The 127,928-nt window shown below is 40.8% G+C and overlaps 1 protein-coding gene across 2 annotated transcripts; it reads left to right on the forward strand.

Moving 5' to 3' along the window:
- Window positions 1-6,356: 6,356 nt before the first annotated feature.
- khdrbs3 (KH domain containing, RNA binding, signal transduction associated 3) lies at window positions 6,357-118,033 on the forward strand. 2 transcript variants are annotated; one of them, XR_011603240.1, is made up of 11 exons: window positions 6,357-6,817; window positions 51,423-51,541; window positions 59,545-59,661; window positions 77,061-77,207; window positions 78,082-78,221; window positions 85,128-85,308; window positions 97,982-98,064; window positions 108,790-108,842; window positions 111,697-111,836; window positions 113,957-114,011; window positions 114,929-118,033. XR_011603240.1 is itself a non-coding variant. In XM_070985296.1 (9 exons), the coding sequence occupies exons 1-9, from the start codon at window positions 6,727-6,729 to the stop codon at window positions 111,786-111,788; spliced, it is 1,023 nt and encodes a 340-aa protein (XP_070841397.1). In that variant the 5' UTR covers window positions 6,357-6,726; the 3' UTR covers window positions 111,789-112,373. The 2 variants fall into 2 exon arrangements, 1 of the variants encoding a protein (XP_070841397.1); XM_070985296.1 differs by lacking the exons at window positions 113,957-114,011; window positions 114,929-118,033 and having other exon boundaries at window positions 111,697-112,373.
- The last annotated feature ends 9,895 nt before the right edge of the window (window positions 118,034-127,928 follow it).

Genomic DNA, 127,928 nt, shown 5'->3' on the forward strand with positions numbered 1-127,928 from the left:
AGGCTACCTGAACACAACAGGAGGGTTAACCCATGCAAAGCGACATTTAGAGAATATCGGAGAATACTGAGAAGAGCCTGGAGCTGTGTGGCGGATGATGGTGCTGTCATAGTATCATTGTTCTTGTGCTTAATCGCTGTGGCTAATGACAGGAAATGAAATCACCCACAGAAGACCAACACGCTTCCCACAGAATAATTACTGCCGTTGACCTTGTGCCTCTCTCTGGTATGTAAGTGCACTATGATAACTCTCAGCACACACTTAGTCACCACGTGTCACGGCCTACTTCAGGCTGCTCTATTAAACTCTTACTCATTACACACCAACAAATATATGCAAACTGAGTCACAGACTTCGTGGTGCATTTGCAGCCACATTGAGACCTGAAAAGATCTGTCTGATAAAATCCTGGTGACATTAAGCACTGCTACCTGCTCTGCCATGTTCACATTGTGTCAAAGAGTAAAAACACATTTGTGAGGGCAGGCTGACAGACTGTCACAGCGCAAAGCCTAATGGAACATGTCAATGTATTAATATTTCTGAATTCCCCTGCATTTACTCAGTTATCAATCACGCTTGTCATCATTTTCACTGTTCCGGGTACTCGTGTAGACTTTTTAACTGCAATTTCTCTTCACTCTCAGGTTTTGTTTTGTTTTCGGTGTAATTGCTCCTTTTCAAACACTATTTCACTGATGTGCACAGCATCTGGACACATGTTCCCAACCAGGTACTCTCATATAGTACATACACACACACACACACACACACACACACACACACACACACACACACACACACACACACACACACACACACACACACACACACACTTCATATTGTTTGGACTTGCATGTAAAAATAGTTTTAAAAAAATCCCCTACAGACAGTTGGTCTTGCATGAATGCTGTATACAGAATAGTTTTTTTTCTTTTGAAGATTTACATGTAAAATGTGGTGATAGCACTGAACAATCAACCTCTAATACAGCATACAGATATGGTATTGTGGCATTTAAAGGAAAGGTTTAACATTTTGGGAAAAATGCACACTAACTTTCTTCTTAAACGAGAAGATCAACACCACGCTCATGACTATGTGCTGGTATCAAACCAGGAGCCAGCCTGGCTCTGTCTAAAGTCAAAATTCGCCCACCAGTTCATCTAACGCTGAAAAATGAAGACCATATATATATCTTTTTAATTAATTTTTAAATTGTAAAGTGCAAAAATAATCCCTCATACAGCCGTGTTCATCAGTGAGCTGGTAGGTGGATTTTGTGTAGAGCCAGGCTGGATGTTTTTGTGGCTATAGCTTCAGGTGCAACACAGAGTGGTATCGATCTTCTCATCTAACTCTAACACAAGAAAGTGAATAAGCATATTTCCCAAAATGTGAGGCTGTGCCTTCAGATGTAAACTAATCCCAAATTAGCCCCATTTTTTCTGCTTAAAGACAAATCTTGACAGTGCCCTTTCCACCACAGAAGCTTTGGCTGCAGCTCCAGCCCTGTGTGTGTGTGTGTGTGTGTGTGTGCGTGCGCGCGTGCGTGTGTGTTTGTGCGCATGCATGCGTGTGGCCATGTGTGTGTGGCTCGACCTTGGGAGCACTGCTGGGTGCCATTGATTTGTTTACCTGTGCACTGCTGACAGTTTCTCATTAGGTTTCTTTTGCACAACACTTCCAGGAGAGGAGACCAGAGTCTGCGCTTCACAGCCGACGATGCGTGATCAATGTACCTGATAGATTGGTGCTGGCAATATAATTCTGTTGAATGGCTGTGTAATGGATGTGAGCGCTCCATTTAGTAGCCACAATAAGGTGCCTTTTGTCACTGAAGCAGCATTGTGGGTCTGTATGAGGAGGAAAACAATATCTTGAGGGAAGGGCTTTGTTAAGATTACTGTGGAAGACAAGAGAGAGTGGAATTGTGTTTTATCCCACTGTTATAGGAGTAATTAAAGTATTTGCAAAGTGTAGAGAAAATACAATGTAGCATATCATTAAGGCCTGTCAGCATTATTTTTTCAGATAGCTGTGTGTGCATGTACTTTGTAGAACTTTGTACACATGAGTAAACAGGATAAATAAAGAGAAAAGCACAACACAACAACATTAAAACAATTTCCTCTGTATTTGTGCACCTCTTATAATTTTGTTCTCATTTTGTTGTAGCCCATTAAAATTATTTTCTTCCAATGCCTCTAATTTTAGATTCAAACACAGGACCTTGGGATCTCTGTAATGATGCTTTTACCAGCAGAGCTGCACAGTATACATTGGGGCTGCTGATGAATTAAACAAACTGCACCATTTACTGCAAAGCTTTATGACAATTAGCTAGTGTCTACATTTCTAGCTCCAACAGTGTTTTATTTCCAACACCCCTCTTTTCCAATAGGATTCCACATATGGAAAAGCTCTTAAGAAAAGCTTTATTTTCTCATCCACACGTCTCATGTCCTCTTAGATAATTTGACATGGTCACAAGGAGGCAGTGTTGCCACTCTCCTCGCAATCCTACTGCCGCCATCAAAATGTGGTGATGGAAGGAATCCACTTATTTAAGGTGTTAAAAGTGCTCCTGATTTGCCACTGTAATCCCGTCCATTTCACGGGGCCAAAACAAAGCGGAGGCAAGGTGAAGCCACTGGAAGCCCAGTTCCCGTTCTCTCTGTGACACTGACTGACACAGCGATCAGCTTGAGGACACATCAAGGCCTAATTACTCCTCAGGTGACGAGACCCCAATGACATCCTCTCACCGAAATGGGATTTTATGAGGACTGAAAGCTGACAAGACAAGTGTTTCCATTTAAATCAGTTAGGATTTACATCAAGTCAGCAGGAAGAAGACCACGGCGCTGATTAGATCCCTGCCTCTTGTTAGAGGTGGAAGACACACTGACTCTGAATGCAGACGTGTGCAGACATAATGGTATGGGTGTATATACTATATATGACACCCAGGGTGCTGCACAGCCTGTCTAGTTTTAGGTGTAGTCAACATCATATTTAGTGGGCTGGGACAGACTGAGGGCCGAGAAAGGGGGCAGCCATTCTCTAATGATCAAAGTAACACTTTGTCAATGTAATAGCTCACTGTTCTTCATTCCTTACACCCACCTGACAGAACATTTCTCATAGCGTTTTTCTTTTCTTTTACACCAGTTCTGCTGCCCTTGTGGTCTGCTGTGACATATATAACAATGTTGCCCCATAAACCATGATTACTTTCATTGCGATTGATGTATTGCGATCACTTAGCAAATTCCTTTTGAACACAGGCGTCTTGAAGAAGACGTATAGGCCTGCAATTTTGATTCGAACATCAATGACAGTGTGGGGCTTTGTTTATGAAGACGAGGAGCAACAGATGGCAAGCATATCTATAAATAAGTCGCTTCTCTGAATAGGAGATTAGTGCATTTGAGCCGGTTTTTAATGGTCTCTGGGAGAGATTAAAAAGTAAGCTGATTCATAATGCGTTTGTCTTTGCGGTGAATCACTCATAAACAAGAGTCTGGAAAGAATCTACGGAAAAGACAACATGCTTAGGACGGGGAGGTATGAATAAGCAGAAGTCTAACATGACACACGTCTCCTCTGCGTGGCTGCAGTTTCTTGACTCTTACGCTGTTACCAGGTGCATCACTCAAAGCATTTTGTAGCTTCACAAACAACACTCTGACTCCGCGCTCCCCTTGCGTCTCGATCACTGCAGACCTTTCAACCCCGCAGACCTCACTGAGCAATATGTGCATATTTTCACCCATTTATTTTTCCAAGCACACTATTTATACGTCTAAAAATAAATAAATAAATAAATAAAAATCACCATTTATGCCGGCAGCGATTATTCCAGAGCACAAATCAAGCCACAAAAGCAAAATAACCAATAGCAGCTTCCAAAGTTCATGGAGGATATAACGTTGATAAATATACATAAACCCATCTTGGTTTTAGCCTCTGGGTCACATTTTCTCCAAGTTATTGAAATAGAATGGAGAGAAAAAAAATCTCAATTATATAACCAGCGCTGATCAGCCTACAGATAGCCGCCCACCTGAGGCTACCTCAGCATCCTCCACAAATATTGACAGAATTCTTATCTTTTTTCCACATTTTCTAACAAATGTGAGGCTTGTATACAAATCCTGTTTTTTTTTTTTTTCCCAGCCGTTAACATCCTGGATTCTTCACTTTTGCATTCATTGTATGTTTCCAGGAACTGTAAGGCTCAGGATGTCTGATAAAGTGGATTTGTGACTGTATCTTTTGGTATCTTCTGTCTGGATAAACTCTGCATCTGTCTTTTAATGACACTGGTGTCACTGCCTGTTCTCTGTTAGAAAACTGGAGACTCTCCATGTTCGGCTTGAAGAATGACCAAGCCTTTATCTGGCTGTGTTTTCTGAACAACAGGGTTTTCTTATTTAATGAATTCATAAACACGCCCGGGAGAAAAGCATGCTTGACCTATGAGAAGGCGATTGGATTTCCTGAGAACTATTGACAGCTTGTCCTAACAAGTAAAAGCAACCTGAGTCATGCAGCCCTAATCAATTGCTTAAATGAGTAAGGAGGACAATTATGTCCCCTCCTGAGACGTTTCTGTAGTTGTACTGATTGATAGTAGAAATAATAAGATGGTATTTCAACTGCACATATTAACATCTGAACATATAATACATACACTGCTATCATTTGCATTTTGAAGTGCAGTCGACACTAATCCAAAAACACACTGCATGCTTCAGTGTTGTGCATCAAGACCTCTCTGTCTAGTGACTCATGATGTGTCTGTCTTACTCATCGAGTTTATAGATATCAAAGTTGATGGTATTTTTCATCTCCCATGGTAGTACACATATAGTATTCCCAGAGCTTTCCTACCCTAGTGCTGTCTGCATTATGCTTTTTAAAGATAAATAAAGGCACATGGACATATTTAAAGGCTTATTTCACCTAGAAACACGTACAAAAACATGCACGCTCGTGAAATATTTGCATGTGTTCAGACACCTTCTTTTTTCCTTTATCTCGTGTTGTTGTGCTCTATCTCACTGTGTTCTTAGATTCTTATATTTTATATTTTACACTTTTTTTATGTGGCTGCTTACAAGTTACTTGACTTGGCTTGAAGCACATGCATCTGCACTGACATTTGGGGATCATCTGTGGTCAGTTGAGTGTCTGTAGGAGCAGTGATGTATCATTTACTTTATCTTGGTTTTAGATTTTTTTTATCTGTTTTTTTGCATAGCTGCCAAACAACAAACAACTTTATTTACAAAATATGGAAACTATCATGTCCCATCAGTGGAGGTTCAAAATGAATGGCCTTTAAATCTGAAGAATAAAAACCTGTTAACTAAGAAAGCAGGATTACAGGCCTGGCAGAATGGCCAGTGTGCTGTGTCCCCAGGTATCCAGGAGCCTCAAAAGCCCCAAGTTCACGATGTCAGATGCTTTTTGGTAACTTGATTCTCAGATTTGTTTGGCACTTGCACCACAAAGTACAAAACCAAACGGACTGTGCAGTGTTACCTAATCTTGCCGTTATGTGTTTTAGAAGAGCTCCGTGTTGAGATAAGATAACACTTTATTAATCCCCTGTAGGGGGAATTAGGGTGTTACAGGCAGCATTATATATATTCTATACAAAAAAAATGTGTGCGTGTGTCTGTGTGGGGGGATCATATTGAAAAATATGAAAAATGATATTGCTAATGGGAAGAAATGAACAATTGCATATGGCTTAACTACGGTGTTTTTCACTATTGCACATTAGATAAAAAAGATATGTAACGCAGTGTATAAAAGGAAAATATGCATATGCATAAACTGCAGTAGCGTTATTATTGTTATTATAGACAGGCTTACTGTATGTGTTATTAGTTTAGTTTTTATTGTATTCCAGTGTGGGAGTGCTGCTTTGAGCAAAATATAAAGGGTCTTCGACACTGTCCAACCTTTTTTTTTGTTTCCTGGCTCTCACATCTGTGCTGGTAATCGGTGATTGAATCAGTTTGTCCTCAGGTCTTCTGAAGAATGATGTGACTGATGAAATCAACAGCTCACAATATGATGAAGTCTTACTGTCGCGTGCGCGTTCATACAGATGTGCAGCTGTGGAGACGGGCTTCCTGTGTGGAGGCTATAGCGTTACATTCAGATGCTGCTACCAGATACAGGCACTTTGCCTAGGCTCGCTGTTTGTGTGACGGTAACTTTATGATAATGATCCGGTAATGGCGGGACTCAGCACCGCGGACAGCTCCGGCGCGTGGCCCCGCCCCTTCCACCGGCTGCGTGTGGCGCGCGCGGCCAATAGCTGCCGCTGCCTCAGTTTAGCACTGGATACAACATAGTGAGCCGCAAAGAGCCTGTCCGCCCAGAGAGCACAGGGAACCTCACTCCGGCTGTGATGCGTAGCGGGGCTCTGCTGGCTGAAGCACACTTCGATGGGATAAACCCTCCCGGTCACATTTAACCGCTTGCCGTGTGCGTATGTGTGTGTGCCGCGAGGACTTAGACATGCTCCTGTAGCGCGAGCGCGACTGTCACTATCACCCGCGTTTTTGCTTCACAGAAAATATCTGGAGCTAACTTGGAGCCGTTTGGACGTTAAGCAAGTTTTGTTGTTGTTGTTTTTTTTTCTATCTTAACTTGAATTACATTCGAGTCGCTCACTCGGAGCCCAAAGCGCAGGACGAGATGGAGAGCGAAAAGTACTTGCCGGAGCTTATGGCAGAGAAGGACACGCTGGATCCGTCTTTTCAGCACTCCCTGAGGCTACTGGATCAAGGTAATGTCCGTGCTTAAATCCTGAAGTAAACACTTTAGCTGTGTGAAAACAGTTGGAGTCGAAGCCACTGTGTTCAGGTTTAACGCTCGCTGCTGGGCTGCAGGCTACATGACTCCACCAGCCCGCCTACTTCAAGTTATAAATAAAAGGTTTGTGGGTCTACTTACAATTTCCTGTTTGGTCACACTAAAATAGCGAGGTCCTTTTAGCTTGGCTGTTTCGCCAAGTTTTCGTGCAGCAGAGGAGCCATTGCCAACCTTCTGTGGGAGATAGCAGTGAGCAGGGCAGGTTTGACTGTAGCCAGAGGTTAACAAAGTTTCCTCTGGAAGTGGACAAACATTTAGCACGAGAGCATACATGATGACACTCTTACTGCTGGCAATTCGAAATGAGGGATTTATTGCTGGTTTTGATCTGGCACAAAGCTGCAAAAATGCTAATGAAGGCAACTGATGTCAAAGTGAATATTTGTACAGAAAATGCATCATTTTTTTTTTTTTTGTTGGCGTGAGATTAAATTACAGCCAACAGTTTGTGGATGGAAGCAGCCGTGAAACACTAAAATCACTTGACATCCCACTTTGCAGGCTGCAGTCATCTCAATCCCATGCAGACATGTGTAAGCTGTGGTGCAAGTCGTGGAATAATCACGCTCTTATTCAAATGTACATGTGTTTCCTCCTTTGAAGAAGTGGACGTGACTGAAATGGAATTTTGAGCGGATGGAGCAGCAGCAGCAGCAGCAGCAGCAGCAGCAGCAGCAGCAGCAGCGCTCGCAGACGCTTTAATTAATCCGTTGCACAGCCCTCTGCTTTGAAGCTGGTGGAATTTTGCAAACACTTCTTCAGACGTTGCCCCGTGGAGCTCCTCGTATGGGAAGTGCCCTGTAATAGCATCCAAGTGCATCCTTCAAGTGCCACTCGTGGGCTTTGTCGTGAGTCTGGCAGACTGCTGTTGGCTTGAAAGGTGACAGAGAAGGAGCACAAATCTGTAAATAGTCCTGCTGCGCTGTAACTAATTCTACTGAACCCCCAGATGCAGCTCCTGCACCGAGCTGTTTTTGTTCAGGCAGCCACGTCTGTCTAGTTCCTGCTTCCCAAACTTGGGACCTCAAGGGGCTCTTAAAAGGATTCCAAAGGGGCCCGAGCAAAGTGAGGCATGATTTAATTTTAATGTTGTTTACTTGCTGGAGTTTACCAAAGAGAGAGACAGAAGGACTTTTCTGGATGTGCTGTCACCTGCTAAACCTGCGGCATGAATATACATTTAAGGCTGCAACTGCTGTTTGTTTCAATTATTGATTCATCTGCTATTTATTTTCTCAATTAATTGATTAACTGTGAACTTTAGTCAAAAAATAGTTTTCCTAAAGCCCAGTTGTTTTATCTGGCAGTCCAAAGATATCCCAATAATGTAAGAAAGAGCAAAGCAGCAAATCCTCACAGTTGTTAAGCTTTGCTGGGAAATGTTTGGCATTTTTTTCCTTGAAAAATAACTTAAAGATGTATCAATTATGAAAATAGCTGCTGATTAATTTCCTGTCGATCAACCCATCGATCAGTTGGCGGTTGGCTGGATCAAATTAATTGAATCGTTTCATCTCTGAGTTACTTCTCTCAAGTGATCTCGAATGCAGAAAGCGTCCTCTCTGATAAAATCACATTTGTTCATATTAAGATGGGTTTTGTAGTGAAAGTAATTGCCTTTTGGAATTGTTGGGAGTTTCAGACATAAAAGAGTTTGGCGCTCCTACGTCCTCAGACAACCTGTTAGGAAATTAATCGTAATGTGCTGGTGTCAGAAAATGTGCCACATACTTCACTGGAGTGTAGAGACTGGAATATGTGACCCAGTGGTTCCAGTTTGAACCTTCACACGGTGTGTTATCGTCTTTTAATATGGCGACGTGTAAAATGAATCAGCGCTTGCAGAATTGCTGCCTTCCTTTCATTCACTGTATGATGGAGTAATGGACGTAATGGCTTGAAATATTGATGCAGATTTGAGTGTAGCATGAAAGGACAGACTTCTGTTAATGCATCTTTCAGTAAGCTGATTCATGTACAGTAAGGTAAATTCATTCCGGGCCGTGAGGAAGATAAGGCTGTGTTTTACTCAGCACTTTTTGTTATCAGCTGCTTTCATTACTCAGATCTGGGTGAGTCTTTTTTTTTTTTTTCTAAGAACACATATCCTCCCTACCAAGACCGGAGCACTGAATACTTAATGTTTGCTGAAAGACACTTACCAACCACTTCCTTGACAGAGTCTCTCTTTAAGTCCTATGTCCACACTTCAGGTTGTCCATAGAATCATAGCAAATATTGGCCATTTCCCAAAATCGAATAAAAATGATGGAACACTCGTAACATGAGGCGGAATTATTAAAAGAATTATGGACTAAATGTTCCCCCTGTTTTTCTCAAACATCCAAACAGCTTTACCTAACACAAGTTCTTGATATAACCGTTCCAGTAAAGTTAGTTTGTGATATTTCTGGTGGGGGCAAAGATTGCAGTTGGACACCATCGCAAGTGGCAGAATTAATCCGTGACATTTTATGAAGTAAGCAGAACTCTGCGGTGCACAAAATTTGGCCGAAACAGTCTGCCACAACTCCAAAACTGTAAATACTGTTATCTCTCTCTTACACAACAGATGGAACACGATGCAGCTTAATAGAGCACTTCTTCTGCCATCTTGCTGATGAGTTCTGGACTTGATTATGCAATTGGCAGGGGAAGCAGGAACAGAGCTGGAGTAACTAGAGTTACTGCGTGCAAGCGGCGAATATGAGATTACTCCAGGTCTGGAGAGACTTCCATTCAGGAGAAATTAGGGGAGCATTGTGTTGGAAGCTTGGGGACAGGGCGGGCTGCTTTGATAAGTTTAGGCCATTCGCACAGCTCTTCTCCCAAAAGGACCATAACTCTGCCCCTGTGACAAGCCTCATACAGTCAGCAGCAGACACTTGGAGCTGGAGAAATATCTTAAGCCAAAATAAGAGACAAGCAGGACCAGCAGCCTACGTGGAATGAAAAATCCTCAGCAGCATGCTCATGACAGGATTCTAGGTATGCAGACACCTCGGGTGGCAGGAAGTGCATCTGTTCTTTACATTAAATCAGTGCCGCCTTGCAGTACATGGAGGCGCAAAGGCTGCAAGCGACACTTACTTCAAATATTTGTTTCATCAGTTTTTTTTTTTGGAATGTGAAAGTGCATTGTTGACCTTGGAAACAGTAGTTTGACAGAAAAACAAATCCTAACTTTCGGGCTGCCACTTTATTCTTTATTATTTGAAATTCTAATTACTGTTTTAACATGGGAAAAAATGAAATACTAAATTTGACCCATTGCCTGCCCTGCTGCCCTCAGTAAACTAGGCTATTGTTGTCTTTGTGAATGCAAAATGGAGAAAATGATCAAGCCGTGTTAGCACGTCATGGCACCAAAGCATCTGAGAGGTAATGTGTGGAAATATTGGAGATAAAGGTTAAGCTGTTTGCTGACTTTGTGAATGCAGCTGCCTTACAGGGATGTTGGCTTGTCACTGAAGTCAGGCAGCAGATAAACCGAATAACAGTAATTCTACAATGCCTTTCGGCATTAGGCTATGTGAGGTGGGTTTGAATTAATTTCAACTAATTTTCTGCTCCTTAAAAAAAAATCTAGTACTGTTTGTACCAAGTTTCGATTAGTATTATTATTATTTTTTGGTCTAGCCGTTTTAATACATTTATTTTTTAACAAAAAATGCCTTGTCCCAGTTTCCTTATTTTATCTGACAGAAAACCCAAAATGCAGAGAAAATACTCCACATGAAATAATATAAAACAGAGGAAAGAATGTTTTAATAAATGACAGGCGTGATAAACATCTCAAAATAACACTTTTAGCAATGAAAACTATCAAACATACATCAGTCACAAAGACTATAATACATCAAATATATCCAGAACAAATTCAAGTTCCATAAAAGGAAACATGCAAATAAATTATTATCATTCTGATTAATGTGATCATCACAGCCGTTCAGGCTTTGGTCATCAACTCAATTTCACATAGCTTAACAGCATATGAATATTGTCTTTGTGTGAATCTCACAGAAAGCTTGTGCAAACAATAACATGTTTAAAATGTAAAGTCACCCCCTGCACCAGATATATTCTGTTTGTTCGCTCTGTGGATGCGGAGCAGCGGGCAGCCCACTCCTGAAACATTCAGGACCTCTGGCCCAGTTTGGACGTCCTTACCTCAGCGCTGCACATAAGCTCCATATCTAGTGCTTTTTAATTGGATATTCCACAGCAGGAGTCGGCACAATGTTTGCATTACATTAACAGCCTCAGCGAGCTAACCCACAAAGAAAAACAATAACAACAAAAACCCAAAACATATATTATCTGCACAGGGTGAGCAGGTGTGGGAAAGAATCCTCATCCTATGATGCCCCGCCGTTAATTCATCTCATCAACAGAACAGAGGGGTATTTTTAGCTGTGCTTGAGTTTTGCCCCCAGTGAGAGCAGTTCCTGGGTTAGAATGCCCAGAAGTGAGCAAAAATAAGCTCTGGCATAGGATCAAAGGCAGAGATATCGTTTTGTTGGGAAACAGTGTTTGATAGCGATAATGATCTGTGGATCTGCGGCTGGCCGACACGCTGAGCCACACAGTGAGGTGGAGGCGCAGCCGCAGCCCTGAACCTGTCTGAAGCCGAGAGCCGACTGGTGATTTGACCCGTGGATGTAGTGAACTTGCAAGTGAACTGTAAGAGAGCAGACAGGGGAGCTCCAGCAACCCGCTTTGCATTCAGACAAGCCGTGGAAGGCTGCTGAGCGGCGCTGTGGCCAAGAGGTGTTTGCAGAGCTCTGTCTCTGCTTTGCTCCAGCTCCCAGTGGAATCAATGTAGGCCAGGACTAACACACGCAGACCCCAGCTCTAAAACCTGACAGCACCAAGTTTACAGTGACACGAGTCACATGTTTGCGTTGATGTCACTGCTGATGTAGGATGCGTGTTCCCACTCGTTCTGGCAGCTAAAATGAGCCGACGATGCTGTGATTTAGCTTTCTCCCCTCTCAGATGCAGCACTTGATAGGTTTTATGCAGTTGAAATGTCAAACGTGGAATATTGATATGAGTCATCCGTGTTCCTCTGCATGTAAACAAACAGACTCAGTAGTTCTCAATGAGAAGTAATCAGATATAATAGTGCTGGAATAAGGCCATCTGCAGGCTTTTCTAGCACATATTGAAACGGTCTGACAACAGGAAAGTAAGCAGATGGAAAAAAATGGCTGAAACTTCATCAACTTATGACAGATGTGTGTAATTTTTAGCTTGTTGTCGAGTTCTGCCCTCAAGTGCCTAAAAATGTTAATATAATACGCATTCTGAGTCTATGCTTAACTTGGCAAAACCTCAATAATTTCTGAGGATCGTCAAATGTGTTGGTTTTGAAAGCCTGGTCAGATTCTCCCTCAGCGCTGACCTTTGATCACATATTTCCTGACCTAATCAGAAATGTAAGTCAGAAAATAAGGAAGGAAGAAAGAAAACAAGGCAATATTAAAGACAGATTTACTGAAAAGTTTAGTATTAAAAAAAAGGAATCATGGTGATATTTTTTATATACTGGTACCTGAAAAAAGTGTTCTTTTAGAATTACCACCAGAATTCAGATATTATATTTTCATATGTTTACCATGAATCCTCAGCACTTTGAGTATGTGTTGAACAGTAGCATTAGCATTCAGCAGCATGTCACTGCCCCGTTATGACTTTCTCTGAATCTGTTTTCTGCTTAAACCTCTGTTAAAAAGCCACAAAACAGAACTTACTGATCACAGTACTCCTCTCTGGCTGTTGGTTCATTGGTCTTCGCTGGCATCTCCACAGCAACTCCATCATTGTCCGTATAATCCCATCAACATATTGCGCTGGATACAGTCGCCACCTGGCGCAAAGCTTGCCTTGGGCTCAGTTTGTTGAGTTGATGTCGAGACTGTCGAAATTCCATGTTGAACATGCTGTTCTGGTGTAAATGAAGCATTCATATTTCAAATACCACACAGATGTGCATTTTCCTCTTCCACCTGCATGCATACATTGCTCAGGACCTGCCTTGAGCAGAGCCTCTCAATTAAAGTGGCCAGCCAAAGAAGCTTAAATAATGCACACTGCACTTGTTTAGGCCAGAGTATGCTGAAAGCTGATATTCCACACCTCGTTCAGTGGTGTGTGTTGCTTGGTGTGGCTATGTAAAATTTTCTATTGTTTGATACTGGAGCCAATGCACTGCTTGTTTTTGATAGCTTACTCTTGAGTAATATTTTTAATAAGGAGAGTTCTCATATATAACATGCAGCCATTGACGAACATTGAAATCAGAATTTGTATAAACAAGACTCCAAAACTTTTGATGCATTTAATTCAGTACAAAGACCAGAGTGTAAATCTTTACATGCAGGCTGGATATTGAGAGGAGCCCTTGTCTCCTTCTCTGCATCACTCATAGATCCATTAATAATCATTTTATAGGAAGATAATGCGCACCGCAGTGCAGGCCAAGACAGGATGCAGACAGGCCAGGATTACACTGGATTATTTGGAAAACCAGAAGAAACCCCCAGACTGTATCAATCTGTTTACTGTGCCTGAGGCTGAGAGACAAAGGGAGAAAGTAAGAGTCTCTTTCCCCAGGGAAAGGTTATTTGTAAGGGGATTGTACCAAAGTCAGTTACAAAAGGCAAAATGCAATCTGAGGGAGGGGGGACAAAAAATGGAGGAGTGAGATGGAATGGGAGTTGAAATTGAAGGGGGAAAAAAAAGGTGGTTATGGGAGTGCTGTCGTAGATGTGTTAGTGATAAATAAAAAAATTCAGTCTTAAAAGAAAATATAGAAAAATCCCAGGCTGCTGTTTCAGACCGTATACCTCCATCTCCTCCTCTATAAGTAAAACGCATTTTTTGGTGAGCCTATACTGTACTTACAGGTGAAAAACTAGAGGGAGTATTATATCTCATCCATGACTAAATCACTGGCATTGCTGCGGGGAAGAAAGACAAGTGTGATTTCCCACTTCCTCAAAGGATGGCAGTGGTGTAAATTCATTGCTTATTCATTTTTGACACTATGGAAGCTTTCCAAACACACTGCCTGCTCCGCACATGTACAGGAACACCCTTTTATGATGAAAGGGTCTTATTTTTCTTTCAGATTCAATAGAATGAGCAGCCCAGCGTCTTCTTTTCCACACTAAACTGCACTATTAGAGTTCATATTTGACTTTGGAGCTTGTTTTTTACTTGAAGAGGTCCTTTCTGTGCCCCTGCCTTGATCTCCCCATGACAGCCACCGCTTCCCTTTCCCTCCTCTTTATTTATGTTGTTTTGTGTGGTTGGCACCTCAATAGAGTGGATTGCACTGGATTAGCTTCTCCGCCTTCCCAACTGATCCGATCCATTTTGTGTAATCCAACTCAATTTAATTATGTTTATCGTTCCACCTCGCTGGTGCAGAGGAGCAGCAGCACACCTCTACCAAGATAAGCCCGGGGACCTTGTGCCTTTTTGCTGGCAGAGTGTCTGCCTGAGTCTGTTGCTTTATAAACAGATGGTGTAAGTCACCTACTCTCTGAGTAAATACTATGTTAGGCACAATATTATGATTCAGAGCTCCCTCAAACATCACTGTGACATGGGAAAAATAGCCAAGGTTGAAGATCGTAACCTCTTTTTTTTTTTGTTGTTATGGGAATTTGTACAGTTTAGCAGGCTCCATCTCTCACCCCCACTAATGTTGGAGGAATGAATATGCCCAATACATTTACAGTCTTCTTTATTACTTCTCTGAGTCTGATCCATGGCATTAGCTATCAAAAGCTCACAATAAAAGCCCAATATTTTTTCAAACACTCTTTAGTCGGTGGACACGGTTCAAGGGCTCACAGAGAAGCCGACCACGTTGAAAATCTGACTTTTTCTTCCTTGTGAATGTAGCTATTGTGCAGCAAACAGCGTTAGATTTTGTTGCAGGTTAAATGTATTCATTGCCTTCAGGTACTCATCTCAGAGTGTCCATATGGGCGAGGAATGCCTCGGATCCAGGCAGACACTTGCAGATTTGGTGTAGTTGACTGCACTGAGCAGCAGACGTTACAGCCCAAGAAGAAGCAAGGATGAAAGGAAACAATAGAGCCTGCTCTGTGCTGTGTCCTGAATGCGCTTCCATCATCTGCACTGTCTCTGTAAACCTCTGGTTTATAACCCAAGGACTAATCCTTTATTTTAGTCCTGTTCTATTGTCAAGAAAAGTCAGTTTTGTATTATTTTTATTTCCACTCAGTATTTTAATTGGGAAGCTGTGCTGAGATATACAACACTCTTCCAAAGGAGACCTGTTTTAGCACAGCATACAAAGAAACTGAGAGAGCAGAACATCCACATGCTGCATGTCATGTACAAAATGCGCATTGCAAATCCCATTAGAAAACACTGGGAATAAACCAGAACCAGATTTCAATGTTTTGTCACCATACAATAAGCAAATGATAAATGACATTTTGATGCAATGGAGAGAAACATTTCCCAGCCTCATCATTCCTTCAGTAACCATTAACAGCACTAATCTATTTTGATGCATTAAAGTCCAACTGAAATTCATCCCTTATGTGCTCAACAATAGTGTCTACATTTTTTTAATGTATTATTAATAGTCTTTAAATGGAAAAAGATCTTTAGGGATATTTCATAAATGCTGCTTTTCGTCTCAGCTGGCTGGAGGGGCGTGTTCCTATCTGTGTTTGATTGACAGCAGCGGGCAGGCTGCCAGAGCGCCGGCGTTACATCGTAGAGAAAAAGTAGCCGACATGTAAGTTAGATAAGAAGGGGCTTTAGCAGGAGAGCTAAAGTGTGCTGTTGTTCAAAGTGACTCTTGTGCTGTGTAGCAGGCTGCTGTCTGGCAGTAAGTCAGTGTAACGTCTGCTCTGCCTGTGATTTATGCAGGGTTTGATTGGCTGTATCATCTACGTAGACTGATAACGTCAGTGAAATGCAAAACTAGAGGGAGCCATCATGAAACCAGGAAATGTAAAATCGAAATTTCTCCTGCTTGTTTTCAGATTTCAACGGCGCACACGGGACTTGATTTACAGTACAGAGCACAGATGAATGCTGGAGCAAACAATAACGATGCAGTTTACTTCCAGTTAGACTTTCAGTTTTAAACGTCCTGCTCACCTTTTGAGAACAGAAAATGAAGCACAGGCTTCGATGGCAGTGGGCATGAATCTTTAAAGAGCGAGGGCGGTGGAATATCAGTAAATGAAAGTAAAGTGCGCTTTCTGGGTTTTTGGAGCAGGGAAAGTTATCTTGTAATGTACTGAGAGAGGAGGAGAGATGGATGCTCATTTACCACCAGTGCCAAGAGACCTTTCCTTGTGTCCTGCTGGGCTGCTTGCTTCGCTGTGTCCCCCGTCTCTATTTTAAGAGCCTGATATTAAAGCCTAATTGTGTTCAGAGTTTTTCGGGACATCTCCCTCTGTTTCTTCTGCCCTTTTTTTTATCATATAGGATGCCAACAAAGTCCTTAGAAATGTCATTTGTTTGTGCTTAAAGTGTCGGTTACTGAATGATCTCATTGCATCATATCATCATGAATACAGCACAGCCAACAGATGCAGCATGTATATTGTTTTTTGTCAGCCTGTTAACATGTCACTGCTTTTGCAATTGGCTGTAAAACATTCATTAACTCTTATGGGCAACCCATAAACAAGGGGTCAAGCCAGGATATACGACCCCCATAACAAGCAGTTATCCACTCTCTCCTCTGTAATAAAATCATACTGTTGCTGCTCTCTGTTTGACACTCCAGCTGATGGCACATATGTGCTCCTTTGCTGTGCCATTTGGCAGCGCTTCTTGTTAAAATTTGACCTAGGATTTGCCCAATAAGAGGCTTGTTAAAGTTTGACGTGGAAGTGGAGCTCTGTCTGTCTGCTTGTTAAATCTCTGTCTCTCCGAGGCCATCATTAGTCCACAGAAAATGTTTGGAGTGTCTTTGGAGTCTATTTTTTTGTACATTCTTCACAAAACAAAGGCCTTGCAGCACACTGTAAGGTGTAAAAAGACAATAAGAATTAACAATGCCAGATTTTTCCAAAATGATTCTGCATGTTCCCAGTTTTCCTTTTCCCAGGTCTTATCTGGGGGGAAGTGAATCACCTATTTTTTGGACAATTACAAGCCATGGAGCCATTAAACAGATGCAGCAGAAGGCCTGAATGATAGGCTGACATTATTCTGCACTTTCCTTACTGTCACTAAATCCTATTCAAAGACAAAAAGCCCACAAGATGTGAATCTGTCTCTCAATAATTTTTGACTTTGACCTGTTTTCCCATCACCAAAACAGGATTGGTGATGGGAGGGGCATTATTTGGGAAGTATATTCAGCTGGGAACTAATGCACTATGTGTAAAAGCTTGTGAGTTTTTACAGCAGCAGTGTGTGTGTTCATGGTCATGAAAGAGCATTGTGGCGTGCTCCTGTGTCTGTAATCGGTTTCAGAGAACAGTGGAATTCTATGGCACCGAGGAGTGTATAGAATATAAGGAGCGGTCTTATATTACTTCCATATTATAGATGGATTTCAACTAAAATTCCAAATACTGCAGCTGCAGTTTTTTCATTAGGAAGGAATCACAAGTATCATTGCTCAGCTGTTTTCTGTCATGTGCAATGTATCTCTGGCAGAGATGATTGTAATTACAGTGAGCATGCAGTCCACACAGTCAACGCCTCCTGAGCTGGTGTGTCGATGAGAGGCTGCAAGAGGTGAATGGATAAAATCAAGTTTATAGATCTGTGGTTCGCACGCGCCCACCCCTTCACCGGGGGGCCGGGGTTTTAATTGCTGTCTGACCAGAGCTGGTTCTGTGTGAAGATGTGCCGCGTTGATACGAGAAGTAGGGGGAAGGAATGGTTTTCTTTCTCTGTGGTTGTTGTATTGACAGCTTCTCATCCTGGAGGAGCTGATAAGAACACAGGATCTGGGCAGACACCCAGAGGAGTGGATTGCATTTCAGAACCGGGAGTGAGAGCGGTTTTTCGGGGGCCTAGCAAGGCTTTGAGGTCCTGCGTCAAATCCGTCAGACGGCACAGAAGCAGGTTGAAGTCTAACAGTGTTACTTAAGGAAAGGAGCTGATGGAGAAAATGCCAGAGCAGGTGGCATGCTTGAGCAAGGAGCCTGTAACCTTGTAACATAAATGAAACAGCTGCCTGCACGAGGAGCATCGTATTCAAAATCAATGAGGGAAAGTGCATTGATCTACAAAACAAAACACAAACACAGGGGACCTTGCTGCACGCTTTATGTTAGGTCACTGTTTCAGCGCTGCTTTATTCACTGGAGCATCTGCTCAGACACATTCAGACAGAAACAAAGGAGTATTAATGTTGGCTCTCAACTTTTTCTATTTATTTGTATACTGTTCTCGCTTTTCAAAGCGAGAACAGTATATTATTCAGTATACAATTATTCAATTATTCAATACAATTATTCAATGTTAATTTAACAGTAGAATGATGTAAGCGCCGCAATAGATTATAGAATCATTTGTCATCATACAGACTATAGTCATTATAGTAATTATGAAACAGCGTAAGTCGTAATGATTCATAAACTATAACCCTTCAACCGAAGGTGTTGAAGGCTGATCTCAACAGTTTTACACTGATGCTGCTGACAGCTGAGATGTTTTACCACTGTTATATCTTTTTCTGTAATTTCTCATCTGTAAATTTGAATTTTATGCCAAAAAAATGTCACATATTCCGCTGTCAGTTGTACTCGACTTTGACTTCAGGACATCGTAAGACACAAAATGCTAAGATACATTCAGTTGCTAACAGAATAATTAATTCACTGAACAATTTGAATTAAAAGTGTATAATGTGAAGAAAAACGAAATTCTGCAGACTTTTCGGACCGGTTCAGCAGCGCTCTGGTCAGGGAGGAGCCTCCATGTATCACATCACCGATCAATATGTGACGTGTAACAAAAGCCAAATATCAGAGCACACGTATCTAGCCCCTGTGTAAACTGACATCACTGCACACACTTGACTTATTGCTCCCTTTACTCCTTTACACAATGCCTTTGAGGCTGGAGAATCTACAGCGCTGTAGGACAAATTGCACTATATGTGTCATAGATCTCACTGTCAGAAGTACATTACCCCCACTGAGCTCCTCAGGTTGCCCAGTGAGAGATAATTGTGACCCCTGCTGAGAGGGACGAGCCCAACGTACAGGAGCCACCTTCTGTTCATCACACAGCACTCATTTAAAGCCTCTTGCCTCAGAGTTAAAGTGGTAATCCGGGGCTCACTATGATGTTTTTCTTATATCCTCTCCATTTTGAGAGGCAGTTACAGCCAGCAGCAAGAGCCCTCTGGATATTTCCCAAACAGTTTTCCCACAGGTTTTTCAGTTCACAGTGGACAGAAATTAAGGTCTTCTTCTGTGACAAATGTTACAGCCGATTATATCTCAACTCTATTAGCTTTTTATTTACAGTATATTTAAGTGTTGCCCATCTCTGCACAGGGAAGTAAGCATATTCTCCTTTTTGAAGCCCAACTATGTAACTTTTGAAGCATCTAACACATAAAAAGTAGAATTCATAAGCAATAAAATGCAGCCTTGCACAGTTCAATACACACACGTTCTTTGCTGATATAACCTTCTTGTTCTGGTATGACCAGAAGTTTATAGTGGCCATGTCTGCAAACAAAAACAGACATTATGGAGTCAATGTTGCTGACTTTATGACTCATGCTATTTAAGCCTTTAACACTATTCTCATCATATACTTGCGGCCACTTGGGTAGAAATTACACGCAGATGTAAAGGACACCAGAAGCTGATATGTCACCATTTTTTCAGCTCTAAATTATGACTGCTGTCATATCAGTCAAAGAGAATTGCTAACCAGACAAAAAGTTCACATTTTACTGAAAAACACCAGGGCATTTCTGATGATATTAACATTTTCTGAATTCACACAGCTCACATCATGCCAACAAAGCACTTGCATGCTAACAAGAGGAGAGCTTATTCACACGTACACAGACTACAGCACAGCACATCCCAACTCTATTCCCATGTGCTGCTGTAGACCACTTTCCACTTTTGCTGCCTCTCCACTGGAGCAGTATTATTCAGTTCCAGTCTACCTACTGTTCTCTCCACATAACACAAATAACCCCCCTGGCAATCGGTGGTGTCTGCCTCATTATCATATTTATTTAAAGTATCGTATGACCCATTTCATTCCAACATGGGTTCCTCTCGTCATGATTGAGTAGTTCCATATTTAAGGGTAGTCTCCAGAGATGCTGCTGTGCATAATGGGAACATTACTATTAAGCATAGTCACAGGCCTGTCCTTGTCATTAAATGAAAAGAGAAACACTTATTCTGTTCCTAACTAAGCATTGTTTTAGGTTACAATGACATTATTTCAGATACATTCAGAACTTGCAAGGCTGTAAAAAGGAACCCTCGATCTTCCCACGCAGGGAATTTTGGAAATCTAACTCAAGCGATCAATGATCTGTCATGTAAGCAATACCAGATGAAATACTGAACATGTTTGCCCGGTGGCTTGTGATACAGAATATAGAGTCATGTTGGTGAAAGGAAAGGGCTGCGGTGCCGCCCTTTGTAACGTGACCACTCTAATGGACCACATCTGATGAATGGTCATGATTGCACCAATGATACAAGGAGAAATCTGTCCGATTGTCGGGTATACACATCAGTGCAAGCTTTAATGGTCGAATCTGTCACTAAATGTCTCAAGCTCGTTCACAATGGCCACTGTCCTGTGGCTGGTAATGGAAGATTAATAGCATGCTACCGGTCCATCTCTGATCGGAGTTATCGAATGGTTTTCCCTTGGATACGTTTCTCAGGACTTGGGCATGTCTGGGCTGTATTGATCCGCTGCTTTCAAATTTATGGTTATGTTTCTTCAATTTGCACAAAGGCAAAAACATTGTTGTTGCTGCCAGCATCAGTCATTTACTTCCTGCAGATGTCACTATGGCAGTAGGTCTCAGATTGACTGTCCCCTCGGTCCCAGAGGGTCGAATTTTATGCTCTTGTGATAACGTGAATGTTATCGCTGTGACTCTAGCCATCTAATTGACCATGACCTTCTCAATGCTTTGCCTTTAGGAAGGTTTCCGGTTGCTCTCTGGTGCTTTAATTACTGCACATGTTGATATGATATGGTTGTCTGCATGGTGGAAACAGATCACTGGTTTGTTGCAACTGATTTCCAGCAAATAATGTCCAGACTGCCGTGCTCTACTTTAGTTGGGGTGATGACTTTCTCATAGATGTGTGTTTCACAATTTTGGATACCAAAGCCATTTGAAGAAAACTAGTCAAACCCACTCGGCCCTACAGCCCCAAACTTTAGCCCCAAATTGATTTAACCTCACTTCTGACTTGAGCTTCAGATTTAGCTCTCTCCCAACCTGGCAACCCCTGCACCGTCCTCCATCCCCACGCTGTCTCGTTTAGCTTCAATGCACGGGGTTTCATTACCTCTGCCTTAGTCAAATGGCTGGGAGCGCTGGACTGATATTTCAACTGAGACATAATTAATGAGATGTGCATGTCTGGCTCTCTCTCTGAGCAAAGCACTGTAAGATGTCTGCTGGGACTAAGTACTGGAGTTAAGAGCAGCAGGATGAGGAGCGGAGTGGAGACTTACTGCAGCTACAGAGGTGCGGTAACGGTAGAACCATGACAACATGCAACTTAATGATCTAAAAACACATCATGCTGACTGCACTGACTTAGAATTGGCTGCACTCTGACTCTTTCTTGACTTAACATAGCACATGTAGGTCTGCTTGTTTAGATCAGGGCTTCTTTGGTTCTATATGATCTTGAATCAGAGGTCACACTGTGCTTTATAGAAGTCTGCCTTATGCACACAGAAGCATAATCTAATTTATATGTGGTGTTGACCTCTTCATGAATGCAGAATTCACAACAAATAAGAAAGGCACTCTGAAGCAGAGCCAGAAGAAAGTGTGTATCAAAAGCCTTTATTTAGTCGGGTGTTAATAGTTCAAAGCACCAGCATGTGTCGACCTCACAGGGTCTTCATTAGGGTGGAAATAATATCGACACCTCGTACTTTATATAGACAAGACACGAGGAAGTAAATAGGACTCCATCACAACATGAAATGACAAATAAATGCAATGACAAAACAATTATGACAATGCTTTGAAGATATTAGACTCATGAAAATGAAAATAAAATGCTAAAAATCATCAAGTTTGATGCGCTCCCATCAATACATGTACAATTAGGAAGTACTGTCTATGAAAAGTGTTAATTAAATTATCAATTAAACTGCAACAATGACATCAAGTCACTGATCCCAGCCTCTAAAATGCCAATAAACTTATCTTCCTTTAAAATGATGATAGACTTTTATACAATTTTCTGACATTTTATGGATCAAAAGATTCATCAGGAAAATAACTGTCAGAATAATCGATAATGAAAATAATCTTTGCTGCGGCCCTAGATTTTTTTCCTCATTCAGACAGCGATATATTAAGACGTTAAATGTGAGAATCCAACGTCTCTGATGGACATTTCAACACATTTATTCCTTCCTCCCTCAGAGGAGTTTCATTGCATGCAAGATGTCGAGCAAAATGTTGTGCCGTAGGATAATCGAGATTTGTGGTTCTCCTGGTGTGTTTACTTAGTTGGCAGATGAAACAATTATGTCTGAATTAATTAAGGCTTTTCATATACCATTTGTCGTTTTTCGACACAAGAGCGCCTGAAGAGCATTTTCTTGTCTGTGACTGCATCTTCAAGTTGCCGGTCTGTGAAACTCATTCAGAACTTGGCCCCTGTATCTTTTTAGTAAAGTGCATAACTCACCACATGTTAAATGTTTTGCAGCCACAGGTTTGAATGTGTGAAAGCTGAATTTTGTCCAAATTGCTCTCAGATATTGCGAGCCAGAAATGGAAGTGGTGGGACTTGGCATAGTATGTTCTGAATTTAAAGGCAGCTGCAGTGCTAAAAGGTGGAGAGGGAGAGCACCAATAGTCAAATACATGGTTTGAAAATGATTTTTTATTCAGTATAGGCTGTTTAATGCTCCAGCATGGTGTCATGGTTGTTTTTCTCATGTAGTTTATTCAGTCAAAGCTCTGGAAAGCAGCGTCGAAAACACAGCAGTCACAACAAAGCTTTTTAGCACGACGAGTAAAGCCCCGTGGCAATGCTAAAATCATCATAAACAGGATATGCTATGTTTTTGCATAACAATGTGTAATGACGGCTTTGGCACTGCATAACAACACAATTGTATTTAGAAACTGTTTTCTGGCTTTTGATCAACACTGTTTTCACTTTCACCACTTGACAAAGCAATCCAGTGCAGACACTCAAAAATAAGTTCCTTGTCGACTCAGAGGTAACCTCAAACTAGCTTTTACACTTCTTTAGCACTGCTGCTGTCGAGGTGAGTTATTGCTCCGGAGATGACTTACAGGATTTAAATGTAAGGTGAGGTAATTCATCTTAATTGTGTGCTTTAAAAGATTTTATTGATGCATTTTATTTTTCACAATTTATGGAAGATATTCTCCACCAGTAGCACAGATAACAGAACATAACACGTGTATGACCTTTAGCTGCTGAGATTCCATCCCATTATCACCTGCCCACAGTTGGCATGTATGTGCTTCAGAGGTGTGTTTTGCACCCAGACTTTCACAGCGAGTTTTCAATGCCAAGTCTCATGTAAACACACATTCTATTATCAGCCATTGTCACAGCACAACAAGAGTCCAGATGTTTTTGCGCAGATTGAAATAACCCGTTAACCCTGTAAAGTTCAGTTTCATTCTGAGCGACTTTAAGCAACCACTCAGACCCTCGCTGGGGGAACTTGACGACAGCAGCGGTCAGCGCCTCCTATATATTCCAACCGCCATGCTAATGATGTGCAGTGGGTGGTGATGGACTGAGGCATTCACATGCCTCTGCCATGGTGCGAGAAAGGATTTCGTCTGTCAGATGACATAAAGACACGTCTTCAGTGTGTTCACAGTGAGCTGTCATCCCAAGGAGTATGCATACCATTCACAGTCCCTTTTCTTTCACATCCTCATTTGCTCATAAGGCTCAGGCCACGGGTCTCACATTGACATCGCCGTCAAAGAATACTGTCAGACAGTGTACCCACAGCCAGAGTGTCGGCCTTAAACAGCATGTCTCACCTTGCGGTTAAGATGCTCAGTAATTGGGAAACATCCCTGTTATTTCAGCTTTTCCTCCCTGAGAATCTTTCCTCCTGTTGTTGTTTTCCCTGCTGTGGTTGCTTGAGTGAAGCGACGTGTCAGTGGGTGACAACATGCAGCAAAATATGGTTAACATGTTTCATGTGACACTTCAATTTCCTCTCTGTCAATCAGTGCAGCTGCTGTATCTTTCTTATTGCTCTGCTAGACTGACAGCTCATGATGGATCTAGTTCTCGGTTAGTGGCAGAGATATGTGATTACACAGACGAGCATGCAAATACATGCATATATGCAAGTGAGACCTACATACACTTGCTCACACTGCCGATGCACACGCTTGCAATGCAAAAGCTCCATCTTTATTACTCATTTTGGTTAAGGTTGAGTCCTAAAATCAGCAGGAAACACCCATCCTTTTTGAGACAAATCCATATCTAAAAAAAGGCTCTTTCTTGGGCTCAACCATTAGAGTGGGTCGTTGACTGACCACAGGGTTGGCTGTTCCCCAACTCCTCTTTTTCATAAGTCAGAGTGTCCTTGGGCAAGACACTGAACCCCAAATTTGAGACCAGCACCTAGCATGGTACCCGATGCCATTGGTGTGGGTTTATGTGAATTGCTGTAGATGTAGAAAAATAGAAAGTGCTGTATAATTGCTGCCATTTACCTTCAACATTCATGCCAAGACTTAAGTCAGAAAAATTCCAGCAGTGAGAGCATTTTAATATTTGACTAAATGCCTTGTTATTTTTTGCAGTGTACAAAAGAGCAGCCCTCATGATTTCTGTCAACACGGCTGGCTCCAAAATAATCTGAATTCCCTGAAAATGGATTTTGTTTACAGTAAATCCTGCACAATCTGGGCACGGAGGTGATAGCTCCTGGGCCCTCCTGTATGCCTGCTGTGGCCTCGGAGAGATTGTCATAAAAATGGTGCATCCTGAAGAGACAGCCAGCGGCGTTGCTGAGTCGACAGCCCCACTGTGTCCTAGAGTAGTCCATTAGCTCTACCTGCCCCTTTACTCCGCAGGATCCCCACAGCACTAAATGAAGCCAGGCATATTTTCATCTTCCTGACAGCCTGGCTGCGGCTGCAACCATGGGAGATGGAGGTCTGTGTCAGCCTGCACATTCTGTCGCATTTCTGTCGGCAGGATTGGCCCAGATGCTGATGATACACAGAACAGTATATCATTCATACAGGACTTACCTTTTTTGTAGCTTTTTAAAACAGCAAATTTCAGGAAGGGGGAGGCTTTGGCCACCACATACAGTACATCACATGGCTGTACTGAGCTGTTCACCTTAGCTAGTTACCCTCCACATTCACAAACACCTACAGTGTGCCCATTGAAGTGCTCTATTGCAGAAGTGCATCGAATGAATTGTATAACTGTTCTGGTCCTAAGAGAAATACTATTTAATAATCTGGGGAAATTAGCTCCCTGGATTAAACCAGGGACAGCTGAGGTGTTAGCCTGGATTCAGATCAAGGCAGAGCCACATATGGAGGCTGTCCTGCAGGGGATCCGTTTAAATATGGTGCAATGTTGTGCTACATCAAATTCACTGATATTCAGCAAATTTTGAATATTTTTCCACGGAGTTGTTGAAATGTGAATCCACCACATGATTAGACATAATTTTTCTGGTGACAAAATGTGTATTTTCATAAAATACAGAAATCAGCCAGATTAAAATGAAAAACAAAGAATTTCATAGCGCCCTATGAAGGACAGGGTAGCAGGTAAACACACGAATGCACGCTGAAAAGGGAGTTCCTGCACCTCATATACTTTCAGCGTTGCATAAATTACAAAAAAGTCGCTGTATTTTTATTTGTATTCTTACCAAAATTCTTTCGCTGCCATCGAAGTGTGCTGCTCACACACCTCCCAAAAAACAATTGTGCTTTTACAGCCCAGGACATTGAGAGCTAACGAAAGTATCTGCCTCCAGAGTAGTTCTACCTCTGAATACTGTTTGTAGAACAAAAACTCCAATCTGCAGAATGACTGCTACCCCATAACACTATGCCTGGAGTATTTCTGTTCATTTTGCTGCAGATGCTAGGAAGGAAGAAAGCTTTCAGAAGTGTGGAGGAGTTGGAGCAGCAGCTCAGTCTTAAATCATGGTGGCCTATACAAAGCTAACCACCCACTCCAGTTACAGATACATTGAAATGTGTCTGTTTGCCAAAATGACTAAGTGAGAGTGTAAAAAGAAAAGAATGTACACAGTTACCAGCCATACATTCACTCTTGTGTGCAGTGTTTACACCAACAGAGGCAGTGCACTCCAGTGCTTTGCTGTTTCTTCTCTTCTTTATCTTTCTCATAATGCATGTTCATCAACCGCTCTTACTTGCTTTGGCTTTGTGCAGTGGTGAACACAAACAGAAAAGCAACTTTGAGAGATATACAGCCTCCATACACTCAAATCCACTGGTTTTCCATGCAGCATTCAAGCTGTCAGTCAGCAGAGTTCAACCGAGCACTGCCTTTATAGCTTTCCCCTCCCGCCACTGCTCCCCTCCCTCGCTCAGGTACAGCTTTAATTTCCTCCATCGTGATATTGTTTGGAGTCATGGCAAAGTTAGTGCGGCTGTGAGGACGCAGGTGCTGAGAGCCAAAGTGTCATCCCCTCTGGTGTGTGGTCGATAATGAGACTGGGAGAGCGGTATGAATAACTCCATGAACTCTTTTTCATTTCCTTAATCTCTGCCCACAGGCCAGTCCAGTAACACTGAGTCATTATTTTCCATCAGTTTGCCTGCTACTTGATCACATATATCGCCTCCTATGGGACAGGAAAAAGAAGGGAAGAAAAATCCACTGCACAAATGAAAAACACTTGGTAATTCAATATCTTTAATAAAGATGGTGAACAAATCTCTTTGTTAAGCTCCTTGTAGGATGATTAATTGCAGCCTTCCTTGCATCTTCAAGCCCACGAGCAACTTGTGACCTGAGGCTACCAGACCATAGAGTTAGAAGTGGGATGGACAAGCGCTCCCTCCGCTTCGGGCTTTGACCAAGCACAATGAGCCATTTTTCATTTTCTTCCCCTTGATCGTGTCGCCAAGCCAGCTCCCAATCTTGGTTCTTTGCAGTATCCTCTTTCATAAAATCTCAGGTTTGATGTGCTTACTGGGGATCTGGTAAGTGCTTGGCAGTGCACGGCGGGTGACTCAGCGAACATGGATTCAGCAGGCCAACACTATCGCTCCCACAGCAAGGGCCTGAAGCGAAGCTAAGCACTCACAATTGATTTAATCACTTAGAATAGGAGCAGAATATAGGGAGGCTCTGTTCATGTCTCCCCCTGCTTTTAAAAGCTTGGCCATGTACAAAAGGTTAATCAGATATGGTGACCCGCTGGAGACTGTGCTATCAAAGTAGCAAGGGTTATTTTCAAAAAGGACTAGAGATTAATCAATCAATAATGCTATCCGCTGGGTCACTACAGTACAGTAACATACCCTTTTTGCTTGGAAATTCATGTCAAATAGGGTCAAAAATATAGAGAAGGTGAGTAATGCAAGTAAAAATGGATGGAGGTGTATAGAGTAATGGGCAAGACATAAGAAGCAGAAGAAATGAATAAAAAAGGAAGTGACCTTCATTATGTTTAATACTGGGGGATTATACAATATTAAAATGACAATTAAAAAACAAAATTACAATAAATATGACAGAAAATAAATCTACAACTTCAATTAACTTGTTATAATTGACATTTGCATAATAGCAATATATCAAATGACAATGTGAAAACACTGTGACAGTATGGAAGAAGCCGCCTGTCGTGATGATTAAGTATGACGACAGACATTAGAAGCGTCATTCAAAAACCTCAATAGCTTTGAATTAACAATGTCAACTGTTAAGTGTTAATTGGTCAACCACCAAGACTATATTTCACCGGTTACACATGTCGGTCTGTAAGTGAATTTGCATACACACACACAGGGTGATGCATGGCAGTCCAAGGCCATCTCTGAGATGGTGTGTTGATATGAAGCCAATCAGTGTGGCAGAAGGCGAGGGATTCATAGAGCGAGTTCAGTACCTCACCCTGAATATGTAATGCCTTCTAGGACTGTAACTAAATGCATTGAAAGCACTTAGAGGAGAAGAAGAATGAGCTAAAAGTCAAGCTAACCAGGGCAGACAAAGTAGGTCTGAGCACCTACTGCTGGACAGCTCTCACAACCGAAAGCTACATCACAACCTTCATCGGTGCTGACTGGGAGCAGGGTTTCCGTTGAAGTCCGATCCATACCAAAGCCTCTCTACTCATAATGTCCGCTGAAACTAATTCCCGAGTTTGATGTGAAAATATTTGCCCCTACACGCCGTTTTGTCCCACTGCTTCTCTGATGTCTGCCCCCTCTCTCTCCCCTCTCCCAATCTGGTGAATTATGGGTTAATTTCAACCAAACTAGGGCTGGTAGTGATTGCTGCATTCCAGAGACTTACTTTTTTTTTTTTGCCCAGAGGGATAACGTCACCGTTCTGTCATTCCCATGAGAGCTCCTTTGTGATTGTATCCCCTTCAGAAGCTTTGTAATTCAGCCTTGAACTGCACTGTCTTTTTGGAGACAGTGTTAAATAAATCCATAATGATATGTTCAACACTGAATGTCTAATGTAATTATCCATTTTTTCATGTTGAAAACATGAAAACAGTTATTGTTGTTAGCATAACATGGTTTTCAGCTGTTCAATGGCAATCCCATTATACCTTGATAAGCATTGATCATCACAAATCTACTGTTTTTCACCACTACATATATCCACTACTCTGTGCAAACATGGTTGAAATATTACATATTTGTTTTTACTGTGCTTGTAAATAATTTTTCCGGTGTTACATATTTTCTACTGTGCAACAGTACAAAACACTGTATTTTACCATCCATATCCCACCAAATGTAAATCAAAAATTTTTGGCTTAGAAACTGAGCCTTCCTTCTAAAGGCAACTTTATTTTCTACACTTTTGGTATATAAAGGAAATATGCAATATATAGTTAATTTTATTTTATATTGCTATTGTCTATTTGTTCTTTTTCTACGTGTGTTTATTTGTTCTTGTTATTATTGCTCTCCGTAATTTCCCCAGCATAGAATCAATAAAGTTTTATTTTGTTAATGTGTCATCCAATCAGAGGCTGCGTTCCTGACTTCTTGACCAATCAGAGGCTGTGTTTCTGACTGGGCGTGTGTGTGGCAACTATAATCTCTAAGGCATTGCACAATAGAATAACATATGTCCTGAGGCCTGATTGTAGGTAACATTTAAAAAGTTTGTAAGTTGCACAAGGTCGGTTGTGTTTTATTTACTGTTTTGATATTAAACTTGAGTTGAATGGTATGAGAAACAAAAATGTGTCACTCAGTTTCTCATTGTGGTGCTGCTACGCTCTCTCAGGTTGTCATAATGTTCCACTCTGGAGCGGCCGAATCCTGTGCGACACCTAGTGATAAAATTAGGTATTACTGGTCGGGTCCCGTATTTGGCTTAATATCAAACTGGCTTGAAAATGCTTCCATTGGCCCAACCCTACAACAGAGAATTAGCTGCTGAATTAGCAGCTCCCCTGGACTTTACTGAGCTTTATAGCGAGTTTTGGCTCGTTGTTCAGCTTGGTTCACTCTTACAGCTCTCATAGCCTTGATTTCAGCTGCAGCAGGCAGGCAGCTGTTTTAAGTGAGTGTACCATTGATTTGAAGAAATGATTTTCACTCTCCAGGAACTTCAGATTTAACTATTTCCCGCTATTTTATGGGAGACAGTTCTCCCTAGAAAAAAGACTCTAGCGGTGAAAGTGAAAGAATGAATTTGTAAAAAATGCCCTGGAATAATCAGTGTGTATGTTTTTCCAAGAAAGACCTTCAGTGTGATTGTGTGTGATTTATAACTTGTCTGTTAGAGGCGAAGGAAGCGTTCTTATAGAGTGTGCATGCGGAGGAGGCTAAGGTGGATGGATGACCGTTGAAACTGTTGTTAATTTCCTGTTTTCTGCCAACAGTCAACGTTCTTTTAACCATGATGACAAAGGATCCCAAACCCTAACCCAGGCATTTTTGAGCCTGAGCCTAACTGAGCTTTAACCATATCATAAGAAGTTGCCAACTTATGTTGGTAGATGTGGTTGGTTTAACTGTCATTTTCATCAACATCAGTATTCTTGTTATGGTCACAGTCTAGCTGGAGAAAGGATTTACAATTAGCAATGATGATTGAACTGTTGACTATAGCTGAGAGGCCCCAGTATAGAGCGTTAATGGACACGTGACAGCCATTAAGAGTATTTTTCCTGAAAATGGTCTTTTACCCAGCTCTTATGCACATAGAATTACAGTTATTTACAGCTGTAATTGTTTCATGTATAATTTTATAGTTTTTTTTGCCTGAGACTGATTTTTGCATTTTTGTTTTTTTCTATATTTGAATATCTCGTTTCACTTCTTTTGTAAACAAATCTTGCTATAATGTAAGTGTTTAACTGTTAAAAGGGTTACAGTTCCTGGGATTGAATTACTGCTGCTGTACTCTACAATCCAGCAGAAGAAAGCATCCAGGCTGTGGGATTTCCTTGCTTCAGAGCTTGATGAAGTAGTTTAGAAAATGTCAAGGGCTTTACTGAGGACTCACTTTGTAGCCGCGAAACATGAGGACAGCCCCTCGACATAGACTCTATGAGAGGAAATGTTAAAGTGCGTGTGTTTAGTGGGGGGGTGGATGTGCAAGAGCAAAGCAGTGCTCTTGCCATTTCTCATTATTTATTTAGTCAGAGTACGCTCTTAAACAGTGTGACCTTTTAGCACAGACCTGACTGAAGCGGCTTGTGTAGCTATCAGCAGGCCCTAAAATGCTTCATTCATACGAGGAGAGGCAATGATGATCCCTGGTGTCACAACCTGTAAAACCACATGCAAAGCCATGCCTGAGGAGTCGCTCCACTCATAGCTGCACTGCAAATGACAGAGATAGGATATATGTATGAAAACAATATGGGCTTCTTTCCCGGCAATTAGTCTTGACTGAATCGATGCGTGGCTGGATTGTCTTGTTTTTCAGCATTGCTCTTGGCTTGCAGATAATATTGGTATTGTTAGACAAGTCATTTCTGTGAAAATGATATCAGATTTGTTTAGAAAAGATCTTTTGCACGGGTCTCTCAAATCCACTGCTTGTGGTAGAAATGTAGCCTCTCAGATTAAGTGGCTCAGCTGCATGTTCAGCTCCATCTTTGGAGACATTTCAATGACGACACAGGCTGAGACATTGTTAAAAGGGGAGGGGTGGTGGTATCCGTTTACCCAGGAGAGAGCCGGTGTAATCCATCAGCCTGGCTGCTGCCCGTTCAGCACAGCCGGCCCCAGCTGCCTACTGCTAACCACCCCTCCACCTCGCACTCTGACTCCCCCCAGTCCCCCCTCGATCAACATCTCTCTTTCTGTCATTCTCTGCCTCTCCAGACTATGGAGACTTTGGAGCAATACTGCGCACTAAAAGCTTCCCTTCCCTTCCCTGGAAGTTATCACACCTGATCATCTTTAGCCAACCCAAACACGAACAAGAGCTAAAACCGCATGTATTTAATGTTGAGTGATGCATCGTATACCACGAACTGAATTTATTCTCACTGAAGATGTAAGTTTTTACAATTGTCTTACAAATATGAAGTTTCATTTTTAGAAATGGCTGATTAAGTTCCCAAATCTGTACTTTTTAGTAAACTTTAAAAACTGTTATGCATCAGCGCACTTGTCGGGGACTATTTTCAGTGGTGGATTAATATGCATTTCACGGCACCAGGACAGTGTGTGGGATTGACTCCAGCCTTAACCTTTACTGAAACAGTTTGACTTTTGACTTGTGTTTGCCGAGAGGTTAGATAAGAAGATCAATACCACTGTCATGTCTGTCTGCTACCGATTTGTTTGTTTATATCCAAAAACTGAAGTGTAAAATCAACAATTTGCAGTTTTATGGGGAGTAAGATTATCAAACTATTTCTTGGACCGGTGCAACAGCTTCCTGGAGTCTTGCCATCACATGCAACCAGTTGTGATTATTATTGAGTCTTATAGTTGCTTGCAGAGGTTTTTTTGTTTTTCCTGGTTGGATAGAGTCAGGCTATCCAGGCTATTTTGACATCCGCTATCGTAGCTACGTAGCTGCACAACAACCAGGCTAACATGCTGTTAAAAATGATAGTGCTTGAGGCATGTCATAATATTGGAAATGAGAATCTGACCCTAGTTCTCTATATTTGCAAGTAAAACAAGCTAAAGTCAAATAAATTCAGCCACTGTACTACAGTAATTAGCATTCTGTAATTCCACTCTGGAATTAATGATTCATGGACAAATGTTTAGCATTGTAATTTGCTACTGCAGATTAAACCCCGAGTTCCCGCACGTTGGATGTAATGTACTTTGGTTTCCTGTCCCGGTGATAGCCTACCACCCCGGCTCCTTCTGCTAGATTTAGCACCTGTGTGCCGTTCTTAATAGCCTTAGTTTCAAAGTGAAAGGTGCACAGAAAAGTAAAAGTGAACAGTGCTTTCAGTGTGCGTGCCCAGAAATAAGAGAGCAGCCTGTATCAATTTCTTGTCCATTCAAGGATATCGCTTACTGTTACTCGATATGCCGTCATGGGACACTGAGTAGGCGCTGAAGTACTTTTCACTGCTGTCCAAACTGTGTCCAAAGCCATGAAGAGTATATAAGTAAAAATAATTCATGGCTTTGTCTTTGAGGTCAAATGTCCCATAGATAAAAGACTTTGTGAGAAAAAATACCCCTTGCAAGTCAAGTTATTATTAAGAAATATGAGGGCCAAGAGTAATGATCACACTGGCTGTATTAATATTTGATCATTGTGAAATCATTTTAATCTCCTTTTCTAATTAAACTTTTGACAGACATGTAATGGAGGTTCGGCAAAAGAAATGTTGAAAATATCACATAACTATTTAATTAGTTCCCCAACTCATTAGGGAATCTTTGCATACACATTGCCTATAAATCTGATATATGACAATGACACGGTGGGTCATTTCGAACAGTAAAAAGAAAAAAACATTCAGTTTTGATGTCCTCTATGTGTCAGACTCAGACAATAATTATGCCAAGTACATATAAATAATTACTTCTATATCAATTTAGAGCAAAAAAAGAAGATGATAGAGAGATACATGTGCAGTAACCATCATGATCTCTTTTTCCTGCGCCTGTGCTCAGAGGCTTGTTGCAGTCTCAGCAGGGACAACTTGTCACAGGGCAACAGGAAAAAGAAATGGAGTGTATTCACCAAACACAAAATAGAGCTGTTGGTTTTCCCTCCCCTGTGGAGTTGAGTTCATGGTCAAAACATTTTCTTTCAGTAAGCATCTATAAACTGTAAGCCTGAGATTTTCCCACTGTGTGTCTCGGAGCTCAGATCACGACATCTTCCACACAGCAGTTCTGACATTTTACATTTCAGGCTGATGCCTTCATCCTGAGTGATTTAACTTTGAATGCAACAGTAGAATAAGCTTCAGTAACCAGATCACAAGCAACCAGAAATAAGGAGCGCAAAGGTTTTGGAACCTTAGTGGCCTTGAAATATTCATGCGACCGTAGAGGGATCATGTAAGTGCAAAGTGGAGGAAGGGAAGTAAATAAAATAAGAGCTAAGAATGGAGAGTAGGGATTTTTCCCCTCATAGGAGGCATATCATCCATGCAGCTGGCTTAAGCAACTCTGTTAAGGCAGTATGGAGTCACTCTTCCTGTTTCAGAGCCTTCTGAGACTCATTAGGACCTCCCTCATAACTGTAAAAGCCGTCATGGTCCGCTCCCTGAGCAGTAAGACTCTGGAATCTTTTTTTGGCATCTGGTTATGCTTCAGAATGCCTGACCCCTGCTTAATGAAGACATTTTCCTTTAGATCTTACGTCTTGTTTTACTTTGCTTACATGTTACTCACTCCCTAGCAGCTATTCTCTGCACTAAAATAGGTCAAAGTCAACACAAGCAGGGCTAAAATAATATTTTGTTTGGAGCAATTATGAATTCTTTACAAGCCATTACATAGCATTATGCTCTTATCTATAATAAGACTCTTGTGCTAATGTTGTAAGGTGTGCTGAGGATGTGAGCAGGCAAATTAAAAATACCAGTGATGGTCATAGCTAGTTTCACTGGGACTGAGTAGCCATTATTTTAAGGATTAGTTTGTCAGCGATTTCTCCGTTGAATAAAGTCATCTGCATTATTAGTGTCATAATGAGCATGTGCTTTCTTTCTAAACGTGCAAAAGTCTACTGTATTATTATAAGAAGCAAAGTTAAGCCGCTTCATGCTCTTTCATGTACCATTTGAAACAGCACATGGTGATGTTCAATTCAAATGTATACATTTCAAAATGCAAACTTTTTCATCCGTAGAAGATTTTTCACTATTTCTTGACTATAATGATACAGGAAGATGTATTGTCTGGCTTGGCTGCTTTCCAGTGTATTTATACTTACAGTGGAAGATTTATGGAGGAAAATGTGATAGCAAAAAAAAAAAAAGAAAAAGAATTTCAAGGAGCTGTTGGATAATTATCTCTCATATAATTCTAATCAGGTTTAATCAGGTAGCTCCAGGGAAGGCGATGTCAGTTGTTCAGTTGGTTGCTTCATCACTTTGGTCTAGACTGAAATATTTAAAAAAGTATTGGATGGATTGCGCTGAAGTTTTGTGCCGACATTTGTGGGCCTCAGAGGATGAAACAGCTTTGGTGATCCCTTGACTTTTCCTCTAGTGCTACCACGAGGTGGACATTTTTTAAGTGAAAGATCTTTACAAAATTGCTAATTGCTGCTGAGTTTTGTACAGATATCCAGAGTAGCCAGAGGATGAATCCTGGTCACTTCTCTGACCCTCTGCTTTTTCTTCTAGTGCCAGCACAGGCCTGGATGTTCACTTTCTTTGCACATTGCACCCACAGAGGTTGAAAGTTTTGTAAGACAGGCCACCAAATTGTAGCATGAGTATAAAATGTTTGTTACCATCTGTTAAAAAGCACCACAAGTGCAGTTCATCACTTGAACCGGTGTGTGACTGGCAAAGATAAGATAAGATAAGACTTTATTGATACCACACAGGGGAAATGAAGTCGTTATAGCCAGCAAGTATCAATACAGTATAAGCAAAAAAAAAAACAAAACAAAAAACAAAAACAAAACAGTGGCACGGAAGGGTCAAGATAACAAGATAAAAAGTACACAGGAGATAAAAAAGATATACAGGACTATAGAATAGAAAATCAACTATGTTTATAAAAATAGTACTGCCCATAAAGATACTATTATCAGTATTCTTATGAGAAAACTTCAATGTCATATGTTGTATTGCAATTGAGAAAAATACTGTTGCATAGAAAGGACATTGAATTTGAAGAGTCTATGTATATGCACAATATGTGCAGTTTAGAAAAATAGTGTTGCCAATATGGATGATAAATAGTGTTATTGCACAGCTGAGAAAAAATATACAACAAAAAAACTGCAGCTTTATGATGTAGAATTGGGAAAGACAGCATCAACACAGTGCTATCATGCAGTTACACAGTCTGACAAAGGACATTAATGTTGCATGCACTGCACCATGTTACGCTTCAAGTGAGCAGTACAAATCTCAGCCTCATACAAATAATATCATTTATGTTAAATTCGAATTGATCATACAATATAAATCCATAATGTGCTTTTGTTCTTATATTAGTGATTTACATAGACAAACATGGAAAGTGGTGTTTTAACTAAAAACTAGTGCTGTCAATCGATTAAAATTAGTGCTGTCAAAAACATTGCGTGGCACGGTGGCGCAGCAGGTAGTGCGCGTGCCTCACAGCAAGAAGGTCGCAGGTTCGATTCCCGGGTCGGGCCTTTCTGTGTGAAGTTTGCATGTTCTTCCCGTGCATGCGTGGGTTCTCTCCGGGTACTCCGGCTTCCTCCCACAGACCAAAAACATGCTCATTAGCTTAATTGGTGACTCTAAATTGCCCCTAGGTGTGAGTGTGAATGGTTGTTTGTGTATGTGCCCTGCGATCGGCTGGCGACCGGTCCAGGGTGTACCCCTCCTCCCGCCCGTTGACAGCCGAGATAGGGTCCGGCCCCCCCGCGACCCCAAAAGGGATAAGCGGCATAGAAGATGGATGGATGGATAAACATGCGGTCATAAGTCATGTATTTTCGCTTGAATTTTAAGGTTTTTTAATCAGAATATGTTCCTGTTACACTGCAGATACCATATATTTTTTGGATATTAACATAAATTTTTTGGATTGTAACCTTAAATGGAAATTGGCAAAATGTGAATATGTGAATATAAAAAGTGTTTGTTGTAATTAGGTCTTTCATTAATTTATTTTTTACTAAATTCTTATTTTTTCCCCAAGCGATATCCTAACAGCCGTTTTCCATGCAGTAAGAATATGCATAGAAACTAATTATATAGGGTGGGTTAATATTAAATATTATACTCTAAATGTATTGCTTTTGTTATCTACATAAGATAAAGTGTTTTGACATGAAAAACTCACAACATATCTGGCATTTGAAACAAATCAAACTCCTTGAAAACTAGTAGTAAATTCAGCAAATTGTGATCATTTTAATTGTGGACCGACCTCCTGTTTTGATAGACTCCCCTGAACCAATATGGTGGCTGTTCCCTAGGAATTGTGGGACTTGGTGTTGGATGTATGAACTGTGTGCAGCTGGCGATTTTTTTTTGAAGTGCTACCAAGCAGCAAACCAATGCACCATTGATTCACACACGCACTAACAATGGCTCTGTCACACACACACACACACACACACACACACACACACACACACACACACACACACACACACACACGCACACACACACACACATTCTAGAGCTTTCTCATCTCTGTTTGAGCCGCCATCTTTGATGCTAATGTTATTTTTAATGCAGTCAAAGAGAGCTTAATAAAACAGCATGTAATACACTTCCCTCCATCCTGATGAGTGGAACAGTATCTTCTGGCACCTCTCTATAAGCACAGCTCTGCCTTACTGAACTTTATCTATCTTATGACTGCCTGCTAACTAACTGCGTGAAATGTCAATCACAATTGCTTATCCACTAGGAAACAAATTCAAACAACTTTCTGAATGAGCCCACCATCAGCTGTTGACACTGTCAATTGAAAAACAAGTGAGCTTGGTATAATGCCAAGCCATGAAGGATGTAGCACATACAGTATGTAAGTAAGAGTAAGCTGAGTAAGCATGACAGTAACACCTCAAAAACAGGAAGTGATGTAGCAATAGTTTATCATTCGCTGAATTGACCTTTTCTTCTGGACTACTGTTTGACTGTAAAATCTAAATTTCCTCTATCTTCTTTTTGTATGTGTGAACCTGTTCTCTGTATACAATATACTCAAATATTGACTAAAATTTCATGGCTGTAATTAGTATAATTAATGCTTAGTTTGCAAGATACCAAATGGTAGTAACGCTGATGTTTGACTTAGCCCTTTGAAATTGAGCTGAAATGTTGCAACTTCTCTTTTTTTAGCAGTGAATAATGCTGTGAGTTCATCTGTTCTCAATCATGTGTGCCTCTTTGAGGAGCTAACGTAGATTGGCTTTTATGCTTTGTAAAGAAAAACAGTGAACGACTTGTAATAGATGGACGGATTCAGGCGTGTACACCTACTGTGTGATCATGTACTCAGCCGCTGTGCCTGTTAATCCCAAATACCAAACTGTTAGATAATCTGTGGTAATAAAACAACAGAGGATGTATTTGTCGAGCTGATCCAGAGTATTTGCCAGCCCCTCGCAGTGGATGCCAACCACTGCCTCTGTGTCTGTGAATGTACCTCCGGTGGAGAACATCAAGTGCCTTATTTCATTTGTAATATTGATCTTTTTCCTTCTTGAATTGTTTGACGCTTGCCACCATGAAGAGACAACAAGCTGCAATCTAATTGATTTGGCTCAGTTAGGAACAGAGGTTGACTGAGCTTGTTGTGATCAGAGGACAAGCGGCGCTGAGAGGCAGCGTATTTGCTTGTTGGACAATGTTGGAAAATAATATGCATGTGATAATATCATAACCGCTTGTGCACCCTTTAATGCTTCCTTAATGCTCACTGACCTCGTGTGGAAATGAATTTCTCTATTTACCAGAATCTGAGAGGCAGTGTGTGTAGATCCAAACCAGTGCTGATTGCTTTTAAGAGGCACTTAACGCGCTTCCAAGCATTTGTGCGCAGTTTTAATTGACACGCGCTGAGTAATTGAAATAAAAAATGAAGGTGGCCTGGTCATTATCAGTTATGATGAGTCAGTGTATTTTGATAATGCAGCCTGAGATGAGTCCCAGATAATGATGTACATTAAGCTGCACAGTTTTCATTTTCATCCTCAAATCCCCCCCTCCTCGGACCCCCACCCTTTCACGGCCTAATGACAGTTTTATGGGAAGCTTCATTAGGCAAAGGGATGTCGAAACCGATAAACATCAGCTTATACTAATTGTGGGATAAAGTGGCCTCGCTGTGGTCTTATCATGTTGAGGTGCAAAACAAAAAAAAGTTGAGGCTTGGGTGTGACCAGATCATTTATTGTTAATTAATACATGATTTATCTTTGCAGCTCCATCCTTTTCTTTTGTCTCTGTTCATTCAGACATACATCCACTGGGTTTCGTGTTTTGTTGCGCACCTTGGTCTGCAGATAACCAAATGAAGAGAAAGCATTATGGGCTTCACTGATAGTGCAGAGTGCTAAGCAAAGATGGTGATTTTTCTAAACTGTAATTTGGGCACAGAAGGGTGAATGGGTGTCTACACATGTTAAACCGATATATTGGGAGCATAGAGGCCTTTTATTAAGTCTCAGATCACAGCCAATCATGTGGCCCACTTCTGGTGTAATTGAGGCTCATCCTTGACCACAGATACTTTTCACTTAATGTTTTACTTTTTGTAACGTTCCTCTTTTGTCTACCCCACAGTTTTCAGGTGCAGTGGTCACCCTGCATTAGGCTGTTAGGGTTAGTTAATTGTTTGCATCGCAAATTATTAATTAAAACGTGTATTCATCTCCCCTTCCTTAGCAAATCTCCCCTACCCCCAACCCCCTCCCCAACATCAGAATATATCTCTAACTTCATATATTTCCTGTTGAAACAAGGCAAGTGCTTTTCCATCCACCTGTTTTTATGCACGTTTTCAGTTTTGGCTGAGGTGGAAAGTTTGGCGTATCAATAACCTTCTGCAGTGGTTTGATGGATCCCCTTCTTTTTTCACTGGTGTAGTGGAATTTAGGCAGAAATTGATATAGTGACCCTTTATTGATGATTCACATCTCCATTGAACATGTCCCAATTAGTGCACGTCAGGAAACCTTGGGGTGGTGTGATGGCAACCTCCGACCACTGTGGGGCGCTGTGTGATTGTGACTTGTGATGTTTAAGTTCCTGGTTGAATAATACTAGGTTGTTAATAAAGTTTAAAAAGGAAAAAAGTCAGAGTGGTGGGTATGAACACAGAGGGTGCTTTTCATTACGTTGAATTGTGCCTCCTCGTCTCCTTCGTCAACCCGGAAGTCGTTTCTTCTCCGCCATGATGAAGGATCTTCCAATTGCTTAAATGCACCTGAAGGAGACGAGGAGAGAGGAGGCTTCTGAAGGAGATCAGAGTGAGGATACACCTCTGTAGCCTACGTGGAAGTCTTTCATTATTTAAGGGGCGTGTCGTATGTGGCACACGTTTGAATCATGGCGGGAGCAGGTCTTCACAAATGTAATCTTGATTCTTGTTTCAACTGTGTCCTTTTAACAATTGTATCTGTCACCAAGAAATTAATGAAAATTCTTGGTATATTACGTTTTTTTAAAGCAAGGCTACAAGACTGTTGGTTTAATCTACCACCATTGCGTCCTCTGTTATGCCTCTAACGGCATATAATTGAAACCTCATCAATAGCAATCAGGAGTAGAACAGTCTGACTGCAGATCTGACCATAATATCATGTTTTACAGCTTTTACAGCTGTGCAAACGTCATCAGTAATTGACGTCGCTTCGGACTGACACTGTGGAGCGAGGATTTTTCATTTCGGAGTTTCGTTTCCTCCGTCCTCACGTCCCTTCCTCGCATCCCTCTTTCATGTCCTTTACCGAATAAAAAGCACCCTCTGGGTGCTTTTCATTCCATAAATTGGTCTCCTCGTCTCCTCCACTCGCTTCCTCTCCTCACGTCTTAGCTCCGCCCAGCGATGACATGAAAGAGCGATGTGAGGAAGAGATGTGAGGACGGAGGAGACGAAATTCTGAAATGAAAAATTCTCGCTCCACAGCGTCAGTCCGCAGTGACGTCAATTACTGATGATGTTTGCACAGCTGTATTAGCTGTCAAAGGGACTGCAGCTGAATGCACATAGAAGCCTTTATTTAAGAGCAATTTCTAAAAGCACACAGTAGTACTTAATTTTGTAATTTGTTTTAAATATGCAAATCATTTAAACTTTCTTTTAAATCATCTAATATATGTATATGAGGATGGGTGTGCGGTAGATTAAACCAACAGCCTTGTAGCCTTGCTTTAATATACCGTAATATACCAAGAATTTTCATGAATTTCTTGGTGACAGATACAATTGGACACAGTTGAAACAAGAATCAAGATCACGGACTACTTATATTTGTGAAGACCTGCTCCTGCCATGATTCAAACGTGTGCCACATACGACACGCCCCTTAAATAATAAAAGACTTCCGCGTAGGCTACACCGGTGTATCCTCACTCTGATCTCCTTCAGAAGCCTCCTCTCTCCTCGCTCCTCGTCTCCTTCAGGTGCATTTAAGCAATTGGAAGATCCTTCATCATGGCGGAGGGGAAATGACTTCCAGGTCGACGAAGGAGAGAGGAGACGAGGAGGCACAATTCAACGTAATGAAAAGCACCCAGACTCGATGTCTCAGCAATGCCACTGTAGCCCAAATCCAAGATGTCTTCCCTTCTGGTGGAAATGTCCACATACTGTAGAAATGGTGGCAGAACATTGTCCTGTCTCCAACTGTTCAAACACCGGAGCCCCAAAATACTCGGCCAACATAGTGCTAGCATTCTCTGCTACCAGCTAGAGAAGCACACAGTCAGCATCTCCAGGACAGGTGTGTATACCTTGCGTTGCATTGTTAGCAATGGTTGACATTTCCATCATGGACTGACCATGCTGGAATGATTAGTTTGTTAAGTTTGCAGATGTTATTTTTTGTTGTACTCATATGTGTCTGTTCAGAACGTGGTGGTTTGTTGTTTTGATGTGGATTTATACTTTTAACTGTTAATGGCTGTTACATTTCTTGACTTCTGCTGTATTTTCCTTTTGTGTTCATGAGATCTCTTTCCCAGTGTTGAATGTCATTTAAAGGGTTAACATTGCTGAGAACTGCTTCCTGTCTCTCAGTCTGCGCTGCTTGCTGCAATACTTAGAATTCATAGCGTCATCAGACTATGGAATTTGGATCAGTGCGTGGATTGGTGATATCAGTGCGATATCTGATGAGTTAATTACGTCAGCACCCATGGTCATGGATGGAAATATGCATTAATTCCCATTTCCTTCAGATTTCCTCCAAATTTGGTTGTTCTTTCTAATTTTGGATGGAAATTGGCTAAAAAAAAGAGTAAGGATGTGCTATATCATATCATTCATGTTATAGTCTGTAAAAGTTTTAATATGATAAAAAATGATTATATCGAGATAATGGCAATATTCCAACTTGTTGACGTAATGACGTCATAGTGTTATGCACAGCAACAACAATCATGGATGAAAGCGAGTCACCTCCAAGCAGGGAGTGAGTTCAGTCGTGTGGGAGTGGTTTGGTTATAAAGATCAGATGTACAACAAACTTATTTCATCACCTCAAGGAAAAGTGCTCGGTTGAGTACGAGGAGTTCCAGAAATCCTGTGAGGTGACAAGTTGTACTCCGCAGTTTGTCATCAAGAATATCATTATCACAGAAATACCCTGAAATATTGTGATTTTATTTTAGGATCATATTACCCATCCCTGGTAAAGAGTCTTTCCACTGTGGAAACCAGTGGGCTGTTCGTGGTTAGAAAGAATTCTGATAACTCAATAAACTGGAAACGAATTTGCCATCAACCTTACTTCACATCCTGCTGTCCTGTCCCCTGTTGTGCTTCATTTCCTCTGACGGACTTGTTGATTTTTGTACAAGCAACACTTCAAAGAAATACAGGATTTGCTTGTAGTTTAAATATATATATATATATATATATTAGGCTCTTTAAAATGCTCATTAAAGGTGTTCTGTGGCGTTTTCTGGTAAAGTTTACATTCAGCGAAGTGCATGTGTGTCCCTGAAGCCATTCCTAAAAATATTGCTCCATATGCTTCTAGTGATTCAAAATCTCCACAGGGAACCTTTAATTTGTGTTTAAATGGAGAGGTCCCTACTATCCACTTGTGGCTGTGTGACAAATTATAGTTTTTAGCCAAAGCAAACACTGCAGACGAGCAGATTGCAGCTAATGTGTTCACTTCATAGGGCAGCAAGAGTTTTCTTGTGTTCACTGTGTCATTTATCTTGAGCTAATACAGACACCAGAGCTAGATTGCTTATCTTTGGTCCATGTGGGATTTTTTCTTTGTAGCTGTAGGTAGAGTTTTTTGTTGATAATTTGCAAACATGAGCTTAATTTGGCCAGTTTCGGTTCACTGCTGCAGTATAACATTTGTGATATGGTGGCCCTGGAAGATATCTGCATATGTGCAGCTATAAAATTAACAAGCACATGGGTTTTTAGTGATTTGATAGAGATGCAAAATTAGTCTGGTTTGGATTAGGAGCAGCTGCTGTATGTTTCCAGTTCCACTCCATCTGTAATTGAATCTAATTAATTATGTGTAGTTTATCTTCCACTACTCTGATGGATCTACAAACCCTCCATAGTAAAACAAGAGTTTGTTTCAGTGGGAGGTTTGGTTCCATCCTGCTGCTTTCAGGAAACTTCAGAGCAGTTTGATGTTTTCTAATGTATTGTGTGAAAACTGAATATTTTATGATGAGAAATATTTTGCATTATGTATGGCAGAATATTATTAACCTATATAGGATGTTTGAGGATCAAACTGGTTCCATATTCAGCATTTTGAGGCTACGTTTTTGAATTTTCTATAAATTTGTTTTGGAACTTAGTGTAGTCAGCAAGTTGTGCAATGTGTTTTATTACAATATTCATAAATATACTTAGCACTTCTGGAGTGGATTGATGTGACGACAAGGTCACAGAGGCAGCTCAATTACAAGCTCAAAGTTGTTTTTTATGATCAGTAGTATTGGTTTTCTCTGGGAAATATGTATTAATGGACATTTTATTGTTTTTACCAGCTCAGCAAAAGCATCCCCATCAACCAAAAAGTCGAGACTTGATTCTAACTTTACTCATTCATTGAGTTTGTGTCCAATATTTGCATTGCACCGCTGACATCATTATCATCTGAGGAGCAGGAGCTGGGTCTTCAGCTGTGTTATAGCTAAAAAGTGAAGCCCCCACAAACACATACACATCCCTTTATGTCTCGTGGATTCTTCTGAACCTCACTGCATCTGTAGGGGAGTCCTGGAGTCTTTAATGTATTGTTGGCCTGCTAATTTCCACTTTATTTTCTTTCTCATTCAGTAATTGCTATTTCAGTTTTATTTTAAACAACATGTGACCTCAAGTAATACCACACACAACACGTACAACTCTGGAAACTTGCACAACACTCACTGTTGATGTTTTATCCTATAAAACCTCCGTCTATTACACTTAACTATTTAACGCAGCTGCTCATGATTTCATGGATGAGGGCAGATTTGTAAAGCAAAATCCTTTGGCATGTTGAGAACACTTTGATAATCTGCTTGCGCACAAGTCTTTAAATGAACAGGTGCCAAAATAAATGCACCCTGCAACTATCCTAATGATAAGCAAACAACACCGGCCTAAAGTAGATGGAATCCTGTCACATGAGGTAGAAGCCTGCAGCAATCCTGGCATCTTTGAGGCAAGTTGAGCCCTCAAAGGCCCTAAAAAACAAACATGTGCACTTTGAACAACCCTGCCACCCGAGGGGTTCTTTAGGGAACTTTAATGTTCTTACAGAACCATTTTAAATTCGTGACTCACCCCGAGGGTGACAAGAGCATTCCTGAAGATCTCATGATTTTTGCAGTGAGAATGTTCTTTTGTATTTATCTAATGCTCCAGCCATTACCACTGAGTTTGGCGGATTAAGATCATGTGAGTTTGACTTCCACAGAGATCCACAGAGTAGAGTCCCTGACTGGCTGGATATATTTATGATGCTTCACAGGCCGGATACTGAAATGAAAGAGGCACCACTCGAGGGGCTCTCTGTCTTAATCCGTGGACATTATCTCTACACTGTAAGCGGGTCTTGGCTCGTTACCTCGCAGTAGAGAGCCAGGCTGGCAGGGTTGCAGGGAGAGAGGCAGAAAGGGAAGGGAAAGGAGGGAGGGCCTTGCCTGGCCGCCGAGAATGTAATCTCCAGATTAGAGGGCGAGACGAATTCCTGCTGCCAGCCTGACCTTGTCAAGGCAATGGAGGAGCCAGAGTGAAATTGAGATTTCAGGACAGGGGCGAATCGAGGCTTTTTTTTTTTTTTTGAGCGTTAGCGTTTCTCTTTCAAGGGTCACAGCCTTGACACCATGATTCACGCTAAATGTGTGTGGTCACACTGGTAGCACACATGAAATGCGTGTGGGGCAAACTGTTTCTGGCACTGACCATACTGCTCGAAAGCCTCGGCAGTCAGTCAGTCTACTGCAGTTTTTATGGGATGAAGCAACAAACATAAAAAATGTCCAGAGCAGCGTAGTTTGTCCTAATTTATTGAGACTGGGAAATGGCAGCGTTTTGGCCTCATGATGTCGAGACAGTCTGGATTTCACTATTTAGATTTAGTGGACGATAACTTGGTTGCCCTATGTTATGACAAAGGATGTGAATGGTACAACAGTGAAGAGATCATCAATTTTTTCTGTATAACCTTTAAAAGAGGAAATAATCTTGGTCTTCCAAATTAAAATTACATTGAAAAGTTTCAAAAATAAACAATAAAGCACTGCTCATTTCAGTATTCTCGGGGGCTTTGCCAGTGGTTGCACCCTGAAGCTGCTTGGTCTGGTGTGACCAGTTGCTTATCTTGGTTAATGTGAAGTTCAAGTGGCTCTTTTCTACTTGTGCTAATGTTACTTTCTGTTTTTGCATTTAAATCACAACAGCTGCTTTTGCCACAGTTCAACAAAACCTCATTTGTCTCGCATGAAATATTAAGGATCAAATAAGCAACAATCAGTGTTGAAAAGCAGACTTGAACGTTGAACTCCATTCACTTTGAGCTGCTGAGCCTTTGAACGTGTACAGTAGGCTACATTTGGTCTTGTTAAAAAGCTCCCATCTTGAATTTTCTTATGTCTCAGTTTGAATATTTCAACTTTCTGAGTGACCTCAGTGTCCTCTGATTGGGTTTATATAAGCATGTTCTGCTATGTAGAAACTGGTAAATGAGAATAATGATGTGACATTCCCGTTTGAGCATTTCATTCATTTGACCTGTAATTGCAAAACAACAAAATAATGAGTCTGTCTGCGGCAGACAGCGGCGTACAGCATCAGTTGCATGAAGGAAGTGGCGGAAAGCTGCCGATAAACTACCATTGTGCTATTTAGACAAGATTTATTTTTATTGCCTCAGACGCTTGCTGGAGCAGAAGAGAAACTCACTGTCTTCCAATTTCCAATTCAATTATTTACGCAAGGAAACACAGCGAGAGCTAAGCTTCTCTATGCAGGTGCATGTTGCCGGGGCTGTGTTGAAATAAAGAGCGGTGCAAACACTAATAACGTTCATAAAGTACAAAATGAAAACAGAAACATTGTGAGTTGTGCTGGTATTTTATGATAAAGGCAACCAGCATTGCATAGACTTAACAAATGTAACTCAACGCATAACAGTTGACTTCAAACACAGTAAAAGATACCATACCATGGTGCTCTTTTGAAATATCAAATATTTATCGCATCATGTAGGACCAAAGGAGTGTCTGTGATTAGCCCATAAAGGTGGCTGTAACTCCTGTCTCTTTTTCTTGCGGCTAAAAGGCTTCTGTGAGAAGCACGCTCTGCCCGGGGGTACCATAGTTAGATGAATACCGCAGTTAGATAAATACCTGTAGGATGAGCCACTGAAATAAAAAAAAATGTGGCATGAAACAGTTTTATGTACAATTAATTCTGGAGCATGAGTCAGTTCCACTAAATTGGACTGAGATATGGGGTTATGCGTATGGCTCCACTCACTCTGTGAAAGAAAACACTGGCCGGGCCCTCGTTCATTTCCATGCTGCCTCAGTCTCACCCACAGCTTTCACTCAAAGCATTAAAAGGTGTCAGAAGATCTATAATTCAAAGTCTGTGTCGAGTTAATTCAAAGTTTGAGCCACAAAGTAGTGTCACGCTGCCCTTGAACATCCAAAGCCACTATGGGGTCTTGGATAATTAGTGTTTGAATCATTGCATACACCAGGGAGAATGTACTTCTCATTATATTTGTTAGCTGTGAACTTTTGCTTCACACACATTGTTTACCAAAGTGGCACCACTAAGGGCACCCACACTGCCTTATTGAAGAACTGCTGACCCAATGCTATTTTTCTCATTTAAATTAAAGCAACTCTGGCTCTTACCACCTTGATATTATTGGTAATCAGTTATGGGAAATGAAAGTAGGATAATTCAAAGTAAACATAGCCTTATATTGCAGTGTAAAGCAGTTATTCCCAGTAGTGTTGTCTGTTAATAGATTGGTGTTCTCTGCCTTCCGCCCAGTGCATTTGGGTTATCCTGCAGCTGAATGAGTGAACATGAGCATCCCAACAAACCAGTACATTACAAAAACAAGAAAGAAACATTTATTCTTTTTGCATCACAGATTGGAAAGAAAAGTGAAACATGGTTCCCTTCATGTAGTTGTGAATCTCCCGTCCGTCTTGTCTGGTAACAAGGGATACACCTGATGTGCAGATACTGTATTTACGAGCATCTCACCCCTCAACATGAAACTGGTAGACTTAATGACCCAATTGCCTCTGTTGTCAACTCCACTCTCCAGCACGCGGCTGAAGTCATGCATAATCCCACAAAATCTACCCATCTTATGAATTTTAAATGGGGAGGCCTAAATCACCGAGCTGCTTTTAAGTGAATCCATTTCTAATAGAAGAGCGGACAGCTGGGGTGTCCTTTTGTCAGGTGCCATCACACAAGCACACATGCTTTCTGCACTGTAAATATATTTTTTATGTGTGCAAAGGTTGTAAAGTTGACACATTTGATGCAGGAGTAACATAAAACAAAACAAAACAAGTAGAGCCCTGGGAGAATAAGTTGGAGAGAGGGCGGCTCTGTTTGTGCTCTCTGCTTAAAGGATCATTTCTTTATGACAGCAGTTAGTTTAGTAGTTGTACTCGCCATGTTCTTGACTCTGATGATCTGACATTCAAAAACACTGTTGGCTTGTGAAGCTAAGCAACAAATGAAAAAGTTTTTAAACTGTCTTAGCTCCTCAGTGATTCAAATAGAATAAATGAATGAAATATTGAAATTTTGAAGACTTTCTTCAGTTACGTTTGACTCTCAGCTCTGTGTGGTCTGGAGGAGCCACTTGCCCCACATGTAGTTGAATATGCATGTACATCCTTTACCCCCTGATGAGGGCTGTTGCTCCTGAAACATGTTTGTTCTGATATCACTGAAGAGCAGCTGAATAATTTTTATTCCTCCAGTTTGATTTGAACCATGCAGCTTAGCGCAGCTGCAAATGCAACACTCACAGTGTAGCCTTCCATCCTTTTTTTCTCAGGCTTCAAAGTGGTGTGACCTAGCAAAGAGTAAAGGATAATTCCAGTGTCTTCCATAGGTCGTTTCTTCATTGTACTGGCCTTTAAGGTTGGCATGTGCTTAAAATAACGTGTTGTCAGCAAAAGTGCCCTCATGAATGGCCACACTTCAAGGCCAGGTGGAAAACTGTTGTTCTCGACAGGGGCGAGAACATCCATCCATCCATCCATCCATCCATTTTCTATGCCGCTTGTCCCTTTCGGGGTCGCGGGGGGGTCGGAGCCTATCTCGGCTGTCAACAGGCGAGAGGCGGGGTACACCCTGGACCGGTCACCAGCCGATCGCAGGGGGGCGAGAACAATTGAGGATAATGGCACACACTCTTCAACTGTCGCACATTGAAGGCAGACATGGTTTTGGCCTCTGTTGTACAAATGAAAAGTAGGAGAGTGAAGAATAAAAATACTTGAGGGAGAAACTCAAACACAACACACTTTTCACCTGGTCAATCATTGCGTAAAGTGTTGTATGTATTTGTAGTGATGTCATCATATTCCCAAATGATGGCCAAATGAGCAATATAATACCCAAGTTGTCTGAAAACTATCCTTTTAATACCAGTTCTATTCAAGTATTTTGCAACTCTGAAACTCCACCAAGACTCGAGTGGAAGTAAAAGAATGAAAAGAATTGAGCTGCTCTCGAGCCACAGGAAATGTCAACATGTTTCAGCAGCAGCAGCAGCCCTCATCAAGGGGGAGTAGATGTACATACCAAACTACATGTACTGAAGGCCGGGGGCTCCTCCACAGCCCATCAAGTCAAACATAAAATACCTTAAGGACAACTTCAGGATTGAATATTGAAGTCATTCATTCCATTTAGGTCTCACTGGCGTTAAAAGCTCCATCAAACCATTACATTTCTTTCATTCCTCACATTGCACAAGTCAACACTGAAGCAAAAAGGCATATTCACATAAAGGAATGGCAACCATAACAATCAAGAACGAGGCTTCCACTGATGTTTTTCAAGTTCCACGATTCTCAGCTGCTGATTTGCTGAAGGTCTGTGTTGTGCCTCTCAAATGGCCAAATTAGAATATCCCGCTATTCACCATCCATTTGCAGCCCGAGGAGAGGAGTCACATAGAACTGGAAGGGAAAAAAGAAAACAACAGGCGCGCTGCGCTTGTGTCAGTGGTGGACGTTTTGAAAGTCTTTCTTTTGAACACTTGGTAATGACTGGGAGGTGGACGCGGGTCTCAGTTCACATGGCTGTATTTCCACCCTAGTAAACTGAACGACAGAATGAAAGAAGCGTGGTTAATTCACACGAGCTGACTCTGTTCAGAGGGTGAGCTCATTGGAAGCTGCAGGGTTGCTGCTTATTACACCTGCTGATTGATCGCTGGGCCCTGTTGGGCTTTATTTGGACTTGGGACGTAAAAGTTTCTTTGTGGACATGTCGGAAAAATTGTGCTGTAAGCTGCTGTAAAGAAAAAGAAATTAAACGATTTGAAATTGAAACACAATCTCAGTCACAATCTCCCTGCACATCAGAGCCTGAATGTTTTGAGGACAACGCCTGGTGGAAGGAGGAAACTCTGTCTTGGCATGTTGCTAGGCGATGCATTAATATTAATGTTGTCTTTTCTCAGAACGTGTGCACTCTCTGCCCCCCCTGGGATAAACTGAAGCTTAAAGATATCTCCATCTCACTGATACTTCTTTTATCCCCGTTAAAACTCATATCAAGGGTTTTAATTACATTCTGCCGATGTAATACTGCAGAGCTTTGTTGAGAAATTACAATTGGTATTTTAGTTTCTGGTTTGCAGTGCTGATATGCTCAGCTAATTTCTGACCTGGCGTAATTGAAAAATGGGGATGTGGTATATCTGCTCGTGCTGTGTTTGAACATGTGAACATGTTTGAGTTTATCATGTCTCCAGATTGAAACAGGGCTTATTTTGCCTGAATCTCTGAGCTAGTCTTCAAAGTCTGTATTAAAATGTAAACTGTAAAGCTAAAACATCATAGCCGCTCCCTTTGAATGTTATTTATTTCCATTGAAAAAATCATTTTGAACTGGAGAAATAAATCTGTGATGGAGTTCGCCCTCTGCCTCACCCTTTCCCCTGCCGGGCTTTTAGCCTCAAGTCTTTGTCATAGCCTCTTCGCTCCTCTCAGCTGCCCTCGCTGCAAAACCATTTTCCTGGCACTGAAACACAGATGTTATCCATCTGATTAAACGTTCAAGGTTACATCTCCAAATACATCAAAGTCTACCTCTCCCATAAGAGGAAGCGTGACAGACAGTATTTTTGGTTGCCTGGAGGTGCAAGCTCCAGTGTCCTTCCCATATTTTTTTTATGTACGAGTAAATTGGTACCTTTGCTCACATTACAAAGTATTATGGTGATCCAGACTCAGCCAGTAGGTGAGATGAATGATGCTGAAGGGATGTAGCATTCTTTTTATATGGAAACAGAATTGATGGGTTTTGTTTTCGAGGCTTAAAAAGCTTGATCATATCTGCAGGAATTTACCATTACTACTAGTAACAATTATGATCATTTGTTAATTATTGAAGTCATTTATCAGCCAAAAAATTAAGCTTCCATCTTCCATCAGATACTATCAAACCTGTGCAAGAACAAACATGTGAAAACTTCAGTTTGTGGAGTTACAACACCTAGATGAGATGAATCTTGGCCATGTTTGGTACCATAGTGCCTGTAAAGAACCCTGTGCCCATCTGGCCAGTAGCCAAAGATACAGCAAGAGAGTGCTGGATGGACAGAAAAGTCAAGGAGTGGTTATGAAATATCACTCTCCATATTTCTGAACCTATGCTGACTGCTTTGAGTCTTTATATTTATTTCCCCGGTGTGGAATCAATAAAATTATGTCTTATCTAATCTTATCTTATCTTATCTTATCTTATCTTATCTTATCTTATCTTATCTTATCTTATCTTATCTTATCTTATCTTATCTTATCTTATATTTATGCTAAGCTAGGATAGCCATGGCCTGACTCCATCTCCGTACATAACACACAGAACCGAGAGTGTTATTGATCTTATCTCTCTTGGAAAGAAAGCAAATAAGCATATTTCCCAAAATGTTAAACTGTTCCTTTAAGTGGTGATGCATCTATTCATTAGTTTCCGTCCCGCCGCAGTCATTTTCCAGCCTTGTGTATTTGCTGCTTGTCAACATCGACTGATTGCTTTTCTTCTCCTGTCTTTTCAGAGATTGAAAAAATTCAGAAAGATGAGGGGAAGGAAGAAGAGAAGTTCATCGATGTCGTCATCAACAAGAACATGAAACTGGGCCAGAAAGTTTTAATACCAGTCAAGCAGTTTCCTAAAGTAAGTGCTATTGTACCACCACCAGAGACTTCTCCAAGAATGTGATGTGCGCAGATAGAGAATTTTAGATTGTGTTATTTATAGATAATGAAGCCAACTACAGTCACTCTGGTTTTGATTTAAATTCCTTACAACAGCCACTTGACACTTTTTGTTGATGCTTTATGTTATTAGATGTAGCATATCTGGAAGGCGGCGTACAGGAAGAGTGTTGGCTGACAGATCTGGGGTAGAACTATATTAGGGATGTTACCTCGTGTCTGAAGAATTGTTTAAGCTTTTGAAATGTTACAATCTAATTCTCACACTCCTCCCTCATACACACACCTCTCTGGTACACTGACCTTGGTCAATGACGCTTTGATGTCTCGGTATATTAATTTGTCAATGAATATTTATGAATATATGATTCAAAGGAATTATCTCATGATGGATTTCATTTTCTTGAGTGTGCAATGGATTTCTTGTGATACTTGGTATATACATGTCCTTCTAGGTCTTTTTCAAGTTCTTTTTTTTTTTTTTTTCAGGAAAAATAATAGCTTGTAGGGTGAGAGTGCGATTGCAAAGCGGCACATAAGTCACATGTATGGAGTCCTAGACAGTCAGCTTCACGATGACCTCCACATGAAGCTGTTTTGAGCGATAACACTGTTGCCACCTCTGACAGCACTTCAGACTCGCCCGCCACGAAGGGGCCTTAACCGGCAACAGCATTTATAGGAGCCACACGCTCGATGCATGACAGGGATTTCCCGCTGGGAGCTCAATGGGGAGGCTGGTGTAAAAGTGAGAGGGCCGCTCTTAGATGGGGACATCACTCAAGTTTTCACCTCAGCCCTCCAGGGGGAAAGACAGCAGTAACCTGCAGTATGCGGATGGAGAGGACAGCAGGGAGGAAACGCAGCACCGGAGTCAAACACTGAACCAACAAATCTTTGGAGGTGCATTTGGGTTTACTTTTCCCCAAATCTGTTTTTCTGTTCAAAATCACTCATTTTGATGACACAGTGGCATAGTAAAATAATAGCAACGTCGGTTTAAAATGCAGGTTTAAAAATCAGCTATGTACCAGGTTTTATGTTAGTCCACACCCAGTATTTTATTTAACAGTAGATTTCAGCTTCTAAGACCCACCGTACAGCAGCGTTAGCTCTGTGAAAATAACATCTGCAGTCAACACTCTCTAATTTGAAATAATTGTCACTGAAAGATTAAAACTCGTGAGCACTGGGAATTTGACTGGGTGAGAAAGAAAGGAGGAAACAATGAACAGGAAATCATCCGTTTTATAGAGGTTTTTGTTAATGCATTCAACTATTCCGATAAAGATCATGCCACACTGCTCAGTTATGCCCAATATGAATTGATTTGATGGTTGGTAGTCTGAACACAGTCTACAGCCATGCTCAGTGAGGCTGTACTAAAGCACCATGACGCCAAGTGTAATAAGCTAAAATATCTAATGAGACCATGAATACATGCTCATAGCAACAATGGTAGCATGCTGATGTGTTACAGGTATACTGTTTACCACTATTTTAGTTAAGCATGTTAGCATGCTAGCAGTCACTAACTAGCACTTAACACAAAGTACAAATGAGGCCAATGGGAATGAACCAAAGCATGAAAATGTTGATCTGATGATGGCATTGGATGATTAGTCCGGGGATTACCAAAGTTATTGCAGTTAATTCTGAGAAAACACAAATGTATGCAAGAAAATAAATAAAAAAGAATGTAAAAAAAATATGGCTATCCATCCAGGAGGGGTTGAGACATTTCATTCTGGAACAATATGGCGGACTGAGTTATCCACATTGCTAACATTGCTGTACACATTGCATAGAGCTGTGCTGCTAGCATGGCTGATAAGTGACATCCCTTTTGTGGATTTTCCAGCGAAATTATAGCAGATTTACTATTTTTGACAGTTTGCTTGCAATGAAACTGAAACAAGATTGTTAAGGATCAATAACATTGTTGGATTGCCAGACTATGAATGTAGGAAGCCATATTATTATTTCTGTCCTCATTAGCACCACAATAACCAAGCAGTGCAGACACTGATCTCTCATACATACTTCATATTAGCCTACATGCTCACACTCATGTAAACTTCAATGGCACGAGCAGTATGTGAAAGTTATACTGCATCTAATGTTAGCTTTAGATGCTAGCTTGTGTAGCCATTGTTTCAACTGCATGTCAATGACCAGATTTCACTGTGCAGTTAGGACCTGAAAGAGGAAGTGAAAAAGGCTGTTGAAACAACAGTTATATGAACCTCAAAGCATTAACATAACATAGACATCTAAATGTCTTTCTATCTGCTAATAATCAAGTCAAAGCTTCCCGGGTGGCTTTGCTTTAACTTTGACAAACTGAGTCATTATTCTCACCAGGTATAGACATGCACTCTGATGAAGAGCTGAAATAAATTTTCGGTGAGAAGTGAGGGCTGTGTAGTGTCATCTGGAGGCTGATCTGAGTCTCCTAGGTTCACAGCTAAACAGATTTGCTTTGACAGCTTTGATAAGTAGAGCCACTAATACGCTGTTTAGAGCTCCAACAAGCCACCGAAGGAAGACAAATTCAATTTGTTCCATCTGACAGGTAGCAATGGCAAGAGTGATCGGTCTGACTTGAATGGGTTTCCTCCTGAGCTGCGAGCATCACCTTTTGGCTTCTGGCATTGAAGTGGCACAGACATTTTCCAAATAGCCATTTAGGAGCATGTGGCGAGAGGTTAAATCCATCCTCCACAAACATAGCTTTTTATCAAAATTAAGCGGGCAAGGACGCCGTGCAGCAGGTTCCAGGCTGCTGATTCCCTGTGATAAAATGGAGCTGATGAATTTTTAGACTTTAGACTAAAGTATTGGCAAGAGTGATGATATTATGGTGTTGTATGGTGTAGTTAAATTGTGGAATGGATCAAGCTCAGTGAGCAAGTGATGTCTTACAGATGCCCACCCGGTAGCTTTTTTAGAAAAGGGTGAGATTTAATTGAAACCTTGTCTACAATGAGAGAGTCTAAGAATTTAGATCATGATTTAAGAGTATGACACATAATGTCACTCCTACTCAAGCACTAAAAATATCCCACCTTTTGGACAAGGATGCGCTATCAAGCGCATACATCATCTGTACATTTGCCGGATCTGTGGGCCCTCTCTCAGAAAGCATCTTTTGGCAGAAAGCACTGCAGGCCATTAGCGGGGCATAAGGAGTCCCACTGGTTTATTTCCAGTTCAGACTGTGGCTTTTCTCTGCACTGGGAGCAGTGATTTATCCTTCGGCTGTCGTTCCTGTCCTGCTGTCCTCAGCACAATCACTCCGCACTGGCTCTCTGTAAGCACACCTTTCACCAGGCTCGCAGTATTACATTCAGCAAATGATGAAAAGATCTCAGAGCTCCCCCTCCCTCTGCCACCCTCCCCCTACACCCCCTTCAACTTAACTGTGATTAATCATACATTCTTTCTCTACTTTTGTCCACTGTCTTTCTGATCTCGATGCATTTTTGATTCAGGTGAAAATGGTGCAACAATTCAAATACTCTGTTTTTGTATATTTTCAGTAAAAGCTTCTTCTTTGTATTTCATTTGTATTTCATTTTTTTGTGCAACTAACATCACAACACAGCAGCAAGCGACAACCTGTGATTAAACACATCAGCTTTTCTTCTGGTGATTACAGACAGCAACAGCACAATCCTCTCACACAGTCTAACGACATGAACTGGTACAGGAGCCCAGGCAGGTTTTCATAAATCACATAATCCCTCGTGATAACTAAAGCATTAGCAAAGCCCCATGCATCAATCACAGCAGGAGTCAGACAGATTTTGATTTCTGATAAACAGCAGGGATTACAGTTATGTGTTCAGTAAGACTCATATAGTTGGAGGATTGTCCATATCCTGAAGAGACGTGTGTGTGCCTCTGCTGGGTAGTGGTGTGGTAAAATGTCCAGATTAAGACACTCTGACATTTACTGGCATTAGTCAGACAAATATGAAGCAAATCTGCATGATCTCTTTTTAAATAGTCAGGAACTTAAAATAGTGTCAAACAAATACCATTACATCATGTCAATGTGTTATCTATAATACCGTCTGAAGTGGCTCAAGACAGCGTGTGCCTAGAATGTGAACAAATGGTAAAGTTATACCCATAGCTGGGTAGGACACACAAAAGGTGTCCTATGAACCCTCCTTACGATAAATTCAAAACTAGACAGAGCATTAAGATCAACCCTGTCTCCTAGAAATTCTGTTTATATATAATCAACAGCAAACTCATTTTGAGAGAAACATAAAAACCACCTGAAATATGGTTTTATTAACACAATGCAACTGCATTATTAGACTTTCTTCTGGTTGTGCTCAGACACTCTTGGCTAAAGAGAAACATCATGCTCTAGATTCACAGAAAAAAATGACTCTGACTTTCACCAAACCCGTGAACTTTTCTGTAACTTTAAGTGTTGTTGCATCCTAAACGTAACCAGAATCAGGACTCAGGGAGCGAACCCTCTCGCGTGTCCAAGTCCTGCGCTTTACACCCACCATCCACCCCAGTCACCTCACTTATGTGAATGGAAAAAACACAGTCCAGGCAAGAATACCATTTCTTATCAAAACCTAATAGGCAAAACAGATCAGCGATATATAAATGTCATTTCTAGGAGACAGTTGCAAGATCAGTGTCTGAATGGTAGTGTCACCGCTCAGGGTGTTTTTTATTCATTTTATAGTGTTATGGTACTGTAAATAATAAAAAAGCATACTCTTCTAATAAACATTACATCTTTTCATTTTCATGAGCCTTTAGTTCATGTTTGTTTAGAATGACAGAAAGATCAAATTATGTGATGTGATCTGGTTTTTCTGTTTTAGATACTCCACTACAACAAATGCCACTGTGCTATCATCTAAAGGAAACACAGCGCTTGCTCTTTCCTCAGCTCAAAAACAAGCCAGCGTGTAACCGTATCCCTGCTTTCACAGAAATTCAAACAAGCTGCAGAATAAATTCATGTTTGCATCAATTACTGTTTCACGGGCTGTGTAATTTTTCCATTCCTGTAAATTTGCTCCTTTATGCTCTCTGCCTGATGCCCATGTATGCACAGTTGATATGGCTCCTACACTCATATTCAAAGCAACACAGTAGTGCTTTGTTCTTAATCAGAAACACAGCTTTTCTCCTTGTTCAGGCGATTCTCGCCATCGGCGTGCAGAACACTATTGGCAGACCGAGGACGGAAGCATCCATACAAACATCTCGGACATGTTGTCCAATACACAACCTGTCAGAAAGGTGGAACGGGTGCACAAAGGTGTAGTAACACAGAGGGAAGTCGGCTGTGTGATCTGGCTCTGCAAATCATTGTTCAAGAGACTCCACAGCTCAGTGATCAAGGCTCTATCCAGGTGGAAATGATGGATGCGCAGGACATTGGTTAAACTCAGCACATTTAAAGCATTTCCTGACACCCTTTGTTCACACCGGTAGCGCTGTCTGCTTTGATGATCCTTTTGTAAACTTGAATGCATCAGAGGCAGGACCTATCTTGTTTGCTTAGATAACTTTAAATCTAATTTTCCTGACCCAACAACTCATGTCCGACTCAATATATTTGCACTTAATTAGCGTGTGAATTTCACTGGAGGTATTGAAATGTTTCAGGTGATGTACAAAGCGTGCAAATGTACCCGAGTCAGCATCAAAAAGCACACAGTGTGAAGGTGGACATATTCATACATATTCATCAGTCCAAGGTCAGAACTTTGCAGGAGGCCACTTATTCCCTTTTTAAAGACGGGGCTGGAATTAGCACAGTGGGGCATTGTATTTAAGTTGAAACAAGGGCTGAATGGGATCCCATATGATCACATCCAGTCACAGGTCTTGTGGTAATTAGAAAAGTTGAAGGAACATGCAGTAACTGTGATGTGCTGGAGTTCAGCCCGGCCTGGATAAAAACCCAGCAGTCAGTTACTGCATTAGAGCGAATCACTAAAGCTTGCCTCTCAAATCCCTCACCCAGGAATTGGCAGAAGCCTCCTAATAAGCACTCGCTTTCTGAACAAAAAGCAGCAGAGATATAGGTGAGGTGTATAATCAAATTGCTGTTTTTTTTCCCCCTCCTGCTTCCTAATTGATGACCTAGATAGTTGAGGGAGACAGCTGTATAACTCACTGTTAAAGGAAAACATGAAGAGGGAGAGAAAAGCATCGCTCTCCTTTGTCTCTCTGACCATCTCCAGCTGCTGGTGGAATTGTGTGTAGCCTGTGTAAGGGTTGCATGACTTAGATGGGTGTCTGCACACAGCCTAGCTCATAGTAATGCATAATATTTGGTTTTTTATGGCTAAAAGCGGTGACCTTGTGAAGTAATCTATGCCAGGAAGCCTTTGATAGATGGCGACATGCCAGAGGTGGTCAAATTCAATGTTAGCTCAAACCAGCACATTATGATAATGTTACACATTGGAAATTCATGTGCAAACATCCAGGAACATGCATTTCGACAGGATTCAGGAAATGTTTTGAACTGATATCAGCAAAGTTGGGATTTTACAAAGGCATATAGGCAGAAGGGAATGTGCGATATGACCTTAAAAAACTGTTTATTTCATGATGAATTCTCACATTTACCATCGTTATGATAAATGTAATGATGGTTGAAATTTTTTGTTTTTAATCATTTCAATGCACAAGATTTCCTTCCTTGTGTTGAGTTACTTATTTGTTTGGATTAATCAATTACAAATCTAGCAGTTAAGATTCTGACCTTCTGGACGGCACTGGTTGAACTTGATTGGATGATTTTGATTGTTGTATATATTCTCAATTTAAAGGATGACTCCCACTTTGCATCTGAAAGATGAAAAAATAAGCAAATATTTTCAGATTAAGTGACATCATGTCGGTGCTGTTGCATTGTGGGAAGTGTATAGGAGCTTGACCTATAGGGACTGAGACTCAGGACATCTTGGCTTTTGCTGCTTTGAATTTTTAAATCCAAAATCGAGATGTCAATATGTTTATAATACTTATTTTTATTACATTTTAATTCAAATTTTTTGAATCTTATTCTCTTCATTGTCTACTTTGATTACTGACTGTTAAAAGTTGGTCTCATTTCTGTCTACGCTGCAGTAGAACCTAAAGGACACTACCCTGTGTTGGAAAGATGAAAAACTGTATTTTTTGTTGTACCTCCATCATTATGAGACATGATAGCCAATTTAAAATCTGTTATTTGAAAGATTGATATATATATATATATATATATATATATATATATATATAGAGAGAGAGAGAGAGAGAGAGAGAGAGAGAGAGAGAGAGAGAGAGAGAGAGAGAGAGATATTCTGGTGTATAGTGTAAATTCTTTTGTACTTTTGTAGGAAATGTGTGTATGATGTTTAAACCTTCAGTCCAATGTGTATGTCCACAAACAGTGGGGAACTATGTGTTTTTGAACCGGGAATGTATGAAAGGCTGAGTGTCAGCTTCACCACCATGTGCCACCATTGTCATGTGACGAGGCCTTCATCACAGTGTGTGTGTGTGTGTGTGTGTGTGTGTGTGTGTGTGTGTGTGTGTGTGTGTGTGTGTGTGTGTGTGTGTGTGTGTGCAGGAAGTAGCTTTCACATTTTTTGGGTTGAAGGACTCCTGATGCCATTGCTGCTATACATACTTACTGCTTATGTTATGCTAAGATTTTTGGACAGAGTCTCAATCGCAGAGCCTCTTCAAGCAATATAAAACCATAACCCATGAAAGGACGATACAGTGAATTTGGGTGAGACAGGTTAGATGCTGCCACACTGATTCTATCAAGACATGACAGGAAGAAACTGCTGATAAGTTTTCATTAGCTTCAGTTGCTGCCTAAGCCACGTGTGATTGACATCGGAAAAGTCTTTAGTCTTTATCTCAAACACCCAAACTATGATTGATCTGCGTTCTTGCTCTCTGTTGCAGTTTAACTTTGTCGGCAAACTCCTCGGGCCACGCGGGAACTCGTTAAAGAGACTACAGGAGGACACTCTCACAAAGATGTCAATTCTCGGAAAGGGATCCATGAGAGACAAAGAAAAGGTAACACTCCACTCTGTTATTTCATTTTTCTCCTTGCTCCTCTCACTCTTTTAGCTCCACGTCATTTTATCTCGGTCTGCTGCAGAATGTCTTTCACAGGGATTGAAGTGAAGTTTGGTTGGACAGAGCTTTATGGTTAAGAAAGAGACATTTTAATTTAGGCGGTGCAATGAAAATCCAACTCAGATTCAGCTAGTTTGTCAGAAAATCTGTGCTCCATTCAAAAATAGGTATTTTTTTAAAGGAAAGCTGTAACTTTCCAGATTGTTACTGCTTCAAAATTAGTTAACTTGTTACCCCTTATTTTTTTAAAAATCTGTTTGCTTTATAAATGTTAGCAAATAGTGAAAAATCCCCATCATTCCTCGAGCCATGACATCTTTAAAAGTCTTTTTTTTACCTTTAAGAAAGCACATTATGTGTATATACAGTATAATGTATATATCAAAATTGTTTCAAATTAATTATCTGCCAATTGACTTATTAATTAATCCATATTTTCAACATAGTTAAAAAATAATCTGATTTGATTGTGAGATTTAATTTTCTAAAACTATATCATTGTTAAAGTTTGCTGCAGGGGATTTGTAATGTAGTTGATGTATGCAGTTGTGGTATGTAATGTAGTAGTTTTGTTGTTTTTGTTTTCCTTTCACTGTAACTCCAGCTCTATATGTGGATATGTTTGACTTATTTTAAATCAGATGTGAGCAGATCACCCCAGTAACTCAGACTACATTTGACTGACAGCTCATGGGTCACATGGACTGCGCACAGTTTCAAAAAACAGCTTCATCTTGAAAACAGATTTCAAACGTTTATGGAAATGTGAATGATCTTGGGGATCACACAACATGTCTGGCATTTTTCAAAGCCTGCGCTCTCATAAACAAAACACACACAGTCAAATCAAGCGCCGACACGTCAACGCTCCATCTAGATGTATGCTTTTGTTTACTTATAAACTCTCTCACGGGACAAGAGAAGTTTTCTTCTCAGTGATTTGAACTTAAATGGAATCTTTGTGGTAAAAAGCAATGGATCTTATGAGAAGACTCAAACCTGAAATTTCAAACACAATCCAATTTAACAACTTCTATCATCCATGATCATGTGGGTGCGTAAGTGATAATATAAATGGCTCTAACAGCAGCTCTTTAGCGGCAGGATTGATTGCAGACTGGACTGGTTAACAGAGAATAAATCGACTTCACTTGGCTTGTCTGTGTCTCCCCTCTCCCTCTGTTTGTCAGGAGTGATTTGTTGGCAGCGATGATCCTCGCTATCATACCGCACATTCTTTTTGATTACTGTGATCAATAGTCTTTGATGGTCGACTCCTCTCGAGTACCTGGAGAAAAGATCTGTCATGAAGATGTGCTGACCTCGGCAGCCCTTACCTGTCTGCACAAATCCACCACAGGATTTATGACTGACAGCTTTCTGTCGGGGACGCGGCGTGCGGCGTCGCTTCCTCTCTTTTTTAAAGGGGGGATAGGGATACACCCTTGCTACAAAGCTACTACTTTATCTAGCTGGTTGCTGACTTCCTGTTTTTAGCTGCACAGCATGTGTCATCGTACTTTTTAGCACTTGAGATTCTGTGTGTAGATCAGGGAGCTGCACCACTGCAGAGCAGAAAGGGGGGTCTGCTTTCAAGGCCTCTTCATGTTAAGTAAAAACAAAGCTGTCTTGAACCACCAAGTGAGGCATTGTGGGGCGTGTTTCTATTTATATTAGAATATCCAGAAAAAATACATGCTGTACTGTAGATCCGAGTGGCACCTGACTGACAGGAAGATAATATACAGTTTTACCCTGCGGAAGACAGTCGATGGAAATGTAATTGTAGCCTTGCTGCTCAGAATGTACAGTATAATAGATGTGTTGGAGGATAGGACTGTACAATGCTCAGTACATTCCCTTTTAAGCTCTTACATATAGCAGAGACACTGCGAAGGGCTGGAATAATTGCTCAGATAGTTGCTGCTGTAGGACCTTGATCTTGTGTTGACAAGAATGTGAGTGCACAGAGAGGTTGAAAGGCACCAAGCTGTCGGAGTCAGAGTCTCCCCGTCTGGTTATGGCTCAGCGCTTGTTGTGCCACTGTCAGAGCAGGATGATGTAAAGGCATCCGCGTTTCGAGCCCCTCTCTCGTTAGCGCTGTGATTAACTCATCCATTTTCCTCCCTGGGACTTGTACTCCCTCTTTAATTTGCCCGATAGTCAAAAACAATCACATTGTCTTTGTTTCACTTTTGGTAAGTCCTGTGGCGGGGTTAATTGTGAGCTGCTGCAGAGAAATACCTTCATTGTCTACAAGGATCGGTCTGTGTGTGTGACGACTGTCCGACACCAAAAAATGAACCCACCCGAGTGTGCTGGTACATGAATTGGCCATTATCATTTGAAGATTTAGGGCTGATATAATTTAAATCACATCAACAAGCATATGAATTATGGAAGATAAAGTTCAGGCTGACAGTGTTTTGCAACAAATAAAATATTTCATTGTACTCACCAGCTTACAGGCTTACAAAGTCAATCTGTTGACATTGTCACACTGTATGAATCAGAGCTGATTGTACAGTATTTGTTTAATCTAAAGCTGCTGGCTTTTTTGTCTTTTTGCCTCATTGTTTTATTCTGTCGTCATTGTCGACGTCTTAATCCCTTTGCTCTCTCCCCTCACCTTTTGCATACCTCATTTTATTTCTTGGGATTTGGTTCTTGTTTTCCCTGAAGGCACTGGTGGTGTTGGGCAGATTTGCCACAGTATTGTACAGTAAGCTCTGTAGGATTTTATGACTTCTTGTGTGCTACGGATCTTGCGTGTTCTTGCTGGAAAAAATCTTGTGGATTAATGGAATAACTGTGTAGTGTGACCAGCAGGAGGCAACATTTCTGAACATTCAAATAAAAAAAAAAAAGGCATCCAGTGCCACCAACCATACTGAACAATCTTTGCAATCAGGCCCAATGTCAGTGAACAAAACCTGTAATTTAAGAATAGACCACCAAAGATTGATGATGTATGAATGGGTGGACTGTAGAAAATCTATTCTTATTAATAGCCAGAAGATAAATGTTCGGTAGTAGAATTTAACAATGTTTATCTGAATACTGGAATAAATGAAATGTTAGATGCTGCAATACTGAAGGGCTCTGGCAGTGTTGAAGGGTTGAAACTGTGCTTTGGATGAAGATGTTTACTAAATGGGATTTTCATAGTAAATAATTAGTCAAGTACATTTATATTTGCTCCGCTTAAAAGCAACTGATGTTGAGCAAAGTGCTTTTACAGTGTTGTTAAGTGAAGTCTGATAGGAGATTAAAAAAGTATGAACAAATAATTTATTGTCACAACAATATTCAAAAGTCAGAAGAAAGCATGGATATGAGGACAGGCTCAAAAAAGGTCAGTGGACTGTGAAGTTGGGATCATCATGATTGATATGCTCAGTCATATTTTGGAATGTATTGTATTGGTCAGTAGATCTGGATGGTATGGACATGGAATAGTTTAGATTATCCTCAAGAATAAGGCTGACATGATTTTCTTATTTTTTCTTAATTGCGTTTATTGTTTTTCTGCTTTACCGATAAATTCAAGGCAAACAGAGGATTAAAAGAAAACACAAACACACGGGCACACACAAAAAGGGAGGGTACAATTTGCTTAAAAATTCCATATGAAAAGATACATTGAGATGTGTACAAAAACAGTGACAATGACCGTAGGCCTACAAGTTACGTATGAGGAGATTTAAAGCTTAGATTCAGCATCATTTAGGAAGGAACACCACATTTTCCTCAAATTTGTTGCCAGAACCATAAAGTATAAACCCCAGATTCTCTAGTTTTAAGTGCTGTGTGACATCCTTTATCCATAACATATAACTGGGAGACTGTAGGTATGTCCAATTTAGGAGACAATTAGCCTGCATGCTTACAACATTATGAAGGTTGCAATTATGTAAGTAGCTCCTCTCCCAGAAGAGGAGAATATGAACGTCAAAGGAATGGGTTCTATCACCTGCCCAAGCAGGAAAATTTGGAAAATAGATTTCTAGTAGTTAGATAATTGAGGGCAGGTCCATGTACTACGATGTAGTAGTGTGTTCTGCAAACTACATGATATATAAAGGCTATTTCTGCTTTAGCTGAGGGATCAAAAGAGAACAAAGATTCCAGGAATGTGTTGTTGGGCGGTCGAGGAAAAGATGTGTTGGGTTTGATAAAAATGTAGATTTGGAAAAATCCAAAGAATTGAGTTTGTAGTAGACTAAATTTAATGTGCAGCTGTTCAGGGGAGGGTAATATCAAATCAATGTAAAGGGCTTTCAAAGATTCAATACCATCGCTCCTCCACAACTCAAATGAAATGAATTTTGAAGGGAGGGAAAAATGGTTACGGGACAGAGGAGCATCCAAACTGTTACCGTTGGTTAAAAGTCATATACTGATAAAAGGTGATACTTTGCAATAGATTTGATATTAGAGTGAAAACAGACCAATAAGCTGATCAACTGCAGAGGAAAAGGTATCAGGACCAATTAAAAGATTTTCTGTTTTGTCAGGGTTTAGGTGGAGGAAATCAAGAGACATCCATTCTTTGATGGTAGATCATGGAGGAAGAACAGTTGATTCAGGTTACTCGGTTTAGCATAGAAATAGATCTGCGTATCAGTGACATAACAGTGATATGACACGTCTTGAAAGCCACTAAACAAATGACCCAGTGGAAGCCTATACGATGAAAAAAGAATTAGTCCAAGGACCGACCCCTGAGGGACAACTCACAGCTGAGGTGGACACATGATTGGTGATACAGACATTAAAATATCTATTTATCTAACAGGAACTGTTTTAAAGCTGTACCAGAAATGCCAACACACTTATGCAACCTATCAAGTAAAATGCCAGGGATTGAACCACGGGACTCTACATTAAATAAATACAGTTTTGCAGACGACATGTCTAGAAATACATTTACATATGGCAGACACACATACTGACACTGCACACAGAGGGGGCTTTTGATTATAACAAAAACAGCTGAGTTTGAATTGCACAATGAAATATGGAGATAGTATCAGGTCTGATTAGGTGAGACTACACAAAAAGCAGCAACAGTTTCCCACATCCAAGCACCTACTATGGTTATTTAATTGGCTTCAAATGAGGCTTAAGGTTCACACAGTTTCTCTCGACGGTCCCTCAATTTTAAATACTCCAACAGTGCTTCAGCTTGTGTCTCTACCATAGATGCTACCAGCTACATTAGCTTTGGAACGTGCTAACATCAAGGGTCCAAAGGTTGAAGTCAATCCATCCATCCACCCCTGAGCTTCAGTTTTTAAGCGAACCCTGTATTGTATTGGCCCTCAAGGCAATTCAAAAGAAAATGATGAGGACACACATATAGCATAAGTATATATTCCAGTTGTTGTTGTTGTGGGACATTTCCATCAAGTTATTACACTGGGCGTTCATTTCCTCGGATGTAGGAATTGACGAAGGCTTTTGTGTTATATCTTGTAGCAGCGGCAAAGAAACTTCAGTGCTTTGCTCATAATGTTACCTTCACTAATTTGTGTTACAGTAGTCAGTGTTACAGTGAGCTAAATAGTAGAACATAGATGTAACTAAATTTTATCCAGTTTTAGCCCTCCACCTGCATGTTATCGTAGCCACAGTAAAGCACATTATTTTTAATATGATAAAACATTTATCATAGTCATGACAGTATTGTCAATCCATGTCATGGGAGAGCGTGACAGCGGTGCCTGTGTTGAAACCGGTATAGTGCCCACCCCACCATCAACCAACTTGAGGAGTTGGTCAGTAACAATTTTTTTAAGGGTTTTGGGTTGAAAAGGTTGCTTGGAGATTGCTCTGTAATTCTCTAACTGTTTTTATTTTTAAGAAGTGGCTGAAGACTGCCAACTCTAGAACAGTCAGGGATGGAGCAAGATGTGAGACAGAAGTTAAAAATAGCAAGCTGGGACTGAATACTGGAAAAATGGATTTTAGGAGAAACGCGTATGAGTTACATTGCTTATAAAAATCTGCATGGAGATAGGAGTGAATTCATACAGACAGTAGGGTAGGATGGCTGAATGGTGTGGATGGTAAAACAGACGGTGGAAAATCAGACCTCTGACCATTTTGCCATTAAAAAAAAATGTAAGAAATTTCCACAGTCAACAGAAGATGAGATGAGAGTGAAGGTGAGGTGGAGGGGGATTCACAAGCTGGTTAATAGCACTAAACAGGAACCTGGGGTTGTGTTTACTGCTTTTAATTCAGCCAGAAAAGTAGGCAGCATGCACATCTTTAATGGTCTGATTCAGTTTAATTAATAGCTCCTTCATATGGAGGTGATGAGCTTCATGTTTAGACTCGTCATTGTTGATCCAAGCGGGTGTATTAATAACTGGGACAGCCCTGGAAGTGTATGAAGTGGAAAATGTTGAGGATGTTATGTACACAAATCATTAAACCAGCTAACTTATTAATATTGGTGAAGTGATTCTGGCAATTTGCCAGACTAGAAAAGTAGCTGGAAAATTTGGCTGCAGACTGCTCATTAAAGATGCGAAGCAGATTGTACATTTCATGGTTATTGTAGTAGGTTGTGAAAGTACATCAAAGGTAATACATATGTTGAGAGATTGAGTCAGTCTTATTCAGGGAATTCAGACACACACAAAACCTTAGTCAAGTTTGTGCCTGTGTTTGTATGTGGGGTCAGAGACATGTTGCACAAGGTCGTTGATGCAGGAATGTTTCAAAAATCTGTGGCAGATGAGTTAGACGGGCTGTCAATGTGAATGTCAAAGCCAATAATATAAAGACCCTATCAAATTTAAATTACTCAGAGAATTCATTTAGCAAACCCATATTTGAGGTGGGGGGGTCGATAAATGATTACACAGTAAATTGGGTTATCGCACACAATTTTAAAAGTGAAAATTTCAAAACTGATTAAAGGAAAATACAATAAAATAAAATACAATAAAAGGAATACAAGAGATGACTGTTAAAAACATCTACAATTTATAGGGAGTTGTTATCAGATCTAGGTGTAATCCTAACAGGAATATTGTATAAGGCCAGGGGGGGTCGGTTGGAGTCAATGCAGGTCAAGAGGTAAAAAAATAACAGGAGTGCAAAGTCAATTCAGTGTTGGTTGATAAAAGCTGTGAACCTGCCTGGGAGGGATGGAGGCCACCTGGTTTAAAAAGCTGAGGCCTGTTGGAAAAAAAAAACGAACAGCCCAATTGTCAACAAAGGCGATGTCTCTGTCCCTGCAGTAACCCATAGCCAGATGTGGAGTTGGCACAAAAATGAGGGTCTCTGCTTTCCGGTGTCCAGCAGAGCATCCACGAGGCACACAAAATCTGTGTCAACGATTGCTGGCTTTCGTTTTTTTTAAGTCATTTGTGCCGACTGATTGTAGGAGCCAAGCCTACCGCTGGCAGTGCTGGAAGCAGGAGGCGGTCGGTTCAAGGCTAGGATCGTAGTGACAGGGGCACTTGTGTTGCCACAGCAGGACGAGCTCAATGTTTAGAGGTGCGGCAGTATTAGATGAAAACCCCATGATAAGTTCAACCTTGTCTTTGAGATTCTGCTTCAACCATCTGATGTCATCTTGCAATCATGAGTATGCAGACAGGGAGTGTCCACAAACAGCCATGATGAAGTTTGAAGAAGACCAGCTTGCAATAGCAAGAGCTATACTGGTATCAGCACCAAAGGCAAAGGCAAAGGTACCAGTCCACAAGCAGCAGTAAATGTTGATAAATCTAGTGTAGAAGTCAAAAGTGTAATCAGTAAGGTAGTCCCATACCCTCACTGGCTTTAGGCCTTTGCCTAATCAGTTACATCCAGACAAACGTATATCTACATATGAATGCAGAATCTATAGGCAAGGAAAAAGAGTTTTTCAGAAGCATTCTGATTTTGTTTTGTAGTCCATCTGTAGTCTCATTAATATTGACCATTGGCCATTACTCCCAGAGGCTAAATTGTTGTTCAATAACAGTCAATAGGTTTCTAAGACTGGATACAACTCTAAATGGGAGGTATGGATATGAGAGACCCTGGGCTTTTGGCATTTATAGGACATAGTTTGCTCTTTGGCAACTTTGTAGTCTGAGACACTGCTATATTCCCTCAGAGCAAACATCATCTTGCTATTGATTTAGATGGAGTTGTTATGTATAGCAATATGTCATCGACATATAATGATAATTTGTTCTGTGGCTCCCCTCTATGGACTCCACCACAGCCAGAGTGCAGGGCAATAGCCAAAGAATAGGAAATAACAAAAGCCTTTTTCGAGATAAAAAAAATTGTAGTAACATTCAAACATATGAATTAGTCTGGAAGAACCGAGGTCAAGTGGGTCCTTGTCCCCCTTCAGCAAGAGAGATAGAGGCTTGATGAAAGGTCAGGGGAAGGGTCTTGGACTTATAGACTTCATTAAGGGCATCGAGCATCGAGGTGAGAGTGAGTTGTTGCACACGGAAGTGAAACTGTCAGGTTCTAGTGCTTTGGAACTTTCCATACTCTGATTTATCTTGTTTTGTTTTGTACATCTATCACAGGAATATTCAGCTTATTAAGGAAATCTTTAAATGCCAAAGGAAAAGTGAAAATGAAAAATTTAAGTGCTAAAATGATTTTAACTTATTGTTATTCTCTTTGTGATCATTTGTTTTTTACCAGATGTTGTGTGCATTTCAGTAATTAGATGCTGCTGATTCCCGAAACTGAAGGGCCAACAATCTTCCTGCTCTTTCTTTCTCCTGAGATTTATGTCTGGCTTGCAAGAGCAATTTTGTACTTTCTCTTGTGATGAGGAGATCAAATTTAGCTTGCAGGGATATCCTTTTATTAGGCAAGGGATTCACAGAATATTTACAGTTTATGTCTAGAATCTGGACTGGAGTTTAGATCGAGTTTTCATTCCTGTTTGATGAGGTGATGCATTATAGGATATATTTTTAGTGCGAATATAAACTTGTAAAGCCTCCCAAAGGGTGCTTTTGGATACTTTGCCATTGTTAGTTGTTGAAATAAATAATTCTTTCTGGTGTTTTTTCATGGTGTTAGTTTCAGTAAGTGTGTGCCATGGTCCAAGAGGAGCTCTCAATTCTTCTTCAGTGGTCCTTTTAAATAAATGCTCAGTAATTTCCTAAACAGATGTGCATTGTAATTTTCAGCAAATGTTTCTGAAATGGGGAAACTGCATTTGTTAGGGACTGTTTCAGATATGGATTAATACACAAATGGTGAGTTAGTGGCTATTTACAACAGAGGGATGGTGATTATTGTACTGAAAATAAACTACAGTGCCCATGTTCATGGTTACATCTCACAGAATAAAAAATGTGGCTCATGATATGTCTTTAATAGTCTTCAGATGACAGTGGATCTCTATGACTCAGAGGAATAAGATATATTTTGTTCTTTTCATGGAATAAGATAAGAAGAATATCATATGTTCGGAAATAACGGTATATTTTCTCATATGTATGTTATCAGACTTATCTTTAACAATTTTTTTAAATATCAGGGTACGGAGACGATCAAATCGTGAACGATGCAGGTATCAACGAACCTTTGGATTTCAAATGGGTGTTGAATGAAGCAGTGATTGGTCAATTGATCTGAGGGGTTTAGAAGAGGAATAGCAGCCGAGGAGATGGGAGATATAAACTGGTGCCAGTCCATGCAGTGCTTTAACAAATGAAAGAATATTTAAATCAGTTCTGTACATTACTGTTCATATATTAGTGAATGGAGGCCAGTGCAGGGCACTCTGGGCACTGGTGAGGACTCCTGCGGTTGGAAGATTGCTTCAAGCTGGTAGATATGTTTCTTAAAAAAATGTATACTCTAAGAATATGTTTGCGTTGCTTTATTGAAGAAGAAATGTGTTGTTGTGTATGTTTACGAACCACTTTGAATAATGTAGATAAACAAGGTTGATAGAACTTTGCAGTAGACGGCTGTATTGCACACTGCCCAACAAGAATTTGCCCCCATTTTCCAGTGTCTGTCCTTTCACTTGAATACGAATGCTTGGAGCTTGACATTATTCTTTACTTCAGAGCTCTGTCTGCAGGAGCTCTGCGTTCAGAGCGTTGTGGCCTTCTGTTTCCAGGATGAATGGCTTTTCATAAGCAGATTTACAGAGAAATAAATGTAAACAGGAGGAAGATGCTGCCAATAGATATGAAAAACAGACAGCTGTAATCTCCCACTGTAGGCTGCTTAGCTGGACTCTTTGCTGGATCGCAGGCTTCTTATCAGCACTGGGAGAGGGGGCCCTATGTACAGTATGAAGGCTGTTATTATATCTGCAATATCATATGCAAATGATGTGGTCACACATAGAGATTAGCTTCATACAAAATGACATCTCACCTAGATATAACATTGACACTTTCTGCATGTGAAATAGACCGTATCAATGGACAAGTGGAGTAAAAGAACGGATACTTTTTAAAGAAAGGGACGTCTTCAGATGACACATGCTAACATTAGACTGGATTGTCAGTCTTTTAGTTGCAATAATGATTGTTTTTCATACATATTTTTTCATGCAAATATAGCATGGAAAACATGAAAGGGAGCTGGAGAGACAGATCTGGAAGCAGTCGTCTCTTTCTAACACCCTGCTTACACTCCCTGCTTCACACCAGCAGCTCCGTCAGCGCTGGTGCTATGTGCAAAGGAGCCCTCTGCTCGTAAAGCACAGATTTATCGGGGAAATTAACATATCATTAACATACCACAGGCACTCTTAAAAGAAGGTTATTTATAATTAGGTGACATCAGAGACACTGGCTTGCATGGTGCTGGAGAGGGAAAAGGGGAAGAGGAAGTGAGCGCCACTGGAAAGGCCCCGGAGAAGACTTTTTTTCTTTTTTGTTGAAAAGAAGAAACTGGGACGCCAAACCTGTTGTTTCCTTTGTGTAATGTGGTGGGAGACATTTGGGGTTTTTGCTGCCCTATTTCTCGCCATCAACAACATTGTACTGGCCTGCTTCTGTCGGGCCTGAATGGCCTGTGCAGCCCCTCATTGTTTACATGGTGTATTTTTCTATTGCAGTCTAAATGAACTGTGCTTGCGTGGGCAGAGGTGGAGACGAGTGAGTTACATCTGCTCCACTTTCAGGGGTTAAGCTAAGATGAAAATGTCATTTACATGAATATAGACTGTAGATGAGTAGAACAAAATATGGTCACCCTTTCTAGTAACCACATCCTGAAGACACTGGCAAAGGTGAGGTAGTGAGTTTATGACCTGCATTTTCTTTTCACAGATTTTAATTTTTTTTTTTTTTGTTTGTTGATAGATTTATTGTTTTTTGTTTTGATTTCAGGTGTTGTTTTGTGTTTTTTATTACCACTGCTGTGTGCTTGCTAGTTCATATGCTGGTGTTTTGGAATTGCCTAACTGGTTGCCTGCATAAGGTACAAACTATTACTGATCTATCTCGTTATCATTTGTATTAGTGAATAAATAGCAATAAACTACGACTAAATACTTAAGAAAGAAAGAAAGAAAGAAAGAAAGAAAGAAAGAAAGAAAGAAAGAAAGAAAGAAAGAAAGAATGGCCTTTAATAATAAATTAGTATATACAGAATTTTTTATTGATGGAAAGTGTTTTTAGCTACAAGTGCTTCTGCTTTCCTTCTTTCATAAAATAAACTAAAAGTAGCCGGCCATGACTTAAGCGTGTGCAAAGAATTGGCTTTGGCAATGAGTGATTGAACAATGTACAATTTCAAAACAAAAACAATGCAGCAGTCAGTAGCAGTGCTGTTGTACAGTAATTAAAAGATGTTCCATTGGGTGACCACATCCAGCTTTAGTTTATGTGCTGGTATGTTTAACAGTCTGTGTTTGGTGGTCAGCTCAGTTGTGGTCGTTGAACTGCGGTGAAGAAATGTTGCTACACGTCTCACTATCAAGCAGACAGCTGGCACGGCCGACGTTCAAACCCCCTTGTGATGCGAGTGTAAAACACTTCATGTGTGGGGACAGTCTGGCCTCTCTATCCTCTACATCCATATTTCCTGCATTGTCTGTGACGACAGCAACACCGTGATGATTGTTGTTAGCCTTCATGTCAAGCTCTCACTCTAAAACAGCACATTTCAAAACCCCAGCTGTGTTGAGTCCAGTGTGTGTTTGGAAAAGAGTTTGTGTCTGTAGGACAAAACTTCATTTCTCATTGGCTGCTTATAACATGAGCTGTGACTGTAATAGAGCTCTGAGCAGCCTGTGAAGTTCACCCATCTGTGGTTAGTGAGATGCCCTCTGCTTCTTTGAGGCTCGATGTCACTTCAGCTTTGGCCTCTTGGTATAGAGCTGCTATCACTGTGCGACTTAAGTGTGGCCTTGATGGAACTTTGGCTCCATCGTTGTGAACCACAGAACCCAGCTTTAAGTCTTTGGCTATACATTCACCGATGCATCTTCTTATTTCTTACGCTCTGACACTGTTATAGAGAAGTGGGGCTCCAAATGCTTTCTTCAGGCTCCTTTAGTCTGGCTAAAACTTTGTTGAGCTTTTCTGGGTGGTGATGTGCCAAATGGCCTCTCATGTTTGATGTGTTTCCCATAGTGTAGTTTACAATTGTCCGGCTGTATTTGCAAGTTTTTTTCGCGTTTGTTTCCTTTTTTCCATTGTCAGTTCTTGAAATGAAATCTTGAAATCTGAAATGTTACCACATAACAGCTCTATAAGTCGATGGAGAATCCTTAATCTCTTTTCTGTTATCGGCACGGTCATCCGTGACTTTCTACATGTTGACGCCCTCTGGGGGGGGCAACAGGTGATGGATGTTGGAACTCAAGCAAATTTGGCAAAGTTGATGTGAAAGCCTGTGTTATGGTTTTGCAGTGCACAACCAAACACAGACACAGATGAATTAAGAAGATTTATTGGAAGGGTCATAGGAATGGAGGTGGAATGACTGGTGAGGAAGCTGGCAGAGGGCAAGAGGGTGGTAAGGTATGGCTGTACCGGCTGGAGCAGGGTGGGTGAATGAGTAGAACGAAGAGCAGACAGGTTGGATGTAGCAGGTGGTTAGTGGGTTGGGGAGCAGGTAAGCAGACAGGCAGGCGAGTGATGATGCTATAGCACAGGAGAAAGAGATAGTGATTAGCCAGGAATACAACACAAGGAAATAATAACTAAGCACACTAGAACATGCGAAAGGCCTGAACCATTAACGATCAGTGTAGCTGAGTCAATGAAGAACCAGGGTAGATGTGCTACAGAATGATGAGCTTGATGGAAGGCAGGTGTGCGTAATCAGCATGGAGCCAGGAGCCAGGGGAGTCAGGAAAGGAGCGCCACACCCACACACACACACACACACACACACACACACACACACACACACACACACACACAGGGTACATCCCAGAGAGGAAGAAATGCTTTCCTTTCATATGAAGCAATGTCCATTTCACAGCTGGATCGGCTTTAACAGCTGAATAGGTTCATGGGAAATTAAAATGATGTAACTCATCAAACTTATCAAACCCGAAGCTCAGGACTTATCAGCCCCACATGTGACTAGGGCTGGGCGATAAGATCGATAGCGATATGTCTCGCGATAGACGCGTCATCAATATCAATAAAAAATGCGCTCGATAAAACATTCGATCATTTTTTTTTCTTCGTCGGAAGAAACCTGAAGTTGCGAAGCAAGGTTGGTTGCATGAACAAAGGCACTCGCTCTCAGGTAACCGAGCATCAGTAATCGCTAATCAGTGAGAGAGACACGCTAACATGCCAATCATGTAACGGTATCATGTTCGGTTGCGATATCGTTGTCTCGTGTTTGTTGCTCCGTGAGAAGTGAGATGAGAAATAGAAAGTGAGCGCTGCAGCGAGTGAAGAAATTGTCGATAAAACAGGGAAAGTCAGCTCGCCGGTATGGCAGTTTTTTGGATTTTATAAGTCGGACCGTAGTCAGACCAATGTAGTCTGTAACTTATGCAAGACTGTCGTCCCCACCAAGACTTGTAACACCACAAACTTATTTAACCACCTTAGCCGTACTCACTCTCTGGAGCGCAGCCGTATTCGACAACATCCGCCAACCGCAGCACCACCGCACAAGCAGCTGACCACCATGCAGAGGTATCTGCTTCAGTGCCTGATGACAAATCATCTAAAAGGCACGAAGACATAACGGAGGCAGCGGCATATCATATAGCTAAAGACATGCTTCACTGAGCACTGAGGAGAAGCCAGGTTATAAACATCTCTTACATGTGCTTTTTTTTTTTTGCTTTAAAAAAAAAAAAACACACTCGCAATAAAAATATAATTGAATAGTTCTTGTATGTTTAGAATAAGAAGAGTGACTGAAGTTGTTCATATGTCCAGGCTGGTTTTATAGTTCAGTCAAGTCTACCTCAGTTTCTGCCATGTTTCCAAAACACTGCACATATCTGAAAACATTTTATTCAGCAGAAGGTGACTCAGCTTGTGAACTTCCTGCACTAAACCTGCAGGAAAAAAGTTTTCAGGTTTCTCTCTGTTTACATTTTTATACTTTTTTTTTCATTTATTATTTGAGTGTTTTCCATGGTTGGGTTGACATTTCCTTTCCTTTCTACCTTGATAGCTGAGGGGATTATAATCAGAGGAAGGTTAAATTTAAAATAAAAATGTTTGAATTGAATGTATTTTTCTCCTGGTCCTTATTTTAAATAGGTCATAAAAAATATCAATAATTATCGATATCGACCAATATAAAACACTTATATCGCAATAGAGTTTTCAGCCATATCACCCAGCCCTACATGTGACTGAATGGAAATGACAATAAATGATGTAAAACGTGTTTCCTGCTGACAGACAGACTCTCCTACTCTCTCTCTTTAACTGCATCCACAATAAAAGTTAATGGGGGAAATTACAGATCATGAAAATGTTTTCTCATAATTGAAGAAAGTTGTTTAATTCAATTAACGCAGACATGTAACTAGATGGTAAATCAGAAAACAAATGAAATAGAAAACTTGGGAGTGATATGCATCAATTTAATCTGTCTTCACTCGAGTATGAAACTCCGGTGATTATTGATATATCAGATCAGTCTGATCGGCTGCAGCCTCCTGTCAATAACTGATATGCAATAAAGGGGCTCGTCAGCTGGTAAATATCAAACAAGAGACTTGGGATGTATCCAGAGAGAGACAGACAGGGACGCACAGGAGGCAGAGGCAAACGGGAACACAAAGAAACACAAGGAAAATCTAGAGTCAAGGCAGCAGCTGTGACAGCCTGTTTGTTTGAATGAGCCACGGAAACATTAACAGTCCTGAGTTTATGTTGCTCCGTGAAATTCATGAAAATAAAGATGTCGTGTCTGGTGCAGCAGTTGTTAGCCACAACATGTCTTAACCTGACAAGCTGATCTTGCAGTTGACATCATGTTGTGTCAAACTCTACTGTTACAACTGTGTTCAGATGTGGCTGATTTGGAGGAGCAAAAAGGATTTTTAGCCACACTAGCATGTTTCCTCCAAAATATACTTTGCAAAGCAAATGAGTTGGATGCAAACATGTTATGGTTTTTGTAGGATGTCATCTTAAACTATTTGTTCTTTTCGAGGTAACAATCCTTTGAATCAGATCAGCTTCTCAAAGTCTGAGATAACTCCAAAGTTTTTGAGGAATCACTAAGCTAGTCTATTAGATGTAAGAGGCACTGCTCAAGTTTTTTTTTTTTGTTTTTTTTGTTTTTTTTTTTCTGTTATATCAAATTGTATCAAAGTCTCAAACTGATTAATTTTGTTTACCTCCTGGGATCCTGAGGATGAGTTTTTTGTTGAGATAAGTACCCATTCATTGGCCGTTGAACTGTTTGTATTGAGCACTGACTGCCTCCTTCATGGAGGTCTGAGAGCATTTTCTAGTCATCATTATGGATTTTCCATGTTTTTCTGGAGTCTGTTCACACTGAAATAGGCTCATAAAACTAACAATCGCTTTGTAAGGAAGTGGAAATATGGAACAATAATAGACTAATTAGGCCTAAAAGTGGAACATTTTCTATTCTGAAATACATTTTTGGTTGATCAATAAATTGTTAGTGACGTTGAATGTGCAGTGTAGCTGGAGATCATTGGCAGTGATGCTGTCCCAGATGAATGTGGTTTTAATGTGGCTCATTTCCCTATCAGCGACATTACCTGCTGCAGAATGTCGTGTGTTGTTGCTGCCGAGTTCGCACATTAATGTCACACCAAAGAATTTGCATTTGAATCAGCTTCTAAATCAAAGATTCAGAATGTGTCTCCTTTTCTCTAGAACACAATAACGAGTGTAAATGTGGCTGCAAGAATAAGTCTGAGTCAGAAATAAATATGGACTAACTGTCTGAGCCTCGTCTGCCTCAGTTTCATGCTGACCCAATCACAAGAGATGTGACGTTAATTCATTGATTAAAAAGTTATTCTGTTATTGTTCTGGACTTCTGACCTTGAAGAAAAATCAGACGTTTGACAACCCCTGCTTTAGACCATCAAAGTCTGTCCAGTGCTTTCATGTCTTTTTCTTTCGGCTTTCTGTTGATGAAGATGGCTATGATTTAAATGATTTTGCTGATGATTAAAAATGCATTATCACATTACACCAAAACTAAATGACAGATAATGGACCACCAAATTACATAGAATCTGAAGGCAATTGTCATAGTCCTTTCCTATTTTACTGAACTAGTCTTTACACATTTCCTTGACAAGCACTCTTAATGCATATTGATTGAAATATAAGTACAAACTAGTCTTTGTTCACATTGATTTTTTTAAAAATGATTACCTGTTTTTTAGACATAAGGCACTATGTTCTTAAAAAAATCAATACTGAACCCTACCAAGTATATTCTTGCCTTCCAGAGTTGCTGAATTTATTTTAATACAGCTGGAGTGATCACACAGACGGGATAAAATGCATGAGAGCGGATAAAAAAGAGCGATATTATGATGAAGTGTATGAGACTATTTCTACATTTGTAATGAGGACAAGCAGCTGTGGGAGCACAAAAGCAATCGGTAAAATGTGACAGCCGCAGTTGAAAGGCCTGTTAGGATTGCCTGCTCGCAGACATATAAGTTTACAAGAACCCACATAAATATTTTCTGTCTGTCTTTTTGTAACTCTGCAGCAGCGAAGTATCAAACCTCATTATGTAACAGTTATGGAAAAACTCCCCGCAGTAAATCCTTTGCAGAAACACACACACAAAAAAAACAAGACAAATATTCCACACTGTGACAGCTACCCCGCCCTCATTCCCTAGACAGAGGATATATGATACTAATATATTATGTTTTTTTGTACCATCAGGAAGAAGAGCTACGGCAGAGCGGTGAGGCCAAATATCACCACCTGAACGAGGACCTGCACGTCCTCATCGAGGTGTTTGCCCCGCCGGCTGAGGCCTACGCCAGGATGGGTCACGCTCTGGAGGAGATCAAGAAGTTTCTCATACCTGTATGTTCCCTCCTTTCTACACACACACACACACACACACACACACACACACACACACACACACACACACACACACACTGTCTCGCTGGCTTTCTTTTTTGTCCTTCCAAATCTCTTCTCAGCTGCTCTTTGGACCCAGCCAACTCATTTTCAGACTGTCCACAGTGAAGCGAGTGAGTAACAGCAGAGACAACCTGCTTTCACTCGCACACTTTGTCTGTTACTTGCACTGTAATTCTGTCCGGGCCGCCAGAGTGTGTGTGGAAAGCATCTGATGTAGTGTGTGTGATCCCGGGTGGGAAGTCACTGGTAAAACAGGAATAAAAGAGCACAGGAGGGAATCTCTGCACGGGCCAAACCCTCCTTGGCAGCAGCATGTAGCTTATTTACTCCTCCTCCATTTATTATGGATGATCTCTCTGATGCTCGGAGCTATGATGATTTACATCTCACCATTAATTATGAGCAGACCCCTCCCCCTCTGTGTTAGCTCTTCCCACTGTTGCCACAAAATATCAATTTCTTGATAGAGGGGACACATGACAATCATATCAATCGTTTCATGATTAAAGGCCTATTTCCATGTTAATTATGTGTTTTAATTTACTGGCAAAAAACAACTGTGTGAGAAAATAAAGGCAAACGGGGTCCCGAGGATTTATCAGCGGGAGATCTGAAATGTTTTGCTGCCTCAGGAACAGTGGTCACGGCAGTACTGTAAAATACATTAATTAGATATTCCCGGGGCTGTAGCCCTGGAGATAAAGGACGAAATTTAATACAGTGTAATTGAAAGCGAGTCTATTGCTGTGTGTGTGTGTGTGTGTGTGTGTGTGTGTGTGTGTGTGTGAACATGCTGCCTTTCTGTGTGCAGGATTACAATGATGAGATCAGACAGGCCCAGCTGCAGGAGCTCACATACCTGAACGGCGGCTCTGAGGATGCCAAAGTGCCATCCGTGAGGGGAAAGTCAGCCGTCCGTGGAAGAGGGACACCTGTTCCAGGTCCTCCCAGGTAACCTGCGTCCAAGCATGTGTGTGTGTCTGTATGAATGTGTGTGGGTGAATGTGTGTCTGCATGTGCAAGTTGTTGTGTACAGTATGTGTGCACTTTAGTTCAAATGTAGAATGGTTATTATTTACAGTTAAGGAGCTAAAAGGCAGTTTTTTTGGTAAGTGGTGCGTACAGTATTCTGGCATTTTCAGACTGAATGGTGTCATTAAGAGTTATAGCACATTTATGACTCTGCCTACCTCTGTCTGCCACAACAATACCCCAAATATTTTTGTGTTGTTTTTCAAAAACAAGCCATGAATGTCCCATTTAAGTTTACCATGTTCTAGGCTGTCATTTCAGCCTTTATTTCATGATTGAGACTTTTGTCTGTATGTGCCAGACTCATTAACATATGTCAAATTGTTTAAATAATTTGGGCCAAATTTAGTAGATCTACTAAATATGTCAAATATTTGCTGCTGTGTGCTTCGAGTGAAGGAAATGCTTATCGAGTGGTTGGATGTCTGAGTGTGGGAAACAAATAATATCTGATCTTGGCTCATAACATATCAGCTATATATTAGTGCTGTCAATTGATTAAAATATTTAATCGCAATTAATCTCATGAATGTCATAGTTAACTCGCTATTAATCGCAAATTAATCGCACATTTTTATCATCATGGAAAAGTAGATAGGCTTGCTTTGTGCAAATGTTTTTTATTGAAAACAATGTGTAATGTTATATTTCACACTAACATTCTCACTTTGAGCAGTCATTCACATTTGAAGCAAAATCTCAAACAATTTAACACTGTCAATAAACAGATGACAAAAAAATAAATACTTGGTTACAAAAAAGCCCCTTCAACAACCCTTTCTAATGGATCAAAACAGGGTGATCCAAAATAAAGTTACAAAGTGCACATCATTGGAAACTAGGACTCAGCCTATAGTGTAGTTAAACCATGGCTTAAACCATTAAACTTTCCTTTCTTAAGTTTCCTTTGAACATACAAGCAGTCAGACTATAATGCTCTTCTATTTATTCACCATAGGCTTATCAACCCAGCCTCTTGTTTCTCTCCAGAAACAATGAACATTACTTGGCTGTGGCTGCAGTAAGCTTGTTCTTAGTTGCGGTATCCATATGCCTCCATCGAAAGCCATCCATTGTCGCCTGGTTTTAACATGGAGGTGGCAGAGAATTCGCATTCGCCGTGTGTTTGGCCATCCAGTGGTATTTCAGACTGGATGTGCTATGGCGATAATTCAGTTCATACCGACAATACACACAGGTAACTTTGGTCTTGTCAGTCGACCCATCTGGCAGCTTTTCGAAACTGAACTTTCCATTCAGAGTCTTGTTCGCATCCATTTCAGTGTCGCGCTTGACATCCACACAAACTGGTAACCTACTCTTCCAGCTAGCGAGCAGGCAGGACCAAACACGTGTGTGGGGCATGCCTTGTTTTGTTTCCAGTTTACAATCGGATCCTGTTTTCTTACGTTATTAGCAGTGGCCACAGCTTATAAAAACTACAAGTTCACTAGGTCACAAAGAGCGTTAATCTCGCAATAAAAAAAAAGATGCCGTTAAAATTCATTTGCGTGAACGTGTTAACGCAATATTTTTGACAGCACTAATATATATACATATATGGTATAACATTGCAATCTTTGTGACTTATTAATACCATGGGAGACAAATTAATTTCATAGGAAATTAAAAATAGATGAATAATAATTAATTAATTATATGCAGGAAATGTATAGAAGCCCTGCGATCGGCTGGCGACCGGTCCAGGGTGTACCCCGCCTCTTGCCCGTTGACAGCCGAGATAGGCTCCGGCCCCCCCGCGACCCTGAAAGGGATAAGCGGCATAGAAAATGGATGGATGGATGGATGTATATAAGCCACTGCAGCCAGCGGTGGGTTGGTCAGAGCATCAGGTCCATCAGCTCAGAGAGCAGCAGGTAGAGAGGGAGGTGGTGTTGACACAGTAGGTGTTTCACTAGAATACTGATTTAAGAGCATTCAAATGCATCTTATGAAAGAAACAGAAGAGTGCAGTGGCATCCTGTGTTTATTTTATGAAACAATCATTTTCATGTTCACATTCAAGTTTAATGAACGCGAGCCACGACTCTCCGCTCTCTGGTCCTTTAATACACAATAATTATACATGTTGTTTCCTAATTATTACTCTACTTTTCTTTCTACGTATCAAAATTACTTGTGACTCTATTTTATTAGTTTATTTATTTTTAGTGTAGTTCTTGTCATGTTTCTTTTCCCATCACAACCTTCCTTGTGGCTCCTCCAAATCTTATCTGTGCTATTTCTATGCCTGGTTTGAAATGACAAACAGCCAAACAGCAGCTCCAACCTGGTGCACCTGTTTTGTAAGTACACCCCATGTTTTTGGGGCACAATGCATCTAATGTGAAAAATATGTCTGAAAAAGGCATAAATCTGGCCCTTCATGTTTACATTTTCCTGACTTCTGGTGTCATGCAAATAATGCCCTTCTCTCCTCAGAAGTAAAGGTGAAAGTACTGTGACATTACAGAACAGTGAAACCTCTTCGACAGGAAGATGCATGCTTGGTTATACTAAGTGTGCGACTTTGACAATAGAGACTGCAGCTTTTGTGTCTAGTCACCTACCAACAGATAATGCTGGTTTCTTTTAACTACTGTATGTCAGTCTGTACTGCCTTTAACCTAACCTAAGGTTTTGTTAAGCCGAAACTTAAGACCTAAACCATAGAGGTGGCTGCGACAGTGACAAATGATGTATTTTGTCATTTAAGACTTGGTGTTCTCTGGCTAGGAGGAAGTATCTTGGTTTACAGATACATACTGATATAAAATTATTCTAGGAGGACATACTGAAATAAAACTTGCAACAAGCCCAAACAAAGGCTTCCTGTTCAAAGTGATGGGTTATCTGTCTCTGTGGAAGCTGTTTCTCATATTCTACAAGAATGAATGACAGCAAAAAGCTTCTTCTGAAGGCAGAAAAATGAGCCCTGATATGTGTAACTATGCTGACTGTGTGCATACCTCAGCAGGAATTACAAAGAAGAGGCAGAAATCATAGGTGACTGGCATAAAACTACAAACCAGTACTGCTGTTATCATTTAAAGGCACGCTGTGCAGCTTTACACAGAGCTGGTTAGTTGTTCAACTTGCCAAGCTAGTTCTGTTCACCAAAGGGAAAACTAGCTGGACAAGAGAGACAAGACTGTGGACAGAGCTGTCAATAAAGCTTAGAGAGAGTTCAATCAAAAGGACTATTTCACTCTTTCTCCTCTCTCCTGTCATTGATCCCTCCTTCCCAGCCACACCTCTTGGCTTCTGTCCATTCACATATTTTACTCCTTCCCTATTATTCTACATGGGAGCTGTTCATATGCTCTATGCTGTAGTCTAAGGTTTTAGTTTGTTCTGTCCTTGTTACCAAATAATAAATCCACATATGAACAAATGTATAGACCAGTGGTGTCAAGCTTTTCAAGCTCAAGCTCAAGTTTACTAAATTTGAACCATATTCACTTTGAATCTGAGCACCTCATATGTCCCTCTTCCCTCCTGTCATACTCCTCCACATGTTTAGCAATGTTGTTTAATGTTGTATTCCAGAAAAAAAAGATGACTTTCCTTCTAGAGGAGACCAATAGCATTCACTTAAAATTCTAGTGAACTGAAAATGTCCACCTTTGTTGACACTGTCCTCTTGGACAATCTTTCTTTTAGGTTTAGAAATAGATAGATAATCTGGGGTCATGTGTTCCACGGTCAACATGCTGTTAGTCATAACTTACGTGTTAGCTTATGCAGCTGATGCAGTTAGTCACAGTTTGCTAAACGCTAAAAGTAAAGACCTCATTTTATACACCAATTTTTCAGCCATGAAAATGAAATCCTTACTATGAAATAGTGACAGATCAAAGTGTGCATCAGGTTCCTGGGTCATCTGAGATCCCTGGTGTTGGTAATACTGCACACAGCACAAGAGCTCTTCCACACATCAGCAGCACACAGTAAAGTTAGCTTCCTCGCGGAGAAGTTGGAGGTGTGCTGCCTGATCCTGCAGCTCTTCAACTAACAGCTCCCTGTGGCTGCTCCTTGTTGTTCCATTACTGACAGCAATGCTCAAAACTGATGGACAAGGAAAAAAAAGAAGAGGGCCATGTTTTGTTTTGTGTAGGCATTTTTGAGTGCTGTTTGCACTAACCTCCATGACAAGTGTGTTGCATTTCCTGTAATTCCTTTAAAATAAAAGCTACCCGGGTTGCCAGTGGAATGCTTTTAATGTGAAGCAGCAGCAGGAGGAACAGTAAACAGACACTGATGAGGTCTAATTAAGAAACAGTAACGCTGAATTATGTGCTTCATCATTTCCTGTGAATCCCTGCTGTGCAAGTAGGAATCTGAAGGATTTTATATTTTGAAAAAGCTGCATTGACAGTAGTTAGTTATTTCCTCTGTTCCTCTCAGCCACACTTTGTGCTTTGGACTGATGCTGTGTACAGTTGAACAATTTAAGTGTCTGTCCCATGTTACACTGCAGTATTTTAGCCGAAACTAATACTCATATGAGCTGAACTAGGTCAGGCCGGCCATTAAGTGAGCAAGCACCTTTAATAGAAAAACAGGATTGGTAGTAAATGCTGTGTAGTAGTACACAGTGATGCAATGTCTGGTGTCCATAAACATTAGCAAAGCAAAGCCAAATTTGCATAAATTAAGCCTTTATATGCAAATGATCTCCAGTAGATGCTTGCCTCTCTACTATCCCTGTGAGCCCACGTTAATTCCAGCTCCCCTGGGACCTCACAAGACTACAAATAAAAATACTCATGGCCATTAGAAGACTTTAACATTGCATCAATGCTGTGCTTTAAAAGGGGAAAAAAAGCAAAGTTGTCTTGTTTGTTCTTTGTGTTTATAAAGAAAACACACTTCCTCAGTCAGATTTTGAGATAAACAAGGTCATTGAGATGGGGTGTTTGTACTGCTCTGAGTAAGAATATAATTGGCTGTGTTTTAAATTACGCTGTAATTAGAATTTACCATGCCCAATTTGAGTGTGATAACAGAAGTCCCACAGGCTCCAGAACAGGAGGTTGCATGCAGTATTCTATATATTCACACACACGTGTTACTTTTGGTCGATACCAGAGCTCCGGATGCAGACCTTATAGCCATCAAGTATTCCCTTTGCTTTGACTTTGACTGGAGGTGTTGCTGGAAGAGAAGCGCTGCTCTTGAAGGGGAATCGACTCGCCGATCTGAACTGTTTTTTTCTCCACTTGAGGGCGGTCTAATTTCTATCAAGTAAACATCCTCTGCTGTCCCCGTTGGTCAGAAAATCAGAGAGATTGCTTTTTTTTCCCCTCTCTTCCTGCCTCAGATCTGAGATGTTTCACCAGAATGCTGCACAGCTGAAATGGATGCATTGAAAGGAAATGACCCAGAGAGCAACCTTGGTGGTTTTTCTGTTGCTGCTTCAAATCAGTTAACTGCTTTTAAAAGAAAGCTCAGTCGGTCTAAAAAGCTCAAACGACACGTTTCCAAAGCACAAGGTCAGACTGCCTTTGACTTCCAACAGAGCAGCTTGACTTCTCTTCCATCTTGATTACAGTGCAGGTTAGATTCTTGGTTCTGTGCTAATTCATCTAGATGACTGTACAGATCAGTATCTCACAGGAGCTATTTTGAAACCGAGCTTTAAGACAGTTAGGATTGTTTACCTTAATATCAAAGGTAAAATCAAACTCCAAAACTTGCACCACGATGTCGAAAAGGTTAAAGGTATTTTTTTTTTTTTTTTCTGCCAAATGCAGGGCTTTACTTCAAGATTGAACATTTAGAAATGGACAAATACACAAGGAAACATCTGCTACAGAACAGAACAGGCAGAAATGTCTTTTCTTTTTTTTTTTTCATCTGCATTTTCCTTAATAGACAGAAAAGCAATTCAGCCACAAGACATGCTGTGTTTTGAGTAATGGACATGACTCACTTTTTCTCAACTAGAGGAACTTGCCCTCCACCCTCGCTGTTCCTCTGTCTCCACCTACACATATAACCTGCCGCTGAATGTATCAAATTCATCGCCACGGTTGTACCAAGTCATTCTGGTCGATGCAGGAAATCATTAACTGGAACTGAAAGTAAACAAGGCAGCTTGACTCCAAACATAATAAACGACAGCGCCTCATCATAAAGATCAGGAATGCGGTGGACATCTTATATCGATGATATATAATACCATCCTTGTCAAAGTATTTTTTAATGCTTAAAAATTATCTGAACATGTCCTGAAGAAAGATGATATTCTGCATGTTACCTGATCCATCCACAGACCCTGGTCTCTTTCCGAGAGCGTCAAATACAAACACTGGCACACCCCTTGGCGTCTGTATGAGACGCACCAGGTTTTCAACTAACTCCACTATAAACTGGAAATATTAGATGCTCAGAGTAAGGTGGTATAGCATAAAGGGCAAGAAAGTCTGCAAATGGAGGAAGGCAGTGTGGATGGATGGGTCTTATAAACACATGACTTTGACCGAGGGGACCTTTTCCCATTCCTAACTAGGGAGTTTTGGTGCCTAAACTAATTAAACTTCTGCCATTTGACTGGGTTGGATGGTCAGAGCTGTTTTTGTGGGGGTCTGATATTACCGTGGATGGGTTTACATTAGAGTTAATTGAAAGCCTGGAGCATTGGTATTTGAAGCTGATGGAATGAGAACAGGTCTACACTGTGTACACATATGTGTTTTTCTCTTTAACAATTTGCAGAATTTATCACATCGGCCTCAAAAAAGCTAATTAGATTAAAAAAAACATGTTTGAGTTTCTGCTGTTTCATCTTAATCCTGGGCGGATGTTTGTGTCTTGTGTCAGGAGTCGAGGAGGAGTTCCTCCACTGCATGCAGCGGTACCCCGGGGAGCAGCACCCAGAGGAGCCCCACCCAGCCGTGCCCCATCTTCAAGAGGGAGGGGGGTTCAGAGAGCCCGAGGTGCTCCCCCAACTGCTGGATACCGGCCGGCACCCCCCATAGTTCAGGACACATATGGCGAATATGTGAGTATATTAAAAGAACCAAAACCAAGTGGCACCAAAGCCATATGTCCATTATACTGTACTATTTGCCATCGGGGCTGACACTGCTTTTCATTTAGTCAACAAAAAATACATTTCTAGAATTGATTCATCATTTAAGTGACTTATCAATCAAAATGCCATTGATCTTGTACTCATTCCAGTGTCTCATATGTGAGAATTTGCAGCTTTTTTCTGTTTTATATCACTGTGAATTGGTTGTCTTTGGGTTTTTGGACTAAACAAGCAGCCCAACTTGTTTTGGGCTGTGGGACATTGTGCAAGACATTTTTAACTTTTACTACATAGACAAAGTAATTACAGATAAATAATCATGAAAAATAAACAGCAGATTGATCAATAATAAATGTAATTGTTAGTTAATGACTAACAATTAACTGACTAATGTCACTTGAGTTGTAGACCAGTGATTCAGTATTGCACTCCTATAAAGCGGTAGTAAGCTGATTTACAACAATGGTCAAAATAGAAGCAGCAGAAACTGAAATATCCTTACTTTCAGTCTATAATATGGATCAAGCTCTGAAATCCTGAAATCTACCTTTTCCATAATGCCACTCAATAGCGTACTGAACAAAAGGGAGAAATTCCGGTTAAATATAATCTGACTATAGATCCTGTTTTCCTGTGATTTTGTGTCCAAGTGACTAATGGAGACAACAATTGAGGTTTTTTCAGTATTGAGCGAGAGTATAGCGATCAACAAATATTCTTTGTTCAAATATATATATATATATATACACAAACTCCCCTTCATTGGTTGAAAATGGAAATGTAGGTCAAACTGAAATGAGGACATTACTTTGTTCATTTTATAATTTGTAAGTACATAGATCTTTTAAAAGACATATTTATGTTGTTTATCTGGGAAACTACAACTCTTAATTTGCTGAATCAGCACTGCCCCTGCCTGGCTGTTTTACAAACAACCACAAGAAAAACACAGACACAACCAGAGAATACAGCCTCTGTGATTGCCTCCAACTGTTAAGTCATAGTCCTTCATAATTAATGTTTCCCATTACTCAGCACTCTGATAAACAGTAAGGTCAAATTCATCAAACTCAGTGCACCATGTTTCCCATCGCGGCTCCTTGAGGAGAGCTGGGCCACATGAACGCAGTTTCTAGGGGCAGGCAGCTGCCAAGATATTCGTCATATGGAAGTGGGAATGGATTCATCTAAACTAGTTTAGAAAAATGGTATATGTGTCCTGCTCACAGTCTGCTGTTGCAGCAGCGGCTGTGACACACAGTTCATGGAAGCAGATAAAGTACTTTACAACCCTTAGTGCCTAATTGCCACAATCTGTGTCAAAATTTATACATCATTTTGGAGTAACCACTCAAATTTGAAAACACAGACATGATACGTATATTATACAGTGCGATTTACACTACATTACACTTATACAGTCATTCAAAAATGCGCTCCTAATAACTCAAGAACGTGTCTGAGAATCTGCTGAAGAAAAGTTTTCTTTATCATAAAAGTAATGTAATGAGTTGTTTCTTTGTACATGGGTGTACAGCAAAAAGGATTTTCTAATAGCTTTTATGAGTTTAACTCGAGGTACAGAACACTCCACCGTCTTCGGTTTTTTTGTCTTGCTACATGAGATGTCAGCATAAAGAGTGTGAATTAGTTATTGTTGCCATTATTGTGATTTGGTCTTGTAGCTTACCTGCACAGTCTTGTGGGAACCTGGCTGTAATATCAACAGCGACCAGAGATGAATATATTAGGCTTAGAGTCAGAGCCTTTGTGCATATGCCAAGAGAGTCTCCTGCCACACTGTCAAGGCAAGTTCCCCAAGGACTCCGGCATCAACATTGCATATTTAGCAGATAGAAGGAGAGAGGAGGTGGCCCGCATTGGAAAATTGCCCCAGCAACCCATACCTAACCACATCTGACAGGTTTATTCAGAGGTTGCAATTTAAATGTGTGGAGGTCGTAGAGAATGACTCCTGGACCAGCTGTTTCCCATCATTGTCACAGTTGTAAACCGCATCCCCCAACACCTGCACCTGTATCAGGGTGGAGAAAAAAGACCCCCAACATCTGCCAGATGATAAATCTAACCACATCGCTGCAAATTAGAGGCTGAATGAGCTCGACTCTGTATTATCGGAATACATCTCCATCCTGGGACAAGTGTCGGGTGCTGACAAATAGGCTCTTGTATTCATCAATGCAATGACAAAGAGATGTTCACATTTGTTGCCTTCATTTGTCAATGCTTATCATTCACTCATGTGAATGGTAAGCATTCATGTGAGTGAAAAAAGAGAATGATGGGAGCATTCTCTTGATGGGAACATCATTCTCTGTTTGCTGCATGGCATCGCCACGGGCCAAAACATTTGTTCAGCTGGAGGCGTTTTCTTCCTCTCTCTTGTTCAGACAAACAGCACCAGACTTTGATTAGCTCATTTTGGTGGTCATTTTATCTTGATGACACACGGTTGTACTGTGTCTTTGTCTGGATGCTTTGGTTTCTATAATCTGTCCCTGTTAAAGCCTGTATTTAGATCAGTATTAAATTACTCTGAATTCCATTGTTGCCAAAGAAATGTTATTATCCCATGATCCAGTCTTGGCATCCCTGTCAGTCTTGAAAGGTTACTATGATTGCAGCTAAATCTCATTTCATGTAATTCATTAGGTGCATTGAGATCTCTGTCTTACCTGCAGCTAATCCCAGTGGAGAAGAATTAAACATGATGTTTAATTCTCATTTCAGAAATGAGGCTGCATGTGATCTTTTTTTGTGTGTGTTTTCAACAATGTCAATGTGAAATCCCAGGACGCTAATCAAAGTAGCAGAACTTGACTTTCATGCTAAATCTGGAATTGTATGTAAGTGTGACTGTGTTTGTTTCTGCTCGCACAGAAGCTTAATTCCTTTGGGTGAGAAGACCAAGAAATGTGCAATGCACGTGGGCTGGTATTGTTTATGTTAAATCCTCCAGATACAGTAATCCATTCTGAGCATTGTGGCTCCTTGCTGACTGTTGTGGCATTAAAAAAACTCATCCCCTCATGTCCAGCCCTGTTGCAAGCCAAGCATTGTTAATTGAATTGTGTTCTCTATGGCTCTGTCCTTGTAGCCATTGTAATCAAAACTGGATGTAATGTTAGAAAAATATTTCAGAGACAGTGTGCTTATAAAAAAGCTGCACCTAACTGGTATGGCAGGCGAGACCAAATTATAGAGAAGACTGAAACCTATTCATGAAATCAACACATTGGCATTTCTAGTAATTGTAAAGAAAATGTTATTGTTATTGTCTTTGCAAATGTGAATTATCTGTAATTTCCACTCCAAGTTGCACATTTCACTAATTCCCTATTTATATAGAAATGCAGCTGTATTGTTTTTGCAGCACAAATTATTTTCTTCCCCCAATTTTATTGGCTTCAGAGATGGAAATGCTGGTTGCTGGGTCAGTCCACCACTTTGCTCCAGACTGAAATGATCTCAACAACTGCAGGATGGATTGCCATGACATCTGAAAAAGAAATTTTCACTTTTTCACTTATCCAGTGAAAATATTTGAACACCTACAAGATCAATTGCCATTAAATTTGGTGCAGATATCCAGAGAATGAATCCTAATGACTGAGGAGATCCCCTGGCTTTTCATGTAGCGCCTCCAGTAGGTCATGACCAATATGTTGGCTGAGCAAATACCTGTAGAGCAAAAGAAATTTCCACCAGCCACAGCTGCACTTTGTGTTTAGTGTCAGTGAGCAAACGTTAGCATACTAACACGCTAAAATGTTAACCATATTAAACATTGTACCTACTAAGCATCAGTGTGGTAACATTGTCTTTGTGAGTGTTTTTAGCGAGCCATTAGCTATAGACCACTAGTTGTTGTGATTGTGATGTTGTGATAATGAACATCAGAAATGATCAGATTGTAAAATGTAATTCACAGCACAACAGTTTTCAGTTCAAAACTATTGGTCAGCTGTGGCCTTTCTGTGTAGGTTTGCATTTTCTCAAAGTCTATGTGGGTCCCTCCTCGTGGTCCCATTTCTTCCCATAGACCACAAAACGTACAGGCTGGGCATACTGATCATTCTGGACTGCCTGCAGGTGTGAGTGGTTTTGTCCATGTGCTAATGCTGTGATAGACTGGTGACCTAGCGAGGGTGTACCCCATCTCTTGCCCAAGGACAGCTTGGATAGGTTCCAGCCCCCCATGACTCTGCACAGGATAAGCAAGTGCAGTCGAGTACAGCAGGTAGTGATATTGAATTTCATTTTCCAGTGCAGATGTGTTTCTGCAGGGCTAATTCATTAATGACACGAATTCCTCTGATACAACTTGACAGATGTGAATAAGCTTTATTTGAAACTTGGACCAAAACCAAAAGGTGGTAAAGTAAGGGGATGGAAAGCTAAGACATTTGTCAAGTGTAGCACATGGCAGTGATATTTCAACTTGATGCATGGGACAACATTTTGGCATCCTCAATCTGATATCTTGAGTAGTATTTCTACCGCTGCAGCGGAAAAGTTTCAGCAAATTCCAGCATCTTCAGCTTTCTGAAATATGCTGGCTGGAGGAGCCAAACAAATGACACATAACTTTGACAAATTTGTGGACCAAGACAGATGACCGAGGGTTACAAATACTGGATTATTTGTTTTCTTTGAACAATATCATGCAGTGTTTTTTTTTTTTCCTTTTTTGTTAAGAAGTTAAGAGCAGTGTGTGGCACAGCTGTGCGGAGGCGCGACACTTCTCTTTGAACAGATGGTGTCGTACTAAAGTCGTCTGGGAAGAACAAGGCTCTTCTTCGTCTTTTGATTTGTTTAATTTTCTCGCTTTGTTGTTTGCATTCACGGCATCTTTTGGGTTTTCATGCAGGCCATACAGCATGTGTAGTTCTTCCAAAGTCCATAATGTGAGGACAGTTTGTTGTTGAACTCATAGTTCAGTGTGCAGTGAATAAATCCAGTGCCTGAAAAGCCTGCTGTGGGTGTCAGTGGCATCCTATCTGTTACAGTGGTATTGTAGAGCACAGTGGAGTGACTGTGATACTGCTGTTGTAACATGCAGTGCCAGGCCCTCTGTTAGTCTTCAGTGGCCTCAGAGGCCAGTCCTTATCTTTTAACAACATGCCTCTCAGCCATCCACTGGCATACAAATGAAAGACTCACTTAGGGGCTGCTCTCTCCCTCCCCTGTCTGTCTGTATTCCCCCCCTCCAACCTCTCACTGTCACACTAATCCTGTTTAGTGCTGGAAACACAGCACTGTTGCATTATTGTTGCGCTTTTGTGCTCTCCAAGATATTTTGAGTAAATGGTATATCAATGCAAACACATCAGATGTTCTGTTATGATAGCTTTAATCACAATATCGTCACGATTTTAAAGTTGTTTTCCATGTGTCAGACACCAAAGAAAAGAGTCATTTTGAATGTGCCAATGTGATTTATAAACCAAGCATGTTTCTCCTCTCAGCCCGCTTGTAACTTAATTATAGAGTAGCTGCTCAGATAAATAGCAATAACATGCCATGGTTAAAGTTTAATGCGGTCCTTAATGTCAGGCAGTGTTGCCCAATGTAAGTGGACAGCAACTAGATAGTGCCGCCATCAAGATGGGTGGAGGACTCAGTTAACAATAATGGCACATAGCTTGTGCTGAAAACTAATCGGGGTATCTAGTACCTGTTCTGCTAACACCGTGTATGGTCTGCATAAAGCACTATCTATGAAAAATAGGTTTTGTTTGCAGTGTGCTGTGGAGTTTAGGCAGAATGGTCTATTTGAAAATGGCTTCCAGTGTTTATACCAGATATTAGTTAAGTCTTGAAAGATATATACTAGTGCTGTCAAAAATATAACGTTATTAACGCATTAACACAAATCAATTTTCACGGTATAATTTTTTTTATCGCAAGATTAACGCTCTTTGTGACCTAGTGAACTTTTTTTTATAAGCTGTGGCCACTGCTAGTAACGTAAGAAAAACTACAGGATCCGATTGTAAACCGAAACAAAACAATCGGCACACCCCACGCACTTGTTTGGTCTTGCCTGCTTGTAAAAACGTAGGCTACCGGTTTGTGTGAATGTCAAGCACGAAACGCCGAAATGGATGCGAACAAGATTCTGAATGGAAAGTTTAGTTTCGAAAAGTTCCCAGATGGGTCGACTGACAAGACCAAAGTTATCTATGTGTTTTGTCGGTGTGAACTGAATTATCGCCATAGCACATCCAGTATGAAATACCACTTGATGGCCAAACACATGGCAAATGCGAATTCTCCGCTGCCTCCTTGTCAAAACCAGGCGACAATGGATGGCTTTCAAATGAGGCATATGGATGCTATTATGTTCAAAGGAAACTTAAGAAAGGAAAGTTTAAGCCATGGTTTAAGTGCACTATAGGGGGAGTCGTAGTTTACAATGATGTGCACTTTGTAACTTTATTTTGGATCACCCTGTTTTGATCCCTTAGAAAGGGCTGTTGAAGGGGCTTTTTTGTAACCAAGTATTTATTTTTTTTGTCATCTGTTTATTGACAGTGTTAAATTGTGTGAGATTTTGCTTCAGATGTGAATGACTGCTTAAAGTGAGAATGTTAGTGTGAAATACAATGATAATTGAAGGGACATTTAGAATAGATGAAAATGTGCGATAAATTTGCGATTAATAATAATAATTATGACATTCATGAGATTAATCGCGATTAAATATTTTAATCGATTGACAGCACTAATATATAGATGTTCTTTTTTTGTCTTGCTGGTGGGCCTACAACAGTGGTGATGCTGATTGGTCTGTATCACATACATGTATATTTTAATCTTTTGTTGTAAAGCTACCCAAGAGAATGGTGTCTCTTTGGTGCTCCTTTATTACATACATTACGTATACATTTGTTTGCTACCTGGAATCCTAATGCAAGGATTTTTGTGAAATTAGTGGTGGATATTCATGGTCCCCAGAGGTAGAATTCCAATTTTTTTCTTTGCTGTGACATAATCTCATGAATCTCAATTGCTCCTGATGGTCCTGCTTGTTAAAGCTACTGTATGCAGATAAAATCCATATATAAATGCTGTCCATTTACCAAAGCAAGCACTCAATCTCTTGGATATTATACATATTCCATATGAGAAAAACAGCATCATTTCACTGTTGAGTAGGTGGTATAAAATGTGGTATAACATGGCCATATGAATGAAAAAGTAAATAATTAAATATTTCAGAACATCGGTCCTTACAGGGGTGTTATCAAAATATATTATAGTCACAGAGTTTGACATGATACTCTAAAATAACATAGTACTCTTTTTTTCTAAAGAACTGTAGTGTAGTATTGTAACTCCAGATTCTGAGTGTAGGTGTAGCCTTTTATGAGCTGGCGCTATTGGGTTTATCCCTGTGCTTATGCTGGGATGAAGATTTGCCAGTAAAGCCAGTATTTTCTTTGGCTAATGCCAGTGGAGCAGTCTCCAAAGCAGTCTCTCAGTGCCATGGTGGACTCCTCTGACCACCTTCTCACATACCTTATGGTGGGTGGATGTTTATTAACCAAAGGTAGGTATGCAGGGAGCCGATGAACCAGACTGTAATCGGAACAGCCTGGGGGAGACAGGGTGTTTGCCTACAGTAAGTCCAGTGCTGTATTGTCTCTGGTGTGGCATTTAACAAACTGGCTGAAGGTGGGTAGAGTGGAGGACAGGGAAGCATGATTGCTGTCTCCAGAGGTGAAGAAGAGGGCCTGGGGGTGCGAGAGATTACAGTGTGTAGTTGCTAGCATGCTGCTGCTGCTGCTGCTGCATCGGCGTAACCTCAGTTAACCAAATTTCTGTGAAGCAAAAGAGACTACACTCCCGGTACTCTCTCTGCAGTCTGGTTAGCGCCGTTAGCTCTTCCATCTTATTAGAGAGAGACCTCATGTTCCTCATAATAAGAGATGGTGTGGATGGTTTGAATCATCTTTTCTTCTCACGGCACTTTGCCCCAGCTCTGCATCCCCTTCTCCTTATTTCCTTGGGGATCTCCAGTCTTTCCACTGGGAGTACGTTCATGTTTGGGAACAGTTTGGCAGGTGCATAAAACTACCAAATCTGAGACCAACGGCGCACATAGGTCACTCACTCTCTAAGCAGAGAGGAGGAGTGATGTATTATTAATACATAGTCCCCAGAGCATGCAGCACAAGGGGTAAATTCCACTGTGATGCAAGAGCGTGCATGACTGTGTCTGTTGTCTCACGACCTTTAGAAAATCTCTTCACAAGGATGCGCAAAAAATTATCACCTTCCATGGCCTCCATGGCAGGATGAAATGGCTGCACCATATGCTTTAATTGTACATGGAGCCAAACCGTTATCTGCCAACATCTGAGGTTCAGAGGACACAACGTCAGATCTGAGCCTTTCCCTTGTGAGGAACCATCTACCCACACACCACACTATTGTAGAATGGGATGGTGTGCGCCACTGCAGGTGGCAGTCCTCATTTTTCCAAAAGCTCACGTTCAGCGGCCAGGACCACTGCCATTGGTCTACCACCAGGGGGTGTAGGATCTCACCATCCAGCTTTGACGGTGCAATACTGCACCATGGAAACTGCCAGAGTTTCCTCTCCAGCAGTTGTACGAATGTCAGAGACCAAAATGCGGTCATACTCATTCTGAATGCAGTGAGGAACCAGGGGAACTGAGAGGTGATGAGCAGGGGGAACTGGGGAAAAATGCATAAAGACATCCACTCGCATTTACACATTTTCAACAGATTCACCTTTGGCTTTCTGAACCTGTCCCATATCTGAATAAGTGTGAGACTCATTTTCGACTTGATGTGGGAGGGGCCTTCACGAGACATCAAGTCCACAGCATAGTTCTGTAGCCCACAATGTGCACCAGGGGTCTGTGTGACCACAACAGGATGCTCCAGTAGCCAGGCTGAGCATACACCGCCCTGACTTTTGATTTAGTCTGCCGCTGTCATGGTGTCTGTCCTTAATACAATATGTCTTTCAGCAATGGAGTGTTTTAACACTTTCAGTACCATGGACAGCTCTAAACAGTTTATGTCGAGGGAGGGATGGAGGATTTTCTTGTCTCCGACCCACTACTGGAAACTTACACATCCCACCCTAGCCGGAGAGAGACCCATCCGTGTACGCCGGTATATGTGATATTGCTTTCCCTAGGGGAACCCCCGCTGGCAGAACGCAGGAAGATTTCCAGGATGTTTGGTCTTTCTCACCTCTTGTGATGAACTGGGCTGGGGCACAGACAGTTGACACATCTCAGGATTTTCCTCGTGTGTAGGAGCCCATGATCATGTCTCTGGTGATAGGCTTGTACCTGGAAACCGGCACTCTCAGTTTTCACCCTGACTGAAGGGATGGAGCTCTATAAAGCCAGGCCACAGGAGACACAGCGAGGAGATACAGGTTGTTCTGCCAGCAACGAGATGTCCCGCTGCTGCACCTGACCACAGTAGGGATGGGGAAAGCAACAAATGCGGAACCCCATCCTCAAAATCAGACACCAGGTCAGGCTCATGAGGTAGAGCAGTCATCCACCAATCAGAAGGTTGGTGGTTTGACCCCTGGCCTCTGCAGTCCACATGTCAAAGTATCCTTTGGCATGATACTGTGCAGGAATGGTTATTGCTCCTGATGAGCAGCTGATACATGGCATGGTAGCCTCTGCCACCACTGTATGAATGGGTGTGTGAATGGGTGAATTCTGGTGTTTTAAAATGCTTTGAGTGGTTTCTCATTCTAGAAAAGCATTGCAGTATACATATGCTGTCCATTTACCAATGGCGAGACAGGAGAATCAGGAGGAGAGCCTAAGGTAGAGGGAGCCGAGCTGTCTGACTCATGCATGCTGTCTGGGTCCCTTTTCGGTATATGTCGGGGAAGTCACCGCTGAAGATTATCTTGTCTGTCTTGTCCTCTAGAAGAACACCACCACGGTCCAGCTTCCTTCACTGTGGACCTCCACCTTTAGCACCATAAAGGCATCTGCTCACTGCTGGAGGCTCCTATGCAGGCAACCAAGTTAGCCCAGTGTGCTCTGCAACTAGGCAAGCCTCACAGCAGAGGTGAAGATCTGCTGGCAGGATGTTGCTGGTTCGACAGAGTGGACACAAGCAGACAGTTCATAAACTGTAGAAAATTTGAGAGAGGTTAGGTGTTCTTTATTGTACATATGGACCTGAGAGAGGCAATTGTACAGTGTGGGAAAGAACATCTTCACGATGGTGCATATGTGCAGAAAAAAACCCAATGGTGACAGCTCTTAGAGGGCGAAGTAGATACAGATAGATATAGATACTTTGCATCACTGGGTGAAAAATGCAGCTGGAATATATACAGAGGAGTACCAAACCTGCAGGTTATTGATGGTATGGAAAGCTATATTTTAAATTCATACCTGTTGTATTATATAATATATCCCCTGCTGCCTTCATACCATAGGAAAAAAGCAATGTATGTCTTAAAAAAACATCACCTTTAATTGGTATTTCTTATGCAGGAAAAATGACATTCATTAAGGCAATTTTGAAACAAATAAAAGTGAACATTTTGAAGGTGTAGGAGAGATATTTCCTTGTTTTTAAGGTCTCTGCTAGGTCTCATTGGTGAACTGAAACTTGTACCTCTGATCTGAAATAACTTTGTATTAAACTTCATGATATCAGTGGTGAATATGACTGGTCCAACCCACGGAGCTCATTATTTTTAATTATCTCCACCTTTTCAGTATGTTACTGGCAGCATTTCATGACACTGCTGCTCAGAGTCTTTAACCATTAAATACTCAGCCCAAAAAACAGATGTCTCAGTGTTTCTCACATCAAATTAGAAAGTTAATTTCTGCTAACTGATATCTTGATATATTTTGAGAAATGATCATTAGTGTTTACATTTGTATTGCAAACAAATAGAAGGAGCTTGTTGATATTTAGGTCCAATCAGGAACCGCTACCAAATTTGGACCTGTCTAAAGCCACAAAAATGGAGCATTACAATGGTCAATTGTCCAGTATCATGCCATATTTATTTAGTCCTTGACTACAAGCAGAACAACAAATATTCGCAAGGTTCAACATTGGTGTAAACTTTCCTCCTCCAGTTGTTTTTTTTAATGCCGTCTTGAGCCTGTTCCCTCTAGAAATCATATCCAGTCTTTTTCACTTATGTTGACATTGTTTCTACTGTTGTCAGTCTTGTGATGAATATCTTTGGCAAAAACTATTTGAAAAATACAGTGTCAATTATTTTCTTTTTTAGGCAGAAAAAGGTTATGATAGGAAATTGCTAATCAAAGTCTACAATTCCATCTGCCTGTTGAAAACTGCTTTCAGCTGCACTGCTGTGCCGATTGCTTTTAAATGCATTTAAGAGGTTTGATATTGTCAAAAGTACAGTTTCTGACTCAACAAAGTCCTTGCATTAGCAAGGGGAATTGTTGACTTTGCAAAAGCTCTTGTAACTGCAGAATTACAAATGCCAAGAGGGACTTAAATTCCCATCAAGCTACCTCTAGATAAATAGAAGGGAACTGACAAAGACCTCTACAAAAACCAACACACCTCCCACTCACACAAAAACAACAAAGGAATCGCAAACAAGTCTTGAAAGCCACCCAGTGGGATGACCAAGGAGAGGTTTGAGCATATGAAAATGATTCCTGAAATGCACCTGCCAGGTATTTTACCCAGAAACAAGTATTACTACATCTGGGTTTCTTTGTTGAGAGTCATATGTCGTTCTTTTACATGCACTTCGTTTCTGGAGGATTAAAGATAAAAGAGTCAGTTCAAATACTGTCATTTGGCAAATGCATGTTTCTAATCAGGAATTAGGGCCTTAATAATAATATGGATGTGATGAGCATTTTCTTCTGGTGCTAAATCTTACAGACATTCATTTCAAGCATGCAAATCAGGGGCAGATGGAATTAGCCATGAAGTGTGTGGGGGATGAGAGATGTGTCGCTAGGGGTCGACGCCTTTTGTGGAACATAAGTCCCATTTATCCCAAATTAGGACGGGTGCGGCACTGGTTCTCTTTGATGTTCCTCTTGGCGGGGGCCTGGGTGGAGTGCAGAGGGGGGGACAGGGCAGATTGCTGGAGCACAAACAGATGTTCAAGGCTCATCCTTTGAGGTAGTGATGAAACGCTGCCACAGCAAGAGTCTTTGCATCCCACCGTCAGTCAGTTGACACAGAGACAAGGGCAGGGCTGCAGTTGCAACTCTAATGGTGCTACATATGGGCTGCTATATCAATAGGAGTAGATCAAACAATTTGACCTACATCTGGGCTAAGTTGAAGGGCTCTGTGCATTGTAATATATCATTAAAAAACACCATGTAAGCTTTTGATGAATAGTAAAAACATTTCACAATACAATGGTTTGGTAAAAGATGCAGAAATTGTTGTAAACCAATTTCAGACAGATTTGTGGGTCACAGTTTAACCAAACATTGAAGCAAACAGCAGCTATTAATCCACGTGTTTTCTCAGCCTCTTTGCAATCATATCAACATCTCTTCAATGTCAAAATGTTTGCTGGAAGATTTCCTTATCTGCACCTCATCTAACTGGTTGCATTTTGTCTCTGTTACTTCAGGAATATGACGACGGCTATGGAACAGCTTATGATGACCAAGGATATGAATCGTATGACAACAACTACAGTAATCAAGGACAAAAGTAAGTTCTGCTATTTTTTTTTACAAAAGAACCTAACTAATGGACATTTAACAGCTCAGAGTTCCTTGAAATTATTTTAATAATGTATGATTGTGTATCTTGGAAGTCACTTATAGTCAACCCTCAGAAAATCATCACCTGACTCCCAGTTTCCCTCAGCTATACTATTAGCATCTTTCCGCTCAATGTCTTGGCTTTACAGCCGGCAGCTTCATTGTTTTGCTCATAGCTTTCTTTAAGTGGCTGGAGGGGATGCAAAAAAAAAAAAGGCCAAAATCAAACAAAAAATATTGCTGCTTTAATGTTGGCTTTTGTAAATCACAAAAAACACAATGTTTTCCCAATTTCTACCATTCCCCAACCACTCAGTAGCTGAAAGTTAACATGCCTCTCTATGTGGTAGAAATACAGGTACACAAACTACATCCTCCAAAATGAACATGTAGTTGAATCAAAATCTCTATAAAACTATTTCAGCAAAAATGAATTAGAACCTTTATGAAGGGAGTAAATAAGTCAGAAATTCAAAATGGGTTATCATGTCACAATACTGTTCAGAGTTCACACCAGGGAAAAACATGACAATGACAGCTCTCCAGCAGTAACAGCTTGAGTGGGTGCACTGAATTAAAAAGTGCCTGAATATGAGATGAGTTGTATTTATGTCTCTCCAAGTCTAAAGTTTATGAGCAGCGTCTGAAGGCAGAGGGGTTGCTGCAGTCTGGCCATTTGGGCTTGACTAAATGTAAGAGAATATGAGGTGAAAATGAGATTTTAAGGTATTTTGGGTTCTGAACAGCTGGATTATGGTGCATGAACTGTTAGGACTTACTTATACTCATTTACCGCCCCGTTTGAAACTCGCAAGAATACTTCCTGTTAATTGAGTATTTTGTGAAGTGTAAAATATTTTCCTTGACCTTGGAGTTGCCCTCTAAAATTACCTCAGAAAAGTGAAATTTAACTTTGAATTCTACCACCACCATGTAAACAACATTCAGTCAGGTTTAAAAGATTAGATGTATAGCAGGATCACTAGTTGAGGTGCTACTCTGAGGTATAACAACAAACCAGTCTCACATTTTCCCCAAAGGAATTAATTGCAGATTTTTACCTTAAATGTATTATCTCTCGTTTTAATTACCATTTAAAATATCTCACCAAAGGTGCATTTGTGCTCAGCACATTTCTCATCTCAATGCAAAATAAGCAATCGTAGTGGTACGTTGCTCCATTTAACAGAGGGTCCTGCACAGCTAAATGCAGAATATTGATTTTCTTATATCCAGGGAGCTATCACACTCTCCAAGCCACACAAGGTCAAAGGCTTTCGCTTTGGTTTGTTGGTGTCCCACTGTATTTTATCAGCACACAATGTGCTACATTTATGTATGCCTGCCTGTGCCACTTCAAAGAAAGAATGACTGTTGCCACATTTAGTGTGTCAAAAATTGGATTGTATTGGCAGCTGCTAGAAGAAGGAAAACAGACACAGAAGAAAAAAGAACATTATTCTGTCCGTTGGCTTTTCTGAGCAGGGTGGTCGATGTTTTCCTTTGTGGAGGTGTCAGGATGTATGTCACCCAGGCTTCATCCATCTTTTGTGCTATCTTTCTTTTTTGGACCAGATCTCACACACACACACACACACACACACACACACACACACACACACACACACACACACACACACCTCTCCCTCTCTAACACACAGAGGGGATGTATCTTGAAGTGTTGCTGGTTAGGTGCAGAGATGTTTGCTGGGGGGAATGCAGGTCCGCCTCGGGAATCTGCAGCTATTTGTTTTAAAAGCAGCCTTGTGAATAATGGTGGGGGTGTTTTGGTGAAGGTAGGAGCGGGGGGGGTTCGTGGCGGCACGGAAGAAAAATGGAGTCCATCATGTAAAGGCTGGAGGCTGGGTCGACTCAAAGAGATTTTCATGTCTGTTATCTGGCGGGAGACAAAGCAACTAATAGGGCTCAGACATCGAAGCCTGTGCCTCCAGAGACAGCTGATTCACTTACTTCTTCTCTTATTTGTGCGTCCTGTGTCCTGGATTAGGCTCAAAAGTGACTGTTACTGCAGGCTGACAATGCGCATGTATCCAATATAACCTCTATGAAATATTTCTGTGATATGCCCATTATTGGATTGATTGAATTTTGACCATTTGTCCACAAAAGTAAGATATATTGTGCGGCATGTTCTTTTTTTCCATCCTTTGTTTACTCTGGCCGACGTAATTATTAATATAAGCCATTCTAATGCTATCATAAAGCCACCGTTTCATAGCAAATATTGCTTTATGGGTCCACAGTAATCCATTTATTACCTTTAATTATTGCATTTCAGCAGCTGCAGTTAATACTGCAACATAATACTGTCCTTCTATAGCTTTCCCCTCACAGTCCCAATCCTATTTAGCTTTGTGATGGACAAAGGTACATTATTTTCACCCTGAGCCTGAGGAAAGTCATAGCAGGTCCCAGCTGCAGCAGGGCCTTGAGGAGAGTGTGTGCATGTGTGTGTGCCGGTGTGCCAGTTTGTGTGTGCGCACGTGGACGAGAAGTCTCCTAACAATGTTTCTCGAAGCCTAAGGAGCTCCCAGTCACCAATCTGAGCTCTGACTGCGTGGCAGGATTTCAGTTGCCGGAGGATAACAAGCAGAACAATTTACAGTCTCTCTGTCATGGTATTACCCCAATGGCTTATGCTTGAAACAGTCCTGCCATTTGTGAACATGTAGGGAAAGAAATGCTTTTAAAAAAAGTGTCCGCTCTCAAAAAGATTGTGATGCTGCATCAGTGATTACTGATACCTTAATTATCTTGAAATGTGAAATGCATTTCGTAAATGCATTTAGCATGAAATGCATTTAGCTATAGGTGGTTAGCAGTCTGTGGATTGTCAGTCAAAAGATTAATGGACTGTGTTTTCTTATCCACCATAATATATGTTTGTTACTATTTTAACTTTAACAATCAGAACTGACTTTCCTCAAAAGACTCAGAATCACCAGAGAGAGGACTCTATATTTGTGCTGAATTAATTGGTCAGCCATCAGAAAAATATGATTGATTTTGATAGTTGATTGTTTAAGTCATCAATGAAATAAACGTGAAACATTCAATACTTCCAACATCTCAAAAGTGACGATTTGCCACTTTTCTCTGTTTTCTTATAATCATTCTAATGGATACTTTTGGGTTTTGGACCATTAGCCTGAAAATCACTTTGCGGTCTTGGAATGTTTCATTATTTTCTTAAATTTTATTCACTAAATTTATGGACTTAAAAACATTTGAAAAATGAATCAATGATGAAAATATTTTTTTAGTTCCAGCCCTCCTTCACATGTACACCGTACAAGCCAGCACGTGTAAGTTTCAGCCAGTGACATTAGTGATTAAAGGTGCTTTGTTGAGTTTTTTTTTCTCTTATTTGTGGAAAACAAAACTATGTTAACAGCCAGTGTGTCTCACCAAAATACATTGTGTATCTTTAAAGCCTGACAAACGCATGGAATGCATTTAGTTTCTCATAAAACTGATTTAAATTTAAAAAAGGAATTTTGTTTGCAAAATGTACTTCACCATGGAAAATAAAGGACTTAAAAGAGATCATTTATATCGTCCTGTTATCCTAAAGCCAGCAGATAAATGTAGTGAAATAAAAATTACAATATTTTTTTTAACAAAAAAAAAACAAAAACACGTGCAACACAAAATTACCTAATTTCTGAATGAAAAACAGATAATTTGAAAAATGCTAAATAATTATAAGAAATGTGGACATACTGGCTTTAACATTTTACTGTATTGCAGAACTTGAGTACATATACTCAGTTGCTCTCATTGCTGGGCAGTGCCAGTGATCGTGAAATCTTGATGTTCTCTGCTGGGTTGAACTGGTACAAAATGCTGCACTGCACACTGGTTATATGAACCACAAATGAGACACGACAACCAGTGTAACTATACTGTACACATTCTGTCACACAGAACAGAATGGAGTGAATTAGACATAATTATATTTGAAAGGCAAATAAGGTGCTCACAACCTTAAGACATGAGACTTAAGCTAAAACGCTGTTTTTAGATGCCCTTTAGACATTTGCATGTTTCAGAGGAGAGCTGACGCCTGGGGGAACCTCGTGGAAAGCTACCTCAGCATGACAGCCATGGCAGTCAGTCCGCCAGCTCCTAGATCACAGCCTCCTCTTTCTGTGTTTATACAACACAGAACACTAAGCCATCATCTTTTTTGGAGAGGCAACAGAAGGCTTCATCTTAGGAGAGTTATCGGAAGCTGCAGTGCTTAGGCACCAATCCACTGCTGAGGTCAAGGAGGCTGGAGAGGGCTGCTTGTGCGGAGAGCATCTTTAATTTTATTAGCAGAGAAAAGGTGACGTCTCTGTAGGGAAATGAGTCGGATGACAGCTGTGGCACAGCCCAGGCTGGACACTTGGAGAGGGCATGGCGAGGTCATCTCTCGCGGCTCGGGTGTGATCAAAGCATTATTTCATACTTGACACCTCAGAGACTGCTGGCTGCGGACACCTCGTGCCTTCCCTTGCATCTTGCTTTGGTACGCTACATCGTAGGCTGGATCCTGGAGGCCCGAGGGCACAAGGATACAGTGTTTTAAAGGGCAGCCGTGTCCCTGAGGAACAACTGTAAATCTTAGTACAAGATATGGCACAGAGGAGAACAGAGAAGGAGACTGGCTGGATTTCCAAGTGTAATGGTGTAGCGGGTTAGAATCATTTGTGTTAGGAAAAGTTTCAAAGAAGACTCAGGAACAACATCTGAAATTTCTGAGAGTAGATTGTTTATTCTTGCCGTAAGGGAACAAGTCACTACAGACAGGCTACAGTGTAAATGTTCAATAATACAGAGTTCATACGAGACTTTTATAATGCCAAAAGGGCGGAGGCTTGCATTCTTGCCACTCTCATAGTGAAGACAATTCATTGTTTGTCATACAGGAGCAAACAGATGAGATGGCCTTGAGGAGAGGAACAGAAATGCTCTGTTTCTCTGTGGTATTCACTCCCCTGGACGCAGCCTCTGTCAACATGAGATACTGTAGTAGCACAAACTTTCACAAAGATAGTGATATGAGGTCAGTATGAGGTGATCACACAAAATGAGCATAAAGAATAAGAATTTCTCTAAGAATTTGCTTGAAAGAAAGCCCCAAAACTACTAAAACCAACACACACACAAACATCCAGTGTAAGCATTCAATGAACCACTTAGGGGCTAGTTAGTCATTTGCACACTACCAAATACTAAAAAAGACCATAATATACACTATCTGCAGCGCTTAATGTATGAATATTTCAGTGGGATGGTACCTCTGTATCAAACACTGAACAGAAAGATATCAAACCTTAGCAACTTCTTCGACAGTTTTGTCGATGTAGAATCTTTCTGCATGCACATTTACACAAGAACACTCAATATACAACACGTAGGGAGGATTTAAGGTGGGTAACACTAGCTGATGCCAAACTGCAATAAACAAGTGCTTGTAGAAGCCTGTTTAGTCACAAAAATGATACCAGTGTCCAGCTTATTGCTGTAAAATATGGTGGTCATAGAAATGAGTCATTGGATCCCCCAGCAAAGTATGGGGCTGTAAATGCGGACATAGGAACAGGAAGTTTATGATCTAACCATGCTGTTTCGTATCTATGTGGTGTTGCAAATGGTGAGCTGTATTGTGGTCATCAAGGGGACTATAGCTGTACTGGATCTTGCATTAAAATAACCGTATATTATTTTAACAAGACTAAGAGTCCACAAGCATGCTAGCAGCTCTGTGAGGCACAGCAGAGCTTTCAGCTGAATGCTAATGTCAGCATGCTAACATGCTCACAATGCTGATGTTAAGCAGGTATAATAGTCAGTAGGATTCCGCCTCAGAAAACAATGAATGTCTGCACCAAATTTCCTCGCAATGCGTCTATTACTTCTTGAGAGTCTGGACCAAAGAGGTTGACTGGCATTGTCATCCTTTTATTTATGCCGTCAGCATGCTCAAAAATGGTAGCCAGAGCAGTTGTTTTCAAGGGTCATGAATTCCCAGCTCGTGTCTGGAACTGTTGGCATTAATTTTTTAAATTACAGATACAGAGTAATGGCTTGTACTGTTGTTTCAGGCAAGCACAAAACGTGTGCATGGCAGTAGTCGGTCTTTGTGTTGTGTTGTGCAGGTGATTCAATGTATCTTCCTTTGTCAGTGCTACTTCTTTGAGGTCTGCTTGTTCTGTCAGGGCCCTAAGGCAGACAACACCCATTTAGTACAATGGGAATGTAAGCATTGTGTTTTTTTGAATCTTAGTACAGATTGGCTGTGTTAGCTGTCTGCTTCTGAAATGCCTCCAGTGCTTCTCAGATGCTGGGTACCTAGATCCTGCTTTCAAGGTAGACGGCTTGTCAAGATGAATGACAGCTGCTGTGTCGAGAATTAAACCATCTGAGGGGAAGAAGGGCTGGATTTACACTGGTTTCTCTGCCTCAAGACAAAAAGACGCATATTGTAATGTCCCTTCAGCGAGACAAAGTCTTTCAGAGATTCACTATGTAACAAGTCAAACATGTTTCCAAATGATGGGTTTTAAAGAGTATTGTAGACTGACTTGACTTGAAGAGGCGGTATTTTCTATGAAGGAGGATTTCATGTACTTTCTAAAAAAAGAAAAGTAGGAAAGTAACATAAATGGTCTGTTCAAAACCTGAAAGAAGACTCATTTGTAAAGTCAAATCTTTGCCGTAGGCCATTTCGTCCCTCTTTGTGGCTCTTCAGCAGGGGGTCAGCATTGGAGATAGCTTTGCAATCAGCCACCACACTGAGCAATCACCAGTGTATCCACAAGGAGGGTTTCCGTTTGAAATTACGTGAGCTTCATTTCATACTAAATGGTAAAAGAAAGTAGTGCTGCTTTTTTTCAGCCATTTTCATTCTATTGTTCACTGTGAAAATCACCATTGAGCTGGCGTAATCAGAATTCATGTGGGGCATTTTCGTCAGAAATGCCAAAAATGAATGAAAAACATTTTTACACAAGAAACATCAAGGAAGGATTTTGAGGAATTCACATCCATGATTAGTTTCAAGTGTGGAATATGCAAAAAATGGGCCATAGAAGAAAAGCAACCTCTCTCCACGTTAGGCTGGCACTGTATTACCTCTGCAGCCCCTCATAATGTCCTACTAGACTTCTTCAAATTTATCACAGAGGACTGGAAGAGTAATGGCGATGGAAGAAAACAAAGTCCACCAGGGACGTGTACTACATCATTCAGATTTAACACCACCATCTGTTTCGGGGTGCCCAGGAATGGCAACATCAGTGCTTAAGACGAAGCATTTACAGAGATGACAGATGCTCTAGAGAGGCAGGGTCTTTACCTGTGGAAAAGTAGGCCTGGAATCAGATGCCTGATGAAAGAGATACACTTATGAAATAGGTTTTGTGTTTGCCTCTGTGCTTTAGACAGATGTGGAGGGGGTTTTTTTCTTGGCCAGTGAAGTTTGGGGAGACACAAACCAGCGGACACCTTCTGCTAATGAATGTCAAATCAAAAACTGACCTATTTAGAAAGTCAAAGCGCTTTCACACCTATGACAGGGCAATATCTCAAGTGAGATCTAAGCACCCCAGGCACCTCATCTTATGCTTGCGTTCATGCTGCCAGCTGTGCACTTCTGACGAGGCAGAGCTCTGATCTGGGATCAATGATGATGAATGTAGAAAGCACGAGGCAGTGGGGAGGTCCTTGGTTAATGTTTCCCAAAGGTTTTATTTATTTATTTATTTATTTTAATTTTGAGTGATTACAAATTGAACAAATATTCCTGTTAAATTCATCTTATGTTTAATGCTAAAATTTTGCTAAATTCAGCTAAATTGATCACTTTATTACCATATTTGTTGTCTAACTAGTTTGTAACAGGATGACTTGTAGCAAAATGGGTTAAATTGTAATGACATATATTGGACCTGTGTTAAGTGCATTAGTATTATACTTTACCCTAAAAATCTGTACTGCATAGCTTTAATAACAAAGGTCATTTTCAGTTAGAATGCTTCATTTGCAGATATATACATTACAGAGTGCTGATTGATGTTCAGTGCCGGGCAGCAGATGCTGTGGAACTTTTGAAGACACAAATGAATTTTACCGGAATCTTTGACCTTCAGGATGCATCTCAATACTCACTGGTCTCTGTAATTGAGAAGAGAAAGTAACTACGGAGAGAAGTTGTGTTGCAATATTGATAAAATGTCACCTCAGAAATTAGAGGCGCCTAACAGCTTTTGTTGCATTCTTTTCCTCTGTGCAAAGAGAAGCTTTCTGCACAGCAGACAACTGTTACTGGTCCTCTCTGCCTTTAGCAACAGAGAAACATCAAGAGTTAAGTGAAAAAAAAATAACTTATTTTTTACGGGGTTTTTTGCGAGATAAACACGATGAGAATAAATGAAGGGGAAAATGCTGACAGCCTACAGCATGTAAGCAAGTGTTAACATTGCTGTGCAGCATCCTGGTTTGTGTGATGTTTTTTTATTGCTGTATATGACAGAGCTGTACAGGAAAGCCCAAGATTACCAATATGTCACATACTTCCCCATATGTCTGCCAGCACCTGTGAATTGTGGCAAATTGATTTTGTGACATTCATAAAAATCGATGTTTATTTTGAAGGCGACCTCTCTGGAATACACATTTTAGCATAATGATGAAATCTAATTATTTAGTATCCTGTCAGGTCTTGTCTCAGGGTACACAGCATGACGAGCCAAAACATGCACTCAGTTGTTATGTGTCTCTCTGTCTCCCACTCCTCTCCCCCCTGCTCCGTCGGCCAATGAGTGGTGTCAAGGATATTGCAGTGACTTGACATCTGTGGCAGATGCATGGTGGCACCTTTGCCGCGAGGGCTGACTGGAAACCTCATGCTCAGCAACAGCAGCTGGCCTTGCTTCTTGGAAGGAGACTACATTAGTGCAGGGGGAAAGCCTTGTTTGCTTCTGCTGGCTTGGCATTGTTTGTAGTTGAATTATGAACTGTGTAAAATTTATGCTAAGCCTGACTTAAGGCACAAGCCTCTGTAGGGAGCTGTCTCATGTCTCATTGAGCCGCCATAGTGCTCTTAAAATGAATCCTCCCACCATCCTCAATTGGTCATGTTGTCTTGTTCAACTATACCAAGAAACTGTTGCAGAAAACAATATAACAGCCAATCACCATCATGTTGTAGCTGTTGAGGAGCGTTATCAGTTGTGGGGTGGCTGCCAAAATAAGGATCAATTCACCCAAAACATGACAGCATTTTTTTTTTTTTCTTTTTCAGTATTTCATTATTCAGCAATGCAAGTTGTGCTGCCCAGGTTTTGATATTTGTGTTTTTAAGATTTCTGTCACTAAAACAGAGATGAGAACAATTTTGTTTGTGGTGATCACAGCATAGAACAATCAAGTTTTTATTGTTTATATTTAGAAAAAATGTCAAGGTCAGAGCAATTCAGAGGCAGACTAGGGGCAGGTCTTTGCAGAATATGGGTGGTAGAAATAAAATAACAGGAAATTGGAAAAATGGGAGTAATGTCATGGTCCCCTCAGAAACTGGGGACATAAAACCAAATCCTACCTCTACATGCAAGAGATATGAGAAACAAGGTTGTTGTGACTGGACAGCAGCTATGCTAACAAGTAGTGAATATATTGGAATATACAAAGAGCAAAAATTAACAAAAAATAATGTGACTATTATTCAGAACTTTACGGAGTAGGTACTGCTCAGGGAAGAGCAGACATAGCAGGAAGAATGTGTAGAAATATGATATCCTGGAGTGCTGCAAACGGTGGTGTAATCTGATAAAGGAGTGGGGTGTTTCAACCTCTCAGACCTCAGTTTGGCTTTTTCAGATCACACCGCAAAAAGCTACTCCATTGCAGTAACTGGAGTAAAATGTACTTCGTTACTACCACTGTGGTGTGTCATTACTGTCACCTCTTTGCCCTCAGCAGTCAGGCGGTGTTGATGTGGTGTGTTGGGGTTTTGGATGGTGCCTTCAGCTCTCTAATCCGGAGAGCAGAGAGGTGCCGCTGTCACTGACAGACTGACTGACAGGCAGGCGGAGAGGACCCAGCTGTGATGGCTGGTGTCGGCTCAGTGGCAGCCTTATGATGAATTGCCTCTCTTGAATGATAGCGCTGTTACTGAAAGATACTGACGCAGGATTGTTCTGTCAGCATCTCACCGGTGACTGCAAATAAAGAAAGAAAGAAAGAAGCAAGAAATGAACCGCTATGCAACTTGCCTCCCCATCTTTTTATTTTTCATTACAGTTGCCACCTCTCATAGATCTCCATATGCAGTCGTATGGAACTGGAACTTTGTGCAGAAATATGACAGAAGAAATTCCCTCACAGAACCTGAAATGTACCCGAACCCGAACCTCTGAGCAATTAAAAGCTCCTCTTGTCTGTTTTTGACTTTAATGTTCAGCAGAGTATACCTGGAAAAAAAAAAAAAAACGTCCATTGTACTTCTCCTAATTGCCACTGCATGAATTAGATGTAATTGCATGTTCTACAATAATACTGAAAATAAGTCACTTTATTTGCTGATAACTGCAATTTCAATTTCAGAAATGTCCTATTTATTTCTGCATTCTGATATTCATCTCACTGCTCTGTCTGTTCACAGCTCAGATGACTACTATGAATACGGACACAGTGGGGAATCATATGATTCGTATGGTGAGTTGCCGACCGCTCTTCCTCCAACATATCTTATGTCAGTTGTCAGAATATCAATTTCTATTTCCTGACTCTGCACTGCTGGCTTCATCTGAGTTGCCATAGCTTCTGGGTAATTGTGTGATATCTTGGGCACATTCATATCAAACATGTTTAAAGTGATTTATTCACAATTCAGAGCTTTTACTCCCTCAGTTCATTTCACTCAGTGGGAGAGGACAATGCCACCAAGAACCAAGAACAATTAACACACAAGTTGTCTTTTTTTGTGTTATAGTGAGTTATAGTGTCAATAAAACTGTGGGAAATAACCTTAAAAAATGTTATTATATAAAGTATTGTATGGTTTACACACCAAAACTATTTTTTTCAATGATTTTTCAATGTTTTATTTAAAAAAAGAAAGCATTATTAACAAAACCTTGACTTTGGTGATTTTTGAGTTTAGGTTCTTGACTGTAAATCATAAGTGCTGTCTTCAAGCACTGACAGATTTCCTTAGTTCAGAGGAGAACAGAAAGCGGCAAAAACAGGAAGGCTTTAACAAGCTGGGGCTGCAGAATCACTTTAAGATCTACTTTGCTTTTAGTCCACTAAAACTGTTGAAACAGCACATGAAAAAGAACACAGCACACTAAGCAGCTAGTTACGGATGGAGGTACTCATGTCTTACCTACAGCAAAAGTTCATTCATAGATCAGAGATTAGCCCTGCATGTCATTGGACACAAAGACAAAACGTATGTGACAGTAACATATTTATTTTGATTCATCATGATCTTTGCAGCTGGCTCCAATAGCAAGTCACTCCCCATAGACCCCCATATTAGAATGCGCAACTTATACAACTCACTTGTTTGAATTATATTAAGGCTTAAGGTTATGCATAATTATGGACATGGCTGCTTGACAGCTAGCTGCTAGGTTTCAGCAACTAGCCTTCATTAGGCCTGTCTCAGCTCCACCCACACTCCACCTCTTTGCCCATTTTGTGGGTAAGCTGGGAGTTTGATGGAGTCCAGCACTACTAAGATGGTGACAGCCGGAGCCACTGTCACTCCAGAAACCTACAGGTGATGTCACAAAGACTATGTCCATGTTTTATACAGCCTATGAATCTAAGCGACCTCAGGAACCTAACTGAGTGGATGAGTGAACCTTATTTCACAATAAGGTTTCAAAATAATGGTCTCTGAACATGAATCTCTGAACATGAAGAATTCACAACATAACAAATACAATATGAAATAGATGAAATAAGTGTTTGTGAGTGTGTTTGTGTGGTTCTGCAATCAGCTAAACAGAACAGCTTTATACACAAGGCCACTTTCAATGACTGGTCTCTGGTTCGCAGGCTGTTTGTTGAGTCTGAAAAGAGCTCAGAGTAGCTCCGCTGCCACTAAATCAGACAAAGTTAACGTCACTGAGGTACTGTTCAACAGTACTGTGTCCCTGACTTTTGACAAGATACAGTAAAAACTGGGCCAAGGTCACACTCATTCGCTGCAGAGTGGATGAATGATAATAGAGCTGATGTACACAACAGTACAGTAGACCATGCTGCGTACAGCAGAGGGTGGATCCATCTCACCATGTGTGTGTGTAAACTGTGAAATAATGCAAGATAAAGTCTAAGCAGTTATTTACAGTTTAATCACTCAAAACAGAATCTGTTCTGATGACACAGTGTTGATTTGCATTGTGATGGATTAGTTTGTGCACTTGTGTCTGCTGAGCTCAGCTACAAGCTCCAAATAGAATCCAGCATTACTTCAATTTATTATGTATTACATGGAAATGTTTTTTAACATTTTTGAGTTTGTGACGGGCTACTAGAGTGTGGCATAATTATTTACTTTTTGAATGCGGCAATGGATAATATGTATTAGAGAGATTTGTAACATTTTTTTGAGAGTGACTGATTTTGCTGTGGAATTATTTGGCTTCAAGTACGAGCACTCATTTGGCAATGCAAAGAAGACATTTCTATGTTATATGTTATTTCCTCTGCATCTGGAGCATATAACATATTGAAAGCCAGTCGTGCCTGCCCTCATTTCATTCTTTAGACACTGAACATGTTTTTTGGAAGTCAAAGCAAATAAAAAAACTCTCCCAACTTTTCTGACCACACAAGTGGAAGAGCCGAGCACCTTCAACTCATTAGTGTGCTGCGTGCTTCCACATGAAATAAAAAGTGCTGCTGCGTGGGTCACACAGAAAAAGGGCGACAGTTCAAAGGATAACAGATAAACAGCGCTGATGTGCATCCTTAGTCTCGAAACACAAGGTTACCTTGGTCTATTTCTTCAAAGTGAGTGTCAGTGAAAGGGTGACAGGTTTAATTAAGGGGTATTGGCTATGTGCTGCCAACAGAGAGCCTGTACACAGAAAAGAACAACCCTTTGTGAGCCTCAGCTCTAGGGAAGTCTCAGCGCTGGCTGAAGATCAGACAAAGGGTGCCATCGATACTGGCACTTTCACATTGACAGTACCAGGGGGTGAACAGGGGCTGATTTGGGCTAATGGTAATTGTGACCTTTTGCTGGGAGCCACTAAACGGGTCCTTTTCAAGTAGCTATTTGATCCTCTCATTCAATTATCTGAGATGCATCCTTCCAGGTGAAAGTCAAGCTTCTTGGTGTGAGTCGCAGTTTGTATGCACGGCTTGAAACAGTGCTGTTGTTATGAGATGAACAGCATTCGTTTAGAGCGCTGCATTATTTGCATTGATGGGAACATATTTACAGTATTTGCACAGAGTTTAAAGACTTCTACAGGTTGGTGTGGATGAATGAGTCGTATTACGCGTCTGTAATCACTCCCCATCTATTTCTTTTCCTTTTCTTCTTCAGGTCTGGAAGAGTGGGCAAACAATCGCGGCAAGGCACCATCAGCACGAACAACCAAGGGAGTGTACAGAGATCAGCCATACTCCAGATATTGAACTGTTTATACAACCCACACCTGAATCCTCACGGCTGTTTCAACCCAAGTAATGGATTTTTTATGGACGCTCCCACCTTTTTAGAATTGAAAACTAAACCGCAAAATAATACGAATGAAACAGTGATAGTGAGACACTGAATGAGTAAGAACTGGTTTTCAAAAGTGGCATCCCCCTAACTATAAAAACATACTCCCACTGGGTAAAATGTGTAAAGCAATTGAGGTAATCTATCCTTTCCTCAAGGAGAAATCAACTGGACGTTGAGATTAAGAAAGACTCCATAGTACATTAAGTTTCTCTCTCAGCTATGTGATTGTGAAGAATGACATTGTATCTATCTAGCTATTTTACTTGGTAATGATTAGTGACTCACTATAAGCTGTCGATACAATGTTTCTACACAGCTGCCAGTGCAACTTAATTTATCACCCTCTATTCTTCAAACCTTGAACTGCGTGGTTGATCACTTTAAAATGTAGTAGCTTAGTTCTAGGAAAGTGCAGTACTGTAGATATTTTTTCCGAGGGGTAATTGGTGAAATTGTGTCTCTTGTAAATGAAACATTTACAAACTGAAAAAGAGAAGTCATACTGTATACACATTGTTTTGCTGTTTCCTCTTTTTGTAAAATAATAGTTCTTTAGTGTTAAAGGGCTTATAAAAGCATGGTGTGCAACTGTGGATATTGTCAGCTGTTTTATTCTGAAAAAGCCTAAGTAGTTGTGTTCATGATTCTCGCCCCAAAACATCCACTTCTATAAATAGACGCGCATACTTTCTGTACAACGACCAAACCAAGCTACAAAACAGTCCAGGAGCTTTTTAATTTTTGTGATTTTTTTTTTTTTTAGATGCTCTAAATAAGTAATTTTGATGTCATTCTTTGATTTAATACAAGATACTTTCCTGACTTTGTAGGCATAACAATCCATTTTAAGATACTAAATCACATGCTGGTGAATTGGTAATCATTTCCATCTAGAGATTTGTTCAACTATATTGATTTTGAGCTTATGTAAGCCCTTTAATATTTTATTCTTTGTTGATGCTGAATAAACATTTTGAAAGAAAACACTTGTGTTGGAGAGAATAATTATGGACTCTTAAAAAAGCCTTATAATTTAAACTAACAAACCAATATGAAAAGTGAGAGAAGTCTGGACAATCCACGAGATGGAAGCCTGTCGTAAATTAAAAACACAAAGTGACTAACAAAACAAAACAGCATATGTTCCTGCATAAAATCCAAAGTGGTAACAATGACGTTACCAAAAATACTTCGAAACAGCGCACGCAGCAAACGGCTGTTTGTGACCTTGTAAATGACCTCAGTAATCTGATGAGAATGGTTTCTTATTTGTATTTGAATGCCATGTGATGCATTTTGTAGGAAATCTCTCCGACTGAGATTTGAAGGATTTAGCGATAACGGCATCGCCGCACTTGAAACTCTCTCTCTCTCTGTTTGTTCATATAATTCGATGTGAAGCGAACACTGATCACGTCAAGCATCATCAGTAAACACACATTAACTCTGAGTGTTTGCCCTGACAGAAACGGCTCGTAGCGCTGCATCAAAGCCGCCTTGACCTCTAGACCATGTTCGGTTCAGTACGGGGTGGGTGGGGGATTGCTCTCTCTTCTTGTTTTGCTCTTTCTGTTCTCCTCCGGTCATGTGACCCTCTCCCAGTCATTTAAAGAGCCTGCCTTTGCCCCGTCCATTAAAGAGACTCTAAATGACCCCCAGCTGACCTCCGCAGAGAGAGGACGGCAGTAGCTGTTTAAAAAGACCTCCGTCCCACAAGGTAAACAACCTGACCCAGTTTAACATCTCCCCTAACGTAGTTGAACATAAAACCTCTCTAAACTTAAATGTAATATGTTTTCATGTCTCTGTTAAGTGCGTAATCTAGCCACAAAGCTGGGAATAATTAGATATCTGTAACAAAAACTCTGTAAAAAAGTATGATAAATAGCAGTAATCTTTCAACGAACTGTGTAGTGAAATAACTTTATCCTAAGACTTTGATAAAAGATATCCTCTGTAACAATAATTGAAACATAAAATATGATGTGTCTTGGTATTTGTTGTCACAGTATTTATTGCAGAATATGTTTGATATGAACCTGCATGGTCATAGTGTTGTCTTTTAATTCCTTTCTAGGTCGACGTCCCGGTTCTTCCAGCCCATCCATCTAAGTGTTTCACTGGTGCTAAAGGTATGTTGTTTTCTTATGTGTTGGATGTTTATGATGAGGTTTTGCATGTAAACATTGAAATATATTTAATGTATGGGGACAAATAAGGGTGAACAATGCTTCGAGGTTGGACCTGGTGAACTTTGGGGAAATAATCAATGGCTTAGTTTCACACTTCTCTCACTATTAAAGGATGCTTTCAGTGTCTCTGCTGTCTATGATGTAAGCATGATAATGTCCTGAAATCATGGTTTCAAATATATCTGAGCTGAGGGCTGGATCAGGTGACCCTTGTGGATTCTTGAAGAGGGTTAGGTTTAGGGTTAGGGACAGTCCAACAACAGAAATCCTCCCAGATGAAGGGTTGACCCTCAGAGAAAATCTTGAGTCTGACCTGTTTTGGTGTCGATTTGAAAACCCTTAGGAAGTACAAAATGAAATATTCTGCAGGGGACACAGCCTTATCATGACTTATCAAATATTAATGTGACTTTGAGGCAACTTGATGTTCTCTTGATGGATGTTTAATGTTGAAAATATTTTTCTGGAGCTGGTGAAATCCTTGAGAATTGCCTCTAGTTTGAAGGCTCGACCCTCAGCTCTCCTGTTATACCCTTCCACAATCCCCTCAAGGGGATTCCTGTCCTGCTGGACTCTCCACCTCACTCTGTACCTATACAATTAATGTATAAGAACACTCTGTGTCATCTGAACCACAACGAGGTCCCTGTTGCTGCAGTTTGAGAATGACTCCCTGTGCTTGTATTAAGTAGAAAAAAGTAATGCTTGAATGCCAAAAAAAAAAAAAGCTTTGAAGTGCAGATAGCAGTTTGTGATAAAAGGACATCCCAAAAACGTCCTTCCTTGCTTTTCTTTTCTTTCTTTCTTTTTTTTTTTTGAAGCTCATTGTTTCTCTCTCTTCTTTCCTCTCTTAATAGACTTGACAAACCACAAACGAGCTTCCCTCCAAACACTGAAGCTGACACAATGTCAAACCAATTCCGGAAAAGGCCGTCCAACTTTACAAAGAGTCTGCCCTTGGCCGAATGGTGGACTTTAACATTTTCACAGCGTGGACTGAGGGGTGTCCTGCAGCGGACACGGAGTGACCGGTTGAGATGCAGAAACAAAAGGGGGAAGAAAGATAATACATGTATCACACATCGTCATTGAAAGGGAGGGAGAGCGGAAATCCATGAGGCAAGAGTTCCTCATCCTCTGGGATGATCTGTCGGAATATATTTCCCTCAGAGCTTCATTGGCTCTGTATACGTTTTACATACACACAGGAGTGCTCTGAACTGACTGTGAACCTGCCCTGTGTCTTTCCTCATTCAGGCTGTTGTCTGCCCCTTATATAAGGCATTAACTGTCGCCTACCAGAGAGGATGAGCAAATAAATAATGCAGCATGCTAAGGGATGACATCACATTCGAACAAAGACACTTCTAATCTCATAATGTTGTGCTCATTAACCTATATCCAATCCACTCCGATGAATAAATAATTCACTAAGTGCCTTACTGTTGCATTGTTATGACAGCTTTTGATGTTTAGTCCCATTGCCAGAGTTTAAATATGAGGCAGTACACTAGAAAAGGTAGCTATTTTTTCCTCTTTCATGTGCTTTTGGTTTTCTGTATGCATTACCATGCATGCTAGGAAACGCCTCCCAGCCCCACACAAGAGTACAGTCTATTCCAGATGTATTGCTTAATCAGAATCGACTTGAGTGGATATTACAATTCCAAAATAGCTTTCTATCGGATAGAGAGCTTCATTCTGTCTTGTGCATAAGTCCAGATAGGCTGTTCCGTATTCCACACAGTTGTATGTCCTCAGTGGCAGACAATAGTTTTCCATTAGAGGAAGTGATTCTCTCTGGAGCCGCGGGCCAAGCCTCACACAATAACACAGCGACCCAAAGCTTGCATCTCGAGCTCCCGGAGTCAACTCTCATCACCTCGGGGGGCTGATTCCCCCTCTGAGGTGGCTTAAAACGACAGGCTTATCTGAAGTAAGCTTGTCCAAGTTAATAAAGTAAGAGCAGCTTATTTGATTAAGAATGCATACAAAGGAGGATGTAGTGATCTGTCACTGGGAGACAAGTCCATTTCAACAGTAGAATACAGATCGATTGGTGCGGGGAGCACTGGGGGTGAAGAAGGCTTCAGAGAGCAAAATTAGAAGTAGCTTAAAGGCCATGAAAACCTATTTTCTCAATCAGCTTCTTACGCTGAATGATGAGGCCCTACACGAACACACTATGTTTCACCAACGCTTGAACCGTATTGGTTCTTTCAAATGAGAGATTTCTGTATTTGTCTGTTTGTCCCTTCTCACTGATTTTAAGAGGGAAGAGATCAGTTGGAAAAACAATGTTGTCATGTATTTGTGTGGAGCAGTCAGCATTATTTGAATGTAAATGTGATGACAGTTTACCCATGTTGCCAACACTGTCAATCAAATGTGATCAGACCACGCCCACTCAGGGTGAAGCAGACTAGTGGAGAAGGCAGAAACTCTGAGAGGACATTTTTAGAAATATACTTTATTTGTACCTTCTTGAGAGTTCAATGGGAAGACTAGTAATACTCTTATGCCTGTACAGTAAATATGTACCTGGAGCCAGCAGCTAGTTTGTTTAGCTTAGCATAAAGACTGGAAACAAGGGGAAATAGCTGTTTTCCCACTGTTATGCTAAGCTAAACTAACCAGCTGCTGCCCAGCTCCATATTTACCATACAGGCATTAGAATGGCATCAATATTCCCACGTAATTTTTGGCAATAAAGCCAAGAAGTGTATTTCCCAAAACAGCAAGGGATTTTGAACCTTAACTTTAACTCAGTTTTACTTTTTAAATCTTATTTGGTCATGAACATAATAGAAATAATTAAGATTTGAAACCAACTTTTCAGGAGCTTAAACACCACTATGTGCATAACTTTGTAATAATATGTGATTATAGTACCATTCAAAATATTTAATATCTTAAATTTAATGTACTGGAAAATCAGACAGTGAAAACTGGTGCAGTGTGTGTTGCTTTCAGCCCATTTTTCCTCACTGTCCTTGGGCATATGGGTTAGCAGTGGTGTGCATAACTGTCTGCCAGCGTGTCTTTTTTTAACTGCCAATTGTGGGCGCCAACATTATATCTATTGATATATATCTATATCTCTATATATTTATCTCTCTCTCTCTCGGTCTATGGATAGAGAGAGAGAGATATATAGATATATTTAAAATGTGCTTGCCCACTTGTACCCCTCTTAATCATGTTCTGGATCTAACGTGGCCGCCTCCTGCCTCTTGTTCTATAATTAACTGGAGGGCTCTTAATCTTACTGAGATTAAAACGCCCTGATCAATTTTGAAGTGTCCCTCTGTCTCCTTTAGAAGTGAGTGCTAATGTGACCACGGGTCAGTGTGTGTCGCCTGCTAAGTGGAAACTCAGATTGAGACTGATCGATCATTTTAGGGCTTTGAGTGAATAGGGCTGAACAATAGCAATAATTCAGAGAATGTACCACCATTATGCTGACCACTGCAGATCTTTTCAACAACAGTGGGTCCATCAGACTTCCTTTATCTGGGAATTCAAATTACTGTTCTTCTCTTATTTTTGTGATTAGCATACTCGGCTTTAATAGGGCAAAAGAACACATATGAAAAACACATCAGAGCGGCTTTGAAAACAAGAAAAATAGAGTAAATTAATATTAGAAAATAATTAGTCAAGACAAAAGACAGAGAAAAAAACAAAAGGGGACACAAGGTGAAAGCAGGTGCACATGAATACTAACAATGTAATATTAACAATGACAGGAAATCTTTCTTTAGGTAGAAGCAGATATCAAGACTGAAAAACAAAACTATTAATATGTGTGTAAGCAAAGTCAGTATTTGTACTTAGCCATATGCTATATATAATGTGCATCATGTTTCTGTATGATTTTCATATGGTGTTAAACTCATGTTGAGTCTGTAGATACCCTCACTGGTAATAAAGTTTGCCTCTTGTTGATAAGAAAGCATGGTAAATCTTCTTTTGCCAAATGCTTTGTGATTATGCAGTGCTGACTACAATGCGAAGCTCTTGTCCCTTTGATACAGCACTTCAAAGTCAGTGCATGTTCAGTGCAGTGTGTCATGTTGGGAAACAAATCGTAAAGGCAGCTGCACTGTCCCAACTGTTGAGGCTTGACACTGCGTAAAGTCTGAACTAAATCTGGTTTCTTAATTCCAACGGGGAGGCTCATGATGAGTTTTGGCAGTTGGCATGTTTTCATAACTTCAAACCCTGCCACTGCAGGGATATTATTTACCTTGATACGCCCTTGAAATAATAGTTGCAGATCAAATAAGTTTGTGTTGCAAAGGCTGTCTCAGTCTCCCACCTTTTAAATATTGTATGTTCCCCTCAGCTGCCGCCTTGGATACATCTCTCTCCTCATGTAAATGCTGCTGTTCTTTATTCTTTCAGCTTTTTTCCCCCTGCTTCCATCCTTCAGGCCGTTCCACTTTGAAGTTGTTTCTCAGCTGTGTGAAATTTGAGATTAAAGTCCATCTGTTCATGAGCCCCTCCCCCATCGATACGTACACAGATATAAACAAGAACAAAACCAGACGAAAAGTGCTTGTTTTCAATGGGTCAAAGGCAGCCTTAATATGATTGAGCCAGAAACGGTAACGGGCCAGCTGAGCGAGCTCTTTCAGCCTCACTGGATCAATTACACCTGACACAGGCCGATGCAGACAATGAATTTCTTATCTAATTCTTAGTTATTCATCAGTGCAGAAAAAAGGGCTGTTGAGGCCAGAATCTTTTAAGGGACTGTGCAGTCCTCCAGGCCCATAAAGATGTGTCTGGTCTTGTGTGTGTGTGTGTGTGTGTGTGTGTGTGTGTGTGTGTGTGTGTGTGTGTGTGTACGCACTGCAAACAAATTCCCTTTTTTTTTTTTTTTTTTTTTTTCTTCAGGTCAGAACAGCACCATGCTATATTTCCCCAATAAACCCAGTGTGAGGCCGAGGCTGCTGCAGCTTTGTTGGCTTTTCCGCTGGTCAGCCCAGTTAATAAACTGATGTATTCTGATGATATCAGTCCCTCCTCTACTGTATTGTTGGCTTCTCATTCCAGCTGCAGCAGCAGCAGCAGCAGCAGCAGCAGCGAGGGAGAGCCCTCAGTGTAAATATTCTCTGTAAATCAAACACGCTAGCAGAGCCGGGAGATTAAAACAACTGTTTACGCTTCAAGTGCATATGGGGAGATATAAGCAATATAAGCAGACAGAGTTCTCTCAATGAAATAACAGAAATGATGCTATCACATTGCAAACTCAATACGGATAGACTCAAAGGGTAAGAGGATATTGCAAAGACATCATGAGCGGAGTTAAAAGCCCGTCACCTGTAGTGTTTACCTTGACACCTATGTCCACTCATGGAACACTGACCTTCTAAGTGACATTTGCCTCCTGTTAAGTTGAGCGTGTTTGGCATTTAGAATGTCGCTGCCCCGTTATTTTAGAGGAAAAGTCTAATTCCACTTATGTGCACAGTGCGCAGTCACACAGATACTGAACCCCATTGCTCCTGATGGTAAGGCCAGCATCTTGCATGGCATGTAACATAATATGCACCAGTACCTCTTTCTTATTTATCTTCCTTAATTAAAGCCCTAGAAAACATAAATAATGGCATTATTAATGGATAATAAGTAATTTACTAACACTTTATATATCAGTTATAACCCATTTCAAAGAATACATCTGGGTCGCCAGGCTGTTATCCATGAGAAGACCCTTGACAGCTTATCTTCTGGACAAAAATCTATCATTTACAATCAGTGGTGCAACACATCATGAAACCATGCCATAATTTCTGACCCCTTCTGGGTTAACGTTTATTCATTTGAACTTGCACTCTTTACTCCCTGTACATCTCTTGCCACCAGCTATCCCAATGTGCACCTCACAAGGGATGTACCATTTCTACAAGAAATCAGCTTGCTGCTACCATTTCTGTAATACCATGGATATTGGGAAGATGAAGATCTGGATGAATGGATGGAACATGTATGGATCAAAAATTGATCATACAAAGAGTAATAACCCTCCCTGCCAGCTGTTGGAGGTATTCCGTAATCAGATAGCGTCTGTTTTATAATGGTGGTCTATGGGGAAAATGCCTTTTGAGCTGCTGAGTATATTTCTCGTTGCAGTACCGCAAGTGGTCAATGGGACAAATTGTCAGCAAGGTTGAGTGGCAATACTATCCGTTTCTACTATCAGTGTGTTGCAAAAGAGTGTATGTACCATCAAGGGAATGCGTGAAATATGTCGAGCAGAGTAAAGAGATGGACGGTAGGAGTGAAGAAGAGAAGAAGAGGTTTTTGGGCTGCATGGGATTGTTGCCACTGAATCACGTTGTATACTGTGGCACATCCAGTGTGCAGCAGGAAAAAACTAAACTGTATGATCCTGTACTGTATTAGCTAGATGTCCTAAATAGGACAGATAATCTGCCTCCATCGGCACCGGCCTCATCCTTTTGGCACTTGTAGAATGAGATATTATCAGCTTAGTAACATTTGCAAATGCAGACATAAAGGATTTTGTTAATAACCTAAAACTTCATTAATGACTTAATTAAAAGTTCTTATTAGAGGCTTATAAATAAATATATAGCCTCAGTAAATTTTTATTACCTATTATTAAAACCATTAGTTACAACTTACTAACTAAATATAAAGGCTGTCCTATGAGAAAGTGGTACCAGCAGAACTCCAGATGTGGTTTTAGCGTGTCTGTGGCCAGTCATTTCTGATTGTTTGGTTTTATCTCAGGCTTTGGGGCAATCCCCCAGCAGTTGGGTGAACACGACTCAGCTTTGGTGTTACATCAGTGTTGGATGAGGTGATGAAACTGTCAGCGCTCCTTTGCCCTCAGAATAAAGGAACAGAGATGGACCTCCTGACCTCCTGGACTGTCTGTCTGTGTGCCTCTTTTCTCACAGTGCAGTGGATGTTCATGCACTTTCATCCCCTGTTTCAGACTGGCCTCTTCAAACATTCTCCCATCCATTTTATTTTTCTCTCTCTCTTTGCTACTTCAGGTCAGTCTGTTGATTAGTCTTATTAGACTTATCTCCGGGGCTTTGAGCCTCTCACAACCTGACAGCATGTACACTCTCAGTATATTTCTACAGGTTCAAATTACATATTAAAGTTATTCTTCAGATACACATTCTTTTGCAAAAGGCAGTTGTTTGTTGTACTGAAAGGTGGACCCACGTGCAGGACACAAACACAAGTATGAGGTAAGTTAAGGAAGATTTATTAAAGAAAACAGAGGAATGGAGGTGGAGAGACGTGGAACTGGCATGGGCAGAGGGACTAAGGGGAAGGCGTGGCTAGTAAGGGTAGTGTAGAGGCTGGGAAGCTGCAGGCAAGCAGGCCGACGGGCAGGAAAGCTGGCAGATCGGTGGTGATCCTGAGACGCAGAGAAATGCAGATTAGTGCGCAAAAGCACAAGAGATTAATTCACTCGAATGTAAACTAGGATGACCTGGAAGCATGGTTACCACAGTGGTTCAAACAATGATGTGGCAATGAGTGGGAACAGAGACGGGGTTGAATTACTGCCAGGCTGATGAGCTGATGGACAGCAGGTGGGCGGGTTCAGCAGGTGTGCCACATCAGCAGGGATCCAGGAGTTGGGAGAGTGAAAGAGGGATTGCCACAAACACACACCAGACACAGAGACAGACAGGAGCCCAGGAGACACAGGGAAGGGGGGGAAATAAGGAAACACGAGGGAAAAAAAGTGGGACACAGCCGCAGTCATGACACTGTTACTCATCTCGCAAGCACTTAAGATTTTTATGTGAGGCCCTGTTTGAATCACTGCAATAAAGCATCAATACCTCCAATAATATATAATTCAGTGATGCCCCACTGGCTTCCCACCCATGTACACAGCCAGTTTTTTTAGAGAAACAGTAAAAGCAGCATGCTAGCAGAGCAGCAGCAGCAGTTTCAGTGTGTGCACCGGCTGGAGTCAGGCAGTGTTGACGGGGATCAGCCGCTTTTTGGATCACACAACAGAAACCAGGGTTTGTGTGTTGGTCAGTGAGTGTTTGGCTTCCGTGCCACCCTTGAATTTGTGAAGATTATCTCAGTTGCACCTGACTTTTTACTTTTTTGTATGAAAGACAGAAATGTTTCCCTTTCTTACGGAGCTTTTCGCAGTGAAAATAGGTCTTGCAGATGTCTGCACAGGAGCTGAAATATACACATATCCTGTGGAAATGTTCACAGCACATTTATGAGACAGATATATTCAGATGCTTTCTCTCATGTGGGAAGCATTTTGTGGAGCATGTGTATTTAGTTCATGTGTTAATTAAATACAAACCCTCCAAACTGATGTCTTTATGTCTGTCAACTTAGAAGAAAAGAGTGTGTGGATTTAAAATCATCACACTACCGCCGCTTCATGTTTCCTTTACCTATCCACTCATAAAATCCCTGCTGACGGAGAAATCTTATACCTGCCCATCCGAAGAGATCATTGCATGTTATGGTGGGTCATATTTAGGGCAAATACAATGAGGTAATTTGGTTTTACATTTAATGAAATGGCTCCATTTAATATGAGAGCTGTCTAAATGGTCAGGGTGGCTGCCGTCTGTGGGAGTGGTGAGATGACATAAATCAGCTATAAGGAAGTTTCCCTCCTCGCTTCCAGAAACAAGAGGCACTTTTTGATGTTAATTTGTCACATCGCTTTCTGCACACACTTCCCAGGGGAAAATGATAGCAGGCCTCCCCCCCAATCACAGCGCTTCACCGTTCTACAGCCAGCCCCATTTAATAAATCGCTTGGGGAAAATATCACATCTCTGGGGTACCTTTAGACAAGAAATCCTCCCCTGGAGTTTCAGCAGGGTCACATTCGTACAAGAGCTGGTGAAATTAGCATTTTTTTGTCTTTAGCCAAGCAATCCTTTACAGGGAGCAAAACTGGGCTTCTTCAAATGGCTTCCCCTAACGATACTCAAGGGTGCATTGTGCTTTTACTGCCTTCATTAAGGGACAGCTCTATCCTAAATTCAGTTTTTGTTGTCCCCCCCTCCATTTGTTGGACACTGCGACAGCATTTAGATGTTTTTGGAATAAAGACAGCTTCAACTTCTCCACATGTCTTGGGCTTAGTCACTCCCATTCAGTTCAGTATACAAAATCACTGGAGTCTTCAAATGCAATAAGGACAGGTGATCCATCACTGCGAAAGAGGGGAACAACAGGCACATCTTGGAAACTGGCATCACAACAGGAGCAGGAGGTTCTACAATTTCACACTTTCAAACAAGCTCATGTTGTGATTCAAGAACACCACAGGATATGAGATGGAGGGGATCATCTTACTGTTCCTTCCTGCTTCTCTCATTTCTGTTTTTTTATTTCGCTTTTTGTGGTTTTCCAAAATAACCCTTTCGTGCGATGCCTAGTCTTCTCTGGTTATTTTCGTACCCCCCTGCTGTCAATAATCATCCAGTCATTTCAGCAGACAAAAAGCCCCTTCCAGACATGCACCTTGTAACCCACATTTACATATTGGCCTCTTGTCTGAATAAACTCTGGGTCGCTTTTACACAAGTCATGATAGACACCTCTGTAACAGGTCAGAGCTGAGTGCTGTCAGATGAAGGTTAAACACACTCACAGAGGAAGTCTCACCTTCTTCAGAGCAGTGCAATAAAAGCCCTGCCACCCCTACGAAACATCCTTATTGCCACTGAGAATGCACAAAGAAAAGACAACATACATCAAACACGGAACGAGTCCACACAAGTTGAGATTCTTCTCGTGTCAGATGAGTCTGTAAAAATAAGTTGCTCCCCCTTGTGGTGTGTGGCAAACAAAGGCAAAAGAAATCACTAAATGATCATAATACCAGCACTTCCTCCACATTTCGGCTTATTCACTTATTTTGTATTTTGGCACGTTTTTATGACCTTAGTACAAATAATGGGGAGATGAGGGGATATGAGGTACAACAAAGGTCCCTCAGGGAGGTTGCATTCGTGGTCGCTGGCTAATCTCTAAACTATAGGTCCCATCCCCTTATTTGTTTTTGAACAAAAGTCAGATGAGGAGATCAATACCACTCTCATATCTGTGTTCAATATGAAGCTGCAGCTAGGAGAAGGTTAGTGTAGCATAAAGACAGGAAACAGGGGGACAGAGCTAGCCTGGCTCCTTTCAAAGGGAACAAAATCCATCTATCTGCACCTCTAAAGCTCTTTAATTAATCTCTTTAAGTAATATCATGTTTGTAGTTTAAAAACAACAATTTGCAATAACTTCACTAACCGTCTCCTGGCTGCTTCACATTGAGTGTATTCAGGTATGAGAGAGGTGTCGGCCCCATCAAACCCTCACAGAGAGAGTGGATAATTGTGTTCTCCACAAGTGTCCCTCGTGCTCACATTGGTTTTTAATTAAGCCTTCAACCACAAAATATGTTTTAAAAATCACAGATAATTATTTGTTGAGGGATGAGGGATGGACGCAGGGTCTCTGCTGCTTTTCCTCATGACGGATGTTTTTCAACGAGACAAATTCAGTCACTCATTTTGTCATCAATAAAATGCGCAAAATCGAGACAATATTCATTCCCAATTTATATTTAAAATGTTTTTTTTTTTAATATATAAACTTAAAATTAATAAAATATCTCACATATTTGATGAAAGCCATGCAGTGATGTGAAACAGTGGCTAGTGGTAGGTAGCTGCCCTTCAAGGACATTTGGTGTGTATTAAACGGAAAAGCTATTTTCTAAATCTTAATTCAGTGAGAAAGTGTGAAAACATGACCTTCACCACCAGAATCAGACATCCCGCGTTAGCACGAGGCTCTCTCATCTTTCTCTTATGTTTTGCTCAGCTGAGGAAGATCTAACGTGTCTTGTGACATGCCCCAAACACACATCTTGGATTTTCTAGAAATGTAATTATTTTAATGTTGGGGAAACAATTGACTTCTCTCAAATGTAATTTAATACTACAAAAAGAGCAAAATTGTAAATGAACAAAGCGCTGGAATGATTGACAATGCCTGAACCCTCCGAGAGCCCCTCCACAGAGGTTTGCATCCAGGCTGAATAGCCTCAGCTGGTCTGGTGGAATTTGATAGGGCGACCATGACCATACTCTCAATCCTTAATGAAAGCTTTGTCTTCTTCACATGCACATGTATGAAAGAAAGGCTTTAGAGCAGTTCACATTTAATTCCCCCCTCTGTCAAACCCAGAAGACGAGTCAGAAGGCTAGCAAATGTTTAGAAGCACAAATTAAATGGACATTAAGTCATCTATTTTGAGAAATGTCAGCGGGAAGAATTCGTACAACATCACCAGGTGTTTGGCACAGACCTCTCCACCCCTTTACAAGTCCCATTTTCACAATGTAGAGCAGCGTGCTGGTTAATTAGAGCAGGGCTCCAACAGAAACGTCTGCTGAGGAGGAAACAAGTTGCCATGATAAATGCTGGAATAACAATGCAGTCTGTCAGTACGTCAGCTTCACTTTTTCACCTTCGGAGCTGGAATGTTTTGTGATGCCGTTTGGTTGCTTTTAGCGCTGTCCTGCATTGCAGAGTGGTTGAAAATACCAGTAGGTGGGGGGTGAGGTGTGTGTATGTGTGTCAGCAGTGGGGGGTTTGGGTTAGGACGGAAGCAAGAATCCTCAGCTCCAGGCGAAACAATTACCGTGTCATTTTGTATTGATCAGAAGCCTCTTGAGGACACATTCCGACCATTTTTGAGTTAGCAGGAAACCCTTGCTCATTGCCTGCTTAAATCAAACAGGAATTTGCTTTGAACCAACTGTTTCTCATAATTCTCAGCTCAGACATCTTTAAAGGATTTGATGTGCATTAAACAAGCTCTTTAAAGTCGCTGATAGAAAGGCAGCATGCATTAGGGTGACTATATTTGGTCGATGAGCGGCGAGGCTACAAGCTGTCCCTACCAGGCTACTTTCACATTGGATAATTGACAGCACAGATTCTCACGCCCTCGCACTGCCAGGCTGCTGGCCACAATTCAACATGGGAAATGCTCATTAACATAAGTTGGTAAGGTGCTGTCAGCCAAGTGCTCTGCTGTGAACATTTTTATATTATATAATGTGAACATAACAATGTACAGTACATTCAGCAAACATGGGATAGATAGATAGATAGATAGATAGATAGATAGATAGATAGATAGATAGATAGATAGATAGATAGATAGATAGATAGATAGATAGATAGATAGATAGATAGATAGATAGATAGATAGATAGATAGATAATGCTTGCTAGCCTAGCTTAGCATGACTAGAAGCAGGGGAAACAGCTGGTACCTCTAGAGCTCATGTCAGACCCCAGTACAAGATGGTCAAAGTGAGTCTGCCCCTCACAGACGGAATTCAATACCATTCACTTTTATTTATGTAGTGCCAAATCACAATAATTGTTATCTTCTGAGACGTTTCATATCGACCAGGTCTAGACCATTCTCTTTAATTTACACATTCCCCCATTAGCAAGCACTTGGTGGCGAGGAAAAAATGTCCTTTTAATGGACGTTAAAGGCAGGAAACTCAAACAGAACCTGCCTCAAGGTGGCATCTGCCAGGGTTGGGAGAGAGACACAGAAATGCACAGCAACAACAATAATAGCTACAACAACAACAACAACAATAATAATACCAATAATAATAATAATAATAATAATAAATAGTGTATATACTGTATATAGTACATGTATATACAAGGGTTGGTTACACATCTTTTTGTGACCTGATTTTTGCAATAACATGAAAAGACAGTCCTTGAAATTTGTTCTATATGGGAGTTAAGAGCATCCAGAGTAGCTCCATCATTAGATAATGTACCTAATTTGTTTAGGGATAGTACTGTACTGTAACTCAAGTTGATCAGTGGAACAACTGCTGCTCACTATCTCGTCTTTCATTTTAAAGAAACTGACTTTTTGGATGCTTTGCTCTTTCTTTCTAGGCTGTGTCAAGTGAAAACAGCTTTTGTGTTTGCGCTCAGGTGCTTGTTTCTCATGGACACGAGTATGAGAGTTATGGACCAAAAATGTGTTGCAGCACTGCTGAACTAAAGTTTGATAAGTCCATGCAAACGCAAACATACTAAACCATTTGGAACGGCATCACATGAATGTGTCGATGACAGGGCTTGAGCACCGCTGTCATGTTCCATCAAGAGTGCATCAGTCAGTCCATTGTGCCTGCCCTGTATCAACAAGCTGCAGTCACCCAGGAGTTATCCACTGCCCAGCTGCTCCTCTCCACTAAACTGTGTAAGATTGAAAACAGTAGAGTCTTGACTGAGCATGAGCATAAGCAGCTGAACTGAATGTGAAAGCTGCCCCTTGTCTGTGTGGACACATTTTTTTTTTTTAATTTCATCCTCGCTAATATGTAGGTTTGACCTTTTTAATAATAACAGAGCTTTAGTGACATATTGACATTTTCCCTGGTGACTACATGCCAGTGTTTGAGTGCCTTCGTTTTTACAGTTGCAATTGAAGATAATGATCCAAAATGTATTTTTTCTTTTTAATAAAAGGCACAAAAGTGTGGAATTAATTCCAGTTCCTTATTAGTTATGAACGATGACCCGCACCTCAGTCCAGTTCCTGCACTGATCTTTCAATTGTTGTCATTTTGTGCCAATTTTTGGAAATATGATCTCACTGAAACAGTCGTGCCAATAGTCACTGAAATGTGAACTGAGCGTGTGCATGTGTGTAAATGAGAGGAACACAGCGAGAACAAATGTGACCCTCCTTTTCCTCACCGCCAACCACGCCACAAGCACAAGACGGTTGCCATGGCACTGTGAAATGAAG

This window comes from Chaetodon trifascialis, chromosome 17 (genome assembly GCF_039877785.1).
Source record: "Chaetodon trifascialis isolate fChaTrf1 chromosome 17, fChaTrf1.hap1, whole genome shotgun sequence".
NCBI lineage: Eukaryota > Metazoa > Chordata > Actinopteri > Chaetodontiformes > Chaetodontidae > Chaetodon > Chaetodon trifascialis.

Excerpts from the sequence above, each read along its gene's own strand:
- khdrbs3 (XM_070985296.1), top strand. The coding sequence starts at position 6,727 with ATGGAGAGCGAAAAGTACTTGCCGGAGCTTATGGCAGAGAAGGACACG. Across the intron at positions 59,662-77,060 it reads CCATGAGAGACAAAGAAAAG|GAAGAAGAGCTACGGCAGAG; the intron begins GTAACACTCCAC and ends TTGTACCATCAG. Across the intron at positions 98,065-108,789 it reads TACAGTAATCAAGGACAAAA|CTCAGATGACTACTATGAAT; the intron begins GTAAGTTCTGCT and ends GTCTGTTCACAG.